This window comes from Tamandua tetradactyla, chromosome 1 (genome assembly GCF_023851605.1).
Source record: "Tamandua tetradactyla isolate mTamTet1 chromosome 1, mTamTet1.pri, whole genome shotgun sequence".
NCBI classification, from domain to species: domain Eukaryota; kingdom Metazoa; phylum Chordata; class Mammalia; order Pilosa; family Myrmecophagidae; genus Tamandua; species Tamandua tetradactyla.
The window spans coordinates 212,233,286-212,351,678 of record NC_135327.1 but is presented as its reverse complement, the minus strand read 5'-3'; the positions used below and the strand labels follow the sequence as shown (position 1 = coordinate 212,351,678).

At 38.5% G+C, this 118,393-nt stretch overlaps 1 protein-coding gene across 3 annotated transcripts; it reads right to left on the bottom strand.

Moving 5' to 3' along the window:
* Window positions 1-8,564: 8,564 nt before the first annotated feature.
* On the bottom strand, window positions 8,565-65,311 carry PFKP (phosphofructokinase, platelet). 3 transcript variants are annotated; one of them, XM_077151888.1, is made up of 23 exons: window positions 65,073-65,311; window positions 55,601-55,674; window positions 44,659-44,736; window positions 42,149-42,338; window positions 40,627-40,792; window positions 39,357-39,401; window positions 39,000-39,108; window positions 36,326-36,421; window positions 34,833-34,925; window positions 33,463-33,588; window positions 31,672-31,736; window positions 31,082-31,151; window positions 30,590-30,736; window positions 27,225-27,295; window positions 25,328-25,415; window positions 24,431-24,583; window positions 19,009-19,161; window positions 14,058-14,222; window positions 13,481-13,542; window positions 12,916-13,027; window positions 11,759-11,858; window positions 9,422-9,524; window positions 8,565-9,050 (listed from the first exon to the last, which is right to left on the bottom strand). In XM_077151888.1, the coding sequence occupies exons 1-23, from the start codon at window positions 65,176-65,178 to the stop codon at window positions 8,894-8,896; spliced, it is 2,529 nt and encodes an 842-aa protein (XP_077008003.1). In that variant the 5' UTR covers window positions 65,179-65,311; the 3' UTR covers window positions 8,565-8,893. The 3 variants fall into 3 exon arrangements, with proteins under 3 accessions (XP_077008003.1, XP_077008002.1, XP_077008001.1); XM_077151887.1 differs by lacking the exon at window positions 24,431-24,583 and having other exon boundaries at window positions 65,073-65,310; XM_077151886.1 differs by lacking the exon at window positions 19,009-19,161 and having other exon boundaries at window positions 65,073-65,306.
* Between the last annotated feature and the right edge of the window lie 53,082 nt (window positions 65,312-118,393).

Sequence of the window (118,393 nt, the reverse complement as noted above, 5' to 3'; positions counted from 1 at the left end):
AGGGAGCACTTCTAAGTACAAACAGGAGTGTCTGTTAAGTTGGAGCCAGTCTATCAGGTAGTAGCATAAAAGACTGAACCAGGAAACTCCTCTGGCTTTCTTTCCAAGAATTGACCTGCAGACAGAAGCAGCTTAAAAACAGCTAAAGCAGTGTAAGAAATAATTAAGTCAATGTGACCTGGTGCAAAAGATTACCTGCTTTAAGTCACATAATAGAGCATACTGGTGCAGGTGGGGAGTCTGTTTCTTAGGGAATAAAAGGGCATTTGAATTTCTGTAAGGAATTCCTAAGGTCACATCAAGCACAGAGCACAGGACAAGATGCAGACTCAGAAAAGTCAGACAGGACCCTGCACTTCCCATTAACCTCAGGCTGACCTGTATAGGAGAGCACCAGACAGTGCAAAGCCAATTTGCAAATATTGTGAAAGGCATTTTTTTGCTTGGGTTTGATTATTTTTGTTAGTTACTGGCACTCAAAGAAATCTCTTTGATGTCATTAGCTGGATACAAACTTAAGGAACAGACCACTCAGGACCTAAATCCCAAAGTTAACACTTTGGGAAGTGTTTGGCAAGGCACATAACGACGTCCACTGATCCTTCTCTCCCAGGTTTTGTTGCTTCACCCTTTGGCTTCTCTGTCTGTGGTTTTTTTCTCTGATTTTCTCTGGGTATTTCACTGTGAGCTTCTCAATTTTATCTCTTAGCTTCTGTATGTGTTCTGTCCTCTTATAAAGGATTGCAGTAAGGGAATTAAGACTCACCTTGAATGGGGTCCATCACATCGCAGTTGAAATAACTTAATCAAAAGGTCCCACCTAGAATAGGTCTGTACCCACAGGAATGGATTTTAAAAAACGGCTTTTTCTGGGGTACTTAACTTCAAACCACTATAAGCCCCAAATAGCCAAAAAAAAAAAAAAATCTTGAAAAACAAGAAAAAAGTTGGAGGATTCACACTTTCTGATTTTAAAACTTATTACAGGGTGGGCTATGGTGGCTCAGCAGACAGAGTTCTCACCTGCCATGCCAGAGACCCAGGTTCAATTCCCAGTGCCTGCCCATGCAAAAAAATATATATATATAAATATATATATATAACTTATTACAAAAGCTACAGTAATCAAAATAACTTGGCACTTGTACAAAGATAGATAGATGTACAGGCTAATGTAATTTACCTGAGAGTTCAGAAATAATCCCTCATACATATTGTCAATTGATTTTTGATAAGGGTGCCAGTTCTACACCATCAAGAAAGAACAATATCTTCAAACAAATGGTAGGGAAAACTGGATAGTCATATGCAAGAGAATGAAGGTGCAACCCTACCTCATACCGTATACGAAATTAACTCAAGGTGGCTCAAGTACATTAAATGTAATAGCTGATACTATAAAACTCCTAGGATAAAATATTGGGAAACAATCTTCAGTATTTTGTGTTAGGCAATAGTTTCTTAGACTTTACACCCAAAGCACAAGCAAAAAAAAAGAAAAACAGATAAATGAGGCCTCATATCCTTTTGTACAAAGGATTTTATCATGTAGGTAACATGAAAACCTATATAATGGTAGACAATATTAGCTAAGCACATATCCGATAATGGTTTAATATCAAGAATGTATGAAGTATTTCTATAACTCAATAATGAAAAACTAACCCAACTAAAAAAATGGGTAAAAGAATAGGCATCTCTTCAAAGAAGAAATACAAATGGCCAAAAGCACATGAAAAGATGCTCAATGTCATTAGCTATTAGAGACATGTAAATCAGAACACCATACCACACCGACTACAGTTGTTATTTAAAAAAAACAATGAATAAGAAGTGTTGGAAAGAATGTGGAAAGATAGGTACTCTTGTTCATTGTCAACGGGGATGTAAAATGCTGTAGCCACTATGGAAACAGTTTGGCAGTTCCTGAGAAAGTCAATTAATTACCATATGGCCATTGTGAAGTAGCTCCAATGATTTATATAATTGAAGGTGAGGAAATTTTAGTTTGTATGTATATGTTACTAGAATAAATTTTTTTTAAGAAAAAACATCAGACTATACAACACAAATGATGAACCCTAAAGTAAATTATGGACTATGTGATTAGTACAATTATAATAATATTTTTTCATCAACTGTAATAGATTTAATAGGGAAAATTGCATGTGTGAGGGGTGAGTTTATAGGAATTCTGTATTTTCAGTATGATTTTGTGTAAACATTCCACTTCTCTGTTAAAATTTTGTTAAAAATTTTTAAACTCCCTTAGTTTTAATGTTCAGAATTGAAAATCAGAAATATAAGACTATATTATTCTTAAGATACATGTTCATATATTTTTTTATTCTTCACCTTGTATAATGTTAAAATTAAGGAGAAAGTGAGGCAGTAGTCACAATATCAAATATTGGCAGAGACAGAACCAAAAATCCTGTCTTCCTGACCTAGTATCTTTTCTCCAAATAAACTGTGGGTACAGGACTGAAGGGGAATTAAATCTTTAATAAATCCATGTACTTGTTACTGGTCAAAGCTTTATGCACCCCCCACCCCCACTTCTGACTTTTTATTTGTCATGTAGCCAGTTCAGTGATCCCTACAATAATATTTTTCTACCACCTGCTCACAAAGCTGCTGAGAAAACCTTTAGTAGCCACCCCCAGATACTGAAGTATAAAAACCTTATTTAAGATTTCCAGAAAGATAGCAGATTAGGATAGACTGAGTTCACCTTTGCTGTATGGAACAACTAGAGAAGTGACACAAAAAACAAACAGGACAGCAGTTCCAACGTGCAACTACACATCATAGGGAGGTCCTGGATGAAGAAGGGATAAATTGGGATGGAGAGAATGGAGTGAGTGTGTTTGGTTGTGACTCCAACTAGAGCAAATGGCAGCATGCAGGAAGGAGCAGATCCTGAATGTGCAGGCAGCCCCTGCACTCCGGTGTGCAGCCGCAGCTAGCTTGGGAGATCTTCCCGCTCAGCTCTGGATCCAAGAGCTTCAGTGGGAAACCTGGAAGCCAGTTGATAGCCATATGCTCCCAGCCAAGTGCACAGTGCCTGCCCTGAACCCTGAGACAGGCCACTGGGCTCCTATTTTTTTGGCAGAGACTGGGGTGCCCTCCTTTTGGGAGGAGGAGAAGACAAAGAATGGAACCTGTCTGACAATTGGCCAGGTTAAATTAAAGAGACTTGTTGGGTCCTGCTACCACTTTCCTTTCCCCATGGAGGTCTGGAGCCCTTTGTCATGCAAGTTAGACTGCACCACACTGCTGGGCTTTTCCAGTTTGGCTGAGTGCAGGAGTAGTTGAAATACGCAGTCCTGCATCCCAAAGCAGGAGGCTGGTGACCATCAGGCCCATCAGTCCCACAAATGGATTCTCTGCTGAGGGCATACTGCCCAGCCCCACCTCCAGGGTTTGCAGCTTTCAGCACACATGGAGTCCAGCAGCCTTGGCTGGAATCGTGCCTGGGCTCCATTCTGATCGGACAGCTGCCACAGTCCAGGAGATGGGGGCCTAAGGGGAAGAGGTGCCCAAGAGCACCATATGCTGGGAAGACAGTGAAAGTGCAGTTTGGCAAACTGCCTATCTGCCTGGCTTTCAGCAGATCTTCAGGTAGTGCAGCTCCTGCATGAGATCTGGGCCTTGGTTTGGCAAGGAATTACTTAAAAATCAAGAGCAAAAGGAGACCTTCAATACAAACCCATACAAATACAAAAATCTTAGATGAGCAAAGGGAAATCAACTTTCAAAGTAACCGTATCAAGATAATCAGTTGCCTCAAAACCAAAAAATCAAAAAGCACATGAAGATGCAAGCTGATTTGTCCCAGCCACATGACCAAATTAAAATGGAAGGAATATGTGGAACTTACTAAAGATGTTCATACAAATCTGTTAAATAAATTCAATGAGATGGCTAATGACATCAAGGATATCAAGAAGACATTTGAAGAGCATAAAGAAGAATATGGAAAATAAACAGAAAAATAGCTGTCACAGAAATGAAAGATATGTAGAACAAATTAAAATATACTAGAGACTCACAGACAGCAGATTTGAAGAGACTGAAGAAAGAATAAGTGAATTAGAGGACAAGACAATTGAATTCGAATGCACAGAAGACAATGGCAAAAAAGATGGAAAACTTGGAATTGGATCTCAGGGAAATGATAGACAATATGAAACACACAAATATAAGAATTATCAGTGTCCCAGAAGGATAAGAAAATAAAGGATTAGGAATGCTAGTTGAAGAGATAATGGCAGGAGGTTCCACCCCTTCTAAAAGACATAAGTATGGAAATCAAAGATGCCCAAGAAACCCCAAATAGAATAAAATCAAAGACCCAATCTAAGACACATACTGATCAGACTATCAAATGTTAAAGAGAAGCAGAAAGTCCTGAAAGCAGCAACAGAAAAGCAATTCACCAAAAGAACAAACAACCCAATTATAAAATGGGCAAAACAGAGACCTGGGTTTGTTTACCGGTGCCTGCCCATGTAAAAAGATAAAAAAATGGGCAAAAGATATGAATAGACCTTTTTCCAAAGAATAAAAACAAATGGCCAAAATCACATGGAGATATGTTCATCTTCATTAGCTGTAAGGAAAATGGAAATCAAAACTACAATGAGATATCATCTTACACATACAAGAATGGCTGCTATTAAACAGGAAACTACCAGTGTTGGAGAGGATGGGGAGAAATTGGAACACTTATTCACTTATATACTGATGAAATGTATAATGGTACAGCCACTGTGGAAGACAGTTTGGCAGTTCCTTAGAAAACGAAATATCGAGTTGGTCTATGACTTGGCAATAGCACTACTTGGTATATATCTAGAAGAGTTGAAACAGTTACGTGAACAAATATTTGCACACTGATGTTCATAGCAGCCTTATTCACATTTGCCAAAAGATAGAAACAACCTTGGTGCCCCTTAAGATAAGTGGATAAACAAAATGTGGTATATACACACGATGGAATATTATATAGCAGTAAGATGAAATGAGGTCCTGAAGCATATGACAACATGGATAAAACATGAAGAGATAATGCTGTATGAAATTATCCAGACAGGAAGAAATAGATACTCATATGATTTTGCTAATATGACCCTGGTAAAGGTAAATTCAGAGTCTTACAAATGTAGAATATAGGGGACCTAGAGATACACAGAAGCTACAGATAGGTGAATGGTTACCTAATGAGGTTGAACTTAAATGTATCAGAATGTATTGAAGTGATGGTAGTTCATTCGTGGGTTTATAATATTGCCTTGCCACACTGAAGGTGAATATGATTGAAAGGATTGTATAGAACCATATATCTCACTGATTAACACTACAAAATAAATAAGTTTTTGCATGGACCACTTCAAATGTATGAATGTTGTTCAAAGAAATGTATGTTGTTCAAAGAGTCAGTAATAGAGGGGTATTGGGGGAAACTACTACTGCATGCTATGGCCTGTATTTAACAGGAAGGAATCACCTGTACCACATCAAATCTAGGGGTAAATAATTGGGGAGTGGGAGGGGTGGGGAGAGATAAGGGTTAAGGCGAGCTTTGGATTTTCTCTTTGGTGAGGTTGTGTTTATTTTTTTCTTTTAAGCAATAAATAGTATCTAAAATTGAGTGATGATTGTACAAGTACGTGAGGATACTGTGAGGCATGGATTGTTTATTTTGGACATTATCTACGATGCCCAATGGATGGAGGTTGCCAAAGGGTACAACGAGAACCAGAAAGTGAACTGTGGTGTATACATATGATGGAATATTGTGTGGCTACTGAAAGGGATGAACTCATGAGACCAGCAATGAGGTAAATGAACCTTGAGGATATTGTTGTGCAAAATAAACCAGAAACAAAAGGACAAATATTGTATGGTCTCTTTAGAGAATACTTATAAGAAAATTGGGGCCTAGATTATAAGCTCTTATATAGCAGTCACATTTATTCCTTAGTTTTAAGTGTTATTTTTATTCTGAGATGCTGTGCTGTATGTGTATGACCTGGTATTTCCCTGGAGCTTTAGGTACCTGTGTGACACCTAAGAGTAAGAGTTGGAGTTCTGCATCTCTGAAAGTCAATGTTGCTACATACAACAGCTGTTAAAGAAACCGAAAAAGGGATCGGGCTTCTATTAGAGATAAGAATGAAGCTGATCTGGTTGGGGCTAAGGTAAATCTGAATACAGAGTAAAAGATGACAGGGGCTGTATTATACTACTGTATGAGACCAAAGGAAGAGAGCTTTATTTTGTCCAAGACCTAAGGTTTCTTTAGCACACAATTTAACTCAACCTGTCTGGATAGTTCATTTAAACAACCCAAACAACATGGAACCCAGAATGGGAATGAGGGCTTGTAATTCTATATAGCTTAATATAATACCCAGATACATACCAGAGTGTGTTGGACAAATAATGAAAAAGTATTGGCAGAGTTCCTTTTGGAATCGGAGGGAAAAAAATATGGAACTGCTGAACTTTTCTACCTGGGAAACCCCTGACATTCTCTCAAACACTAGGGACTCCAAAGTTAAAAGGCCAAGCCCCTGATCTTGAGACTTACTCTTGGGAAACTTATTTCTATAGTGGAGAAGTTAAGCCTATAATTATGCCTAAGAGTTACTTCCAGAGAACCTCTTTTGTTGCTCAGATGTGGCCTCTCTCTATGTCCAATTCTGCAAGTAAAACCATTACCCTTCCCCCTCCATGGGACATGACATCCAAGAGTATGAGTCTCCCTGGCAGCATGGGACATGACTCCCAGGGATGAGCCTGGCCTTGGCAACATCAGATTGACAATGTCTTCTTTTCCCCGTTTTGGTAAAGAAATGTAATAAGATAAGGTGTCAGTGGCTGACAGTTCAAATGGAGTTGAGAGGCTATTTTGAGGCTACTCATGCAAGAAACTTCAGCTAGATATTGCTAATTGCCATGGTTTGCCAAACTCGAACATCATCATTCCTGATAACCCTAAAGAACGCACAGGCTCTGAGATCCTACAAAAGTTGTGTGCACTAAGTTTACTTTTCAGAAACCCAAAATCTTCAGATGGTTCCTAGGCTAGATAAGTCCTGAAGCCCAGTTCCATTTTCTGTCTCATATTGTTGATACCCATTTTCAACACGAAAAATGTTAGAATGGGCATAACCCAAATATCCCTAAATATTGGGAGAAGAATCAGAGGAGAAGGAGTTTAACAGAGAAGTTAGGATTTAACAAATGACCAAGACTACTGAATCATTACACTGATATTTCTTTTTAATCTCCAGTGTCTTGGAGCAGCTAGAAGGAAGAACCTGAAATTGTGAACTATAACCCATACCAAACTTTGAAATCTGTTCTATAACTGCTTGTTAAAACATACTTTGAATTTTATTGTTTTTTTTTGTATATATATATTTCACAATGGGAAAAAAAAGGAGAGAGAAAAAAAAAAAAAAAACACTAACCTTAAGAGGACATACTAAAAGCTTCCAGAAAGGAAAAAAGAACACATTGAATCATGTACAAAGGACTGGCAGTCAGAATAAGAGAAGAAGGAATTTGGAACAATGTCTTCAAAATTCTAAATGAAATTTATCTTCAACCTAGAAGTGGTAGAGAATGAAGGGACTAATCAAAGAAAAAAGACTTAGTCCCAGGAATAGGGGAACCACCCAGGAACATGAAACAGAAAAGTCTCAGGATGAGGCAGAATGTAGCCCTGAGATGCCACCTGACAAGCATATGTTGGGCATTGAAGCTGAAGGAGAGAGAACTCTGGGAGGGGGGTCTCTAAGCGGTAAGAATTGCTTAACAAATTATCTGATATATTTGACAATTTGGGAAATTAACTTGATCAGTATGTGACCAATCTGGTGGATGTACTATGTAGCTCTATAGCTAAGACATAACATAGGTAGGGATTATTGACATTGCAGACAATTTTTGGTAACAATAAATGGGAATGAGAGATAGATAAATTGTGTATGATGGGGGGTATGGGTGACATGGTGTAAGAAAGCTAAACTCTCATTAGTCCAACAGAGAGACAACAGAAAATGTTCAAAAATCAATAAATGGCAATATAGGCGTGGTCTTTAGTAAAATGGCAGAATATACTAGAATATTGCAACAGCTAACATATTTTAAAGCATTTGCCTTTGGGAAGTGGAACTTGGGGTGAAGAAGGATGGGGAATTTTAGTACTTCCTAATTTTTAAAGTATATATTATAATTCAGATTTTATTATTTTTTAATTATATACAAAGTAAAAGATGACTAACAAGAAGTATGGAAAAAGACTACTAATCCAAATGTATGGAATATGACCTGTTTTGGATTTCCAGAATTCAAATATGTTAATGATTTTTTAATGCTTGCATTATGGTATAATACGCAATATGTAATATTAAGCATAAGACATAAACAAGTTTAAAATATATACCAGTCATTAAAAACCTTTTGTTAATATAAATACATCATGCAAATCAATTGCCCAACCATAAAAAAAAAACCTTAATTAAAATAATAAAAGAAACCAAGTACTATTGTTGAAGTTTTAGCCAAATGTTTAATTTTGCTTGATATACACAATTTAAAATACAACACAACAGACACAACAGACACCTCCCACTGAAGTGGGTGCAGTAAATGTGATGACTTATTTCTTAGGATCATACTGGGAATCTGAATTATACTGGTGATCAGGTGAATTATACTGGTGATCTCTAACTGGTTATTAATATCAACAATACTTGGTCAATAATGCTCTTAAATAACTTAAATGTTACAAAAAAAAAAGGACAATAAATGTTAAGTCTTAAAGCATTGCTAGACATACAGTATAGCTCTGGAATTGTGATAAATATATGGGTGTTTAAAACTCTGCAGCTTCTGATTCCTCATGAGCCTGGTGGTGATGCACATGCTCGAGCTGACCAGAATCAGAAACATCATAGCTTGCTTTGTACTTAGCCAAAATTTTCATTAAAGGTCGCAGTTTCAACCACCACTGTTCTTTGGGAATTCTGTGCCTACAAAGGAAGAAAAAAAACAGCAGTAATTCTATACTTATCACTCTGAGATGACTCCTGACTGCCTGTACTTCCATGGCTAGCAATAAATAATCTAGTCTCTGTCAAAAAGATGGTGTTTGTGGAGTCAGCTAAATAAATTCTTTATGAAAAAGCAATTTTCTAGGTCAAAAGAAATCACTTCTAAAATTCTGCACTGTTTCTAGAAGTCTAGTATTTTTAAAATTAGCTTCTAAAAAGCCAATGCACTATTTAAAATACTTGAATGAGTTACTTAAAATAATTATTATAGCAGGGTCCCTCTATCCTTCATGTCTATTATTTATTCTATCAGCATTAAGATTTAGACTTAAAATGTTTTATTTACTTACTCAAAATCTGTTTCTTTCTTTAGCTCTGCCAAACTTTGAAAAAGAAGGTTTCTTTTCCTAATTCCCAGAAGACAAACTGAATCATCAGTTACAAATCTTTTTCCTAAAAGAATTTAAAAATATTGATAAGAACTAATAATTCATCACATTGAATGACACACAAAACGGCATATGAAAGAAGGAAAGGGAAGGGCAGGTTTGTTAACCTTAGGGAGCAAAGTCATTTGGGGTGATTAAGAATTCAGATTCCTAATAACCACTCTGGGGTGGAAGCCAAGGAATTTCTGTTTTTAACACGCATTCTTGGTAAGTCTGATGAGGGTGCAGATTACATTTCAAAAAACATCAGTCAGTAGGTGACAACCACTGGCACAGAGATAGTATCTGCTGAATATATTTCCCAAGGCTTTCTCACTTTAACTCTGCTTTCTTTTAGAGTTGTTAACTCTTGGGCACCTTTGGGTCCTTTCAGGATTAAGGGAAAAAGAAAGGCAAAGATATTTAAGCGCCTGGGTTGTGATGCAGCCTTCCTTTCATACACTAGCTCTTTATAGGTACTTTTTATATGCCACGGATCAGTAATAATGCCACCTCACAGAAGAAGGGATTCTTACTGAGAAGCTATAACTGTCTATACACAGTTGGTGATAAATAAGTATTTCACTAAATATTGGAAGAAAATTGGTTTAAAGTACAGGAAGGATGTAAATTAGATATTAAGAAGCAGCAGCTTAACTTGTGAGTATCATGTTACCCATTAAATGTTACCAAGATAAAATGAAATTTCCACTGGATTAAAGAGAACGTGTGAAGACTATTTCCACACAGTAACATAGAAAGCTAATTATCTGGATTGATTGTTCTACTAAAAAAAACTAAAAATGACACAAGAACATTTAAAATTGTCCCCTACCCACCCACCCCCAACCTCATCAATCTGTTCTCTACGGAGACAGTAAGTGATGTTTTTAGGTGGGAGGGAGCTACTGAAGGAAGAAATCGTGTATGAAGTCAGTGAGGGCTACGATGGAAAGATAATGTAATGCATACACAGAACATTTGCAAGAGCTGACCACATGTTAGGCTGTGATTAAGCAAGTATCATATTTTGAAGTGTATAATAGCAGTACACTTGTAGCATTAAATATTTAAAATACCTATAAAATAAAAGATCAGTATAATCCATGAATAGAAAAATAAGCAAAACACTTGAACACATAATTCACAGAAGAAATAAGAATGTTAAACATTTCATTACCTCATTGCCTAGGGATCTTAGCACTTTAAATGAGACAATGAGACTATTTCACACCCCCAAAGTAGGCAGTACTTTGAAAGTCTGACAGTATCAATTGTTGGAGATGTGGAGTAGCAGGAAACATCAGACCCTACAGGCAGGTGAGCATGTCATTGGTAAGGCCAGTTTGAAAAACTAGGCAAGGTGAACCCGTGCATAACCTATGACTCAGGAATTCCACTCCTGGGTGTGGGTGATAGGGACACTCAGCATTATTTTAACTAGGAAGAAACTGGAGAACAATCAGGTGTCAGTGTCTGTAAAATGGCTGAGGTTGCCATCAAGCAATGGGTTATTATGTAGTGAACCACAACTGTATGCATCAATCTGGATGCATCTCAAAGCCTAACTTTATAGAAAGAAGAAAGTGACAGAACTCTATACCATATGCTTCCATTCATATAAAATACAAAAACACACTGAACTAAATAAGTAATTCCTTTGAAGATTTAATCAGTAGTAAAACTCCAACGGAAAGCAAGGGAATACTCATCGCAAAATTTTGTGGTTACTTCTTGTGGGGAGGGAGTAAAATACAATTGAAGGAGGACACGTTTTGCTCTTAAGGAAGGAAAGCAGACTAGATACCTCCCAATTCTAAGCTGTTTCTGTCTCTAAAAAGTGTAGACTCAAGAAATGAATCTTGATTATCTTAAGTAAAAGCCAGTTTGAATAAAGTGTTCCACATAGTCAGAGAAAAATAAAATAACATTGCTCTATCTAACAGAACCCCATGTGTACATAGAAATTTTCTAGCTACTCAAAGAATGTCACTAAATAATTTAAAAGCCTCCCATAAGCAGGAATAAAGCACTTTATCTTATTAATTATATTTATACCTTAATTATAACATGGAAAGTCATAAATAGCAAAACTCAGAGACTAGCACATGTAAATAACTTTGTATGCAGCTCAATGCTGTATTTTTTTAAGGAAAGAATAAATATTCCTGTTTCATATAATATAGACATTTTCACCTTCCTTGAAGGTGACAAGCTTCAATCTCTCCACTGAGTTCAATTATTCCTTTGACTTTGTACCTTTTCCTCGAGATTCCTTCAGTTTCACAGTGATCCACTGCATAGCTTTTGCAGAAATTTTTGTTCCAAAATTTCGATCAAATGGAGAAGGTGCTCCACCCTGTTGATGGTTAAAATTATAACAGATATTAGCTATGAACAATGCTTTACAGACATTTAAAAATTGTCACCATATGGGTTTTAAAATTTATCTTGTTTAACGCAGTCCACAGTATATTTTTAAGATTCACATTTGTAAATATGATTTTTTTTTTTGCCTATTTCTCCTATAAAGTTGGGACCAAAGCAAACTAAAAATCCATGACACCGGGTGTTAAACTCAGCTTCTTGGAAAAAGTATCACAGTGTTTTCTCCCCTGTTAAAATATAGATTTTAGTCAGCTAGACGAATCAATGAACAACCTTCGTTATTCTGGAATCTTATATCAGGAATTCTTAAACTTATTTTTTAGAGGATTGGGGTAATAATTTTAAGAATCTGATAAACTGTTAACTTGTTTTCAGAAAAAATATACATTTGCCTGTCATTTCATCAGTTCAGGGGATTCATGGATGGTTTGAAATTAATTAATGGGCCCAGGTTAAATGTTCCAGAAAATACAAAAGAATTGAGAGGTAACAGGAAAAGGATATAGACTTGCAAATTAGGAGACCAGTGACCTTTTATCCCCAGATGCCCTCTCCCTGAGTATGTGATTTTAGGCACACTTACTAATCATAACATGAATGTACCCTCAGATCACAAGATTATTTCCATATCATTCTCAGTATAAAGCTCAAATAAGAATTATTTCTCTGATATGCCAAGCTAAATTATTATTAAATGCCAAAATTTAATTTAATGAAGTATTTTATTTGAATAAGTTTTCCAGTAGACTGGTGTCACTATGTGTGGAAAGTTGATAGTTTTCCCTAAAATGCCCCATTTCCCAAATACAAAAACATATATGAGAATTCCTAAATGATATGTGATGACATTTCAGTGGCTTCATAGTATAGCTCAGGTGTTGTTTTAAATCACCATGGAATTTAGTTATAAATGCACATTTTTTTCCAAAATGGCTGAAATTTAACAGTCTGAAAAAGGTTATGTGAATAACTGCTTCATTTTCTGTGGGTTACACATGAATGAATGCCAGTATAGAGTGAATGCCTACCTGTTGCATATGCCCCAGCACATTCTTCCTGCAATCAAACACGCCTTTTCCTTCTTCTGAATAAAGTTGGCAAATGAAGTCAGTGGTATAATTTTCACTGCAGTTCTCATTTCTAAAGCAAATGAAAGTAGTCAAGTTTATTACCAAAGGATAGGGCTTTTAATGATGTTTTCTGCGCAAATCTTCCACTGACTCCCTGGAAGGGCTTGGCTCACTAGACTACTGCTGAAAGGCCACGTGTTTTGGACACAAAATCATCTTGGCCCTCTATTCCTCTGTCCCCTTTCTATGACTCCACATGTTTTCTTCTTTCTTTTAAAGTTAGTGGCTCAATTAAAGAAATGATTGGGAGCTAGCTTAAAAAATAAAGGACTTCAAAGCAAAAATTGAAAAATTTCAAAAACACTCTTAAATATACATGATTTTACTTCAATGCGTAATTACTTTTCCTTAAGTATGCAAATGAAAATCAGTAGCAAAGAAATGGGTGCTTGTTAGATTTTTAGCTCATAAAGGATTCTAAGAACCTAGGTCTAAGTTAAAGATTGAAATACATTTCTGTTACCTGAGCACAAGGCCCCTCTGAATGGTGGTCTTCATTTTCTCTGTCAGGTGTTCTACATTAACCTAGAAAAGAGTGTTTTGTTAATCAATCAGACAATCAACTTTTATTAAATGCCTACTGTGTGGCAGGTACAGTACAATCGTATGTGCTGGGAAAACAGCAGTGAATAAAGACAGAGGAAGCAGCTGCTCTTATTGGTTATATTTTAGTGGGAGAGATCAAATAAGAATAGATCAGGTAGTGATAAATGCAATGAGAAAGATTAGACAAGATAACACAATACATCTGATGGCAGAGAGTGAAGTCACATTACTGGGTATCTTTATTGAATCAATGGAAACCACAACTTCCATGAGAAATGCTTTCCAAAATCGGGTTCCTTCTTATAATAACTTATTCTGTACACTTGCCTGATGATTACATTTATCTGCTGCTCCATGGTACACTTTCATTACAGTGTTTTCTATCTCACAGTTCTCAGAGAAAAATAACTATCAGTTAACTTTATATAGTGAGTTCTAAAGTCAAATACTGCCCCTTACCAATACCCCTCAAGAGGTCTGATTTGTTTACATACCTGGAGCTCTCTGATATCAAATGGCTCTTCAAAAATATAAGCTGCATCGGCTCCAGCCGCAAGTCCCCCCATGTTGGCCAGGTACCCGCAGTAGCCACCCATTGTCTCAATGATGAACACGCGGCGCTTGGTTCCGCTGGCCGACTGTTTGATGCGGTCACACGTCTGATCACAAATAATGGATATTAGTTATTCCATTGCAGGACCTTTGTCAATGCTGGGCACTGTCTCCTCAGTTCCTAACTCACCCAGCTCCTAACAGGTACTAACCAAAAGACCCACCTCCTCCAAGAAGCCACACATCTAACTTCTACACTGAACATGCCATTATAAGCATGAAATATACAGATGTCATATATACAGATAAAGAGATGCTGCCTCTGAATCAATACTAATATAAATCAGCCTCATAGTTCTAGTCAGCTAGTGTACTATTATACACATTGGAAGTGATTCCTGAACCTTTGTCATCGCACTGTTCATGAAAACCTCCAGCAGAGCAGACCCAGAAAAATGCAATGGGTAAAGATGATCACTCAAATCAAGTAGCTCCATTTCCTTGCTGGATGCTGACCTGCTAAAGTGGATTTCATAGGATGTGGAAACTATTAGCTAGTGTGAACTTAGATTTATGAGAGCTTTGGCTATCCAGCTGGGAATCATAATAGTTTATTTTCTTCAGAAAAAACCCTTCAAGTTTTTAGGGTTTTGGTAATTTTTAAGTTATTCACCACTGTTGCATCACGTTTAGGGTGTACCGTATCATTTCTTGGGATAGCCAAAGAAATCTAGACATACAGACATCTGGTTCCATAATGAAACAACTTGTCATTATCTACCTCTCCTGGAAGATCCAAGCCGGGCAGGGGCGGGGGTGGGGGAGGGAGAAAAACCTACCCACTATATTCCCGCTCACTCTGCAGCCCAAACTGCCATTCATGTTCTCTCTCACGACTGCTGCCAAAGACTCCAAGCTGGGTCTCATCTCTTGGACCCCTTCAGTCTGTTTTCTACACTACCCAAGAGTCTTCTATGAAAAACACAAGCTGGATCTCGTGATTGCCTTGCTCAAAACCCTTCGGTAACTTCTCTAAGTAAACGTCAAACCCTTTATACCGAGTGCCTTGCCCCCATTATCCGTCCTCTGCCTGCAGGCTAGCAACAACTCCTGCTTCCCTCACTCCAGCGAACGTCCAGTTCTAGAATTTGCCAAGCCCTATTCCCCCATGGGCCTCTCATCCATACTCTTTTCTTTGCTTGGAATGTTCTTTGGGCTCTGGAGTAAGCAGAATAATGGCCTCCCAATATGTCCGGGTCCTAATCCCTGGAACCTGTGGATGTTACTTTATGTGGCTAAAGAGACTTGGCAGACGTGATTAAGTTAAGGACCTTGAAATGGGAGATTATTTGGGATTACTTGGGTGGGCCCTAAATGCGGTCCCAAGTGTCCTTAGGAAGGAAGCAGAGGGAGATGCGACACAGAAACAAAAGCAACGCGACCACCTTGTCAAGATGCTGCGCTTGGCCACAAGCCAAAGGATGCCAAAACGCAGCTTTAGAAGGTGGAAAAAGGCAAGCAGCTTCTCGCCCCCACCCCTACCACCACCCCCAGAACCTCCACCTCCAGAGTGAGTGTGGCCTTGCCTACACCTTGATTTCAACCCAGTGGAACTCATTTCAGACTTCTGACCTCCCAAACTGTCAGAGGATAAGCGTGTATTGTTTTAAGGTACCAAGTTTGTGGTATTTTGTGACAGCAACAACAAGAAAGTAATATGAGTACCTTTTTGGCTAATTAACTCTTACCCAATTACATGTCATTTTCTCAGGAAAACTTTACTTCATCTTTACAAGTAAACAGGTCCACCTGTTATGTGCTCTCATAATATTTTATGCATTTTTCTCATAGAAATTTTACCTTCCTACAGTTATCTGTGTAATTATTTGATTTGCATATCTAAATACTGATCCATACAGCCAGTTACATAATAAAATTTTCAAAAAGAAAAAAATCTGAGTAAGCCAGAGACCATAAATTTAGTCTTTCCATATCTGACTCTTTTTTCTCACTCTCTCACTTTTTTTCTTTTCTTTTTTTTTTTTTTTTTGGTATATTACTGTGTATAAAAACTGGATTGAAATGTTAATCTTTGCTTAACGCTTAAAATACCTTCCCTAAATGATCACTCTTCATTACCTAGATTGTATCAGAATGTGTTTCTTCTAAAAATAATGAAGTTGTACAAAATATCTCATTCAATTTCTACAAGCAGCAGTTGTAAAAGGCTACAGCTCCAAAAACAATCTTGTCTCATGCTGGTGGAACAGGGGGGAGGGTTCCCTAACTTTGGGGGTAGCAGAGGCAAGGGAAAATTAGTGGGAGAGCGAGAAGAAAGGAATCACAGAAGGGCTGTGGCTCCATGTACATCACAACGACTGCTGCAAAAATGATTGCACTATTCAGGCAAATACCAGCCATCCTCCCATCCATTTTTTTTTTTTTTTTTTTTTTTTTAAGAGAGAGGGAGGAAAGGAAGGAAAGACAGAGAAGGAAGGAAGGGAGGAAGAAAGGGAAACATTTTTAAACATTTTCTTGTTTTATTATATTTTGTTTGTTTGTTTGTTTTTTACATGGGCTGGGGCCGGGAATCGAACCAGGGTCCTCCGGCACGGCAGGCAAGCACTCTTGCCCGCTGAGCCACCGCGGCCCGCCCCTCCCATCCATTTTGACAGAATTCTGTCAAAAACTCATGTCCTCCAGTGGCTGACAGATAACCTCAGAGAAAAAACTCTGGGAATAATCACTTTGGAGGAAAAACCTCAAGTTACATTTCAAATACAGCTAAAATTTTGTTACATTGGCGTTTTGTTTTGCTTTTAATACAATTCAAAAATGAAAGTGGGGTTTACTACTTACTCTTGGTGTTAAGGTAAAAAGAAAAAGCCAGTAGAACACAGATAATCTTGCTCCATTGATAAAGTAGTGGGTTAATTTCCAGGTGACTGTGATATTACTTTAAGGTAACTATGTAGCCAACATTCTACTAAAACGTAGATGGGTGATCAGATTGAGAAAGTGGCTGGGCAGAGGTGTAGGAAGTATTCCATCAAGGAAAGCAGGCATCAGTGCTACAATTGGGGACGGGAGCAAAGCTACAGACCGTTAGCTGGGAGCTGAGCAAAGCTCATTTTCTCATCAGTAAAGTAGAGTTCACTGATTACCTAAGGAGGTGTTAAAAAGGACAGAGAGGCCTAGTATAATGCTTGGAACACAACATATTAAATAACTTGTGTCAATTTTCTTGGTCTGTCCCTGACTATATTTTACATGCAAAGAAATGGAACTCCAGAAAGGTTAAGTGAGGAGCCCAAGGGAACCTACCTAAATTATGAATGAGCTAAAGCCAATCTTTTGAAGTTCCTTCCATGTTATGCCATCACTCTACCCAGAAGTATTAGATCAATTCTACATGACCTCGTTCTACCTCCTGACAGCAAACTCAGTTAAGATAAGTGAGGGACATACTTAAGATTGAGCTATCAGTTTAAGAAGTCAAAATGCTAACATGCAAAATGCAAAGAGGTAGGACACTGAGGCCTAAGTGGAAATCTTTCCTCTTCTTTCCCTGCTTTATAATTCAACCTGGAATAAGACTGATGTTTCCTGACGTTGTACACCAAGCTGAACCAAGGAAACTCCATGTTCAGCTGGGAGTTTTCATTGGAAAACCTCATTCCAAATCCAAGGCTCCTTTGGAAACTCTGGAGCCAAATCAGATGTAAAAAATCCAAAAAGACTTGTAGCTCTTCCGTTTGGGAGAAGTCAATACAATGAGTCATCAACAAGGCTCTATTTTCTTAGTCTCCTTTCTTTTTTCTCTTGGGTGAGAACTTCTCATGGAAAAAAAAAACAAAAAACAAACTTTGAAACTACCACAATCCCTAACTCAATTTAGGGCCCATACAGACCAGTTGGCATAACCAGGACTATGACTGCCTGGCATTGTTTTTATAAAACTGGGGTAGGGAGGGCTCAATTAGAAGCTTATATTCCACCAACTGGAATATAAGTGTGTAACACCACCGCCAGTACCTACTGAATCAAGAGGTTTACTTCAATCACACTGAATGGAATGTGGTGGTGTTAAAAACTGCCTTCTTGGCGGGCCGCGGTGGCTCAGCGGGCAAAGTGCTTGCCTGCTATGCCGGAGGACCTCGGTTCGATTCCCGGCCCCAGCCCATGTAACAAAAACGGAGAAACAGAATACAATAAAACAAGAAAATGTTTAAAAATGTTTCCCTTTCTTCCTTCCTTCCTTCCTTCTATCCTTCCTTCCTTCTCTCTGTCTTTCATTTAAAAAAAAAAAAAAAAAAAAAAAAAAAAAAACTGCCTTCTTAAAAACAGTATTATTTTAGCTAAGAGCCTTCATTTCACAAAGGAGGATATGGTAAATACCTGTATACAGATCAGCACTACACTCTTGGACCTTTTATGCTTACTTATCATTTAAATCCCCTTTCTGCATACGTTGTTTGACTCACTTTTATGATTTTTTTTCTAACAGATCGCATAGCCATCTTTCAACTTTAAGAAAGAGAATCAGGCCTCATCTGAAATGATTCAATCTGCTCACGTGTGAAACATCTTAGACCTGTTGTTTAGGTGGTATTGAAATATTAATCAAAGCTACAACATGCTTTTATAGGCTCTTCTGAAACAGAGCAGCCAGGTAAAATTATTCAGTTTCTCACAGTGTGATATCAAGTCAAGCTAATAGAAAAAAAATAGTGATAAATTTGGCTCCTACATTCAGAAACATTGAATGGGTTTCCTCTTTTAGTTTCTACTGGGGAGGGGGCAAAGACCTGGAGAGCTCAATCTGATTGGCATTCTTCTTAGGGCAGAGGTACCAAGTAGTTAAAAAAACAAGCAGAAACATTGTTCTCTTACCTCTGAAATTGCATTCAGGCCAGTATCAGAACCAATACTTATATCTGTGCCTGGGACATTGTTGCTAATAGTAGCAGGCAGAACGCAAATAGGGATGCAAAACTCCTCATGGCTGTCTCTTGCCTCAGCTAGCATCTGAGCACCCTCAAAAGCCTAAGGCAGCAGTACAAGCATCATTAGCAAAGCATACCTGGCATTTCCTTTATTAGTCACTAGGCGTCTGGGCTGTGGTTCCAGGAATGTGAGAGGGAGGGACTTGACTTTCCACTGGCAAGCTCTCTGTTTCATGCAAGTCAATACAGCAAAAGGACATTTCCAATTAACATTCAGGTGCAGGGAGCAGGGAAAGCTTCAACAATGCACTGGGGTCACACTGGTGCAACCCTTGTCTGAATAAGAGAGTTAGCAAACAGCAGAGGGAAAGTGAAGTGCAAAGCAGGCAGGCAGCAGACAGCAGGCAAACACGAAAGAAACAAAGATGGCACTGGTGTGGTCAATCCTTGGATGAAATAGATAAGGTCTTTTTTATTTTTGACATCTTAGCATAAGCAGAGCAAGGCAACTGGACCAAAAAAATTTTAATTTGATGCCAATCTTGTACCTTTCTAAAGGTAAGTTGAGGTGCCACAGAAAATGTCTAGAAGTGCTATATCAAATGATTGACCTCACCGATGCTGTGGAGGGATCATCTGCCATTACAAGACAAACACCAGACCAGGACCATGCAATTACCAGGACCGTTGGCTCGGGAAACTTTTGGCATTAGTTGCATCTCTCTGGGATCTCTTTAACAATTTGCTCTCTTTTATGAGAATCTGTTTCCCTTCCCCAGGGAAGTTTTCTTTGCATGTCCATTTGCAATTCTTAGAAAACTTGGGACGAATTAACAAGAACCAATTCATTGCAATGGGATGCCAATATGAAATTGTTTTGCTCAGATGTAAAAGAGATAAGCTGTTTCTTGCACTTGGAAAGAGCTGATCATCTGCCTAAGAGTGTTAACCAAAATACTTGTATAATACAGGTCCATTTATCCATAATTCCTAAATCCAGACTTCATATAGGGCAAGATTTTTCTATTGGCAAAACTGATCTATTTATAATCTTTATTTAACCCACTTAAGGTGAATATCCACCCATTTTGCTGCAGAAATATTAATGTTTAGATCCCCTGGGCTGACCCATGCTTCCCTGGAAAGGTTATACAATATATGACATATGCTATGTTCTTTCTGCAACCCCAAACATTTTGAATTCTAAAGCACATGTGGCCCCAAGGATTTTGAACAAGGGATTGTGGACCTGTAGTATAGTTCACCTGGATGTAGGTGAGTAGAAAAATGAGGTTAATCATTCAGTATTAAGCATCTATGGGATTAAGTGTATGGGATGCAGTGTGTTCTTCCCCAACAAAACCTTCACCATCATCCCCCACAATGACATCTTCACCACTGCCACTGAGAGCTGGACACATGAAGCCTCATCCCAGGCCTTTCGGGCTTTGGTTGTAGCAGGTATTCGTACAGTTCCATCAGCTACAACAATTCACTGCAGAATCACAGCCATTTTGGGTTTGCCCACTGGCAGGACACGTGTTTTGGATCCATTGGCACTGTGATCAGATGGCTTCCTAACAGCTTTTATAAAAAAGTTATCTTCACTCATTTTATCGTGGAACACTCTAGCTCCAGAATAAATCAAGAACAGTTTGTATGGAAACAAGAACAGCTCTGTTGAGGAGGCTCTTATTGGACATCAAAGGGGTACAGGAGCCAACCTTCTGAGACTGGCTTAGCAGGAACCCGTGGAATAGAAGGGGTCAGCCTGGAGCCCAGGGAATGCTAATATCTTTAATACCATTTTGAAATCTTGAGTGATGTTTGTACTCCTGCAAATAGTGTCTAACTTTCATTCTCCACCACACCTCTTTTTTTCCTCTCCCCCCACCCCCCACCCCCCTTAAATCTCCAAGAGCAATAGAAACTTCAGGGGTAGGGGAGACCTTTTTCAAAAAAGTAAATACAAAAGTGAAAGTCTGACAACAAAGAAAAGTCATCTCTAGGTCCTGCAGGAAAGTGATCCTTAGTTCTCCTGCTTGGGGCTCCAAGTGTAGATACTTTGAAACATCATTAAGCTAACCCTGAAATTTTTTAGTTGATCCACATAGAGAAAAGAGAATGGATGAAATTTTAGAAAAATTATTATGGTTTTCTACTTTTTTTTTTTGAGTGAACTTAAAGTTATTAACAGTCTTACAGTCATTCAACAGCAGCATTGAACTTAGTACATTTTAGCTGGTTTTGACTAGAATAAACTCAAGTGCCATTTTTGAGGAGCAAAAACTCGTCCACTTGAAAAACCTTACAGCCACACTGTGAGAATGTTCTAACCATTCTGTTTTGAGGTGTTTTGTCAAATTGTGCTCTAACACAGAAGATCAATTAACCATTTTAATACATATACTGAGAAAGGCATCTTCCGCCTAAACTATTAGGAGTGATATATCTGTAAGCTAAGTACAAATGCTGGCAAGGAAGGAATAACTTACGAGGATAGGGATGAAATATCCAAAGAACATGATAGTTTAATAATATAAAACTATCATATAGGTTCTTAAAAATCAAGCACTGATGGAATTTTTGGCCAGATAATTCTATGTTGCAAGGGGCAGTTGTGCACTGCAGGATGTGTAGCAGCATCCCTGCCTCCACCCACAAGATGCCAGTAGCACCTGTTGTGATAATCAAAAATGTTTCCAGACATTGCAGATATCCCCTTGGGGCAAAATCTCTCCCAGCTGAGAACCACTGACCTATCTGAACAAAAAGAACCAGTGAGTACTGGAAAATAGACTGGGAAACGTTCAAGGATTATAAATCTAACTGCTTGTGTGGCCCAAGCAAGGTAATTTTACCATGAATGGTAATTTTACCATTTGGATCTAAGATCCTAGGGAGTGGCCTTTGACCTCGAACCTGTTTGAGACCTCTGTTTTAACCTCTTGAATCAGTTGGAGGAACGGTGTTAAAAAAAAAACCCATTTGTCTACAATCCCTGATGAGGCTTCTTTTACCCACTAACACAGACCAACCTGGTCCAGTATCTTGAGAGAATCTGGGAGACGGAGCTTCACTTTTTTCTTTTTGGTGTGCTGTATGGCAGGGTCACATTTCATTCTTTTTCCATGTGAGTATCTGTTATTGCAGCACCACTTGCTGAATTTTTGTTTGCTTGTTTGTTTGTTTTTTGGGAAGTGCATGGGCCAAGAATCAAACCTGGGCCTCCTGCATGGCAGGTGAGAATTCTACCACTAAACCACTCTAGCAGCCCCTGTAGGTTCACTTTTACAATCCCCAGAATCCCCTTTCTCTCAGCACATTTCCTGGAGCTAAAGCTATTCCCTGAGGCCAGCCTCACCTAGTCGGGACCCAAATCCAACCCTACCAAAAAGGATTCAAATTCGATATTCATTTCTCTAAGGAATATGCCTCAGGAAGAAACCCAGTGATTTCAACACATCACATCCTATTTTAGGTGCCAGTACTGTCAAGATACACAAAAGGGCTCATCCAGCTTTCCATCCCTCACCTGGTTAGTGAATGAGCCCAGTAGTGGCCATCACAAAACTCATTTAAATAATCTCACCCCACATGGTTTAAGTCACCAAAGGCTTTTTTTTTTTTTTGACATTCCAAGAACAAAATTAGAACTGTCACCACCAAAACAACCTAATTCCTTAAATTCTTCAAAACAGAATAGGGTAAGTAAGGACACATACACATATTACTTACCATGTAGGTTTTGTGCCTGAAGCCGTCACGAATGGCAAAATACCTACTTGCTCTTTTTCTTTCTCAAATGTTATAATTGGTTAACCTAGCTTTGAGAAACTCAAAGCCATAAAAAACTGAATTTTAAAATTTATATAATGAACCACAAAATCCTTCTAAGTAAATGGGAAGTGTGATTGAATTTTCTACAATACACGTGCTTTATGTATTTGTAATCTGAAAAATATTCCTTATAGCAGAGGTGCCCGGAATTTATAAAGTGGGCAAGTCTTTTTCTTCATGGCTGAAAGGGCATATCAAAATATCAAATGGAGATAAGTCCACACCAGTCTTTGTATCTGCAAAAGTTTGCATTAACTGTGAATGAATAACTTTTAATTATCACCCATACCCCTGTGATGGGATCTCATTCAAGAAAAAAAAAAAAAAAAGAAAAAGTTCTAATCGCTTTTACTGCCAGTGCAAGTTTAAGTACATTCAAAATCTAGCTACAGCTGGTAAAAGAACAATAAAATAAAGGATGAAATTCATTACGTGATAGAATGTAATCTTTAAATTCACAATTTGCAAATCAATCAAGCCCGAATTAGTTCCATAGCAGTGAAAAGCAGTAACAACACTCACCAGGAAAGCAAAGCAATTTCTAAGTAAGAGGTTAGTGATTATAAATAAATACAGCTTCTGGCACCACTGTTTACTACGAAACATTGGACAGGTTTCATTAGTAAAGAAATTGCAGAAAGTTTAGGAAATTAAGAAACTAGCATTAGCATTACTTACCATTTAAATTTTATTTTAAAAGCTTTAATTTATTTTATTTACCAGTACTAGAAATAAATTTGATATCAAAGGCTTAATAAAAAATAAATCTTGAAAACTATTCACTAGAACTTGAGAATTACTGAAAAATTTCAGATACCAAATTAAAATATATATATATATGAAATGTACCATGTATTAAATATCAATTTTTGAATTTCTATATGAATTATGCAATGTGTTTACAAAGAAGATAACAAAAATGTGCATCATGAACTTTTAGCCAAAAAAAAAAAAAAAAGCTAAAATAGCATCCAAAGTGTTTAAGGTGTAATTTAACATTCCCAAAATACAAAGGGTAAACTCATGTCACTGTGGCCAAACCACAACATATAGAATGCAAACAGCAGATTCAAGTCAACGAACCAAATTACAAAATACTAGCTCAGCTTGTAGCCTTGGATATTAAGGCTGGCTTTTGGGCCCAGCATTTGCCACAAGATGCTACAGGCTTGAAGTAAATTTAACTAAAAAAAAAAAGATGACCATCCAAATCACAGAATACTGTGATCCTATTATCAGGTGAACCACAAATATTCACTGTTCCAGCGACACTTAGCAGGTATGTAGGAAAAGAGGTGGTAAAAAAAAAAAAAAAAAAAATTGGGGCTCTAGAGCAAAGATTTTCCAAGCCTCAAGGATATTAAAAATATATTTGTCTTAAAAAAAACAAATAGAAAACCTTCTTCATGGGATTTGGGTCTCAACCACCAAAGGACCCTTTCTAGTATGCTGGTAAATAAAAGGGCAGCCCAGCCGTCCTCAGGGTTAGCACAGCTGCTGTCTGCTTTGCTGGGCACACACAGACTTACATCGGTGATTGTGTTCAGAGCAGTGTCTGCACCAATGCTGAAATCGGAACCCGGTACATTGTTGGAGACAGTGGCAGGCACCATGACCATTGGGACACAGAACTCCTCGTATTTCTCCCGGGCCGCTGACAGTTCTAGAAGTCCCAGGTAGGCCTGTCAGACAAGTGTGTGCAATTGTTGGGGGGAGGTCGAAACAGGATGGGGAGAGAAGTCAATGGGACATCGTTGGAATTAAAATTGCATGGGAGAAGCACAGGGAGAGTCACTGCTATCACAGCACACAAGGTACATATTGGGATACCACGGAACCACTAAAAAAGTCAACATAAAAACACATTAGGACCACAGATAAAGATAAGCAAATGTTTAAGCACAAAAGATGATACAGAACATTATCATCTACAAGCTATACTAAGTCTCTCATTGATAACTGATAATTGAGGTTCTTACATTTTCTTTAAAGTCAACCTCAAGGTTATCATGGGACTGATCTTCATTGAATAGACCAAATTACAGATTGTAGTCTGATATGTGATTTAATGAAAATCTGGTTTACTCTCAAAATAGTCAATGAGATAGAATTCAAGAGATAGAATTACTTCTTTGGACTTGAAATACATCAGAACTCATTGAGCAGATCAATCAAAGTTAAGGAGTCAGTTCTGATTTCTTGATTGAGTTGCTTTACTGGATTCTGATCAATCTTACACCTAGTCTTGCCACTCTATTATTCTACTGTGCTCATAATTCTTTAAGGCCTGCTGGGCTGGAGATCTATAATCCCACTACATGGAGAACAACAAACAAGCACTCTGCTTGTCTGATGCCAACACCGCGTTATAACTTACCCCTACAAAACTAGCTAGCTGGCAGGTTAAGAGAGGAATACTAATGTACCTCAAATCCGCCAATAACCAATAGGGCGTTGATATTATGAATACGCATCTGTTCAGCAATCTTCTCCAGATACTTCCCAGGCAGAGCACTAAAAATAGTGAAGGCAAGAGATGAGGTCAGATGCTGACCAGTTTCACAAATCTGATGACAGACATCCTGTGAACAAAACTGATGGAAGTGACTTTACTCTGTGAGTCTCCCCCAGACCTTGTGACTGAACTATGGAGCAGTGGAATTGTATGTGCCTTTGGCATTGTGCCATCTCACAGTGTTTTGCAGAGGGCAGTGATAATGTTGGGAAAGTTACACAGGCAGCAGTGGCCAGAAATCAAGTATCAGAAGACTGTATTTTCAAAAGAAAACTGGAAGAAAGTTTTTAGCTCCCTAGTGCGTTGACCTAAAAAAATTTCCACTGCCTTAGAAATTAACCATAAGAGCATGTACATATTAGTAAAAATAATTAAGTTGAAATGTATAGTTTTCCATAACTTATACATTATCTAATTCCAGTTCATTTTAAATCGCATCCAACTCCTACTTGCCATTCTCGTCCCATTCTCCTCCCCTTTTATCACCTATTTCAAATGACATGGTTAACAAGTAGAATACCAGACCAAGGCTATTTGGCTGTGCCCTTTCCCAACTCTTCATCTAACCACTGCCCCCAATCTTTCCTTTAAGCTGATGGAAGGAAAGAAAGTGTTTATGGTTTTGTTAGAATCATATAAGAAACTGTAGGACAAAAATGTTCAGGCATAGCAAATCATAGCAAACAAGTGAACATGATAGCTAGCTACAAAATTCCTCCTGGTCTTCTAATATAGAACTTTTAAACCTATTTCAGAATGTGCAGCAAAGCTGTAACCCAACTGCCTCTAAGTTAACTCAGGGGCATGGTTTACTGTCGGCTTATGAAACAAAGCCTATATTTGGGATATCACAACCAGTCTAAGGAGGTCCAGGAACCATACTGAATAGATAAGTTTACTTCTAAATATAGCTTTGCAATCAAGCCTACCAATCATGTGGACCCTGGGTGAGGCTGGGTAGCAAGAACCTTTGGAGGACTCAACAGAGCTCTACAGAACTTGCAAGCAGTTGGAAGAGGTTTGGTTTCAAAGCAGAACAAAGATTTAAGGCAATTTCCTTGGTGTCATAAGCTAACATTTATATGGACTCAAACATTTATTAGTTTTATGTAAAAATTAATTTCCCTTCATATTAAATTGTGATATATAATAATAGCTGATAGTAATATTTTTATCCCTGAGATAATCAATTATTAAAATAACACTCTAGTTAGATTTAATCTTAAATACAGTACCTTGTTATAATATCCTATCCCCAACTATGCTGGAAAACAGAAGGCTTACTGTAATTGAGAAAAATAGATTTTTTTTACTAGAATTACCCAAGTAATGTTTATGACTACAGAACCATCAGTTTCCAATAGCAGTGCTACTCAGTTCTGCTGCTCCTGCTGAAACTAGCCAAATATCGATGATGTGTTCATTATTTTTTTAAACAGTATGGTTATGACAGCTCAGTGATATCATCTATTTTTACTGCCTGGATAGTGATTTTTTTCTGACCAGTTTGCTCTTCAAATAAATAGAAATATGGAATTATTAGAGAAAATATTTCACAAATTATCTCTTTTCAAGCCCTTGTGCTCAACCTCAAACTACTTTCAAATGTTATATGTATCAGCTTCTGCTCCCTAAAACTTGACCCCAATCCCTCATACAGGGGGACAAGTAAATGATCCAGAGTCTCTACCTCCAGAAATTCATTAATAAGATGTTAAAATAAGCAGGATCTATACTCAGCTAATCGTTTACAGAATATGCCTTTTTCATCTTAAAATGAGTTTAGAGAGTCAAGATTTGGAAATTACCGTTTTGTTCCAAGAATAGATCCGCCTTGGCCAGTCCAACCGCCAACATCTCCCCAGCTGATTTCTTTTATCTAATGTGTAAACACATAATGAAACAGCTAAAGTAAAAAAGAAAAGGAAATGAAAAGGTTTTTTAAATAGCTCATATTTCTGTACCTTAACCAGGTTGCATTTCTGTAAAGATTTGTGAAGAGTTATGAAACTGTTTTCACAGCATTGCTGAATGAGTTGAGACAAGAAATTGTTTCTTAAGTTAAGCAATTAATTAAGAACAATGGAACTCACTTCTCATTGCCTAGACGAAGACCTCTGCATTTTACTTTGGAACTGGGTTTTACCTTCCAGATATATATATATAAATAAATAATTTATATATAATAATATATATATGTATTAAATGGACTTCTTTTCTTTTACATGGGCAGGCACCAGGAATCAAACCCAGGTGTCCAGCATGGCAAGTGAGAATTCTGCCACTGAGGCACCATCGCACTGCCCTAAATGGATAATTTAGTTTACCAAATTCTGTCATTGGAAAGTAAAACTAAAAAAAAATAAAAATAAATACAGCTTTTAAAATTAATACGATTTAGAAACAATTAATGTAAGATTAAAAGAAAATTCTTTTTCTTAAAAACAAAAAAATTTAAATGCCAGATGAATGGGTAGGCAAAATAAGCATAATTATATAAGAACAATACTATATAAGCTATTAAACCTGGTATGTATGTAACTGTTAGCACATAATAGGAGTTGTATAATTCAATTTTTACTGGGTGTACCTGTGGCAGAGCAGAAAAAGCATGGGTCATGGATTCAGGAAGTCCTAGTCTTGAGTCCTAGCTCTGCTAACTTCTAATCATGTAATCTTGGGTAATGCTAATTTGTTAGAGCCACTACTATGCTGTGATGAGATCTCTAGGTGAATGAATTACATCTAAAACATGTATATATAAATACCATCCAATATCAAAAAGTGGACATTTTCCAAATACACGTTTCAATAATCCAAAATAGGATGGCTGAAAGATCTCAAAATTGAAAGCTTTAGTGTTACAGAAATCTGTTTTTTTCTTTTTTCTTTTTTGGCATGGGCAGGCTATGGGAATCAAACCTGGGTCTCTGGCTCAGCAGGCAAACATTCTTGCCACTGAGCCACCGCCACACCACCCTAGAAATCACCCTAGAAATCTGAAGGCAGTATTTCTTTAAATACAACAAAGAACAGTTTAATATGAATTAATCTTTTAAAGCCTAAACAAGGAAAATTGGGTAAGGCAATATTCATTCATGAGAGAGAGTTGGCTGGTCTCCTATCTCTGCCACTGAGACATGGGGGCCTCTTGGCTTTGCCCCCTTGCTGAGCCTCAGTTGGTCAGTTTGGAAAGTGAGGGGATTTGGACTGGTGTTTCCCAGGTGTGTTTCTAAGGAATGTCAGGTAAGGGGTTCCAACCCACCTATCTGCCCACTCCCTCTCAGGCTCCCGCAGTAACTTCTCTTCTCTCTCTACTTCCAATTATCAAAGGCCCCAGGGTTCAGTCTTTAGATCACCTTTTCCCCCTCCCTATCCTTACTACACCTTCGTGACCTCATCTAGTTTTGCAGTTTTAAATACCAACTATATGCTGATGCCTCCTAAATCTCTATCTTTAGCCCACACTTCTTGAAGAACTCCAGAATAAAATATCCCACTGCTTACTCGACACCTCCACTTGAATATCTGGTAGACATCTTAAACTGAACATCTCTCAATCTGAGTTCCATGTATTTCCTCCCAAGCTAGCAGCTCTCAAATATTCCCATCTCAATAAGCAGCAACTCTACCCTTTCCATTTGCTCAGGCCAGAAACTGAGTAGTGCCTGACTCCTTTTCTCAAACCCACTCATAGTGAGTCAGGAGATCATTTTGGCTCTAATTTTTAAAATATATCCAGACTCTTGGTTACTTCTCACCATCTGCACTGCTACCAGCATAGACCACGCCACCATTATCTCTTACCTAGATTATTGTAAAAAATCTCCCAACTAGTCTCCCTGTATCCTGCCTCTGCCTTTTATTAATACAAGTGATCCTGCAAAAATACAAGTCAGAATTGCCATGTCTGTGCTCAAAATTTACTCAGAATAAAAATTAATTTCCTTACAATTACCTATAAGGCTGTAAATGATCTGGTCTTCAGTTCCTTTTTGCCCTCATTCTTTTCTACTTCCCTTTCCCTTACTCTGCTACAGTCACACTGGCCCCTTCGCCCATCCTTTAATTATCAGCAATACTCTCTACCACAGGGCCTTTGCACTGTCTATGTCTTCCACCAGGAATGGACCTCCCCAGATATCTACTTGTTTCCCTCACTTACCTCCTTCAAATCTTTACTCAGATATCCCTATCTCAACAGCATCTGTCTAAAGAATCTTAAAGCAACCTGCTATGACACTTCCTAGCCCTCTTCTTTTGTCTTTCTACCATCACTATTTAGCATGCAGTGCATTTTACCCGATTTGTATTTAATTATTGTCACCTCTCTCTAAAACGTAAACTCCACAGAGTCAGGGATTTTTGTCTTCTTGGCTCACTAATTTAATCCCTTAGAGTCAGAACTCAAAGATTTGCTAAACAATTGAATAAATATACAATATCGACTTTCAGCATTTGGTTAGGAGCATAGGATTAGTAGCCTGACTATTGTGTCTAGAATCTTAGATCATGTGACCTGGGTCAAGTTAATCCTTGGCCAAGTTAATTAAAGTCTCTGTGCCCCAGTTTCCTCATGTGGACAATGAGGATATTATCTTGGATTTATTGTGAGATTTAAATGGGTCAATATATGCAAATCCCTTAGAATGATGTGTACAGAACAAGCACTGGAGAATTGTTAACTATTTTTATGAAGAATTTTATTTTAGGGAGTGCTCGAGGTATGCTTGTACTATGCACTGTACCTACAGGATCCCATTTAAATGTTACCACAGTCTTCCTAGGCAAATCTGATTGTTCTTCTCATTTAATTTAATAGAGGACATTAGGCGACTTGCCCGAGGGCACACAGGCAATCAGTGGCAGAGTCTGGGGTTATAACCGAGTTAATCAGACTCCAGGGTTCTGCCGTCTGGCTCTACCTTTCAAGAACACTAGAAAAGACATTACACTCTGAGCTTAATTTGAGGGTGAGGCACATAACTTATGCCAAGATTCCAAAGCAGAAGTTATGCCTTAAAAAGCAGTCATTGTATTCAAGGTATTACAGAATCCAACATGTCAACAGTGAGCCCGTGTTGAGCGTCATTTCTTCATTTTACTAAAGTGCCGGCCTGCCAATTTACTCTCCAAGGGCATTCTTTGGCCTGAGGTCTCATCTGGCACTCACCTGGCCTTGAGAAAACCCCTCAAAGCTGTCGTAGACAGCAAACATTTTGTGGCCGTCAGAGATCCCCACCCGGACCGCCGAGCGGACGGCGGCGTTCATTCCGGCCGCAGGGGCGCCCACGTTGATAACCGCCACGTTGCAATTGCTCTGCAAAAAAAAAGGGGGGGGGGAAGGCGAGTCACAGCGTCGAGCACCCATTTATCTCACACCAGGGGCGCTGGGGCTCCCAGTGAACAGAGACACGGCGTCAGTCTTCACGAAGCTGCACAAGGTCTAGGAACTGAGGATGAGTGCCACTTCACACTAGGATAAGAGCTGTGACCACAAGGGTCAGGTAGGGCGGTCGGGGAACACCTTTCAAGAGTTACCATTTGAACCGAAATCTAAACAGGCAGACGGAGGTAGCCACGCCACCGAGGAGGATGCATGCCCCGGAGCGATCTGAGAAAAGAGGAAGCAGCCCCGGCTGCACTGCACCTGCCACCCACTCACCTTTACGATCTGGTCATTGGGAAGCTTGCTGGAAAGCTGCTTGTAGGTGTTCAGGTTGCTCTCAAAGTTCCTAAAATGAAAGGGCTTGTTTTGGATGACAGTCCAGAACACTGGGCAGAACCCGCATGAACTGCCTCTGGGGAGACGAGATCATAAGAGCAATTTTATTAGAAGCAGATGGCCACAAGGGCTTGTTTTGTGCACTGACTATAGGGGAAAACGGAGGATATAACTGCTGCATAGCCTGCTACGGTGCGGCATATTTCTATGGATTAAGGAAGAAAGACAGAGTGTGGCGCTTCTGTTTCTTTTTCAAATGCTAGCACAGGGTCTCCACGTGTCTTAAGTTTTGAACAAGCCCCAACCCTGCCAAAAAAAAAAAAAAAATGAAAACAAAACACCTAAAAAAAAAAAAAAAAGGTATTATTCTCTGACTAGTTATCTAGGCCTTCAACCTGCAAAAACTGAACTTGATTTTTGGATTTTTATACTGGAATAGAATAAACACAACTCCTAAGTATACTCTGAATGGTTAGGCCTGAGGAATATACGTTCCTAATAAAACAGACCTGTTTTTTAAAACAACTCACCTTCCCCGAAGTTGGACAGCTGCTTTAAACCTTCTTTCATCCATCGCCTTTTGTACATCCTGGGTCTTTAAAGAGAAATGATGAAACAAAGAAAGCTTCAAGGTTTAGCACAGCCCATGGATGATGAGCTGGGGGTGGGGGAACTAGCTTCGCTTGGCAATTTCTGGCTTCCCCTTCAGAATGTGACCTCGGCAGGCCTGGTGACCTAAACATGACAGAGTCGAGGCCAACAGTCCCCAGCTCCGTCCAGATGCAAGTGGTTGGCAACAGGCATCTCAGTGCCCCGGCGGGAGGGAGAGGCTGCCAACATCCACCCCGCTTCAAAGCCGCTTTAATATAAAAGGATAAGGTGGCACCTGATGTTAACCGGCATGCTGAGCATTGCTAAGCATGTCTTACAATCATAAGGGTGCCAGTCCAGGAGAACAAAGTGGGAAATAAATGGATCTCTCAGGCAAGGGTTTCAAAACCTTCTCAATTTGATTCTAGTGAGGAAAATTTTAAAAACAAACAAACAAAAAAATAACCTCACCAGGAGCAGAGGCCCAAGCATAGCCACTAGCTTGCCAGCTGCCCTGGCGAGGTGAGGCAGGATGGCACTGGCAGAGGCAAAGAGCTTAGACTTGGACACAACACACCAGTGTTAGAATCAGTTTTGGTCTAGTCCCAGGTTATGATCTTGGACAAGTTATTTACCTTTCTAAATATAAATCTCAACTGGAAAATAAGAAAAAAAAACTCCCTATTTCTAATGTCGGTTAAACCGGTTATTAAAAACATAAAATCCTTAGGAAAATACCTGACAAATAGAAGAAAGTTCTCAATGAATGGTTCACTATGTCTTTTAATAATAAAATCTCTAGATGGTCTCTTCAAGGACAAGTCAACTTAATAGCTAAATGTATTTTTGTTTCTAAACAGAGAGATACTAGGTCAAAGAAATATGATAAAAAAATAAACTTATTGCATATAGTTCAGTGTTTTCACTCTTTTAAGTCTACCAGCTCTCACACACAAACAGCACCCACCTACACAAATGCTTTATTCATTTCCATAAGCTTTTGGGAATTGCATTTCTATGCTCACTTTCAACCAGCTCCTTGTTTAAATTACCTCTCTGTAGATGGTATAAAATCTATGTACCTCACAGTCAATCAATGGGAAGTTCAAATAGAATGATAATCATGAATAAACTCTGAAAATTTTAAGATGCCAAACAAATGCAAATATATTATGTAAGCCCACTGCCACCTAACACAAAAATAACTGAAAAATTATTAATCATTTTCTCTAAGTCCATTTGCATGCAATTACCGCGGCCTAAAAAAAGTGGGTACATCTCCGAATATCACCGGAAGTAGCCATTTCTCTCCCTGCAACATCACAGAATTAAATGTCCTTGGGAAGCAAAGGCCAGGCTTTGCTAAAAGAGGCTATAATCTGAAGAAACATAATAATGTCACAGCTTATACCCTACAGAATTCCATGGCAATCATTCTCTTATATCTCGGTGCCCCACAGCATCTAGTACATAAGAACCACCCACATCTTCTTTGACTTGCTGATAGAACATGCAAGAGGTTCTCAGAGTATTCTGAATTTTTATGGACAAGACTCGTTTTTAGGGAAGGCTACTATTAAGTCACACAGATGGTAGGTTAGGAAAAAACAAGGAAAAGTGTCAAGTTATAAGGGGCTTGGCTTTACAAAGAAAACCCCCTTTGTCAGCCAGCGCTCTATGGCTACAGTTAATGAGCGAGAGCTACCAACTGGCTGTGCTCCAGAACTCACCATCTGCACACACTCCATCAGGGGCAGGCGCATGGCATGATTCCCGCTCAGGGAAACAACACAAGCAGGGGTCTCCGGGGTGGCTTCCAGAAGGGCGATGACAGCCTCCACCCCCATGCGACTGGCCTGGAAATGAAATTCGTGAATAACAAGGACAGTGCAATGTTCACACGAAGACAGCATTCCCCACCATCTCAGCAGAAGGCTCCACCTGTGGCCATGGGACGGAGATCATTTCCAGTATGCACCCATAAATAGGCATACCCTGGGTGAGATCCATTGTCTGCTAGGGCCCCACTGTCCCACTGTGTCTTTTTTTCTTTTTGCATAGGCAAGTACTGGGTATCAAACCCAGGTCTCCAGCAGGGTAGGTGAGGCAAGAACTCTGCCTGCTGAAGCACCGTGACCCGCCCCGCACTGTGTTTTGAACACATCCATTCTTAACTTGCTTTCTATTCTTTTGAATAGTCTCTATTAAGTCCGTGCAATTCTTACCACTGACCTTTTTTTTTTTTCCTTTATTAGAGAAGTTATGGGTTTATGGAGCAATCATGAGATTCCTATACACCCTCCCACCAACACCACCTTGCATTGGTGTGGAACATTCGTCATAATTGCTATAGCACATTTTTCTAATTGTTCTCTTAATTAAAAACCAGGGTTTAATTTAGGGTTCTCTGTTTGTGTAGTATAGCTCCATGGATTTTTATTTAATTTTTATTCTGTTACCATCTACACAATCTGACATTTTTCCTTGTCATCATAATTAGATATATATTTCAGTGCTGTTAATTGCATTCACAATTTTGTGCTATCATCGCCATCCATAACCAAAATATTTCCTGCATTCCCAAAAGGAACCCACCTCATTGTTAACAAAGAGTTAACAATTCCAATAGCACTGCTGGGATGGTGTCTAGGGAAAAAGGTGAGAGATATACGGAGAGTAGGAAATATTTTTTAAAACCCTGAGGATGTGGGCTCTGGATTCCTGCTCTCCCCTTGTGTGTGGTTTTAGAAATGAGCACATGGTACACTCTGTTTTCTGGAATTTGTATTTCCAGGAGTTCCCATCATTCTCAATGGCAGTTGTGAACTTTTCATATTAGGTGGGGTGTACTAGTGTTACAGGGACTTTAGGCCTAGAGATAGTTCTATACTAGCAAGCCTCAAAAGGACATTTAAAATACAAACATGGCCCATTAGTAGCTCCAGGGATGTTTCACCTGGTGTAGAAGTAGACACATTTTACTAGATGGCTTATTAAGTGTTGGTCAGCGTTTGCAGTCATTTGGTTCCTTTAAACTCCCAGAAATGCTTCTTTTCTAGAAACATGGTAAAAATGTTTGATGATTTCCATACTCACTCACCAAAATCCTGTCAAAAGCTGAAGGAGTTCCTCCTCTTTGCACATGTCCCAGGATCGTCACACGAGTGTCATATCCCAGCTGCTTAACTACAAGCTATAGAAAAGTATCTCTCTTTAGGAACTGTAGAACCCTAATGAGGCATTTCAAATTATATTTGGTAACAAGTGCTCAGTATTGAAAAAAGAATTTTCTTCAGATCTAAATGGAAAAAAATTATAAAATTTCTAAACTTGCTTCCTGAAGGAATGCTTAGCTTGGCAGCTGGCTGAAATTTCTTTTTTAATTACTGCTTTTATTAGCAAATAAACTCTTCATCTCCTACCTAGTAAACAGACATAAGAACATGAGTAAAAGGGAAAAAAAAGATTTATATAGCTAGTATTTATAGTATTAATATTTTATTAAAATGTAAAAGTCTCTTAAACCACCTTATAATTATAGAATTGGGAACTGAATAACACAATCCAATGAAATTAAGATAGTCTCCCTCAGTTCTGGGCCCATGTGAGCACTAGCTGGGTGATTTCTCTAGAACTCAACTGATTCCTCTACCAAAGCAATGGGTCAGAAAATATGAATTCTATGGTCTCTTCTTGGTCTAATATTCCATGATTTAATCTCAAACGCCAGTGAAGTGGGAAAGGAAATCTTTGCTTTGCTTTAATAACTGTTTCCTACAATATTAGCAAGATGTCTTTCACAGATATTTTTCAGTGTTTCTATATTCAAGTGCACTGCTGGTATAGGAATCAATAAGATATATATATATATATATTTTTTTTTTTTCCCTCAGTGGTTGACCATACTTAAGCAAAATAAAGAAATCAGCTTGTACAGCCAAGGTGATGATTTCCTTTGCCCTGACCTGCAGCTCCAACCAGAGTCTGTCCTGCTCCCCAAGCATCTAGTCCCATAATATATTGAGTTACCTGTAATTACAGTAATTTGACTGGATAATGTTAAGAGTTCTGTCAAGACAAGCTGCGTCACATGAGCGAGCCCTATGGAGACAAGACTGCTAATGCCTGTTCTGTTTTGAGGGCCATGAGTAATGCAGTGATTCAGTTTCAACAAAGTGGCTTTCTTTTTGGATAAGATTATGCTCAGCTGAGGCTTCCGAACAGAAGAAAGGAAAATAGGGAGGACGTCATTTTTTTCTACTCTAAACAAATGCAGGAGCCTGGAGTCCAGCAGCCAAGCAGTTCATCCTCCTCTTTCTCAGAACAGTAGATAGGTTAAGAGCTAGAACTTTTATTATAAAGAACACAACTGGCTGTTTTACTGTATTTCCTCTTTTGGAAGATTAGCAACTAAAGGCAAGAAGCACTGACTCTCCAGGAGTCTGTAGCTATGTATTTCTCATTCCATTAAAGTTATAGTTCATTATGAAAATATTTTTAAATATCAGAAGAAAAAATATTTAAATAATGTAATCTAATCTCAAACTTCCATGTGAGTAATAGAGTAAGAGTAATAAATTGTTGTGCACTTACTTCCTTGACTTCCTCAGACGTAATAGGTTTATTTTGGGTGTCAATTGCTCCTTCTGCCACAATAATAATATTCAGTCTTTTCTTTCGGGCACGGTTCTAAGGAAACAGAAAAATAAAATCCTCAAATGCCTAAATCATTCTTCCCCAAAACAGCAAAACCATGGTTGTTTGTCCCAAATTGCATTAGCCAAGTGAGAATTCTTTTGAAACTTTCCAAAGAAAATTCTTTATGGAACATCCCAAGTAATGCTTCACAGTAATGTGAAGGTAGTTTGGGGTAAATAGGTGAGTTGAGGGGAGAAGGGTGAGGGATGAAGGTCACGGCTGCAGAACAACTGGAAAAGGTCTGTGGATATTTGGTAGCTAACAGGATAGTACCAACAACAGATTAAAACCTCATTCCTCAGTCAGTCGTAGTCAGGAGTGTGCTTATTTGGTGTTCGACAGTGGTTCACAGGAAAGAATGGAGAACGGGGGCCACACTTTCCCAGTTGCGTCTCTACCAGCAAACTACGCTTTCATCTCCTTATAAATCCAGAGCTTCAGGCCACCTCCCCAGAAAGGCCCCCACCAACCCACGAATACATGTTGGTGAACAGTTTTCTGCTATTATCATTTTTGACTATGTCATCATATTATACGCGGACATGAGAAACAGACAGACAGGACACAAAAAAAGAAAGTGGGAAAGAACACCAAGTCCAGAACACAGCTTTCTAGGGGGCCATACCTGAACTTTAACGGCCAAACTCTCGCAGCTCTGTTCAAGTATTTGTAGTTGCTATCCGTACACATACACACTAAAATGAACATAGCTACCATTTGATGACATGGATTTAGTCATTCTCAAGGAATTTTTAAATAATTTTATAAAGTCCATATTAAAGAATCTCACAGAAATATTTAAAAGTAGCACGTGAACCAGTGAATCCCAAGGTTAACAGTGACTAAAGCTGCACCGCTAGGAGAAGCCAGAGTGAACTCACCTAAGGGAGGCTGTTCTCAGTCTCAGGTGATACAAATTTATGTGCTTAGGGATGCTCTGGGCCTCTTATCCTAAGCCAGTTTATCCAACATGAAATTTAGAAAAATGATTGTAGCATTACAGTAATGACCAATAAATGTAGATTACAGCTATAACTATAGCAAACACTTCCACATGTACATTAGTTTAAATCATCAGCCCTAATTCTGCCAACATTTAAGGGAGGGGTTGCTAATATTTTCTTATTCTTTGGCATATCTGTCACTGAAGATTTTAATGTCTAGTATCCAAGGAGATTTGGAGGTAAAGCACTACAATTAAAGACATAACCTGCCAATCTAAAATCGGTATTCAAAAAGCTGAATGAAAAAAAAAGGTGAATGAAATTCCAAACCTCAAGAGATTTTTCTTTCTAACCAGTTATATAATTTCTTAGAGTGATGGGTGATTTTATCATTACTGCAAGGCTGCCATTAACCTATGACAATCATCACTGTAGACCATGCAAATAATTATCAGAGAAGAGGAAGGGTGGCTGGGCTGGGGATTGGAAGGAAGAATAGACAGATTTGAGAGTCTCCTGTGGAATATGAATCAAATGGATATTCCTCAGTGCCATGAAAATATACGAGTTTGAAGAGAATATCGTCCTTGGTCTCATGGTACCAGCTATCTAGAACCCTATATCAATTGGGTAGCTGAGAATACTGCCCATGGCTCCCTGGATAAATTGATAAAAACCAAAGACAATTTTTGTCTTTTGTTTATCCATCATAACCACTGACATTTTTCAAACTAAGAGTTTGAACTTCAAAAGGATGAATGATTTTTCCCAGCGTAAAGTGGAGCTTTGATCAGTAGGCTGTGAAGTTAGCAAAGTTTATTTGGTACATTTTTTTTTGAATTCTTGTCTTCTACTCTATTACTTGAAGGCAATGACCACATCTTATTGCCCATGTGGTATCTGTCACACAGTACTTGGGTATTTGCTGAACACAACTAAAGTTAGTCTTATGCCATGGTACTTATATAATTTACCTGTAGATTAACGATAAAAGTTATAAAAATAAAGAAAAGTTAATGCACACATCATGATTTTCATCCTGAAAACGATTTGTTTTAAACAAGACATTTTAGGCCTTAATTATAATATAAGCTTTCATAGAGTAAATCTGCCTTATATTAATAATCGAATAATATGAAATACGAACATACAACAAAGAATAGATGGAAGGAAGGAAAAAACCTAGTTCAAAGTAATTAACAAATAGTTAAACCTGAAAGCAAACCTAAAAGTGCCGATCACACAGTTGAAAGAAATGTTACAATATTTGTTACAATATGTTTTGGGAGGATTGAGATTGGCCAGTTAAGAAAACAGATCTGTTCAAGCTTTGTTATGTTGAGATGAAACTGATTTTCTCTCAAACTCTGACGTCTTCTAATAGCCATGATCACATGATAGCCACTCTACTTAAATCTATGACTGCCACTTTGAATGAAAAAAAATAGGTTTTAGCTGTTTATTGCATTACTCTGCAAAAGCGTGAAATAATTTTAGAATCAGAAGTTTTCACTTGTTTAAAGCTCTGTCCAAACCGAAAATTCTCAAATCCATGAAAAGTCTTGATTAAAGCAAAAACTGTAAAGCAATTTATAATAAATGGAAATAAAACATGAATGAATTACCTCTGACAGTTTAAGGCACATCTCTTCCTCCCAACCTTCTCTGGGTGGATATTCAGGAAGAAACACCCAATCTGCCCCACAGGCCAAAGCACTAACCAGGGCTAAATACCTATTAGGAAATACAATGAATTTCAATAAACTGAGGATGAAACTTCTTATGAGTTAAGTGCTCAGCACCTAAAGTTCAGTAATATACTTCAGCTGTTAACACTGGATTATGCATCAGGAAACTTCGGTGCAAGTCCTGGCTTCTCCACAAACTTCCCATGTGATCACTCAGAATTTGGAAGTGGAGGGCTCTGAAGGAGATGACTGCTAAGGTCACATTCCAGTTACAAAGCCTCTAGAAATACATACCCACAGTGTCTCCCCATCACCTCCAGAACAAATGTCCTCTGGTGGCTGGAACACAGAAAAAAGATAGCATGCATTTACTAACAATGTGACTAGCAGAAACAGTAAAAGAGAAAAACATTTCTGCAGCCACATTAGACAGAAACTCTATTTCACAATTATGGCAGGTAGCTGAACTAACTTCCAAAATAAATGACCCATTTTCTACAAAACCAAATATTGCAAACTCTTGCGAGCAAAGGATCCTCAGCAGCAAGCGCGCTTTCTAGTTAAATATCATTATGAAATATATTTGTCTGGGCTCTAAGACATAATAAATCCTTCCTGGACATTTCTCTATGCTCTTTCTAAGAAAATGACTACATTGGGCAAAGGTAGCAACATCTCACAGCAAGAACGATGGGTGGATATACCCAAAAGCAAACATGCAAGTTATGACATCAGAAAGTCAGTTCAGTTACTATCTGGCAGCTCTGGTTTTTCCATGGAGTGGAAATATCTAATTACTATAAACAATCCTTTGAACACTAAAGAGATCCCATGGGTTTTCAGTGGCATTTTGTGAGGGCCACATAAGGTCATCTGCATTGGACTGAGAAAGTCCAGTGAGGTGGCATTGTAGAATGCATGAAAAAACACACAAACAGAAAATGGAAGCCTTACTATCTAGGTAGTTGTTTTTAATTTTCCATGTCTCAAGTCATTCATCCATAAAATTGGAGGTCTTTGTTCTATTCACTATTCTGCGGAGTTTGGTGAAAGTGCTTTAAAATTTCTGAAGTGCTGTATAAAAGTGTTAAATGTAATGATTTTGTCATGAAGCCATATCACCTTTGTCAAAATTTTATTGCTTTACCTGCATTTTTTGTCAATTTATAGGTTAGAATTAGAACAATAAGGAAATGCTTACACAAACCTCATCAGTAGTATAGCAAAATCTACAGGTAGCGTTACTTTCTGTTATTCCTTCAGTAGGCTTTTGGGAGAGACTTTGGGGAATGATTATTTTGGTTTTATTTTCTAAATTACCTCCAAAAACCAAACTCTTCTATGATAATCAGAAATAAAATAACTTTTTTGAATTAAAATAGAAACTATGCCTGATTACAATTTTCTTATGCTAGTTTCTAACACACAAATTGCAAAATTGTACCAGCATGCCCATCTGTGGAACCTTCCAGAATCTGTGAAAATGAGGCAGTACGAATGTCTAAGCCTTAGTACCTCGCTAGCCCAATGTCTACTTCCCGCTGATTTCCCTAAATTCTTTTACCTCTGGGCAGTAGTCATTATGGCGTCAACAACTTCAATAATTCTGTGCAAAGCGGAGTCGGTGCCAATTGTCATGTCTGTCCCACAGAAGTCGTTGTCTATGGAGCCTACCATCCCCACGACGTTGAGGTAAGAGTACTTCTTCACTGCATCTGAATCAATCTTGCCTGCGTTAAAAAACAAAGCAAAACCCTTTATAGCTAGTAATAGCCTACAATCCTATTGGCGTGCCAGTAAGTCTGAAACAAAATGACCTTGTGTAAACAATTATTCTAAATTCTCTATTAATTTATTTTCTTGCAGGATATACAACATAATTCTGTATATTTAAGAAATGAAAGCCAAAGGTGAAGTAATATAACAGTATGTGAGCTGTCATTTGACATTTTGACAAGAGCACTTAATTTATGAGAGAGAGAGAGAGAGAGAGAGAGAGAGAGAGAGGGATCACATATTGAAATCTATGGATAAAATCTGAGTTTTTGCCTGCAATGGTTTCAGAGGCTGATATGTTTCTGAATAAGGATAATGTCACAATGACAGAATTAATACCTAAGAATATTATATAATTTTATAATTGAATTTCTTATAGAGCCAGGGGAAAGCTAGTTAGTTGATAGATATCTAGCTAACACTCACATGAAACACAGACATGGATTGGGCAGGTCTACAGAAATGAAGTGGGAATGATCAAAGTAGGGGCAGAGAAAGGGGGGAGGCAAGCTTAGACCTGGAACGCATGACAAACTGCTCCTCATCTTACCAGTGAACCTGGTTTGACCACAACAGGTCAGACAATACAATCCAAGTAGGTCCTTCTTAGTTTCAATCTGACAGCCATTCTTCAGCCCCTAAGTATTTTGCAAAAATTGGGGGACAATTCCTCTATTTCAAGGTTAAGCCTTTCATAAAGTTGCTAGTAGTTCAAACAATACACTCTCCCTGGTCATATTTTATATTGTTTGAATTAATTTTGCTTGAAAGATAAAACTGCAATGTTTAGGAGTCTCAGAAATCGTTCCCTAAAGAGTTTTGGAGGTGTAAGTATGATGTAACAGATGAGCGTCATCTAGAGTAAACTACTGCAACAACTCAAGACTGAGCAGACGTCGGTGCAGCTGGAGGTATACAGTATAACAGCTACAAGTGCAGACTCGAGCCTGACCGACTCCATGCATACAGCTGTGTGACTCCAGCCAGTGCTGCTGACGCCTCATCTGTCCAACAGAGACAAATGTAAAACCTATTTCAGTTAGCTGTTGTGAGGATTACATAAAATCACCTATGTAAGGGGTTAAAACAATGACTGGCCTATCGTATGACTAAATAAATATTATCTGGGGCACAAACATTAAGTCCTGAGGTGGTGAATAGTGGGATCTGCAACAACTGTGACAAAGACTTCAATATGTAGAAGAGCAAAAATGTATAAATTCAAAAGCTCTCTTGAGGCAAAGAACTAAAAATGGGAGAAAACAGAAAATCTACTAGACCATCACCAGCTTTATAAAGCACGAACATACCGTTTTCGGCCAACTCTTCTAGCAGTCCACTCCATTCTTTCCGGAAGATGTTGGCCCCTGTTAAACTTCCATCCCCACCAATCACACAGAGATTTGTAATTCCAAGCTGGATTAAGTTATGAGCAGCTTTTAAGCGACCTTCCCGAGTACGAAATGCTTGGCAACGCGCACTGCCAATAATTGTCCCCCCCTAGAAAAGAAATAAAACCATACTTATTTACTTATTCACCTCTCAACTAGGCAGAAGGCTAAATAGAATAGCACACAAATATGCTGACTTATAAACCAAGGACTTTCAATATTAGGTTTTCCTTTTAATCTTCTGATTGGCCAACTGAGAAAGCTTGTAATTTTCCCAAATGTAATCTCATATGGGAATTCTGTCAATGAAAACACATACATCATGCACAGTGATACACAGATAGGGCATGTAAATAAACAAAAAATGGCAGCCATTAAGGAGAAATACAGAGTACAAGAGTCTGTAAAATTCAAAATTACTCAGAAAGCCTATGGTAAAAGTTGGCCAAGAATGAGTGATTTGGACCAGATAAGTGCTGAATCCAAAGACCAGCCCATCACCGGCCGTCATGCTTTGCTAGAGAAGGAACTTGTCCAGCAAACCATCCCATGTAACCAAGGCTCTTCTTTTATTAGCCTGTGTTTACCATGTCTTAATGCAAAATGAAGAGAAATCTGGGCATCAAAAGGATTTATTCTTGTACTACATCTTCACCATTGCTACCATTTTTTTTCTTAAAAACTAAAATTTAACGAGTTAAATTTTCAGGAGAAAAAAAATCATGATTTCCTACACTTAATTTTTTTAAAGAGGAATGATTCTTAGTTTTATTTAGAAAAATACAGGATTCCTTTAGATAAATCATGAGTTTATCAACTTCAATTTGTACTCAAGCCTTCAAGCCCATGCTTGTTTTATAAAGCAAGGTGCTTATCTATAGTTCTACCTGTGTTGAAGACATTTCTCTGTTTTGTGAACAAGCTAAAGAGCCCTCACGTTTATGTGACAGTGTTTGTTTATATACGTACAAATAGTACATGTGCTATTTGAATACCAATCTATGAATGCTTACTTCACACCAGAGAAAGATATGTATTTTACATAAAATTACCACCATTTAATGAGTCAAAGCATTACAGAAAAAAGTTATGGCTGAATTGAAATTTATTCAGCACTCTTTTCACTAGTGAGTATGACTGTGATAGAAATTCTAACTCGTCAGAGCAAAGGGGAACTAGGATCGAACATGCAGGTTTCAAAGCAGAGAGAAGCCTTATCTCTGAGCTTTGACTTGAGAAAGAGTCATTGGAAGATCATGTAACTTACGACAAGCAGAAATTGAGTCAGCAATCCATAAATACCAAAACTAAATAGATAACATGCAAAGTCTCAGGAATGAAACCATGAATAAGGAAGTTACAAAGAAGTAGGCACCTTTCATTTACACACACACACTCTTCAACCCTATGTGTATTTCTTATCACAAATACAAAACCAGAATAGAAATGCTCTTTTCACATATAGGTTAATTCTCTGGAAATTCAGAACTGTCCTGACTGCTTCCAAATACTGCTCATCTAATTACTGATGGCTCTTGAAACTTCCTTCACCTTATTTCAGGAATGATTAAAGGTACAGGAATATTTATCAAAAGAGGTCAAAATACAGACTTAAAGCTTTTACTATTTGGGGCAAAAAATTTAATGTGATGAGCATTAAAATGCATACCCCACTAGCGTATTCAGAGTGAGCATCATCATTTGATTTCTTTCTCTTAAAAAGGTACTCAAAATGAGCCAAATTAATACACAACTTAAAAGCGTAAACTACACATAAAGAGCTCTTATGAAATCCATGCTTCCCACATAATCTCTATTTCTCAACTGATTTGGAGCCTTCACTAAACTTAACTGTTTCAGTAATTTGTTAAACATAAAATACTTTGGGAAGCATCTTTCAAATTCAAAGTACAGAACTGTTCTGCCTGAAACAGGTAATTACCCTGTTTTGGTGCATACCAAGATATAACCTGGTCTAATCCAAACCAGTATGGGAATAGTGTGTTCCCCTTAAATCCACAGCCCTCGGAGGCTGCCAACCTGCAGCTTCCCAGGCTTTATTACACTTAATGCTAAGTGACACACGCAAAACCCAAAGGGCACAGGGATTTGCAAATGAACACACAGCACCAACAGGACAATGTAGCTTCAACATTGATCTGGTTTAAATAAAAAATAAATTTCAGATAGAAGCACCACACAATTTTTTTTTAATTGCAAGGGTGATTCTAGAGTTGACACCATGTAAAGTGTTTTTGTTTTTTTTTTAATTAAATGACAAATTGAGGTAATAATTTTCCAGGCAGGTAACAATGCCAGCTAGCCCATTAATTTGCCTTAAGTATTACTGAAGCCTAAGTATCAAAGGTTTCAAGTAAGTACAGCCATTTACTGACTAGAGAAATAAATAACAGAAACAAATCACATACCACTTGTAGAATGCTTGAGACACTTTCCCATGAGGCTTCAACTATATTGGAACCTCCATCCACCATACCTTGGTAACCCTAGAAGAAAATGAATTAAAAAAAAAGATTAAATTTTAACATTATTACTTAAATTATATAGAATGGAAATGCAAACTACAATGACTTTAAGTTCTTAGGAGTCTAGTGATTAGAAGATGCAGTGCAATGAAACTGCTGGTTGAAAGCAATAAACTGTGGTAAAAGTCTCTTAAATTAATTCTCCAATAATGAGTATTTCATTCCAGGCTACTTCAAAGAGCACTACGAGGAATAAAATGGTTTGCTTATTGTCTAATAGTTCCTGAAAGATTGAAAGGTATATATTTATCCTAAACTGGATAAATAGGGCTGTAGAAACTCATATGCAGTTAGTGTTATCAATTATACCTCATTCATGAAAGCACTGTCATCAAGTCCTTTATCTGATGAGGCAATCCATGCTACTTTAGACACATAAAAGCATATATTTTAAAAAGTATAGCTGAATAACGTTTCAATAATTCAACTGGCCTTGCTTTCTAATTAGTGACTATTCTGAGGGAAGACTTGCGGTCAATTGGAAATCAATACACACTTTGCCTAGAAGCTCAAGGATATTTATCTTTCAACTCTTACTTTTTCTCATAGCACGTATAAGATGAAGAAGTACACAAACATGCCATTTGCATCCTTATGCATATGATTCACTTCAAAGAACACTTATCCTTAAAATGGAATTATTAAACATTTAGAAAAGCTTATCATAATACAGTATTGTTGCGGTTTCATATTCCCTGCCTGGTACCGTTCAAGAAGGAAGAGAAAAGGAATAAAGGTTTTTAAACAGAAAACAGCCTATTAGGCATGGAACCTCATGCATAAATTAACCAAAGAGTATAAGCACTCTTACGGTTGATCAACATGTATACTTATATTTATAAATATCAATATTCCATAAAAAAATTATATATGTATATACATACACATGTGTACATGCATTTATGTATGTGTTTGTATGTGTATACTCTAAAGTTATACGTGTGACAAAATAGGAAAGGAAAAAATAGCCTGGAGTGAACAGAACAAAGACAAGTAAAGCAGGGATTAGCTTTAACATTGCCATGAGTTTCTCTGCATCTCTGTGCTTGATCTAGGCATCCCAGGTCTCCAGCCAACTCATTTAAACAAGTTTCTTTCCACTCTTAAAACAGACTGGTACGAGGCCTGCTATAACTGGTCCACTGTCTTCACGGCAATGCAATGGGATTTCTTCTTAAACATACCTCAGTCTATCTTTAAGGTTCCCCCTTTATTTTTTATTTCATTCTCAAAACCTGACAGGGTGTACATTTTTAAGTGTGAGTTCATTATAGAACTACTGAGTGCAACTGTCACTGCAGGAGGGGGTGACAAGCAAGAACGTGACTTGACCCAGGCCTTACCCTAGAAAGGGCCCTGTCTATCAGAGGCACTATTCTGTTGTTGCCTGGAATGTAAACTGTACATACAAGGAGAGATGGCACAACACAAATTATCCTGCTGCTTCAACATCAAATGCAAAGCCTTGCCCTTTCCTCATTCTATGTGACTCTTAAGAATCTTATTTCAACAGAAAATTAAAAATAAATAGATAACCTAGCCTTACTGCTGCCTATTTAATTATTTCTACCACTTCCAAATTCCCAAGTTCCTATTAAGAACTACAATTTACTCTGTATATTTGCACAACACAACATGCCATTCTTAAGATGTGTGGATGATGTGAGAAAGCTGCCATTACATCAGTCCTGGCTTTCTGGATGTGATAAGCTGCCCAAGATATGCCTCTGAAATTTGGGAGAAAGGAAGAGGTGTGTGGCCTGAATCCAAATTTCAGAACGAATGCCACTGTGCTGGAATGGACCCTACCTTGGGTGTCAATGTTTTACCGTCCAAACTTTCATACTTATGAGAATGAGAGAAAATATAATTAATTAGGCCGGAGCAATAGGCATGAATCAGTGATGTCCCAGGCAAATCAGGATGTATAGTTTCTCTAGCCATAAAGTTTTGCCAAAACAGAAAAATTAGGCCCTACTAACCCCACTGCATGGATAACCCACTACAGTAATTTCTGAACATTCAACTGTTATACAAAGAAAGAAACTAGGTGGAAAAAAGCCAGCCCCAGCCACTTCATTCTTTAGGAAGATGAAACTGATGTTGCTAAAGGATCCTTGGGTTGTTTCAGAACTAAGATTCAGCTGTGCATATGTGGCAGTATCAAGTTTATGATTATTCCTAGAACACTTGCTAACATAGAAATTGCTCCTCCATCAACCATCACAAAAGATTTTACTTCTTAACAAGCTATATTGGGAAAATTGCCTTTCCCTTTATTGTTTCTAAGAATTCAAAGACTGATTTAATAAAAACTTTTTTTTTTTTAACAAATTCCTCTGCTTATAGAACATGGAAAACTGTTTTATAAGCCATAATGTATATTTGGAAAAGCAAAATGTTTTCCAAAATTAAATATTTGTGTAGCATAAACACATATGGTAAAGAAAGCAATAAAAAATAAAAAAGGATGATTTTATCCTTGCTACATTCGAAACTCTCTTCTCATTGCACAAATGTACTGAGAAGCTAGGAAATGACTCATTCTCCAATTTGCAAAGTCATTAAAGCCATGCAACATTTAAAAAATAACTACTAACTGAGGTGTCAAGCTGTCTTTTACTAACAAGGAAAATGTTACTCAATTAGAAAGACTAATTTTACATAAACATACTATAATTTATACTTCAGATTTTTTTTCTATTGAAGCCTTCTTGTTGGAACGTTGAACACTTATTTAAAAGCCAAAGTCCAAAACATTTTCTAAGTTTCCCTTTTGGAATCTGCCTTCAGAAGCAATTTTGTGACTCATATAAGAGAGACAAAACAAACCATTAAACCTTTTAAGCCACCCTCAGTTTTGGACCCAAAATAAGATGGGCTGTTTTATTCATCCTAATTCACAGAATAAACATAAAAGACTCTTAGCTGGCTGTGTCACATACAGAATTTTTGTACATCTAAGAGATACCATAAGCCCCGAAGTTATTTAAACTTTCTTGAGCAATGTCAAAATAAACATGAACAGCCTCCTAAATGATTGCTTAGAAGTCCTGACTGGAATTTTCATACATTTGTTAAAAAATACTTTCTAAATAGAGGAAGGGTCAGTCAGCCTGTGGGTAGCTTTCTCATGAGAAATGCAAGCTAATATGTATTTTTTTAAATTAAAAACCCAGAGGGAAATTATATTCCTGTCTTTTAACAAAAGAGGACTTTTCTTTTGAAACACTTAAGCTGAATGAGTATACGTATCTTCTCACCTTGCTGATGCTTTTTCCCAATCTGATTTCCTGAATTCTTCAGTCAACAACTAACCATCTGGATGGCAGACATTGTAATTACCATGTGAAAACAATCTTACTGAAGAAAACATACTTAAAAAGTGTTTTCTAGAAGTGTTATCACCTACTTCCTATTGATGTAGCTAATGCATTCAAGGACAGATGCTGTATCTATAGACATACTTGTTTCCTACACAAATTAATATTTTTCTAGTTTATTCTTCAGCGAATTGATTTATAGAGCTCAAAAGACTTTACTTAAGAGACGTTGAGAAGTTAAGTCTCTGAGCTGCTTGCAAGCCTTCCATTTAGTAAATGCTGTCATTCAAAATTAGGCATTCATGAGAAAGGGGCAGGTAGGAGATTCTCTTTACCAATGGTTTTCAAAGTTTAAGAATTGCAACTTTATTTTGTCCAAAGGAAATTAATATGCAGCACCTCAGTTTATATAGTTCCTCTCCCCAACACATTCCTAGACCCCTGGGTTCAATTCTCCTACCAGGGTTCTAAAAGAAAGTTCTAGTCTAGAGACCTACCAGTCACCCAATTCAAATGTGCTCACCAATTTAATGACTTCATGGAATATTCCTGTATATTAGCCTCAGGATTTGTCCTTGGTGAGATAGAGTCAACTCTAAATTTCTAAAATAGGTTAGAACAAGACAAATCATTATGTATGGTGCTTTGGAAAACCAGTAACACCGAAATATGGTTATCTAGCCCTCTAGCATTATTAAAATTCTTTAAACCAGAAGAAACCATACAAAATTCCAAATAAAATATCAAACCAGAATCCTCACACAGGAACAAGTTAATTAAACCTTTCTCTATAGCTGGATATAGGTTCCAAAAGTCTATAGTTTAAGGTAGTTCTCTCACAGCGAAGTCTGCAGATGAGACATATTTAGCTCCCCTTGTGATAACAGAGGTGAAGGAGGGAAATTTTAACATCGTGCAACTTGAAAACTAAAATATTAACTGAAAAGAGATTGTCTGAAGCCATCGGCATGACATTAGTGGATGTGAATCACACAGGAAGAATTTAGCACCATATCTGGCATATTATAAGCCGTCAATAAAGGTGATGCTCATAACTCTTAATTACTTCTCATTATTCCAGATGTATCCTAGCCAACTTTTCAATGAAGAGGTTGGGATTGCAGACAAAGACCTAGGTCACATACCTTTCGTGAATTCCATTAAGAAACTTGCCCGACATAGATGTTCATGTACACTAGCAAAAGGGCCAGATTGACGAAATTTGGCAATGAACGTGAGAAACTGCATGGTGATATATTTAACTATACATTCTGGCATCACTTTTTACTATTTTTAAACAGACATTTACTATATAAGTAGTTTTGACTTTAAGAAAATTAAAATGTAGAAATAGATATGTTTAAAAAACATAATAGATAAGTTTAACATCAAAGATATGAGCCAATGTGACACTGATAAACTTGTTTGGTCTTTACAAAATTGATGTGTAAAGGAGAAGGTTTAAGACAGTGATGGGAGATAAGAGGAAACAAAATTTAGACATGCCTCCCAAAAAGGCAATACTGATATTATATCATTTTCACATATTACTGCCCAGGAGCAGAACCCAAACAGGTAAGAGAGCTTAATGATGAGATTTTTAATTTTAGATCATATTTAAAGAATTATAATAGAGAGAGTGACATTTTTTAATCTGCAGAATAACATTCAACTAATAGGATTTTAAATACACATATTTAGATTGCAGCAACAAGGTAATTTAACATTCCCACTCTATTTTTTTTTTTCTTTTTTTTTTTTTGCATAGGCAGGCACTGGGAATCGAAGCCAGGTCTCCAGCATAGCAGGCAGGCGAGAACTCTGCCACTGAGCCACCATCGCACCGCCCCCACCCTACTTTTTTTTAATCCACCTAAACACCATGGGAAGTCTATCTGGGTGACAGACTTTTGTTTTTTTAAAGCATTCGATATACTTGCCATCACCAACTCAAAAAGTATGGCGGTATTTAAATGGCAAAACCCTTGCCTGAGAGAAAAACACAGACAAAAAAAATGAATCAACAATATGCTCCCTAGATTGAAAAGAATGGGTTAATCTGCAAACCTTCACCACTTCTGCCTCACAGTTGAGCCTAAGGGCTCAGCATGTACCACACGTAAGTCTGTCCCAGATTTATGAGAACAAGTAGAAGCCAGACGGAACAGCACAATCAAATAAAATGCCAGACCTTCAGCAGAAATACCAGCGTTTTCAGACTAAGACACTGTTCACACTCTTTCTACTAAAGAACGAAAATCTTAAATTATTTAAATAATACAAACTAACACTAATCTACTTAACTGGTTTGGTCTAGTGGTGATCCAGAAAGCTCTAGATAATCCTAGAAATTAGACTATAAATGAGCAAAGATATTGAATAAATTGCTGAATGATGCTCTAGAAAAAAAGAAAAAAATCCCAAAGTCTTCTAAATGTGAGCCTCAATAACTCCAGAACCGTGATCCCCAAGAGGAGGTTATTTTGTCCCCCAAGGATATATTTGCCAATGTCTGGAAACATTTCTGATTGTCAAAACTGGGATGAGTGGTGATACAACAGCCCCCTCCCCAAAGGATTATCCGGCCCAAAATGTCAATAGTGCTAAGGCTAAGAACCCTAGTCTAGAAGAGCATAATGCGGAAAGCATACAAACAAAGGAGACATTTAGATTTCCACAGATTCTGAGAAAATCTATAAGCAAACAAACTAAGTGGAGCATTCTGCTTCTGTGCCAAGCCACAAAACAATGAAGTCAGCTGGCACGCAGACCCTGGGCCAGTGAACAAGCAAATGAGAAGAGAGGACTGCTTCCTCGTGTGGTTAGAGAGTACAAACTTGTACCTTCATCACTAACTGAGGTAGGAAGGACAAGTATCACTTTCATTCTACAGATGAGGAAACAGGAACAGGAAGCTTAACTTATTCACCTACAGTCACTTGCGTGCTTACTATAGGGCCACAAGCACTTACCAACAAACCCTTCAAGGGAGAGATATGCCACAATTCAGAATCCACGATTTGGATTTTAAAAAAGCAATGTGGAAGTGACAGCACTATATTTAACACTCTTAGTAGAGTCTGAGGCAGCACACGATCAGCAAATGTATTTCCTCAGTAAATGTATGGAGAGTCACTCTAAACTGGATGAAGATTATAAGTAGCCTCACGTCTTGGAGAAAGTATACTGGCTACAATGAGTTAATCCCTTTAACTATGAAATAACTCTAATAATTTCCCTCCCTTTATTCCTCCCCCCCCCTACCCCAGACTCATCCTGAAGCAACTTCGAATCAGTATACAATATACTAATTATCTGGGATAAGAAAGAACTGTAGTTGGCCCTTAGAATGGAAAGGTACCATTCCTGGGGGAACAATCTGGAAACAAGAAGTCGAAGTAAATTAGTCCTCAGTGGATTTAAAAAACACTTTATTAAATATAACAGAAAAACTTTACCTAAGGGTGCCCTAACCTCAAAAAAACTTTTAAAAACCATGTTCACCATGGGACAGAAATCCTAGAATAAGCTGAGACTCGGCATCAAGGGATTGAGAAAACCTTCTCGACCAAAAGGTGAAAGAGTGAAATGAGGCAAAATAAAGTGTCCATGGCTGAGACATTCCAAACAGAGTCGAGAGGTTATCCTGGAGGTTATTCTTACGCATTAAATCGATATCATCTTGTTAGTCAAGATGTAATGGAGAGGCTGGAGGGAACTGCCAGAAAATGTAGAGCTGTGTTCCAGTAGCCATGTCTCTTGAAGATGATTGTATAATGATATAGCTTTCACAATGTGACTGTGTGATTGTGAAAACCTTGTGTCTGATGCTCCTTTTATCTACCTTATCAACAGACGAGTAAAACATATGATATAAAAATAAATAATAGGGGGAACAAATGTTAAAATTAAATTTAGATTGAAATGCTAGTGATCAATGAAAGGAAGGAGTAAGGGGTATGGTATGTATGAACTTTTTTCTGTTTTCTTTTTCTGAATAGATGCAAATGCTTCAAGAAATGATCATGATGATGAATATGCAACTACGTGGTGATGTTGTGAATTACTGATTACATATGTAGAAAGGAATGATCAAAAGTTAAGAATGTTTGCGTTTGTTTGGTGTTTTTTGGTATTTTTTTAAAAATAAAAAACTAATAAAAAACAAAACAAAACAAAAACCATGTTCACTTCTTAGGATCTGCTATCACGTGAGTGCATGACATTATCTCCTAAGAACTAAGGCACCATGCAGACCGCAGCCCCCACCCCCCCACAGAAAATAGGAAAGGCAGGGGAAACTAAAACGAGTGTGCACATTCATTCTCTTCAGCAACAGCAGAAAAAAACATCCAAGTAGTTACAGGTGAAAGAATATTTTGGATAGCTGTATGCAAACTCAAAACGCAAATAGGAAGGAGAAGAGGTAAAAAAAAATTGTGAAGCCTAATGTGCTTATTCCACGTCGATGAACAAAGGACAGTCAGCCTGCATGGCTGGGATCCAAGAAAGGAGACTCACAAGGGCAATTTGATTTAAAACAAGATCCAGGAAATGCCTACCCAACCAAAAGCAGGAAAGGAAATGTTACAGAATATGGTCTTGGTGGCTAAAAGATTTCAAATAGAGTTGAGAGGCTATTCTGCAGGTTACTCTTGAGCAAGCTTCAGCAAGACATTGCTAATTGCCATGGTATGCCAAGCTCCAGCTAATAGTATTCCTGAAAACCCTAAAGAATACCCAGGGCTCTACTGAGACTCTATAAAAGTTGCACACACAAAGTTTAGTTTTCAGAAACCTAAAACCTCCAGATGGTTCCTAGGCCACATAAGCCCTGAAATCCAGAGTTACCAGTCTCTCCAGTTGCAACCCCTTATCCCATTATGTTGACACCCCTTTCAACATGATGAAGTCAGAATGGTCATTGCCCAAATAACCCTAAAGATTGGGAGAAGGATCAGAGGAAAAGGAGGAGTAGTAAGTACCAGAGAATTTAGGATTTAACAAATGATTATGACTGCTGAATTATTATATTTTTCTTTCTTTATTAGTTCCCAGTGTCTTAGAGCAGCTAGAAGGAAAAACCTGAAATTATGGAACCTTAATCCATACCATACTTTGAAAATTGTTCTATAACTACTTGTTAAAATGTACTTTGAAATTTATCATGTTTTGTATTTGTTGTATTTCACAATAAAAAAATGTTAAAACAAAAAAAAGACCCAAATATAAAATGACCAAAAATAGTCTGGAAATGCTTTGATTAGAGGACATTTTTAAATTATCCAAACCAGATTAAAAAAAATAAACAAAAACCATAGAACTGCAATTCTTAAAAAGCAAAGCAAACCATAAGGGAGAAAAATCTTTCCGACAAATGAGAGAGCAGGCCACAGTGGCTCAGCAGGCAGAGTTCTCGCCTGCCATGCCAGAGACCCAGGCTCAATTCCTAGTGCCTGCCCACGCCAAAAAAAAAGACAAATGAGAGCTTCAATTAGACATTGCTACTTCTCAAAACTTGCCAAACCCTGACCAAACCATTCTGGCCAATCCTAAAGAACACCTAGGACGTTATAGAAGATTCTACAAAGGTTCTATGCACTAGAGTAACTTGCCAGAAACCTACAACCTCAGAAACCTACCACTTACAGATGGGTCCATGGACCAGATAAGTCCTGAAATGCAGAGGGGACAGCCTCTCCAGAACATCAACTAGTTCCAGTCCCCTATCCCATATTATTATTGACAGCCCCTTTCTACATGAAAAGTTAGAATAGGCATAGCCCAAATACCCCTAAAGAGTGGGAAAAAGATCAAAGGTGATGGTGGTGTTATACAGAGAAGGTAAGGTTTAACACAAACAGGTACGATTGCTGCATCATTATATTGATATTTTTTTTAGTCACCAATACCTCGAGCAGCTAGAAGTAAAAACCTAAAATTGTGGAATTGTAACCCGTATCAAACTCGGAAATCTGTTCTACAACTAATTGTTGCGATATGCTTTAAAATTTATTGCTTTGTTGTATATATGTTACATAATTTTTCACACATACACAAAAAAAATCAATTGGGATGATAAATGCACAGCTAAAAAAATTAAAATAAAATAAAAAAGACAAATGAGCAAAGAATAAGAACAGCCATTTCACAAAGAGGGAAATAACTTAGCAAAGAAACATGAATATATGTTCAATCTCTCAGTAGTCAGACAGATGCTGTCTCCCGCATGATGGACGGGGATTTGGGGACACAATGGCTCTTCTGTACACTGGTGGGGATTGGGAGCTTTCAGAAAGCACTTCGGCGAGACACATCCAGATTCATTATAATGATCATCCCTTTTAGCTCAGTAACGCCATAACTTGGGATCCAAGAAATGATACAAAGTATTGAATATGCTTGAAATATTAATATAGATTTTGCAATGCTATGATAGCTGAAAACTGTAATAGTTCAATGATTATGGGAATGGTCAAGAAAATAAATGGTCAAATAAATGATGAGACATTATTTTGACAGAGTATCATATAGATATTAAAATTGATAGTTGTGGAATCTGTGTGACGGAAAATATTCATAATGTAATGGTAGATAAAAATCTAGTACATGAAATATAAATTGCTAAAGTTTTGATTATGTACATATCTCCTTCCAGGCTCATACCTATATAATACTGAAAAGAATTGAACTAAGAAACTAACACTGATTTTGGAGGAATTAAATGATTTAAAAATATATTTTCTTCTTTCCATTTTTAAGGCTTTTATTATGCCTTGTAAACTTAAAAATGATACATCAGTTATTTTTTCCTAATAGTTTTTGAAATAAATGATGTGGTCCAAACTATATTGGTAACCTACCTTCCCCCCTCCTCCAATCAAATCTACTTACCCCTAGCTTGTAACAACATAAAAAGTAGGAGATAAGGAGTCATACCTGCTATTTTGTTTCAAAGTCTAATAACAGGTATTAGAGAGTTGGTTTTGGTTTCACATTAACGAGGCAGAGCTCAAACAAGCTCAGTTTCCCACCCTTTCATTTATCTTAATGTTTATTCAAGTTCAGTCCACATTTTAAATAAATATGCCACTTCTATAGGAATAAGAGCTACAAATAAATACAACCTATTTGAGATTTTTAATCCCATAACTCTAAACCAGTAAACTGTTATCAAAGTAGATTTTTGTGCTATACCTCTTCTCTTCTCTCCTCTCATTTCCTAACAAATCTCCATAGTGATCGTAAACTCCAAGGTAAAATTCTCCCAGAACCAGGCTCATCTATCTGCTCCTGCAAAACAATCTGGGTTACAGGACCTGGGTATTCCTAATTAGCTGTTTAAGTTTACCCAGTAGCACTGTTATCCAGCACTCAGGCTATCACAAGAAGCCGGGGAAGGCAATTGTGAAAGCACTCTGCAGACTGGGAGGCCCTGAATAAATGCAAGGAACTCATTTTCTGAGTGTTAGAGAAAGAATGAATGCAGAACAAAAACTGACCTCATAGATAAAATACACTTTGGCTCCCACGTATATCCCCATGCGCACCACGGCACGAACTGCAGCATTCATGCCTGAGAAAGAAACAGGAATAAGAGTTAAGTGACTTTGGGTTTAAACTGAACTAGATTGCAATTTCAGCTCTGCCATTAATTAACTGTGACCTTCAGTAAATTGCATACATACTCTTAACCCTCAATTTCCTACTATGACAGATGAGCCTAAACATATCTCCAGGATTAATGTAAGGGTTAAGAGTAACAATAGATATATATATACCACAGCATCTGGCATTTTGAGGGCTCATCAATCATTAAACATCATTAGAAAAGTGCCCATACCACTTTAGTTTAGAGTAGCTTACTGCCATCAAGAGTCAGTACCCTCAATTTGGTACGAATCTGCAGGCAACCACACCCAATTGCAAAACAACATAGAGGATAAGTGTCTATTGATATTTGCTAAATTCAAAGAAAAAAATACTGAAAAGGATAACCAGTCTGTGATTTGAGGAGAGGAAAAACAATATTTCATCACCATTCACCATGGGCAAAAAAAATATTCACACAATGGCCTTAAATACAAAATAAATCATGTATTTTATTTGGAAAAAAGGTTAAGCTATACCAGCAAACTATAATCACACGTAATCAAATAAAATCTAGGACATTTTTCATACTTTCCCAGAGCACTTTTACTTAAAAGAAGGTAAAGACAGTTTCTTATTCAGACTTGGTTATTTGTATAAAAAATTGTAATGAGTTATTGGTTAATTAGTGGCTGTCTCACAAGGATAAACTCACCAATTCCAAATATAATACATAATTTTATCCCGATAATTTTTTCCTTTTCCAATGTTCTCTCTTGCTGAAAAGCACAACTTTATTTTCTGTCACTTGTTTCAGATACCACTAATATCCTAGTTATCTCTTGCTCATAAAACTGAAATCTTATCCTGATATTTCTCCCCAAATCTGGTTGTCTCCCTCTAACATTATCCATACCACGAGCAGATGATTCAAACACCTTTTTCCCTTTTGGTTGTTATTATTCAAATTGATAAGTGCACTCACTAAAAAAAATACTGAAAAAGTTAATAATAGCCTATTTCCTTCTTTCTAATTGACCCTCTCCCCTTAAGTACCTATTGAAAATTCAGTTTTATATTATTAGTATTGTTTTTGTCCTATGTGCAGTTTTACACTCAGCAGTGTGTTTGAGATGTTTCTATATTAGCATCCATCTTCTTTTCCTAAAATGCAAATATGACAATGTCATGAGTGCATGAACTGACCTTTAATTCCTAACTGACTGAATGAAGACTTTTTAAAAATCCCTCCCAAAAGAGTCTATGATTCTAGGACTTTATTCGATGATCACTGTAATTGATAAATTACCCTCCAAATATTTAAATAGTATAGGCATTAGGTGGTAAAGAAGCACAATTAATTCCCAACTTACTATCGTTTGTTCTGCCTTGCTCCCCATTGTCCTTTCTGAAGACCTCATTTCCTTGGGGTTACTCATAAAGGCATTTTATATATTTATTACATTTTAGAAAATGTAAGTGGATTAAAAAATAGTGGAATGGGTCCCGGGTCCAGATAAGTCCTGACACTCCAGCTTCTCCAGAACATCAGATAGTTCCATCTCCCTACCCCATATCAGTGACAGACCCTTCCAATATCAAAAATTTAGAACTACCATAGCCCAAACAACCCCAATGAGAGGTATGGAAAGATCAAAGGTGATGGTGGAATTATACACAGAAGATTGGACTTAACAAATGAATATGAATGCTGAATCATTAAATTGATATCTCTTTTAGTCTCCAGTATTTTAGAAAAGCTAGAAGTAAAAACCTAAAATTGTGAAATTAGGACCCATGTCAAAGTCTAAAATATGTTCTACAACTAATTGTGCTGTGCTTGGAAATTTATAGCTTTTTTTTTGTATATATGTTATTGTTCACAAAAAAAAGAAGGAAAAAAGTCAATTGGGATGATAAAGTATTTAAGCCCGCTAGCCTCCTATATTCTGGAGCAGCTAGAAGGAAAAATATGAGAGGACCGTATGGTAGCCCATGACAAACTCTAGGATCTATCCTGTAATTGCTTTTTGAAGAGTAATTTTAAAACTATTGCTTTTTTATTTCTTTGCTTTGAATATATGTTATACTATACAATAAAAAAAAAAAAGTTAAAAAAAAAAATAGTGGAAGGCAAAACCTGAAAAGCAGAGCATGGTACAGGAGGTTCCTATGCAGAATGAAAACATAAGCCAATGCTGATCTCTGCCCCACAAGGTTTGTACATCTTCACACCAGCCTCACATCTGACCAATGCCTCTTTTAGGTTAACCTGTCTTCTCTGGGAAAATAGCACTATTACACCAATGCATCCAAGCCTGCACCCTTCCTCTGGGGAGTACGGTAAAAGGCAGATTGCTGGGCCCTCCCCCAGAGTTTTTCATTCAGTAGGGTGGGAATGGGATTAAGAGTCGCCTTTCTAATTTCCCAGGTGACAGGGACCAGGCTTTGAGATTGCACAGCTCTCAGCATTAAAAGGTTGGTACTCACTTGCAAGTCAGTATAACAAAGTTGCTTCCATTCCCTGTGCACCTCCAGCCCCAGTAGCTAAGGAGCTAGTAGCCCTCTGATCCCATCTAGACTGGAGGTATCTTACAGATAACAGCTATGGTTCCCTGAGCCTCACTGTGAATTCTCACAGGAAGCCTGCCGAGGTAGTAATTTCACCCTGGAGAGGGCAAAGTTGAGGCTCTGAGAAACTGATTAACTGAAGGTAACAAAATTAATACACGTGGAGCTGAATTTGAAATCCTAGTTTTTAGTACTTTACTTTTCAACTTAAAAAACTTTCTAATTTCCTCGATTGCAATGACAGTGTATTAAAATGACCAAAAGAAACTTTTAACAATTTAAAGGCCCATTTGACCCCAGACTTTTATTTGTTTGGGAGTGGGGCCTGTTTCTGTCTCTCTATATGAACTTGAATGTATAACCACCGAGAACTGCTGCTGCCTTGGGCTGGTCCCGTAAGTGGAAGTATTCTGAGGAAGACAGGCAGGACAACGGAGGGAAAAAACAAATGACTAGGATTAAGACATGGGTCCTTTCAATTTAAAGTTTCACAATTGAATGGGTGACCACTGTCTGTTTTATAATTTTGCTCAGAACTGTCCTTGGGCTCAACAACCCATCTATTTGGAGCCTTAGTTCAGGCAGCATAGTTAGGTTAACTTGTTGGGTTGGGTTTTGGGGGGTTGTTTAATTTCGTTTGTTTGGTAGACTCAGCTGGGAATCCAGACAACTTTTATAATTATTCTGAAGGGAAAAGGCAACACTGTTACCAGGCAAAAATTTTAATACTTGGGAAGTAATTCCGAATTACTCAAAATTTAGAAAATTTTGAAATAGCTTCTTCAAATTTGAACTATGGAAAAATCCTAAACTAAACCTCGGCCATTAGGAAATGTACAATGTTCTTATGTGAACCCAAAATAAAACTTTGAAAAACTTAGGGAACATTTATTTGGGAAATATGTGATAAGTATTTAGGTATACTAACAAGCATATATAACTAAATTATTTTCTTTTATATTATATATTCTAAAGCAGCTTCTTGCTAAATCATAATACAGTAAATACAGTCACTAAGATCAACTTAATGCTTAAACTGTACAGAGTTTGTATTTGAGATGACAGAAACGTTTTGGTAATGGAGAAGCTTCTCTTTTAACATTTTGAGACCTGGATAAAAAAAATCCTAAGGAAAATCTTGTCAATCAAAGTTATCCCTGTGAATCAAAGTTATCAAGCTGGGAGCCTCTCTCTGCCTCATGTACTATCTAGAGTACCTTGCCTTGTGTTAAGGCTGGTGCCAAACTTGAGAGAAATCTGTAAGGTGCTATTTGTTCATTCATTCATTGAATAGATATGGATTGTGGGCCTACTCTTTACCAGGTGCTGTTGGGATGCACCAAAGACAAAATGGACAAAGATGCTGGCCCTGGTAGAGTTCAATAGTCAATAAACAAAAAGTAAGTATATTATGCCTAATAGTAGATGGTGATAGAAGTACTATGGAAAAAAATGAAAAAGGGGATTAGGTATGTAGAGGGTAGAGAGAAGGGTGGTAATCACAAATGGCAAGCTGACAGTAGGCCTCTTTGAAAAGTGAAAACTGAGAACAGAATTGAAGGTGAGGGAAATTAACCAAGCAGACATTTGGGAAAGCACACTCCAAAAAATAAATAAATAATAACAGCTTAAGCCAAGCAAAGGCCCTAAAGTGGAATGCGCCTGACAAACACTGTGTTTCAAAGCCCACTGCAAATCTTGACAAGCAGAATGCCACTGTCAGTGGCCCTAAGCACATAAGAAACTTTAACATAAACATGCATACACTGGTCTTTTAAATAGAAGCAGTTTCATACCATACATTGCTCTAGAAATGTATGTCCATCAGGGGAGCCAGTACCCTAGGTTCTTGTCCAAAGCGAAATACACTGTGTTAGACACACATTAGAATTCAAAGGCTTAGTATGGGGGAAAAAAAAGAGGATAAAGTATCTCTTTAATATTTACTTTGGTTATGTAATGAAATATTGGGTTAAATAAAATATTTTTAAATACTCACTGCCTTTCTTCCTGTGGCAACAGAAGAATTTCAATTTCAGGCAAAATCCTCTCTATATAAAATAAATCCTACCCCCTGTCCTAATCAAGCTCCTCAATTCTTCAAGGCCCACTCTCTCCTGAACCATCAGTTTTCTCTCCACAGAAGTGTTCCTATGAGCGTATGTACATGCTGTCATCTACCCCAGCTCCACTCCCACAGAGGCTCTCCATCTAGGCTCCTGTTATCTCACCCTTAAAGTAGACTTCCTAAACTCAGGGTTTCTACTTCCTCACTTCTCTTGCTCAAGCTTTTCTTTGCACCGCTCCACAAAGTGGTAGACAATAATCTCCACGCTGCTTCCCAACTCACATCATGTAAAATCCAGGTCCTTGCAATGGCTACCACTGCCCCCATACCTCTCTCAGTGTTGTTGCCCACCACTCTCACCCATCCCTCACCCCTTCTATCTACACCACTTGAAATTCCTCTTAGAAGCCAAACAGGTTCCAACTCTCTGGCCTTTACACTCTGTTTCCTGCGGGCTCACTCTCTGATCCCCTTCAGGTATCAGGTCAAAGCAGAATCTCAGGTTTCAGAAACTGCAAAATCAGAACCTCAAGTGAGTCAAATGCACAAAGTGACTCAGTAGCTCATGAGCCCCTTAGAGGTAGAGCTCCTGGAGAGACCCAGAGCAAACCTGCTTTTATGTCTTTTGTACATTCCACCTTGGCCTGAAGAATTTCACTGAAGAAAAGGGCTAAGGGAGGGAGAAAGCAGGGAAGGGATTAGGGTGGAGAAGACAGATGATGAAATTCAATCCCCTCATTTTACAAATGAAAAATCTGTGCCACTGTCAAAAGACCAAGACCTGAAGTCTTTTAATTCTCAGTACACTGCTCTTGCTGGATACCATTTGGTTCCTTATATCCTGACAGTTACAATTACTGTAATTCTGAACAAACTAAGTACATGGTGATAAAGAAGCACAGAATTGAAGGCAGTGAGAGGAAAAATTGGAGCCTCCAAGAAGATATTTTTTGATTAAAAAAAGTAACACTATACCAAGCTTGTTGAAAAAGGTGACTCAAAAAGCAATGCAACAACGTTTCTTCCTCTATCCCATCTCAAAATAGAATTTTATCATAATTTCACAATTAGAACGTTCAACATTTCAATTTAGGATTAGAAATTTACCCTAAAATTAAGACTTGACTAGGTTCTCCTTTTAGTCACAAGCAAAATTCTTCTATCCCAGGATATATCTATATCCCTGCTATAATTTAGAATCAAGATAAAATGGTAAAAGAAGAGAGTCAAAATAGATACAGACATTTAGAATAGGCTTTTCCTGAAAATAAGTCTGTGGTTTATAAGACTAGAGTCTCTGAACCCATCTTAAGGGAACTTTCTCAGAAAGAAATACATCTACACAAACAGGTCTAAGATAATATCACAGCAGGAAATGGCCGTTTACATACAGCCTTAAAAAAAGAGAGAGAGAGAGAGAGAGAGACTCAATGGCCCTGGCACTGTAAAGCTACTAAAACTATGCAACATTTTAGTTTTCCTTTAAATTCTAGTGGAGTCACAGTAAAGAACTTGAATATTTCACATCTTACACACCACTCCAGCATTTCTGTAAAATAACTGGAAAAAAACAAAGAATACATGACTTGAAAACCTTGCACATTGCTTTCTTGGAGACCGGTCTTAATCTTTTACCTTAATTTCAAATTAAATTTTGAATGTGTTTTTTTTCCCTAAGTGCTAATAATATAAAATTTACAAAGTTTTTTTTTTTAAATGCAATTACTTTTTTCCTTCAGGAATGTTGTTTGGATTGCTTGAGTTTAAAACTTGCAACTCTTCATACCTGTTGTAATATTCTGAACAAATCTGTATGATGAAAGAAATAAGAAAAGATAGTAAAACAAAATAGCTTGATGTGACAAGGTCCGCCAGGTGACTACAAAGGCAGAGATTGAAGTATGCAACTGCAAGCCAAGATGCCAAGGATTTGCTGGCTAGAAACTAGAAAGAGGCAAAGAAGGGGGTCTCCTCTACAGGTTTCAAAGGGAATATAGGTCTCCTGACACCTTCCATTCAGACTTCTAGCCTCCAAAGCTGTAGGATAATAAACTCTTTTAAGCCACTTTAGGTTGTGGTAACCTGACACAGCAGCCCTAGGAAACTAATAGGGTTTTTGACGCCACTGGTTGCTTGGAAGAGACATCTCACATTAATCTGAGGCTATACCAATCTAGCAAACTACTGATATAATTTTGGTTTTCAAAGTCTCCTTTTCCACTGAGAAGAGGTATTGACTTACTGAGCTGTATTTTTAACTCCCCCACAAGTGGCAGAAACAGGATAAGCAACAAAGAAAATGGTGATTCTGTCCCTTGCGCCATATCTCCCAGGTTTGTACATGAACTACCAGGTATCATAACTTTTACACCAGGATTTTAAAAACATGACCCATAAGTATTCCCCTCTCCCCCCAAGGGACCTAACTCTAAACCACCCTTGAAACCTTGACCTTGCCACTCTGGTGGCTTGGGATCAATTCCTCTTCCTTTGTCAACATGCTACTAATTTTCAGGACCCAAGATAAGATTCATTCAAGGAGCTTCCAAATTTGTCCTTCTTGATGATTCCGGAGACATATGCTTTGACAGAGGAGCCACTCTTTAGTCCCAGCCAGATTCTGGATTCTGCCCCAACCCACCCATGCATTCACATCGCAAGACCTTTATTTAAATAACTTGGTAATGAGGTATCTCCTATTTCGCTCTTATTTTCCCAATTCTGGCCTTCGTTTTATCACAGTATTTTCTTTCTCTAGGAAACCAACCCTCCCGGAGTGACGTTTATATTGAAGAGTGCTAGGATAACTACATGAGACCACCACTGCTTGATTTGGATAGAACTGTCCTGGGTGGGGCGAGGTTACTGGCTGGGCGATTTAGCACCCCTTAAGAGAACGAAGAACGTCTTGCACTGGACCAGGGGAGAGCCAGCTTCCCCGCTCTGTCCCGGGCTTCTGGTGCTCTCATCCGAGGGTGCTGTGAGGACTTGGGGGCAGGCCATCACCGCGAACCCTCCCCACTGTGCCTAGAGGCAGTCTTCGCCTGCCCGGGAACAAGCATGAGAAGCCTGCTGTCACGGCTGGGGGGGCGGGGAAGTGGGGCGGGGTGGTGATGAGGAAGAGGCGGCACCACGACGACGACTGGCCGGGCATCACGTAGGCACACGGCGGCAGGGGAGGAGCCGCAGGTTCACAACACCCACAACCTGTCGCCACCACGAGGCCGGCTGCCCGGCTTTCTCGTCCCGCCAAGGCCCTTTCTCAAGGGCAAAGGAAAGGTCACCGGCCAAGGGTGGGGGGAAAGTCAAGGGCACTGAGTAAAGGCTGGGATGGGAAAAGCTCAGTTCATCTCTTGAATATCTCTCCATGGTGTGTGGTCTTGAAAAAAAAAAAAAAGTGACCATCAGAGCCTTCTCAATTCGTCTGGGACAAGGAAACGAAAAGAAGGAGAAAAAAAAAAGGTGTCGTGGAATCCTGTAGCCTGAGCAATCATTAAGGCACGGAGTGACTGCAAGAGAAAGAGTGCATTCATTGCCTGGAAGACTTTGATCGGCTCTACAGCTGTTGGCTCCGCCACTAACTAGGGGCTCACCTTGGCCCAGGAAATCACGTCTCTCGGGAACCTCAGTGCTCCCACGTCCAAAATGAGCGAGAAGGACCCGAGGGTGCGTTCACGCCCGACAGCGGGGTTCTAAGCCTGCCGGTGTGGCCCTGTCACTCCTCCTTTTAAAATGTTAAATTCACTTTTCCCGTGCCTTCTGCGAAATCAGCCTATAGGATTGGGGAAAAGGGCGGGTGGGGCACCGCCAGACTCCGCACCTCGAGCGCTGGTGACGTCCCGGGGTTTCCCTGGGCTTCCTGCCTCCGCAGTTGGGAAATCTTTCCCAACGAGGGGACGCTGGGAGAGACAGGGCCTGGTGATTCATTTGAATTTTCAGTTTTGTCACGCACCGGAAGGGGACAGGAGTTAGCGGGAAAAAAAAAAAGCCTTTTAAAAAGTCTCTCAATCGAAACGCGCAGTGGTCTCAGGCCGCCAGAGGTAACACCGCAGCGGGGACCCCACCGCGCCTCCCCGCGAGCCAAGCCCTCGCCGCGGCCCCTGCAATGCAGCACCACAGCCCACTCCCCGCCCCGCGCCGGGGAGGATGCGAATCCGCAGGAGGAGCCGCCCGGGAGCAATCCTTTTTTTTTTTCTCTTTTTTGCTATTACATTTCGGGAGAGGCGGAGGGACGTAAAGGTGCAAAGACAGAACTGACGGTGGAAGTTGCGGCATCGGGAGCGGCCGCGGTCCGGAAAGAGCTGTGGATACACCGCGGAGGGGCTGCCCGGCTTTCATTACACGACTCAGGCGTAGAATGACCTTCTACGGCGGTTCAGGCGACCCAACCGCCCATCTCGATTTTTAAAAAGTGGAGTGGAAAGCTGATTCTTCACAGAAAAAATAAATGATCCTTCCACCGTGCCCCTTACCCACCCCACCCACCTCAGTGACTCCTGAGGCTCCACTGCCAGCTCCCGTCCCCCCAACAGGTAGCACTGCTAGTCCCTGGCGTTAGAGCTTCTTTCCGGGCGTCCCCACCCACCTTCCCACCCCACTGCTCCAGCTCGGGGCCGCCAGCTGCATCTCCCCTGGGGATCTGGGTGCAGCCTCCCCGCCCTGCCCTCATCTCCGGCCTCCTCCTTCCCTGGGTGCCATCCACACGCGAGGACCGGGGGGAGGCGTTTACTTATTTATTCATTCACCTTGGGCATCCCCGCCGCTGGTCAGCACTCCGATGGCTTTGCCGGCGCCGGAGAGAGGTTCCAGGAACTTCTTTAAGGCCCCTCGGGGTGTAGTGGGGGGATCCATGATGAGAATGGCGGGGCGCCGAGAGACCCCTGGCTCACTAGAGGATGCGCAGCAGCTCGACCCCGCCCGGACGCAGCTCCGGTACGGACTCCGGGAACTGCCGAGGCGCCAGCTCTGGCCGCTGCCGCCTTTAGAGCCGCGCGGCCGCCCTCCTCCCGGGCTCGGCCCTGATCGCCAATGGGCGGCGGCGCGCACGAATGATCGCGACGCGAAGAGGATGTCGGCCAATCCTGCCCTCGGGGGCGGGCTGAGCGCGCCGGGCGCGCGGCAGGTTCGGGACAGGAACGCAGGTGGCGGCGTGCGGAGGCGCGGCGACCACGGCGGACACGCAGCCGGGGGTCTGGAAGCCTCGCCGCGAGCTCCGCCCCCTTCCCGACGGTTGGGAGGGGGAAACCCAACGGCAGATGAGGCGTGAGTCCAGTTCCTGGAGGGACTCCCAGCCGGGAGGCGGACGTTCGCGCGCCGTGGGGCGCCCTGGTCTCTTCCTCTTTGCCTCCCCAGATTTCAACTCCCGGCCTGAGGTCGCGGAGAAAGGAAGTGAGAGCTGCTTCTCAAGTTGATGGGAAAACGTGGGCGTCGCTAGCTGGGCGATGAGGGAAGCCTTCATTTCCCCTGTCGCCACTGGAGTTCTGGCGCATCATTGGCTGCCATAGCCCTGCACTTGTTGAAGAGAAGGAAATTGAACGTAGCTTGACAACGGGGAGCGATCTTTAGCGATTCCTCCAGCCCAAGTCTGCTGGTACCCCGCAGAGGCTGGAGAATCCGAATGGGGCGGGGAAGTAAGGGTGGGGAAGTATGGGTGGGGAGTTTGGATAGAAAAGACTTGGCCACCTAGCTAGACACTAGTGCTTACCTAAGAATCCCTTCTTAGTCCTGTTTTCTCTGACAGCCCTACTGGGAAACTCCAAATGTCAAAATATTCATATCCAATATGTGGGGTAATGGATTAACAAGCTGAATTTTAATAAGCTGCATCTATGCGCAAGTTAACGTGCTGTGAGTATACACATGTATCCCTCCCTTAAAGAACATGGTCTACTGAGGCACACTCGTTGCAGCTGTTTTCAGTGGTTAGCCAGAGAAACGATTTTCCTCCAGCTCATCTCTCTCAAACCCAGAACATTGAAAAGCTGTTGTAAAAGAGGAAAAAATAAATGTCATGGACAAGCTACCCACTGAGTGATTTGGTCTTTCCCCTCGGCTAGATTTACTGAATCAATTCCTAAACCCAGATGATCCTCAGAATCGCGTGGGCTTTTTTTTTTTCCAGGCTCCACCCAAAACCACTGCAGTCGAATTTCTGGGTGTGCGTCCAAGGGATATGTATTTTTAACAAGCTAGTTTTTTTCTGATGAGTGCAAAGTTTTAAGAGCCACTGCTTTAATGGATTGAAGCTGGAGCAGGTTGAGTAATGATGAGTAGAACATTGGGTGGTTAAAAGATGGCATCGCTGCTGGTCTTTGCTTTTCTCAGCTCATGATAGCTGAAGCCGGGTTCTCAGGATCTTTGCCCACAGAGGTCCAGTGAGCCCATGCTCCAGTACTTTGCTGTTAGAATCAGAGCACTATACCTCCATCCCTTTCTAGAGCAGCTTGCACTTTAAAATATTCGTGCATGCTAAATTTTATCTTATCCAAATGCCTTTTATCTTTTTATAAAATTTATACTTTTGTCACTTAAGGGTAGAGATTGGTTGTTATCAAATTGTCTGTCATTTAGAAAACAATAGATACAATTCAACAGTCCAAACATGAAGATGGCTTAACTATGGTAAAAATATATAATGGAATGATATTCAGTTGCTATTAAGCTTATGAAGATTAGTATCTGTTGGCATGGAAATATGTTCAGGATATATTAATAAATGAAAAAAAGAATCAGACTTAGAAATAATGTGAACATATGTATGCTTAGGTATGTATGTGTGAAGTTAGGGAATTTTATTCCCCTTCTCTTGCTAATTGTGTGTATTATCATTTTACTTCCAATGAAGCATTGTTTTTCTAATAAAAGTTATAATTAAAAAATAATAACATCTGGAATTGTCAGGCCTCTAATGCTATGTACTTTTAAAAAAGATTGTCTGTATATGAAACAGAGTTGTGGTTCAGATATTTAATTGATCATTTTCCCCCCAACTTCTCTCAAGTACTTTGACCCATTGCCCTGTTTATCAGATTATTAATAAAGCTACAGCCAACACAGCAAGACATAGGCATCTCTGTAATAATTACTCAACTGGATATAATTTTTTAGACTTTGGCCTTACAAAGTAATTCTCTAGTTCAAGAGTGGAAAATTACATACTGTAATTACTATATAGCTTACATCCAGGAAAGCAGGGTATGCGTATTAGTTCTCTACTTCTGCCTAAGACATTACTCTAAAACTTAGTGGCTTATATGAACACATTTGTTATATCATAATTTCTATGGGCAAGGAATTCAAGCATGGTTTATCTGGATCCTCTGTCTCCCCATCTCTCACAAGTCCACAACAGGGTGTTGCCACAGGGTCTGACATTTCATATGAAGATTCACCAGGGGAAGAATCTGCTCCTGAGCTCATTCGCACAGTTGCTGGCAGAATTCAGTTTCTTGGGGCGATTTGGCTGAGGCCTTAGTTCTTTACTGGTTTTTGACCAGAGGCTTCTGTCAGTTGTGCCAGGTGGCCTTCCCCGTCAGAGCAAGGATATGCTAAAAGCCAGGGACAGAAAGAATTCCAGGAGAAACAATTCACAATCTTTTGTAACCTAGTGTCGGAAGAGACATTCCATCACTTTTTAAAATATTTTTATTGTGAAATATAGCATGTAACAAAAATTTTCAAAGTACATTTTAACAAGTAATTACAGAATAGATTCCAAAGTTTGGTATGGTTACTGTTTTGGTTTGTTAATGCTGCCAGAATGCAATACAGTAGAAATGGAATGGATTTTAAAAAGATAATTTATTAAGTTACAAGTTTACAGATCTAAGGCTATAAAAATGTCCAACCTAAGGCATCCAAAGAAAGATACCTTGACTCAAGAAGGCCAATATATGTCACAGGGGGAGGCATGTGGCTGGCATCTGCTGGTCCTTGTTCCTGGTTCCATTGCTTCCAGCTTCTGATGCCCATCGTTTCCTCTCTAAGTATCTGTGAGCCTTCACTTAGCTCCTCCAGGACACAACTCTGGGTTCTGACTTACTTAGTATCTTATAGAAAGTCACATGGCAATGCCTGCTGGGCACTGCATCTCCAAACGTCTTTGTCTAGGTGTCTCCTCTCTTTAGTCAGCATGCCAAGCATCTCCAGATAGCTGCATCTCTGTCTGCTCAGTTGCTTCTGAGGTTTCTCCAAAATGTCTCCCCTTTTAAAGGACTCCAGTCAACTAATCAAGACCCACCTTGGATGGGCAGAGTCACATCTTGTAATCAGGTCACACCCACAATTGAGCAGCCATATCTCCATGGAGATAATACAATCAGGATGTCACAACCAGGGTTGAGTAGATCAATCTCCATGGAAACAATCTAATTAAAGGCTTCCACCCTACAATATTGATTAGAATTAAAGGATATGGCATTTCTGGGCCAGACAACACTTTCAAACTAGCACAGTTACCATTCCACATTTTCAGGTTTTCCTTCTAGCTGCTCCAAAACACTCAAAGCTATAAAAGAAATATCTTTGCAGTGATTCAACAGTCATAATCATTTGCTAAATCCTATCTTTGTTATAACTCCTCCTTCTTTGATCCTACTCCCAATCTATAGAGGTCTTTGGGTTATGCCCAATCTAACTTTTTCATGTTGAAAAGGGTGTCAGCGATATAGGAGTTAATATTCTAATGAAGAGACTGGCCCCTCTGGGTTTCTTATCTGGCCTAGGAACCTTCTGTGGGTTATAGGTTTCAGGAAAGTAAATTAAGTACATGAAACTTTTGTAGAGTCTCAGTTAGAGCTCTAGGTGTTTTTTAGGGTTAACAGGAACGATGTATTCAGGGAATGGCAAACCATGGCAATTAAAATATCTAGCTGAAGCTTGCATAAGAGTGGCCTCCAGAATTGTCTCTCAACTCCATTTGAGCTCTCTTGGCCACTGATATCTAATTGTGTTACATTTCTTTCCACCCTTTTAGTCCTGAAGGCACTGTTGATCCCTCGGTGCCAGGGCTAGGCTTGTCCCTGGGAGTCAAGCTCCCCATCGTCAGGGAGTCTTTCACCTTGAATGTCTTGTCCCTCATGGGGGGAGGGTAATAATTTTCCTTGCAGAGTTGGGCTTAGAGAGAAGCCTCATCTGAGCAACAAAAGAGGTTTTTTGGAAGCAACTCAGGCATAATTATCACCTTTGCCAGATTCTGTTAGAAGTGAGCCACTAAGTCCACCTCTCAAGAGTAGAGGATTACATAAAGGACTAGGAGGCAGACCAGTGGGACCCATTTTAGAAAGCTGCCTAGTACAAAAGGAACTAGAAACAAAACAAGGTAGACTAACATCCTTCAGCTTCATTTCTGCAGTGAATATGGAGCCACTGACATGTCCTGAAAATAGCTCTGTTCCTGGTCTTATCTCCCTGGTCCTCAAAAGGACACACGTTCACCTGGAGGATTAGATACAGCCAAGAGATGGGGCAGTGTGAGTTGCTAGGAGCTTTCCTTGGCCCAATGCATGTTTGAGCATTCTTGCTGAACAAACTCCTCTTGGCCATTGGGGTGAAAGGCTCATTGCCATCTCTGTAAAGATGTCCAATAAGAATATTAAATTTACAAGAACCCAAGCTGAGTTCAGGTCTCCTCCTGACTTCCCACATACCCACTCCTTCCCCATCAGTCATCTTTATCTAAGCTTTGCAACTCCATCCTTCCAGCTGTTCAGCCCAAACCCTTGGAGCCACTCCTGATTCCTAACCTCTAAACCCATCAGGAAATCCTATTGGTGCTACTCTCTGGATCACGTTGATCACGTCTAATATACCATCCTGCTCCAAGCCACCATTTCTCTCAGCTGGATTATACCAATGACTTCCTTACCAGTCTCCCTGCTTCTGTCCATCTCATTTATGTGTATTGCCAATACAGAAGCCAGAGGGATCCTATTAAAATGCAACCCAGAACTGCTTCTCCTTCTGTTCAATGACTCCAATGACTCCCCATTTCACCCAGAGTAAAAGCCCTATCGCCACAAGGGCTTACAGAGCCCTATGCAACCTGGTCCACAAGTACTCATTGGATTTCTCCTATAGCTCCCAGCTTACTCTTCCTTAATTCCATGGACCTCCTTGCCCTTCCTTGATATCCAGGCATAGTACAGTCTTAGGGTCTTAGCACTTGCTGTTTTCTCTGTCCCAAATACTCTTTTTTCTATGAGATCCACATGGCACCCTCCCCAAACCTCCTTAGGTCTTTAATCAAAAATCATCTTCATTATGAGGCCTTTCCACATAAACACTTTAAAATCGCGACCATAACACATATTCCTATCCCTTTCCCTGGTTTTTCTCCAAATAACTTATCTCTTATCATATAATACATTTTACTTAATTATTTTGTTGAGTGACAATTTCCCCCCTAGACTCAGGGATCTTCATCTGCTTAGCCATAGGCTGTATCCCCAGTGCCTAGAATAGTGCCTAGCACATATGAAGAACTCAATATTGGTTAAATGGATGAAAGAATAAATGAGTGGATCTCTCGAAGAAAGGGAGAAGTTGATGCCACATTTAATTCTAATTCTAAGATACTACTATAGTAAACAAGTACTGATAACTTTTTGTCACTTAAATTACTCTAATTCAATGTCCTTTTGGTGAACTGCTCCTCCCTCATCACAGATGGGACTGCAATCACAGGGATCTTCTCCTCCCTGGCACATGATCCTGGGCAGGTAATTAGAGAACTGACTCTTTTCCTTTGTCACAATTCCTGGATGGGCATAAGACAAAGGCAGACCGACCAGACCCCCACTTCCCCGAGCCTTTTCTGGCAGAGCTGCTAGAAAGTACAATTGTGGGGTTCATTCACCCATCAGGTAGAGAGCCTGTTTGTATAATGAAGCTCAAGAGAGCTGAGAGATGGAATGAGAGAGAGAGCCTAGTGACATATTTTATGCCTCTGGATCCAGCAAAGTCTGCTGCAGAATTCTTTCCTCCTAGATTACCTCTTTATAAAAGCCAATAAATTCCTCTTTTGTTTAGGCAAGTTTCATTTGGATTTCTGCGGCACATTACTGAAAGACTTCTAACATAACCACTATTTTAGTTTGAAAGCTGCTCTGGAATGCAATATACCAGAAATAGAACGGCTTTTAAAAAGGGGAATTTATTAAGTTGCAAGTTTACAGTTGTAAGGCTGTGAAAATGTCTAAATTAATACAAGGCTATAAAAATGTCCAATCTAAGGCATCCAGGAAAAGATACCTTGGCTCAAGAACGCTGATGACATTCAGGGTTTCTCTATCAACTGGAAAGGCATTGTTCTAGTTTGCTAGCTGCCGGAATGCAATATACCAGAAATGGAATGGCTTTCAAAAGGGAGAATTTAATGAGTTGCTAGTTTACAGTTCTAAGGCAGAGAAAATGTCCCAATTACAAGTCTACAGAAATATCCAATCAAAGGCATCCAGGGAAAGATACCTTGGTTCAAGAAGGCCGATGAAGTTCAGGGTTTCTCTCTCAAGTGAGAAGGCACATGGCGAACACAGTCAGGGCTTCTCTCTTGACTGGAAGGGCACGTGGTGAACACAGCGTCATCTACTAGCTTTCTCTCCTAGCTTTGGGTTTCATGAAGCTCCCCAGGAGGCGTTTTCCTTCTTCATCTCCAAAGGTCGCTGGCTGGTGGACTCTCTGCTTCGTAGTGTTGCTCTCTCTGAATCTCTCATTCTCCAAAATGTTTCCTCTTTTATAGGACTTCAGAAACTAATCAAGACCCACTCAAATGGGTGGAGACATGTCATCCCCTAATCCAATTTAACAACCATTCTTGACTAAATCACATCAACCAGGGAGATGATCTCATTACAGTTTCAAATATACAGTATTGAATAGGGATTATTCTACCTTTAAGAAATAGGATTTATATTAAAACATGGCTTTACAATATTCCTTAAGCTTATTCCTTTGCTTCTCACTCAAGGTACCATCCTATTTCTGTGCTTTATTCTCTTTTCACTCTTACTTAACCCCCTAAAATCTGCTTTCTCCTCCACACCTTTTCTAAATGTCTCCCTGAAAAGCTACCAGTTGACTTTCTAAATAACCAACAATCAAAAAAAAAAAAACTTTTAAAAAATAATCACTTCTACTTGGTTCTCAATTTTTCTAAACTATACAACACTGTTTCCTAATCCCTCCTCTCTGAAACTTTCTCTTTCATTGCATTTTTGTTGTACTTTTGCATGCACTATCACATGCAAAAATAGAGTGCAAAATATTAGTGACTATAAATAAAGAACATATCAGGGGCACATGGGTAGTTCAGTGGGAGAATTCTCCCCTGCCACGCAGGAGACCCAGCTTCAATTCCTGACCCATGCACCCCGTGAAAAATAAATAAATAAAAGAAGAGTATATCAAAGACAGTTTGTGCATGTTATATTAGTGATGAATTGATATCTAGTTACTATTAATTGATCATTATATAGATCGCATTTGCAATGAGAAGCTTACAATTTTGTTTTGCTTTGTAGCATGAATTACAGGTTTCTCCTTCCATCTAAACACTTGATCCATTTTTTATTTTTATTACCCAAGGTTGTCAATTCCTGCTTCTTATGTCCTAGAGTGTTCTAGAAAAAAAAAAAATCACTTAGGAAACCTTTAGAGTCCCATGTAGAAGGTACCTCTTTCCCAGCATCGGGCTTCTAAAGATTTAGCTCAGTTCACATTAATTTCCTAGAAAAACAGACATTCACTTTGAAGTATCACAGCTATTAAACTTGATTAAAGGCGCAAAGGAACAGTTTCAACGCCCAAAGGAACCGTTTTCCTTAACTTCCTTCCAATGTTGTGCTGTATGAACTTCAAAACTTGCTCTACTTTCTACTTGGTCTTATGTTTTTCTTCCCAACCCCAAATTATCTCTTTTTTTCAAATGATCCCCAGGAAGAAAAATGACCTGTGATTATATTTAATTGACAGATAAATCTTCCATATTCATAAAAAAAAGGAGTATGGAAATAATTCACATGCATTGGAATTTGGATTGAGTAGAATTTGCAATGGTAAAGGAGAAATAACTTATTCCTCAAATTCACACCACTCTTTCCTATCGCTGAGGCTCACTCATGTTATTTGCCCGTGTTGTGCTGAATTTTCCACTCATCATTCAGCTCAACTAAAATGCTATCTGTGGCAGAGACAGAAAATTCACCATCCATATCCCTCCCCCTTACTAACCAAATCAGTTCTGGTTAAAAGACTACATTGTCCAGTCTTCTTTGCAGATAGGTGTGGCGATGTGACTATATGAGATAAAAGAGGAATTGTTGAGGAGGTCTTCCAGAAAGGTTCCTTAAAAAGGAATCAGACACCTAGGTGTGAACCCTTTTCCCCTTTCTGCTGCTTAAAATTGCAAGAGCAAAAGTAACTATCTTGGAACATGAGGCAATCTAAAATGTAACAAAGACAGGAGCAAGAGGGTGAGAAATAAAAAGCATGAGTGTATCTGCAGATCCAGGTCACCAGTGAGGATTGCACACCTTCAAACTTCTCTTTTGTAAAAATAAATAGACCTTTATGTATTTATGCCACCATTATCTTGAGTTTCCTGTTATAATAAGCAGCTGAATTTCATCTTAATTAATGTACACCTCCTACTTATAATTTAAGACACTGTCTTAGGGCATAACTCCCTTTTTTTTACTGCAGACCTGTAAAATCTAGGAAACGAGTTGTCTGCTTCCAATATACAATGGAGGGAGAGGCATAAGATAGACTTTCCCATTTGAATAGGGAAAAATTGGAAGGAAAACAGGGGTCATGTATACGAAACAATTTTGAAACCCAGCAGGGCAAATTTAATTAGGAAAAAAAATTCAGACACTTTTTCTGATCTCTTAACTAAATGTGTTTTCCCAGAGACTCGTAGACAGCTGGAAGGGACTTTTAAAATTACATAATTCATCCTTGTAATTTGTTAAGGGAACGTTTAGTCTGAGGAGAGGAGTGAGCTGGTGGAGCCGTGTCCTGTAGCAGTCGTATATTGGCCCTTGCATTAGAAAGAAGGCCTTTTTGGCCTAGAATTTTATGACTTATTACCTACATCCTTTATTGCCATTCGGAATTGCTTATGAAAGACTGAAACTGAAATCTGCCACTGCCCGTTTCAAGATGTTCTCAACATAAGGTGGGGAAAAAAATGGAATCCAACAGATTTATCTGAAGATGTAGATCCCATCTTTAAAATGCACAGAAACAGCCTTTCTCACTGTCCAGTCCTGCCTTTTGTCTTGAAATGGAATTCTTCTCAACTAAAGTCTGTGCCTGTTTCAGTGAGAACTTGTTACGGCTTCATATCGTTTAGTTCCGGGCGCGCGTCATATTTACAGCCTAGGAACTTTTATTCGCACTCTGCTCCCAAGGGCTCTGACTGACTCTCTCTGAGGACAAATAGCCTTTCCAGGGTGTCTTCCCCAAGTGGGTGGCTTCACCTGCCACTTCTCTGAACGAGAACACTTCACTTTCCTCCTCCAAAGTGGACCCTTCCCCCTCCTGGCCCCTCTTCCAATTTTAGGTTCTTTTGGCACAATCAGAATTCTAATGTGTTCTTGGTGGATGCATTTGTTAAATAGACAATAACTGGAGACAAAGTATGAAGTTACTTCCTCATACTGCCTTTAGTGTGTGGTGAGTTGATAGCAGATACTCCAGTTTGTTAGGAGCAGTGTCCTAGTATTCCCTCAATACTAAGTCATGCCCATTTTATTTTCATTTCTCCTTGCATACCTGCTCTTGTTTATTTCTGATTGGGCAAGCCGTCAGTGGTAAAAAATAAAATCCTCTTTTTCTTATGGCACAAAAAAATAATTGCATGAATTAAAGGCAATGGAAAAGGTCTTGGATTTTGGTATCAAGACCTAAGTTTGAATCTGTTTGTTCCACACTAAATAAACAGATTATATGGCTTTCATTTTCTCATCTGTATAAAAGAAATGATTAATAGCCAGCTTCGCTAGCTCGGAGTAGGATTAAATGTTTCTGCTTTATGATTTACGAGATGTTTTCACTTGGCAATTGGAGGCACTGGAAGGCCTTTGAGGGTTGCATTATGGAGATTAGCATCCAATGTTATTTCTTCAGTGGTGAGAACACTTCTGAAAAATGTGCCCCATTAGAAAACAAGAAGTTTCACAGCAGAAGATTGAGGAAAGGGAAGGTTTGTTTTAAACTTTGTCCTGTGAGAAAGAGTCCTGGTGTCTATAGCTACAGCTTTTGGGGATAGCATCTTCCCTGGAAATCCCATGAAAGCTGCGGACCTCCTCCTTAGAAAAGTGCCCAATTCAATGTTACCACAATTTCAGGGGGTTCATGGATATTGGATTTTGACTTTACCAGGAAAGAGCATGATAGTTGGTGGCGTTTCCTTATTCTTTGTAGACGTTGTAGACATAAAGAGGTGGTTCAAAAGTGAGGGAAGAAAATAAAGTTATATTCATACATTTTATCTCATGCCTAAAATTTCTATATTCATATATCTTTCACAATGTTCAAAATATATATTAGTACACTAGTTCATGTAAGTGTATTAACAAATAATTATGCATATATTTGTAGGTGCTCAAAACTTCTTTCTTATTAGGGCATATGTGGTTAAAATGTTTGACTGCCATTTCTCTAGAGGATGGTAAAAGGAGCAATGCATGGTTGCTGAAGGGAAATAGATTCCTTCTCAGCAAGCCAGCTCCACAGATGAGAAGGAAACACTTTCGGAGCTTCCTAGCAGCCAACAAATGCATGAATTGTCTCATGAGAGACAATGTTCCCTACCCTGGATATGTTTAATGATGTTAGGTTCTACATGTTGTGATGGGGTTGTATCACACGCCTTATAATTTCCCAACTCTCAGGTTCCATGATGCCTCAGATTCTTTGGACCTTTGTAAAGAAACTGAGGTTAAGAGAGTAGAGAGCTTCCTAGGGCTTAGTAATGACTTTGGGTTTTATTAGGGAATCCTGTCCCTTCTTTTTCATGCTTCTCTCTTAAGTCCCAAAGTAGGACAAAAGAAATCTGGATTTGGTTCTTTTAAATTTTCCTTGATCTAATCTCACACTGTCAAAGGTCATTATTAATTGGAAGGATCCTAATGAAATGCCTAATATAACCCCTTCACCTATCTCAGGAATGAAAAAAAAAAACCCCTTCCTTCAGTTTCACTCAAGATAAGTGGGTGAGCAAGGAAAAAGTTATTCAGTTTTACTTATTAGAATCGGAGCAATTTTTAATTTATTTGATAGTTTATTTACATGTGTGTTTGTCTATTTTAATATGCGGATGAGAGTGATCAAAAGATGGAGGCCTCTATACATTAAGTCAAGGACTTTCCTAACCCTGGCATCTTCTGTAAAGGGTTTCATCAACACTGAAGGCAGCTGACATATAATGAGTTTTTATTGTCTCGTTCAACTTAAAGGTTAACCTGTCACACAAGTGAAATGTATTTAGGGCCCTCTCCTCTGGGGGACTGCGTTGACCAAGAATCTTCACCTTCACCCTCTTCCCTCCAGGAGATGGAGTCACCTCCTCCATGAACAATATTTGTAAGCTGAGTAGGAAGAACTTCACCAGGTGGCAAGGCAGGCAAGACATCTGTGAACTTGAACATATCCACACCCTACCAGGGAAGTGCAAAATAGCCTGCGGTGCTCACTAGTCAACTGGTTTGCTGGGGTGGGGATTGCAACAGAATGAATGACACATATAGATGTAAGCATCAACTCACACTGTTGATTCTCAAGTGTGACTGTATCTTTTATCTCTACCTCTACATCTATATCAATATCAATAGACTTGCTTTTTAAGCTGGCAAAATATTTCATGAACATTAACTAATAGTTTTTGAATCTGAAGTTATATTTTCATATTTTACTCTCCGCTAACATTATTTGTATTTATATTTGCAATGATTTCAAGAGCCGAACTCTGCTTTCCCTCTACATGTCTATTTTTCTGATGAATAGAATGAAATAAAATTTGGAATTTATTATAAATAAATATAAGGGCCAAGGTGATCTAGACCACCATGTTTCATCCTTGGAGAGTCTGGAGTGTTTTCTTTATTGCCCATTCATTTAATCAAATACAGTTGATTCTCTCATTTTAATTTTTATCTGTTATATTAATTTTTACTCGTGAAATGCATTATACATAAAAGAGTTTATAAAACTTAAATTTACAATTTAATAACAATTGCCTATCATTTAGCATAAGAAAGAAAACACGACAAGAATCTTTTAAGGATCTTTTAAGAATCTTAAAAGGCAGCAATGGGCCCTTATTGATTATATCAGTTGCTCTTGCACTCAGAGGTAGAACTTCTGTCTCTTCCTTTTTTCTTTATAGTGTTAATGTATATATACTGTTTATGTATGTATTATTATTAAGCAAGGCAATATTTTGTTCTGTTTTTGAACTACACTAAATATTAATTTATATATTCTTCATTGACTTCTTTCATTCAATGCAATTTTTCCTTGTTGATGATTGTAGCTGTAATTATTTATTTTCACTGCTTCATTAACTCAATATGAACACATTAATATTTATCCTTCGATCAGCATGTATTTGGATGGGTTCTAGGACTTTTACTATTAGTGAAACCACTGTTCCATTTCCCTTGGACAAGAGTACAAGAGTTTTTTCTAGGGAATTGTGATAGGTTGAATTATGTACCCCAGAAATAAAAAAGACATGTTCTTAATCTTAATTTCATTCCTGTAAATGTGGGGTCCCATTGTAAATTGGGCCTTTTGAAGATGATATTTTTAGTTAAGGTGTAACCAACTGAATCAGGATGGCTCCTAATCCTATTACTGGAGGTCTTATAGAGAGAAAGTCATGGAAAGGAGCCAGACCTGGAAGTCAGTCAGCGGAACTCAGAAGAGAAAAGAGAGGATGCTGCCATGTGGCAGGAAAGCCAAGGAACCTCAAGGACCACTGGACAGCCTGACTGCTACCCACCCTGGGGGGAAATATGCCTTCCAGCCTCCAAACCATGAGACAATAAATTCCCATTGTTTAAGCCACGTTACTAGGTGGTATCTGTCATAGCGGCCAAGAAACTAAGATGGGCATATACCTAAGAAAGCAAGTGCTGGGTTACGGGACATGCATATGTTTAGTATATTATGAAATTCAATTTATTTTTTACAGTGGCAACAGCAATGGATAAAAATTTTGTTGCTTCCTATCTTTGCCACAGTTGGTATTTTTTGACTTGTTTATTTTTGCCAATTTGCTGATTATTTTTGGTCATGGATTCACCCATAGTGCTTTGTTTCCTTCTGTTGTCTTGACTTTTGAATTTGGACTTATGTTCCTTGGAATTTTATGTAGAGAGATTTTTGAAGACTGGGTTGCATTATTTCCAAGAGGACTTAAATTTGAATGAGGTAGAGATGAAGTTATCACCAACCTGGTACCATTTCAATTTAAATTATGCTGTCAAGGTATTTTTGAACTACACTGCTAGCATGAATTTGAATTTTAAAATGCTGTAAGTACTATTTGTTATGAGTTCTCAAGGCTTGATGGTTTTCCCAGCACCAATGTCAGGTTAGATACTTGTCCTTTCTGTTTCCTTCTACTTGGTGATTTTTACCCTTGTTTACCTTTAAACTGAAGATGCAGCCCTTTAAAGCCTCAGGTTTGTAACTCCTCATTTGCTGTAGGCTATAGGTTGTATTTCCAATGTTCCATGCAGCTGACAAAATAGAGGAAATTTTCGTGGTTAAAAAAAAAAACCGCTTTGGTTTCAACCTTTTAAAATTTATTTTATTTGCTTTCGCAGACTCCTGCTTTTGATGCCAGCTTAGTGGTGCATTTAAAAATATATTTTTAAATGTTTTACCCAAAACCTTAGCTATTTTTTTGGGAAAGATATTTAGTATATCTTATCTTCATCACTGTGAAAAAACAGAAGCTATTGCCAATGCTTTCCCTAGGCTATCTGTCTGATACATCTCCTCCTTTCTATTGCCTTAGTGTTTGAGTCTACACTTTCTTTACTTTAAGACTATGGAGGTGTTAGAGCTGTTTACTCTTTTAACATCCATGCTCACACCTGACATTAAAAGAGTTGGCCTTATCCCCAATTGGAAGGGCAAGCAACAGACTGAAGAAGTGTTATTTATCATTAACAAGGAAGATGAAATTATTCTGGAGAAAATATAGTTGGTTACTTAGAAATATTAATGTAGTTTCTGAACTATTAGAATGTGACTTCGGTTACATGCCAAAATTCAAAATAATCAACAACTTTAATATGCCAGCAACAGCCAGACAAATGAAGGAGAGAAATCCCATTAAGAATGGCCCCCAGTCCTTGCAGGGAATGGGAGGGCCACCCTGGAGTGGGCTCTGCGGGTACACCCTGCCAGTGGATTCTCCAGTGAAGGGGTTCTGTTGGATTTTGGCTCTTACTCCTCTAATCATGGGCCTCAAACCCAGTCCAAGAGGCTGCCCAAGGAATAAATACCATGTTATGTCATTTCCTCATTTGACCTCAGTCTCTCCTTGGCTAAAACTACATTTGCTTTAAAAGCCTTGTCAATAGGGCTACAAATAAGAAACCTTTGTTTCCTCTCCATTCGGGAACTGCTTTTGCAGCTCAGAGGTTCTGTTATTCTGAGTTTCTTGGCCACTGTGTCTTCTGCTTTTGCTCCAAGATTTGATCTTAGTTGAGGGCTCTGAAACTCTTTTCCAGCCTTACTCTCAGATCGTTCTTTTTTTTTTTTTTTTAAATCAGGCAACCAAAAAATAAGGAGAAATATAAAGGTGAATCAAATGTAAGCATAAACTTCAGATGATGAAACAAATATACAGATGTACTTACAGTCAGCATAATTTCTCTCTTTGAGTGTTGTATTTGGCTTTGAGTTAACTGAAACCAAGGCCAAAAATAAAAAATAAAAAAGGAAACACTAAGATTCTCTGTAAGGTCCAACGTTTGACTAATGGATTTTTTCAGATTAAAACCTTTTTTTTCTAGTGATTTGAGTCATAGAAATAGAAACTATAGGAAGCTTATTTATAAACAGAGTGCAAGTTTGATACAAAACAGGACCCCTTAGTAATAGTGTGGGATTTTCCAGGTGGGTAGAATTATCAGGATATCAGGAACCAGTGTGAAAATGCAGTTTGGTATATATATGGAATGATAATGTATAGGGGTTTTTCTACCAAGATGTTAGAGATAGAGAGAGAGAGAGAGAGAGAAAGAATGGACACACAGTTTGGCTTTAGGAACCAGTGCTGAATGTCCGGAGTCCAGGTGCTTCTTTCCCTCAAAATATTTTGGAGAGACACTGATACCCTGACCCGCAGCTCTTTTTCTAGAACCATTCTCTGGCTGTTCTGCTTTTTATTCTCCATTTAAGATTCCTTGGATTAGAGTTGTTTTTCATATCTTGTTAGTTATATTCTGGCAATATTCCAGGAAATACATCAATTATATTAGCAACGGGGCTCAAACTTATTGCTATGAAATGTAGTTCTGGAAATATTTCCTGGAGTTGGCTACTTTCAGATAGCATTTATGAATTCCTGAAATACTCATTCAAAGTTAATTATTTTTCTGATTATTCTCGTTCTTGTCATAACTATTTGTCTCAATTATTCATAGGTCTTGATGGGCACTTTCTTTTGGAGCCTATATCCTTGTTTACAAACTCTCTTGTGATTAAATTGTTTAAAAAGCAGAAGGTTTGGCTCAAGTTCTGTGGCTGAGCTTTTGTATGTCTGCACACATATATTAATATGAGATTAAATAAACTTCATCTATATTCCTAGCTTTTAAAATTAAGTCTTGAAACACGAAGGCAGAGATGTTAGCCTGCTTTCCAAGATAGAGAATGTTCTTCAAGTCACTCATTCAAGTATGTCAGCTCTGTGTCTCCACTCCTTCCCAGGGCCTTGGCTACTACTTTTTGAATTTTTCTGGCCTATATTTGACATGTGAAGTCTGATTCACATATGAGAGGCTACTAGTTGTCAGCACGGGGACTGCAGCAGTCCAAGCAGTCCCTGCCTGCACGTGCTTAGAGCTTAGTGGGTGTTGTGGTTTGAGGCTGTATCTACTCCAGAAAAATATGTTCCTGTGGGTGTAAATCCATTATAAGTAGGACCTGTAGAAGTGGTTACTTCAGTTGCAGTGTGACCCACTTCATTCAGGATGGGTCTTAATTCTATTACTGGAGTCCTTTTTAAGGGGAGTAAAATAAAGACAGAGAGAAAGTCACAGGAAGCAAAAAGCTGAAACTCAACAAAACACTGAAGGGAAGGGAGATCAAGAGATGCCACCACAAATCTTGCCATGTGACAAGCTAAGGAGCAAGGATCACCAGCAGCCAACCCTAGAATGCAACAGTCTTTAGGAAGAAAGCATCATCTTCATGATGCCTGGATTTGAACTTTTTCCCAGCCTCAAACAGCAAGCCAATGAAGTCTCATTGTTTAACCTGACCCATTTCATGGTATTTTATTGAGCAACCCATGAAACGAGAACAAATTTTGGTACCAGGAGAGTGCAGTGTTGCTATTGCAAATACAAAAACTGTGGAAATGGCTTTGGAATTGGGTAATAGGTAGAGGCTGGAAGAATTGGAAGGTGCTTTATGGAAAAGGCCTGTATTGCTTTGAAGAGACTATTGGTAGAAATATGGATGCTAAAGGTACTTAAAATGAGGCTTCCGGAGGAAATGATGAATGTGAAATTGGAAACTGGAGGAAAGGTGATTGTTGTTTTAAAGTGGCAGAGAACTTGATGAAATTGAATTCTGATCGCAGATGGAAGGCAGAACTTGGAAGCCATAAACTTGGATATTTAGCTGAGGAGATTTCAAAGCTAAATGTGGAAAGTGCAGCCTGGTTTCTCTTTGCAGCTTACAGTGAAATGAGAGAGAAAACGGATAAGATGAGAACTGAACTCCTGAATACAGAGATACAAGAAATTGAAGGCTTAGAAAATTTTGAGCAATCTAGCACAAGGTCCATGGTGAGGGTTTAACTGAACATGGAACTGGGTCAGCATTTTCCATGTAAGTCAGGATTTGAAATCCAATGATCCAGGAAGGATCTGTGAAATGCTCTTCTGTTGGATGGCTCAGACCCCTGTGAACTACATGCAAAACTGACAAGTTGTTTTGTGAGATTTGTGTGAGCAGAACCACTGCTGGACTAGACTAAAAGGGCCAGAGAAGGGATAAATTGAAGGAACAATCATTGAAGGGCAGAACCATGGAAATTGAAGTCTGGACAGAAGACATCACCTCGGGCAAAGAGTGTGGACTTACCTGTGCATGTGGAAAGGGCAAGTCTGCCCCAGCACTTCCAGAGGGCAGGGCTTCTGCCCCATTGTTCAGGAAGAGCGCTCCTATCCCAATGTTTGGAGAAGGTGGGGCCTGTGCCCTGGGATTGCAGAGTCTTGTCTCTACATCAGTGCTCAGTAAGGGTGGGCCCTTTATCCCAATGCTCAGGGAGAGCATGGCCATTGTGGAAGGCCTCAGGTGTGGTGGTACTGCCACTTCATCAGGCTCAGAGGACAAAGCATAGTTCTATAGATGATCCTCAGGTGTTGAAATCTAGTGGCACTTATGCTGCTGGGTTTTGGATTTGTGTAGGACCTGAGACCCCTGTTTACCTTCCAATATCTCCCTATTTGGAATGGAAATGTTTATCCTAGGTTTGTCCTTCCATTATATATTGGAAGCAGGTAACTTGTTCTCTAGGTTTCACAGGTCCACAGATGGAGGGACAGACCACACCCATAACCCATAAGCATTGTTTCTGAGATGACTTAAGGCTTTTGGGATATTGTGGTGGAATGAATGCATTTTGCATATAGAAAGAACATGTCTTTGGGGGGTCTAGAGGTGGACTGTGGTGGTTTAAGGCTGTATGTACACCAGAAAAATTTGTTCTTAAATAAAATCCATTCTTGTGGGTGAGAATCCATTGTAAGTAGGATTGATGAGGTTACTTCAGTTAAGGTGTGGCCCAACTCATTCAGGATGGGTCTTAATTCTATTACTTAATCCTGTTACATTCCTTTTGAAGGGGAATGAAATTCATACATAGGGAGAGAGGGAAAGAGAAAGCTACAGAGGCAAGCTAACCATCCACAGAACCAGGAAGGGAAAGGAGAGAGTAGGAGATACTGTAAAGTGCCTTGCCAAGTGACAAGCTAAGGAGTAAGTGGTGCTGACAGCCAGCCCCAGAATGCCACAGTTTTGAGAGAGAAAGCATCACCTTGATAATGCCTTGATTTGGACATTTACTCAGGCTCAAACCATGAGTGAATAAATTCCCATTGTTTAAGCCAAACCATTTCATGGTATTTGCTTGAGCAGCCCTGTAAACCAAAGCAGTGGGGAAGGAATGAAATAGCATCTAATCGAATGGAATAGAACAAAATAGAATAGAATAAAATAGAATATAGAAAACTGGTAAAAATTGTAAAACAGAGATGACTGGGTCCTATGAGGTGTCAAATTGAGTCCTGTGGGATTAAAGGAGGCTTCTTGGAGACTGTGGCCTGAGAAGAGGCAAGAAGGTGCACGTTCCTGGCTGGAGCCTAGAGAAACACTGGGTGTCTGGGGAGTTCGTGGGTGTGGTGGTGGGTAATGGACAGAATGGGTGTGGGCGGGGGCTGGGAAGGGAGGCAGGACGGCCAGGAGGAAAGAGAACATGATGGACAGCAAGGAGGGTGCCAGACCATGAAGGATCTTGCACGTTTATGCTTCGACTTTGTAGTGAGAATGACGGGGAGCTACTGAAGATGTAAGTTAATGATTGAAAGAGATCCAGCTTGCATTTGAGAGATGCTGCTTCTCCAACAGACAGTGAGTTGCTGCAAAGGTTGAACTCATCATGTCCCACTTGGCGGTTCCCAGAGAAGTCGGAGCAGACCTCTGACTTCTGCACTAAGAGATTAGATCCTGACATTAACATATGTTTATTCTTTCCTCTTCTTACTGTCCCCTTTTAAAGGAAGGCAAACATTAAGTGTTCATTAAGTGGAGACCTGTGACTTATAACCCAAAGGATATGCTTTAAACACAAATATTATGTTGGCTGGAAGTGAGAGCCCAGCTTCTTAGTCCCCTCTCCCTTCCAGTTTGGTCAGTTGCATAGTCATACTGTGCCTAGCCCTGAACTTCCTTTTATGGCCAGAGATGGAACTGGAGGGTGGTGCTGTGCTGATGAGTTGACCCAGAGCCATCCCTCTTACCCCTGGGAATCATTCAATGTCTGTGTTGGGCTCAGTTTGGCAGCTTTTAAAGAACAGAGGGGGAGGGGAAAAAAGAGCACTTAAAATAGCCACTGGCTGCTCTGCCTTTTGTCCCAAAGAGCTGAGGCTCTCCTCCATCTTATGGCTAACAAGCAGGCAAGAGACTGTCAAGCTAGCTATAGGTATAAGAAACCTACATTAGTAGGTGGTGTAATCAACTTAGCAGATGGTGACCAGCATTTTTTTTGTAATGCAATGAAATGGAATAGAAAAGATTCAAATGTATCACATTTAATAAGAGAAAGGGTTGCTTTGTGAAACTTCTATTTCAGCTATAAGATTCATGTGTGTGTGTGTGTGATTCACAATATTAAAAACATAGTTATCGTGAATTATATCTCAATAAAGCTGTTAAAAAGAGTTTGAGAGTTCCTTACTGATTTAGAAAATGATAGATGTGTTTCATTCTTTCTGTGCTCCCTTCTTCCTTCCTTCTGACCTTCCCCCCCCCCACCCTCTTTTTCTTTTTTTCTTCCATTTTTGCTAGGATGCCTCCTTGTTGTTTCTTTATGATTGGGACCAGGTTCATCTTTCAGTTCCCACTTTCTATGACTAAGAGCAGATGGACATGCCATCTGTATGCATGAGGGAAAAAGCCAAATTTCTGTGTAAGGCCCACATTTCAAATGGACTTTATCCCCCAACAATTATAAGCTTCCTGAGGACAAGGACTGTAATTGTCTGCTTAATACTCAAGTAGGGACCACATGCCCCAAATACAGTATCAAGTATGGAACGTTTTCACTAATGTTAACTGATCTGTGTATATATTTTACTTTTTATTATGTAGAAACTGAACAGAAATCGAGACACATTCTTTATGCTCTACTCCCTAGCTAGCTAACTAATTTGGAATTAGAAAAATATATATCTGAAAAACAATTTCATATTAAATGACATAAGCATTACCATGACTAGATATTGATAAAGAAACTTTTGACCAAATAGACTTGGGATTTCATTAGTTTTTAGAAAGTCTGATAAGCTTTTGTTTCATGTGAACTAGCTAGTATTGGGAACATTAAAAGTCTCTACAATTTAGCACTACGCTATGCTAACAAAGCCAACATTTTTCATTGCAATCAGAAAAACTAGGGGTGTATGTGTAATATAATACAACCTTATATGATTCCTTAGTTTTAGATCTAGATATTAAAAACTAGCCCAGTGGGATTTGTTTCAGTCTTTCTCCACTGTCCAGTTACTCACACTTTCCTACTCAATGTATTGTCCGTGGGTATTTTTACCCTTTTCTTTCTCTTAGCTGATAAGCTGATATCTGTGCTTCTCTTGATCACCACACGATGGCGCCACAGTGCCTACCAAACCGGCCATACATAGCAAAGACTTAAACACCTTTCCCAATCGGCAGACTGATTCACTGATTAAAAAATTAGACGAGAATGTGAAATATATCCCAGAAGAATATATTAGGATATTTTCCCAGTGATTTTATTTTCCATACCTCCTAGAGTTTACACATATCCATTCAATAAGAAACTTGACTTTATCCTTGTCAATATAATGTGCTTTCTCAAATACAGAATGGATTTAAAATAAGATATAACCAATATAGACAATTTCTTTTTATTGGCACAGTTGCAGCTTTACCGAAAAACCATGCAGAAAGTACAAACTCCCCCAAATAACCCCCTCACACCACAGACCCAGTTTTCCCTATTATTAACATTTTGCATTAGAGCGGTACTTTTAAGGTTGAACCAATTCTAGGAATGCATCTTCCTTCAGGATGCCAAGATTTGAAGAACCTGAGTTCAGTATTTTAGAATGAATGTATGTCCACCTTAAAATACAGAAAGTCTTATTGTATGTTTTTGATGCCAAAATAGAAAAAAAGTTTTACTTTTTGCAGTTTTGTTGGCACTCTTCCTTTTTCTTTTTATGGTTTTATTAAAACGTAATCGACCTACCATTAACTGCACATACTTAAAATACAGATAGATGAGTTGTGACATATGTCGACACATCACAGTAAGATTATGAACTCATGGATCATCCAAAAAAGTATTCCTGTGCCCTATTTCCTTTACTCTAAGCCCATCACCCGCAGACAATGACTGGCATTTTTGTCACTATAGATTTGTTCCCATTTTCTAGAATATTATATAAATAGAATCATATACTTTGTACTCCTTTTTGGGGGGGAGAGGTCTGGGTTTTCTCACCACCAGGATTTTGAGAGTCAACCTTACTGTAGCATGTATCAGTAGTTTGCTCCTTTTTTTATTGCTTGGTAGCATCCCTTTGTATGGACGAATATACCATAATTTGTTTATCCATTCACTTGTTGATGGATATTTGTGTTGGTCCTAGGTTTTAGTTATTATAAATAAGCTGCAATGGACATTAGTGTACAAGTCTGTGTGTAGGAATGGCTATCATTTTTGGGGTCTGGCTAAAGAGGTGTGGAATGGCTGGGTCATATGGTAGGTGCATGCTTAAGTTTTTAAGAAGCTGTCAAAAGGTTTATGTAAAGAATTTGTATGATTTTACATTCCCACAAGCAGTGTATGTGGGTTCTAATTGTTCTACATTCTCACCAATACTTGGTATGGTTAGTTTGTTTTTTATTTTTTATTTTAGCTCCCCATGTTATGTGTAGTTGCTTCTCATCCTGCTCAGTAACTTTTCATGTACTTATTTGCCATCTATGTGATCATTACTGAAGAGTCTGTTCAAATTTTTTATTTATTTTCTAAGTGGATAAGTTGCTTCCTTATTATTGAATTTTAAGAAATTTTTAATAAATTCTAGATGTATGTCCTTTGTCAGATATGTTCTACAAGTAATTCATCCAATCTTTGGTTTGAAGATCACAATTTTTAAATTGTGATGATGTCCAGTTTGACATTTTAACAAAATTGTGGGTTGTGCTTTTGGTGTCATATCTATGATAGTTTTGCCTAACCCAATTTCACAAAGATTTTTCTTCCTGTTTCCTTCTAGACATTTTATGGTTTTACACTTTACTATTAGGTGTATGATCGATTTGAGTTAATTTTTGTATATGATGTGAGATATCTATTGAGTTTCATCTCTTTTTCCCATGTGTTATGCCTTCACTGCAGTGCCCCAACACCATTTGTTAAAAGGACTCTCTTTTTTCCATTGAATTGCCTTTGCGCCTTTGTTGAAAAATCAATTGACTATTTTTGTGTAGGTCAGTTTCCTTACTCTGCCATTGACCTATGGTCTAGACTTTTCCCAACACCATATTCTTTTGTGGATTTTGTGTGTGTATGTGTATGTGTGTATTTTGTTGCATTAAACAATAGTAAGTTTTGAAATACAGTCCTGTGAGTCCCCCAATTCATTCTTCTTTTTTTTTTAATCTGGTTCATACTATGTTTTGAACTTATGATAATAAAAACTTTTGGAGGAAATTTGGCACTGCAGTTTAAGTTTACATATCACATTCTTCTCAATTGGCATTGTTCATGTATAGGTTATACCAGTAAAAATGCATTTCATTCAATCTTAAATCACATCTGTGATATAGTATGCCACTATTTTATGTACCAACCAGAAAGAAAATATTGTTACTGTTTGTGAGATGCAGTCTTAGCTGAGAGATATCTTATAAACCACATCAAACAGTTTTAACTTGGAATACAAACAGAAAAATTGTTCCCCAGCATTTAAATTTTGATAAATAAGCTTCAAAAATAATAAATAATTTCAGATTTATCTATATTTGAGCATAGGATATTTCCTTACTAATATTCACGATCTATCAATACTTTTTAAATTTTTTATTAAGTAGTTATGGAAAATATAATTTTTAAATTCCTCAATATTTGATATTTGTGGCTTCTGATGTATTGACCTTAATTATGAATTGAGGTAAATATTAGAGTATAAGATATTCTAGACTGTCAAATTATGAGGAATATATTCATTATTCTGAATTACTTTTTTTTTCTGTTTTTCTCCTCCTATATCTTTGTGGCTATGGAATTGTGTACCATTTACATTCGTCTTTTACTAATATTTTATTTTCTTCTTCCTTCTTGAAGACTTATTCCCAGAGACTCTGAAATGATGCATTCTTATGAATATCTGCTCATCTGTTCTTCTCTCTTCGCCAGTATTCCTTATTCTATAAGGGAAATAAACAGACTACACTAGAATATTGTATGCAATTCATTTTGTATCATGCAAAAATATAGATATCCTATCCACTGTTAAATTCAAACACATTTTTAAGGCTGAAAACTATGCAAATCTGCATCTTATGTTCCAATATATTTGCTTGAAGAATGAAATGACTTATTATTGCTTTAACTGTTTACAAGGTAACATATCCATACAGAATACTTTCATTTAACAGAAAATAACGTATGTGGCCATGGATTTATTATTTATTTATATATCATTTATTATAATAAATCCAAATTTCAAATTTGCTGAAAAGTCTCTCTGGTTGTAAAGTGGGGCTTTTCCCCCACCCAGATAGTGTTGTACTGTTGAAAAGAAAAATATTTGTCCATCATGCTGAAGGGTGAAAGTCTCTTTTACAATGCTAATGCAACGATGTCACGTAAATCCCTCTACTGAATGGTTCCCATTATATACCTGGTTGGCCAATATGTAAATAGAGTCATGAAGTTTTAGATGTTTTATACTCATCTTTTACCTGCCTGGTATTGAGCTTGAAATGATTAAACAGTGATGATCCTGTGTAGAACCTGTGCCTATATGTGTCTGTGTGTTTCTAACAAAGACAGGAAACAGGACCTGCCATGGTGCTGGCCGAATGAAAAGATTTATCTTCAATTTCTCTTCTAGGTAGGAAGTAATTTCCTGCTAAAAGTGAAACTAAAATCCTACCCTCTTTGCTACGGTAGAGAGAAGCAAACAAATTCCCTAAAGAGAACACAGAAAGAACTCATTTCTCTGTATAGCTCCTCTATAAGCTGTTTTTCTAGAACTTATTTAAAAGAATTACAGTTTAGGATAAATTAACTGAATATACAGGCTGTACTTTGAACAAGTTTATCAACAAAAGACTGAATTTGGAATAAAAACCTTGAAAGGAGAATTAGACATCTCAGTATGGACCATGTCTGGGAATTAAGTGGGGCCCTGATAAAGATGCAGTCTGGCCCAGCAGAGAACGTTCCTGAAGTAAAAGTAATATTGCATAAAGGTTACCGCGGTCCTTTACATTATCAGATCCACTTAATACCTTTGTAGGTTATATTCTACTGAGTATTAGAAATAATTTATTTTTTTCAATTTCATGAAGTTCCAAATATTTTAAATAATTGTAAAAATATCAACTGGGTAGATGTTGGGTGACAAGGAAGAATCTGGTGCCAAAAATACAAAAAATATCAGATAAAAATCCCCTTAAATCACTTGGTATTTCAAAGCGATTTCTGACTGTGGGTTTTGTGGTGCAAATGTGCACTACATTATTTTTCATAAAGTCCTAAATGCTCCTCGATATGAATAAGAGAATATTTGCTTTCGAGAGATATAAATTATTTATTGTTCTCTGAGCCGTTCGAACAAACTCTTTAAGATGATGTTGAATTGTGATGAATGTCTTGTGGGGCTGACAGTTCCTTCTAGAATGAAGTTCTTATTTTTAAGTAGTATTTGGCACATTAAATTTTAAAGTGGGGGACACAGGAAAGACTACAAACGAGTCCTAAAACAATGACTTGAGTTAAAATAAAAATAAATAAATAAATAAATAAATAAAAAGAAAGCCTCAGATCTTTGGAACAAACCCTGTCATTGCTAAAGGAATGATCAGAATTCAATGTTATCGTTAAGAGCACTGGGAATTTTGCATTATTTAATTTTTATAAGGGGAAGTGTAAGATGCCAACATCATGTTATCAGCTTGTTTATTTTTTAATCATAGTGAGAATTAATCATAGTAATTCAGTGTTGAACTGGAACATTGGAAAGTATTCTTCACTATTTTTCTTGAGTAATGAGATCGTTTTGACTCATTTGACGCCTTCAGGTTCCTCAAATTCTTTTACTGTAATAACGCTATTTTAAAATCAGGCAGTCTTAAGAAGAAATTTCCAATTTTAACTCTTAACTCTTTCTAAAGCTTCCAGTTATGTCAAATAAGGATATCTTGTATATTTGACTCTTAAATAATTGAGATTCTTTACTAAAAACTGACACAGTTATTTGATCCAGAAAATAATTTATCTCCTGAAAGTATCTTTTATCCTAGGATGCTCTTATAAACATAGGGTTTTATCTAGGTAAAAACATGGTAAAGTGGAAAACCAGTTCTTGAATTTATTTTTTCACAAACTTTTTTTCTCTCCCATATTGGTTATGTTTACAAATTACATCCAATAAATGCTGCGCAGACCATAATAGGATATAATTCAAAATAATAATGGTCAGTTTGGGGCTCGTATATTAAAGGAGCTTAGTTAGTACTGACAGGTACTAGATCTCAGTATCAGGACCTTGCTTTGAGTGGCATACTCCGTATTGAGATCCTATTTTATTAACTCATTTTTTGGTAAGCTTGTGCTATGAGCCTGGCACTAATATAAGCACTTTAAAATTATTTAGCTCATATAATTCTTCTACTGACCTAATGATGAAAGTCTTACTAGTTTTCCCATTGACGAGATAAGGAAGTTGAGTGATACTTCAGTAACTTGCCCACAGTTGCACAACCAGGAAGTAGCAGATCCAAGCTGTCTGGGTCCTTGGGCTGGACACTTAACCCCCACTGCACTGTGAATCTTGGGGACCTCATGTATGATCAATTTTTTATATTTAAATATAACAGAAAATTATTTTTAGATAAGGAGCTTTTAGACTTTGGAGCCAGACTCTGGTTTGAATCTAGCTCACCCACTTTGTCTTTTTATTTATGAAATTTAAAAAATAAGTCAACCTGGAGGGCTATTGAGATATTTAGAAAAAAAAATGTATTAAATGTCAAGTGTGACCCCTGATGTTTGTAGATACTTTTGTAGTAGCTACTAATAACAATTCATTAAATATTAATAATAAGGCAAGAAGTGGTGAAAAAGAATGGCTAAATTCAAGCATTTTTTTTGGGAACTACCTTCCCTGAAAAGTAATAATTGTTTGATTTTCATATCCTATCTGTTATAATAAAATATAGATTGCAACAACTCTATGCATCAGACACTTCCACTATAGAGCAAGAAGTGTGGTGAATCTTTTTCCTCTTCCTTCTCAAAATATCTTTCCTTTTCCTCCCCCAGATACATTATTAATCAAAATTTAAATATAAAAGCTTCTATGTGAAGCTTTCCCTCACTATTCCAATATTCCATGATTGTTCCTTTACCTGAATTAAATTAGCGTTTGTGTTACTCTTTTGATATTATACTTCATTACCTAATTTGCACATACTGTGTTCAAAACTAGTTTTTCAGTTTGTTTTCAAAGTTGGGGCTGTCATAGACTTGATCTTTTATAGTTATTTAGCACAGTGCTTTAGATGCTTAATGGTTATTCAGTTGTGTCCCTAGCTTTCAGGTATAAATAGCATTTATATAAATGCCTTCAACAATTCAAATTGTCATTGTAAATGACAGCAAGATAAGTGTTTCTATTCCTTTCTGGAATTTAATATTGATCTTAAGTCTATAAAGGAAGGGAAGTGATAGATTGCATTTTAAGCTTAAGAAGCACATTTTTTAATATTTGTAAAGAGTTGCATGGTATTGTCACTGCTGAAAAACAATGCCTTTGAAATTAGTTTATTAAAAATACTGATATCATGGGTAATTTTCATTCACTAGTAGTATTTAATTTTTTTATTTATCTGTTTTTATTTTCTATTTTTTTGTATGCTGTATGGCTGGGTCACATTTCATTATTTTTCCATGTGAGTATTCTGTTATTACAGCACCATTTGTTGAATTTTTGTTTGTTTGTTTTTTGTATGTTTGTTTTGCTTATTTATTTTTTGGAAAGTGATGAACCGGAAATCGAATCTGGGTCTCCTACATGGCAAGCGAGAATTCTACCACCGAACTAACATTGCACCCCTTACTGGATATTGTAACATAAGAGGAAAATATAAAGTGAACCTTAAATATCTGACGTAGTGTGTAATATGTTTTGCATTCTAATAATTTAGAATTTTAGCCATTTAAATATAACACACTTGCAATGCACAGCCTTAGAAATTTTGGCAGCCAGAACAAAGCCTCTCTCTCTACTCTTTTATTAAAATTGCTTATGGTATTTTAAAAAATAGTTTTCAAGGAAGATTGCCAAATAAGCTTAGGTTCTAGGAATAAAACAGAGTGATCTTGATTTTCTAAGGGAACTAGCTTCTCTTGAATGATTCTCCCCAAACCTATGGAGTCTTTCACATAAACCAGTAACACTTGTGAATTTCATCCCCACTCACACAGGTCTTCACAAAGAATTAAGTTTCAGAGACAATCTGCACAGAAGGAGGCACACCAAATAAAGGGATTCTGGGTCTCTGGAAGAGCTTTGCAATTTCCCAAATGGAAGGATGACGGCACCATCTTTCTTTAGCTATAATATAAGAAGAGTTTCAGTAAGGTGTGAATCTGTTTTCTTTTACTGACCATTAATTCTGTCATTTTTAATGAATGAATATTTGAGATAGTTTTAAACTTACTTTAAATTCCACTTTAATCAGATCATGGTCTATTGAATTAAAAGCAATCAGTATTTATTTTTCTTAAATGAATTAAATAAACCTCTACTTACCATTCCTTGAATCTGCTGTGGCATGTGGGTTATTTGTTGATTATTTGCTTTACAATCAAAAGTGTATCTTTTGTTCTCGAAGTGTGAAAGCACGAATATTGTTTCGTGTTTCGAATCTAAGTCTAAAACCGCCTAATGTTTTCATATACAGCATTCATCTGTCTGTTGCATTCTGTTAACATTTAAAACATTAAATTTAAGGTGTTTAATACCACAGCACTGCTAAATGCAGTCTATAAAAATTATTCTTAGTTTACATGGCACTTTTGATTTTGTATTGCCAACAGGAATTGACGCTACTATTTGCATGGATATATTTTTAGGGTAGCATGAATATTTATAATGATAAATTGGCTAAATTATTTGATTTTAAGCCTTTTATAATAATGAGTCATTTATATTAAATGTAATATTGCATTTGTGGAAGTTATATTTTATAAATACAATAAGTTAGTGAACAGACTATGAGCTGATACTCAGATGAGCATGATCAAGCACATTTGTTAAGGCTTTAACATTTAAATTCTAACAATCCCTTTATGTATACCATTTAATTTAACAAACTATGCCAATGACTAGATGAAAAGTCCATAACAATTTGGAAATGTTACATGCATAAGAATTTGAGGAGATGTTACATTTCTATTTTTTTCCAAAATATGCTTCCATGGTATGCTTAAAATACACTGGTCAGTTCTGTTTTCTCTTTATGGGTGGGATGCAGATCTAAGTGGTGATCAGGAATATGATGGGGAAATTCTACATTTTCTGAGGAGAGAAAAGTAAACGTTCTCTAGAAAACCCTTATCTTTTTCTTGAACATGCCAGCGGTCGCCCAGGTGAAGGACTGTTACGTGTGGAGTCAGGTGCTATAACGGTGAATCATGGAAACACAGGTTCAGGGTACAACAGAAATTTTAAGCAAATGATCCATTTATCATACAGAATAAAGAGTCCAGAAAGGGCAAATTTCCTTGTCACTTACACAGCACAAATGGTCCAAAAGAGCAGGAAAGGAAGTACCATCATGCCAGCCTCCCGGGTGGCTGGGGTGCTCTGGGACAGGGTTGGTGGATGGCAGTCCTGCATTGCCCCACTTTGCATCAGAGAAGAGAGACAAATCCACACTGTCGGAGTGTGGTTTTCATCCACCTTGGGGAAGGGGACCCTGCCACTGAGAATTCCTCTTCCAGTAAGCATTTGGGTCTGCCTGTATTCAGTTCCTGGGTTAAAGGTCTAGCTGGGCCTTTTCATGAGACAATATCTCCCCCAGGTCATGCAATGGCACATGATAGAAAATGAAATAGGGGTAGCAGAAGGCAGGAGGATGGCCCCTTGGCATGAATATTAGAGTTTTCTAGGGAAATGGTATCAACAGGAGATATTTGTAAATATTATAAGATTTTATAAAAGTGTCTTATGTAACTTTGCACAAATCCAAATTTCATATGGCAGGCTGCAAGCTAGTAATTCCAATGAAGGTTTTGGGGAATTCTCCAGGATAAGCTGGCTGAAATAGAGGTGAGAGTTTTCTGTTCTGACTGCTAAAGTCATCACTTCCTTTAAAGCCTTCAACTGATTGGATTAAATGTCTTTCATTACAGAAGGCAATCTCTCTAGTTGATTTTAGATGTAATCACCCATTGATGCAATTAACTTACTGATGATTTTAAGTCCAAGACATGTCCTCACAGTAACAAGCTGGTATGTGCTTGACCAGACAACTGGGCCAAGCTGACTCACGAACTTAATCATCACAGCATGTGTTTCTGACTTCCCAATAAAAGGAGGTGGGGGTAGGTTTGATTTGGGTGCAGCCACTTAACAAAACAGGTGCTATGCTTTCCCTACAAGTATGGGTCAATGAAATTGTAGTATAGTGATTGTGAAATTGCATTGATTTTCTTAGGTAGCCAAGTTAGTGTATTTATTAAGTTCCAGTATTTGTGTATACCTATCCAAGTGAACCAAAATTGGTGGTCTTTTAATTTACTTTGAGTTATACTGGCACTTACTTTTAGTGGTCCTTTTAGTATTATCTGATTCCTTACCTATTCCCCAATTTTAAGCATAACTGTAGGTGTGTTTGCATGTATTATATCTTTTAAAAGATACTTCCTTAAATGTTAATCAGAAAAGTTCTCTGAACTTCTCATGTAAAATACCTCTTGTTTTGGTTTTCTAAAGTTGCTGGAATGCTATAGACCAGAAATGGAACGACTTTTGAAAAGGGAATTTATTAAGTTGTGTGTTCACAGTTCTAAGGCTATAAAAACGTCCAAACTAAGGCATCCAGACAAAGACATCTTGATGTGTCCAGAACACCTCTGTCAGCTGGAAATGTATGTAACTGGTGTCTGCTGGTCCTTTGGTTTCTTATTTCAAACAGTTTCCCAGGGGGGCATCTTCTTTCTACATCTCCAGACTTCTGTCTGTGTCAGCTCTGAAACTTTTTCCAAAATGGTTCTGTGCTGGTTTGAAAGGATGTATGTCCCCTAGAAAAGCCATGTTTTAATCAAAATCTCATTTCATAAAGGCAGAATAATCCCTATTCAATACTTTATGTTTGAAACTGTAATCGGATCATCTCCTTGGAGATGCGATTTAATCAAGAGTGGTTGTTAAGCTGGATTAGGTGATGACATGTCTCCACCCATTTGGGTGGGTCTTGATAAGTTTCTGAGAGTCCTATAAAAGTCCTATAAAAAAGTCCTATAAAACATTTTGGAGAGTGAAAGAAATTCAGAGAGAGCCAGAGAAGAATGACATAGCCACGAGAAGCAGAGAGCCCACTAGCCAGTGACCTTTGGAGATGAAGAAGGAAAACACCTCCTGGGGAGCTTCATGGAACCAGAAGCCAGGAGACAAAGCTAGCAGATGATGCTGTGTTCGCCATGTTCCCTTCCAGCCAAGACAGAAACCCTGACCTTGTTCGCTGTGTGCCTTCTCCTTTGAGAGAGAAACTCTGAACCTCATCAGCCTTCTTGAATCAAAGTATCTTTCCCTGGATGCCTGTGATTGGACATTTCTATAAACTTGTTTAATTGGGACATTTTCCTGGCCTTAGAACTGTACACTAGCAACTCATTAAATTCTCCCCTTTTAAAAGTCATTCGTTCCTGGTATATTTCATTCTGACAGCTAGCAAACTAGAACAGGTTCCCTCTTAAAGGACTCTAGTAAGTGACTCATCTTTATTGGGTGGAGAGACATCTCCATGGAATCCACCTCATCAAAAAGATCCACCCACAGTTGGGTGGTTCACATTTCCATGACAACCACTTAATAAAAAACATCCCACCCAACCCAACAATATTGAATGAGGATTAAAGAACATGGCTTTTCCAGGGTACACAACAGATTCAAACTGGCACCCCCCCCATCATCACCTCCTTATTCTTTTCTAGCTGTTATCCCCACTTGACATAGTTTGCATTGATTTGATTTTTTTTAAGCCCATCTCACCCTCTGCACTTAATTATCTAGTAGAGCTGGATATTTGTTTATTTTTTCCCACTGATTTTTAATGAGAACCTTGAATAGTATCAGGCACATAGCACAAAGTTAATATTGTTTTTTGGAAAGGGATTCATAAATAACTAAACATGAAAAGCAGAAACTCTGGATGTTTTCTCTAGACTCCTCCAGAATAGTGGGTTTATTGACTTTGGAATTTCATGGACCAGTAAAATTTTCAACATTTTGAGGAATGAAATAGGTTGATAACTTTTAATTTTGCTCATAAGGATATTAAAGCAAACAAACAAATCTTCCATGTAATGTCATTATAATTTCTATAAAGGGTTTTACAATTGGTACCAAGAAATGCTTGTATTCGTATAATTGGGTAGGACGTGTATTTGCAGGCACGTGTATGTGTGCATGCACAGCATATCTGCTTAAGCAAATTACTTTTGAATATTATTTGATACTCTTTGAAATTCCTTCATATATTATTCATTTCTAAACAGGCACAGTTTATTATTCACTGTTCTGTTTTAAGAGCTGTCTTGGCAGCAGAAAGATGAGTACTTGGTTATTACTTTCACAAAATTCACATTATATAGAGGAGACAGACACAAAATGATAATCACAATTCAACATACAAGGTCATAGGAAGAGGAATGAATGGGAGAGATGAACTCAGTACCAGGAAACATAGAGCGATCTTTGATTACTTTATCAACCTTGATGAGGGTAGGAAAAGTAAAGAGGGCAAATGAAGGACATGATGCCCAAGTGGAATCTTAACAAAAAGGACTGAAATTTGGTAGGTGAGAGAAAATAAGAGTGCATGAATAAGATAAGAAGGTGAGAAAACATGGTGTCATGAGTCTTTATTCAGGAATTTTTTACACAGAAAATTCCTTTAAAAGTGTCAAAAGCAACCTTGCTTGAGATGACATATTTGTCACTGGATAAATGGAAGCTTTCAGAATTTACATACAAGATTTGAAAAAAAATGAAACTCTTTTATAAGTGAGTACTTGGAATGTTCTAGCAGAATCTTAATATATGTAAAAAGGCTAGCATCGGTTCTTTCGATATTAGTCTTGTTGTGGGGTTAGTAAGTGATTTTTTTAGATCATGCCAACATCATACTTTAAGTTCCTTACAGCAAGTGGTAGTTTTGCATAAATTGACTGCACAAGCCAACTTCCTAATCTGCTAGATAATCATCTCAGTTATTATGAGAAATATTTATCTGGAAGATTTTCCAGGGAGTTTCAAGTTGGATTAGTGGTCATTAAAAAATAATTGTGTTGCTTAGTCAAGTTTCAGGAAGCATAAAAGTTTAGGAAGCTAGCACTATGTGGTCTAGAGCCTTAAATAATGAGGTTTAGACTCTACATTACCCCCAAATGTTCCTAGAGAGTAAGATCCATGAAGGCAGGAGAGTACTATGGTTACATTGTTTACTCTTGCATTCCTATACTTGGCCCTTGGTAATACGAAATAATATTTGGTGACTGGATTATTGAATGCCTTATGAAGTCATTTCTGGGTGAATCAGTCCTGAAGACACATTAAATACATTCTTTCAAAATTTATTGAACTCTTATGAAACTTTGGGATTATACATAGGGATTACAATATTGAGTAAAGCAGGCGTGGATTACAAATTAGTTTAACATTATAGTACTAGAGAAACTCAGAACGGAAATTTTCTCTTCTTATAGAACATAGATGTTCTTAGAGAACATGATCCTTCAGGATCTCTCTCACAGGGAAGGGCCATAGATATATGCCGCTGATAGCTTCAGCCGGGCCGCGCGACCGGTACACTGGGTGGGTTTGGGGCGAGCTCGCAGGGAATTAACCTGGGTAAGCTGGAGCCGGCGCTTTCCCCAGCCGGCGGTCACGAGAAAAGTCTTCACTGAGGCCAGATTCGGGTTAACGCTTTTATTGATACACACCGGGATGGGCCCCCCGGGAAGCCGAGGAGTGAGACGTCTGGGGTCCAAAGACCCCGGGGCTCGGACGACCCAGAGCTCGGAAAGCGCAGGGCTTAAGTACATTCGGGGAAGGGGTGGAGTTTCAGGCTCACACATCAGGAGGTGACAGCCAATCACACAAGCTAGGAGGCAGTTGCTAAGCTTCAGGCAGGTGTAGAGCTAGAATTAGGGGTAGAGAAGGGAGGAGAAAAACAGGAAGGGTTGTGGGTTTGTGGTGAGCTACGGAAATGGGCGGTCTACAACAAGAGGGGGAAGGGGGGAGCAGAGAGGGGGGTTACAGGTACGGAGGGCAGAGAGTGAATGTAGAGAGGGAGAGAAGGATTAAAAAATTTTAAGCATGGCTAGGCTCCAGTCCCTGAGAAATATGCCACAGATATAGAACAGTTTTGTAACATGGTTCAGTTTCATCCCATTCTTTTGGCATTAGCCACAAGGATTTACTATAACTTCAAGAACCATGAAGCAAAAGTCATGGGTTCTTATGTTTAGTTTGAAGGAACAGAAATAAGAACTATTATTCTCTAATGATTTATGTAATTTAAAGTAAATTACCATGGAGATTTCAAATTTCATTGTTCAAATTAAGAAATAGGGATTTGTAATAAAATAAAATTTGAATCATGGCTCTAGGGCTGGTTGAAATTCAGTTGACTGAGGAGCAGTCCTTGCTATTACTTTGATATCTATACTGAAGTAGACAACTGTATATTAATTTTACTTGAAAACTTACACATGAACCCCTTTAATCCTAAATAGTTCATAAATTCTTTTTAAGTTCTAATCTACTCATCAATAACTCTCAGGCTTCTCCTAGAGTCAGAGGACTGTTCATTCACGGTGAACCTCAACTAGGAGAGGAGAAAGTTCAGCTTCTGTGTTTTGAGGAGTATTTAAAATAAATAAACAGTGCATAGGCTACTAAGTTACAGGACCTTTGTTGCCAAAAGCTAGGATTCTATTTTCTGATGCCAGATCTGTCTCCTCTCTAGCTTCTATTCAACTGTTGATGATTAGAATGCTTTTGGTACATAGCATGTTTCAGTTGTAAGTAGATTAGAACAAAGGTAATAGATATTTATACTGGATTAAAAGTATCTGTAGCAGGATTGTTGGCTGGATATTAAAATCAATCTCTCCCAACAACTCCTTTTTTCCTGTTAAAGCTTGATTTTGCTCAAGTATGAGGAGGGGGTAGCAATGTGTTTGAAGAAAATGGGCCCTTCCCTGAGTTCCAGGGATGGGTTGTTTAGTCTAAGCCATTGCCATTATCTGTGCTTCTCTATATTAGCTTTTGTCTTAGGGATGGCCCATAACACAACTCTGAGGGACGTCCATTAGGAAAGATTTTCCCTGCATGATAAAAGAGAATATTTGCGATATCTTGACCTCCATCCCTGCTTTGGTTTGAGGATGTGATTTTGGAGCTATGTTAGCCATTTTATTATCATAAGCCAAAAGCCAAGAAAATCTCAGGGGAACTGATGCAGGATGTTGACATTATTGACACGATCTACTGTGCTGATTTGAAAGGATTGTGTACCCTTGAAAAGCCATGTTTTAATGCTGATCCACTGTTGTAGGAGCAACCTTTCTTTTAATCCCTGTTCCATTCTGTAGGCTGGAAAACTGACTAGATGATCTCCACGGAGATGTGACATGCCCAATTATGGGTATTAACTTTTCATTAGATGAAGATGTGACTCCACCCATTCCAGGTGGGTCTTGATTAATTTTTACTGGAATCCTTTAAAAAAGGAAGCATTTTGGAGAAAGCTTTAGAATGACAAATGCCATGAGAAGAGCCTATGCAGTCAGAGACCTTTGAAGATGAAGAAGGAAAACACCCCTGGGGGAGCTTCATGAAACAAGAAGCCTGGAAAGAAAGCCAGCAGATGTTGCCATGTTAACCATGTGCCTTTCTAGTTGAGAGAGAAACTCTGAACTTCATTGGCCTTTCCTGAGTGAAGGTAACCTCTTTTTGGTGCCTTCATTTGGACATTTTTATAGACTTGTTTTAATTGGGACATTTTCATGGCCTTAGAACTATAAACTAGCAATTTACCAAATTCACCTTTTTAAAAAAGCCATTGCATTTCTGGTATATCTCATTCTGGCAGCTAGCAAATGAGAACACCAAGTTAACCCACCTTTTTACTACCCTGACTCTGAACATCTTGTTATATGGAGTAATTATACGTTCTTGTCGATTAAGCCAACATTTTACCAAACATTTTATTACTTGATGACAAACTATCCTGACAAGCAAGGTACCTAACAAGTTACTGTTTAAGAAATAAAAACATACATCACTTAATTTAACCAGAAGAATCCAAAATATAAGTTGCAGAATAAGTAACTACCATACCATTACTGTTTATAAGGCTACTTCGAAAGTGAAAAATACAATCATTTAATCAGATATTTTGCCTGCAAGGTGCAGAACAAAAACAAATATTATATATAATCATTCTGTTGATTTAGAATCTTCATTCCCACTTTTTGTAATACTATTTGGTACTATGCCTATCTGTCCCTTAGCTTTTTTTCTTTGAAAACAATGTCCCATGTTAAAATTCATTAAAAATAGAGGAGGGATATATATTGTGAATCATAAATGATAAATGAGAGGGTCATATCAGAATATTTCTATTTTCAACCCATACTTTTGTTTGAAAATCTACTACATGCTTTAAAGTCTGATATGGTCTTGAGACATGTTCTCTAGCCTCAGAGAATCTAGAATCACTAGAGAGATAAGAAAAAGACACATGAAAATACAGGAAGTAGTACAAGGATAAGTGCTAATATTGTGAAATACAGGTGATAATGCCTTTAGGAATTTAGTAGTGAAGATGGGCTGTGAGTGGACATGGGTCGGGGAAGATTTGATGGAGAAAATGGATTTTGAGATGGGGTAGGATTTGGGTGGAGAGAAGGAAAGGACAGGCAATAAATCTTTGGATAAAGCTTTCACTTCTGTTTTTTTAAGAGTTGATACAGGGAGCAGCCTTCTCATTAGGAAAAGAAGTCAAGTCACTTTTTATATCCAGTGAGTTGAACCAAACACTAAATACTATTTGCTTAAGATTATTGAATGATTCCATGGTCATGTGGTTCACTTAGTGATGAAATAACTTTCTCTATTATGGCAGTTTCCCATAAATGCCTCTGAAAATATTCCTGCAAATTACATAGACTTCCTTCAAATCACACCAAAGTCATGCTGCTTTAGATTGATGGCAGCGATGACCAGTTTTGTATACTATTGAACTAAGACAGTTCAACATTTGATTTCAAACTAATGATGAATTGGCTTAAATGTCATTTCTAAGGAAAAATAAAGCTTTTTGTTTTCATTTAAATAAGTATGAGTAGAGGTTTTATCCAAATTCATAAGCTATATCTATATTGTAATATCAATTGCCAATTAATTTGATTAAAAATGCAATTGATCAGTTGAATTTCACACCTGCCTAGCTAATCCTATTGGTGACAATTATGTCGATTTTTTAATTTAAAAAGAATTTGAGATATTCTGCACTCCCATTAACTGTCTACATGTCTTCTGGTGTCCTATAGTTAGGATAATAATGACTCTGCTGTGATCTTTATAACATTGCCTTGTGTGAACCAGCTTCCCCTTTATTCTAACAGTCAGTTAGTTGGTGTGGCCATTAGGGGATACCTCTGCCTACAGAAGCTGTATGGCATCTCTTTTGCTCACTCTCTCTTTCCCCCGGTCCAATATTCCTGTCACTTTTGTAGATGATAAAGAAAAGAGATGGGGAAAGAAGTGTTATGCTGTATGGCAAAAGGAGCAGAATTATGGAGGTCTTGGTATGCTGAGCCCATGTCAATTCTCCCTATGGCTTCACTTCAAGGCATGGTGAGGGCCATGTGGCTTTTGGAAGTTTAATCAACAGGAATTATGGACAATGGAAAAGACAGAAAGTTTGCGCATTGGGATAGGAAGGAAGAAAAGAGGAAAATAAGAATGTAGAAATAGGAAAAAAAAAAGACAGGAATTAGGGATTAGTTTCCTCTTTTCCTTATCATCTATAAAGGTGACAGGAATATTGGACCATGGGGGAAGAGAGAGAGAGCAAAAGAGAGGCCATAGAGCTTCTGTAGGCAGAGGGATCAATTACCCCGAAAGTTTCTTATAGTTATTATTATCAAGGCTCTCACATCTGTCAAACCCTAGAGATATATATAAATTAGTACATTCCTTCTACTTATATCTCTTTCTAATCCAACACAGGTGGGAATCCTTTAATCACACTTCTAAAGAAACCAGGGTTATTGGCATACATCCATCAATTGGGTCCTTGTTTCCCCTCTCTGGTGAGTAATCTAATGCAGGTATCCTACCCTAAGGATCTGTTCCCTAGGACCCCTTCTCTTATCAATGATCTTAGTTTGGGTTTCTCTGGAGGTTTTTAAGTTAATTAATATTGATATGTAAATGTGTGCATATGTGTGCGTGTAATCACGAGGAATGAGAGATTGCCATGTGATCATGGGAAACAGAGCTGCAAGCCAAGGAAACCCAAGCATGGTAGCAAGCTGGGACCAGCGTTATTGGAAACTGGAGGAGAGGTGATTCTTGTTAGAAAATAGGCAGGAACCTGGTAAAATTTTGTTCTGATGTCAGATGGAAGGCAGAACTTGAAAGTGATGAACTTGGATATTTGGCTGAGATTTCTAAGCAATATGTGGAGGCCCACAAACTGGTTTCTCCTTGCTGCTTACAGTAAAATGGAGAGCAAAGGGATAAATTGAGGACTGGTAAGCACAAACGAATCAGCAACTGATGGTTTGGAAATGTCTCAGCTTAACCAGATAGCATACCCTGAGACTTGGACCAGAAGTGGCTCTATAAGAGCACTCTTCAAGCTCCCTGGCAGTGAATTCCCAGAGAATAACCACTATAAGGTAGGAGCTCTTTGCTGAGGAGAATAAGAACATGACCCATAGATCCAGACAGCCATCTCAGAGGAAGTCAGGATTGGAAATGTTATTTATCTAGGAAGGATCTGTGGGAAATAGTTTTATTTGATGGTTTGGACCTTCTTGAACTACACACAAACCCAACAAGGTTTTTGGAATTTTGTATGAGCAGATGCACTGCCAGTCTTCACAAAAGGGTTAGAGACAGGATGAAATGAAGGAAAAAAATGACTTCAAAGACAGAATCATGTAAGCAGAGGTCTGGACCCAGGAGATCTTCTTGGCCCAAGAGAGAAAGAGGCTTCCATGCAAACCTTTGGGTAGTTCAGGATTTCTGCTCTGGTGCTTGGAGGGGGCATGCTTTCTGCCTCAATGTTGGCGGAGACTTCAGTCAAAAATTCAGTGACTGGAGAGGTGGGGATCTAGGTTCTAGTGTTCACGGGGACGTGGCCACTGCCCCAACACCTGGAAAGGGTAGAATTGCTGCTCCAGCAGGCCCAGAGGACAAAGCATCAATTCACAGATGACTCTCAAACCTTGAAATCTAATGGACTTTGCCTTGCTGAATTTCAAATTTGTGTGGGACCCATGACCCCTGTTTTCTTCCAATTTCTCTCTTGTAGAATGGGAATGCCAATTGTATGCCTCTTTCATCGTATTTTAAAAGAAGACAACCTGTTTTCTAGGTTTCAGAGTCACAGAAGAGGAATTTTGCCCCAAGGTGGACCACGTGCACAACAAACATTGATGAGAAGTTTGACTTCGAGTTTTTACTGAAATGATTTACTTTTGAGATATTGTGATGGGTGAATGTAATTTGCATGTGGGAAGAATATGTCTTTGAAGGCCCAGAGGGTAGACCATAGAAATTTACATTATGAACCCCAACAAAAGTCCTGTTCTTAATCTTAATCCACATTTCTTTGGATGTGAAATCATTTGTAAATGGGACCTTTTGAAAATGTTATTTTTAGTTATGGTGTAGTCTACTGAATCAGGGTGGGTCTTAATCTATACTACTGGAGGCCTTATCCAGGGTAGAAACCAGTGAGAGGAATCCACAAGGAGGAGTCAGAAGGTGACAGCAGAAAACCAGAAGAGTAGACACAAGAATAGAGATCACTATGTGATGGAGACAGAGATGTAATCCAAGGGACCCCAAAGACTGAGGCAAGCCAGGACCAGAATGCTACAGGCTTCAGGGAGAAAGCCGGCTCTGCCAATACCCTGATTCTGGATTTATAGCCTTCCAAATTGTGAACCAATAAATTTCTGTTGTTAGGCCAACCCATTGTATGGTATTTGTCATAGCAGCTCTGACAATCTAATACACACAGCCATTGAAGAAACAATTTGATAGAGAGCTTGACTTGTTCTTTTCTTAATCCCCAGTTAAGTCTAAACTTATGATTTTATTAGGGATGGACCACAAATCTGTATTTACAGAGAGTTTTCATCTAGGAGTGGTATTGTATAAGGGAATGTGAAAATTGTTCTGCACAGAAGAGAGGAAAATGTGGATTTTAAGACAAAACTGTCTGGGCTAAGTGTATAAGAAAGCTAGAAATTGTCATTAAGAAAATGAAACATTGTACCTAAGAAAGAAAAAGTAAAATCAGGAAAAGGAAGCCATTTAGTTCTCATAGAGCCAGGGAGAATTAGAAATGAAATCAGGGAACCAAAGAAACAAAAGAGACATTGCAACACGGCAGGTTATAACTTGCAGAAGTATAATGTTCCACTGAGAGAACAAAATGTGAATGAACCATAAGAAGCTGGCAGATACAATTTCACTTTATTTTAATGTGTTCTTCACTTCCACATTAATGTTCTGTTTGTAAGGGAAAGACCTTCCTGAACTTTGGGTAGTCACTCAAGCCTCTCTGTCCCTCAATTTCTCCACCTGCCATATATAGAAAATTAGCTGGGCATCCTATACCCCTTGAAGGCAAGGCTCCTTCTATTTTTAAAAAATGTTGTTAGCAGATACTTATATTTCTTTGTGTAATAAACTCAGAGTTTACAGTTGTAATTGAACTTGGCAATGAGTTAGTCTGGTTTTGTTGCTAGGCATAATTATTACTGGGTATGGTGGTTTAGACATGAGTATTATTAAGCAGCTCACAACAGTGACTTTAACCATAGCTCTCTTACAGTCAAAACTACATGCTAGCTTGTCACTTAAAATATTTTTTTTAGCATTCTATGAGCTATCACTGTCAATATATGCCATTGGATCATCATGCACTATTATCCAAAAGAAGGGTACCATTTTATTTTAAAAGTAAAGAGCCTATATCCATCTCCTATCAACTAGTTCCCTTATTTTGATTATCTGTGCATTTATGATCTGAGTTGAGGTTATGGGATTGATATTCATCTTTTGTGAGAATGTGATTGGTATGACTGTGTCAGTGGGGGGATCTAGGCTTGAAAGGAGACCCAGACAATAGACAGCAGCACAATTCCAGGTCAACAACTCAATCAGAACATATGTACTCTGAGGACTGGTGCTGGGGATACTTAGGACAAAGGGACCAAACTGAGTCAGGCTAAAGTTGGGAACAGGGAAACAGGCAGTCTCATAAATTGCAGCTACAAGAATCTAGTAACTTCAAGGAGTGATATCTTCTCATCATTGGTCTTATGAAATAAACTTTCAACTGTTGTCGCTAGACTTCTTCCTCTCCATTGGAAAAACTGAAAATTCTTAGACAAAAGGAAGGAAAAGCTTGAATATGATGACTCATAAAACAACAGAAAACATTTTGTTGTAAGACCAAGTGCTAAGTGCTGTTCATGGTTCCCATTTTAGGAGGAAAAGAAAGCAAACGCCAGCCTGGATACGAATATTGCCCACAAAATATTATTCTATCTCTCCTTGGAAAAGAAGAGTCAATTGAAAACTTTGAGGTTCAAATAGGTTGAATATTTCAGAGGGATATACAATGAATCAGAGAGCTTTGCATAGAATAACAAGATCCTGTCATACTTAAAAAAAAACCATCTTATTTTAAAGGAAAGCATTAATACAGAACAACAGATAAAACCAACTGTGGGCTAATAGATTATTCTAAGGCAAGCAAACTGATATCTAATAACCAGGTCAAGGAATAGAATTTTGCTCTCCATGTACACCGTTTCAGTTACACCTTCTTTCCCCCATAAATATCCACTCTCCTGACTTAGAGTAATCACTTTCTTGTGTGTATTTTCATAATGATATCATCCAAATGTTCATCACTAGAGACTGCAATTTAGATTTGCTTCCCCTCAACTTTTTTTGAAGTCTTGCTGTATCTTCAAGTCTCTTTTTAATCTATAGGTTTCCCCTCTGCCCCTTTCTTTTCCTTATAACTTGTTGAAGAATTAGGACTGTTGGAGCCATCGAGTTTCTCACTGCCTGACTTTTGCTGAGTACTTACTCACGGCGCAGCTTAACATGATGCATTATTCATGATGTTTCCAGAAAATTGCCCAATAGATTCAGAAACTGAATTAGACTCAGGTTTAATCACTTTGTCAAAACCAAGTGGTGCTGTTTTCTTTCATCAAAAGTCATATAATGCTTGGTTATCTCTCTTTCAGTAATGTTAGCAGCACTTGATACTCAACACCTAGTTCCAGATTAATTAATTCATTGTTAATTAATGAATTAATTAATTCATTGGTGGTGGTGGTGGTGGTGGTGGTTGTACAATGGTGATATTCTAATTTTATTGTATCCATATTTATTAAAAGGAATAACTTAATAAAGAGGTAAACTTTCCCTTATTTACTATTTGATAACCCATTGTGTACAACTGATAAAATAAATGCTTGATTCATTTCCTATATTTACTAGTTTTCAAGATAATGGATTGGTTCTATATCACCCTCCAAAGATGATCAATCAGCTTTTATTTAATATCCTTATGTACGCATGGATATAAAATAGTCGATGAATTTCAATCGCTTTAAATAATCTTTTCTTTTTGAAGCCCAAAATGTCCCATATTTGTCCATGTTGGCCCTTTAGTAATTTTTACCTGATCCTAGTGATCTTTGATAGTTTAGTCACTATGAGGCTCACTGTTTGAGTTTGCAAATGCTGCTGGAATACAATATACCAGAAATGGACTGGCTTTTATAAAGGAGATTTATTTAGTTATAAACTTACAGTTCTTCAGAGGATCAGCAGGTAGCTTCCATCTGAGTTCCTCTGTCACATGGGAAGGCACACAGTGACATCGGATGGCCTTGCCTCCCAGCTTCTGGGTTCAGTTTTCCAGGGATGGTTCCTTTCAGCATCTTCAAATGTCTGGATCTGAGCTCCTTCTCTCTCTTCTGACCTCTCCTTTTAAGCCTCCCTCCTTGCAGAGGGCACTCCCCTTAGCCCGATGTAATCAGTCACAGATGAAATTCACATGCAGATGATTTACGTCTACAACAACAGAACAAGTGGACACAACTGGCCAAGTTGACACCTGAACTTAACCACTACACTCACCGTCTACATGACCTGCTCTAAACCTGGAATTGGTAAGGCTTCAAAGCCTTGGGTGTTTACTACAGGGTTACTGTTTTACTTAAACTTTTCTATGTTACATCTTATCTCCTTGGACTCCATATCAAGATGTTGGGATGGGATGATGAAGTTAGATTTTATACATATACTCTACCCCAAGTCACATGCACAACTGCCTTGGGATAGCAATACTGGTATGGCTACTACCACCAGTATAATTATCAAGAACAGCATTTTGCCTCTTTTTTGGTAAAAGTCCTCACAGTGGTAATGTTGACTCTCTCATTCTTATTGGGCAGTAAATTCAACGAAGGATCCATGCCTGCCTTGTTCATTGTCATAGTTTCTGTACACAGCTGAAACTTGCAGCTGTTACATTTAGGTTTTCTGTTTATTTAAAAATAAACAGAAAATTCCAACAAATTTTGGAGGTCGTTTTCTTTATTACACAATGTATTACATTTATACACAATTTTATTACATTTGTGAGAGAAGCTACAAAATGTAATGCTTATTCTGGGTAGCCAGGTGCCCAACTAAAAACCACGAGTTCTATTTATAAAGGAGAAGGGATAAGACAGGCATTTGGGAATAACTATCAGCCATTGCCACAAGCCTTAAAAATATTTAATGAAGTAAAGTAAAAGTGCCAGCAGGAAGGTCAGGTTGCGTTGCATCTTAAGTGAGGGCTGGAGAATTAGGCTAAGGTTTGAAGTCATTACCCTTCTCATTTTAGATGATAATTGATATAATGAGATAGATGAGGTCTGGAAGGCAGAGAAACTAGAGCGAAAAATGGAATAAAAGGATAAATTTAAGAGCAATGCCCCATCACTAAGCTAAAGGAAGCAAAAAAATGATCAAGAGGAAAAAACCTTAAGAAAATGGAGTTTCAAAGAGATAATGGCTAAAAGCATCACTGTTGCAGTGAGGGATCATCTGGGGGCGGGTGTGCGGGAATCACCTCCGCCTGTTTAAAGATCCTTTCTTCAGTTCTGAGAATCGTCTTAGGTACTGAACTCCTGCCTCTAATTCCACATCCCCAGCTCTTTTCAGGGTCTTCTCTTCTGGAGTTGCTGCTAATTGCTAATCACTAAGGAGAGGTCTCACTTGCCTGCTGCTTCCTGTCTCCTGATGTTTTACTCTGCGCGTTGCAGAAATGTAGTACACCAGAAATGGGCTGGCTTTTACCGATGGGAATTTATTAGTTTACAAGCTTGCAGATCTGAGGCTGTGAAAATGTCCAAATCAAGGCATCTTTAAGATGATAATTTCCTGAAGACAGGCTCCCTGTGACCCTGGACTCCTGTGTCAGACAGTGTCTGCTCGTCTCTCATTTTTCTTCCAGGTTTCATTGCTTCTGGCTTCTGACTTCAGTGGCTTCCTCATTGTTTCTGTGGCTTCCTCTCTCAGCTTCTGTGTCATTCTCTGAGCTTCAACTTCTTATAAACGACTCCAGTAAGAGGATTAAGACCCACTGTGAATGAAGTCAGTCATGTCTTAATTTAAAATTAGGATCCTACTCACCAAAAGATCCTACTTACTAGATCCACACCCACAGGAAAGGATTAGCTTTGAGAACTTGCTTTTCTGGGGAACAGACAGCATCAAACCATCACACCTGATCTCCAGGATAGCGCTTCTCAGGCTTTAGCTGTCTCTGAATCACTTGTAAGGCTTGTTCAAACATGGATCGCTGGACCCCATCCCGAGAGCTTTTCATTCTTGGAGTGAGGCCCAAGAATTTACATTTCTAACAATTCCCTGGTCCCACTACTGCTGCTGGTCCTTAGGGACACTTTGAAAACCACTGCTCGATTATCTGTTTTGTTTTATTTTTGCTTTTTTTGTTTGTTTTTTGAAGCATATGTTTACAAATCTGCAGCTCAAATCTTCGGGTCGCTGCTAAGGTAGACAAACACACAATCTGCTAGGATATTTAAGAATGGGCAGGAACTGGAAACCTCAATAAATAGTTCCCGTTAGGTGTTTTACCCCCTTTAACTCTGATGAGTGGCTAAATACATCGGCCCAACACATAAAAGCAAGAGGTATAATTGAATAAATATTTAGACAACTTGTGCTTTGAAAAGCAACAAGGTATATCATTTAGCACTTCGTGCTCTGGATTGGGCCCCCATTTCTAATTAACCAGAAAGTTCCAACCCATTTCTGCATGCATTAACCTGGGTTCTGAAGAGCCATTGTGTGTGCCTAAGCACAAAACTTTTACTCACGTAAATGAGTTTATTACGGCTCTTGTTAGATCTGGTAACAGGTAAACTCAAATAAACAAGCTCTCCTTCATGGAACTGTGAACTCTTTGATTGACTTATTCACCTCCCTATTTGTCATCTTACAAGGCAGTGTAGTGAGGTGGCTAAGAACAGACACCCTGGAGACTGCTGCCTGAGCTGCAGCCCGGGCACTGCCACCTGCTGGCTATTTAACACAGGACATTATTAAACCTGTCAGTAAAATGGGGGATAATGATACTATCCACCCCTCTGAGTTCTTTTGAGCATTCAAAGAAGTAACAGATGACTTAAAACAGTATATGACCCATACTAGATACACATTTGCTACCGATACAATTTCATTTTCATACCCGCTTCCCTCCAGCACTACACGGATTCAACATGAATGATATATTTGTAGCGTTAGTGGTTACAATCCGACTGACATCACCCACCTCCACTTGAAAGAATGCAAACACTGCCCTTTCTTTTGGCAATTACCTTCCCAAGTCATTTTATTTCAAGTCACTTCAGAAGCAAAAGCCACGGATCATACAGAATTGTGCAGTTTATTGGATTTCTTCTTGTTGTCGAACGCATTTCATAAATAATACAACTCTGAATGGGTTTTCTTACAATAGTTCATCCTGCATCAGCCTTCACATTAGCCTTGCATAAAATTGAGAAGCCACCAGAGGGAGGCATAATGCTTTATAACCCACAGCATGCACTCTTGTTCTTGAGTCCCCTGTGTCCTTAGCAGGCCAGCGGGCACTCATCTCAGCCTCTGACCCCTCAAGCTGTGCTCAGTGTGAGGCGCTAATAATGAAAATGCAAATGAATAATGGGGAAAAAATATTGGCAGCTTTGTGAGGCTTACAGCGAACCCTGAGGCAGATACCAAACAGGAGCACAAATATCTTTGGATGGAAAACAGATTATTTTGCCATGTTAAGTGAACTTTAAGAATGCAACCTTTCTTTTCTTCCAAGAAATCAAACATAAACACTGAAGAATTATAATTTAAATACAAAGCCTTTTAAGATACATGACCATTTGTTTACTGATGTCCTGTCGACCACCGCCCGGCCTTTGGAAAGAAAAAAAAATAGTTTCCGGTACATAGTTCCCCTTGTGGCATGAGAATTTAAAGACTTCCAACCTTTCTTTAACCTCTGACTCTCTCCTTTTATCCAGTTGAAGGCATGTAGTTGCCTTTCCACGATGAATTACAAAATTTATCCTCTCTACCTGGCTTCCCTATTCTATCAACTGACCCAGGTTCTCTGAACAGGTTAAGCTATTTCAGAACTCTGGACTTTTTCACAGCATAGTATGGCAGAGACGGCATGTGGTTTGGGGTCAGATAGGGTTATTTTAGTTACTTACCAGACACATATAGCTCTTACGATGTGCCAGGAACTCTTTTAAGCACTTTTACATGTATCAGTTGACTCAAATCTCACAAAAAATATTCGTACAAATGCTCGATCCTATTTTGCAGACCAGGAGATGTGGGCATGGGGGAGTTTGGGCATGTGTCCAGTGTCACACAGCTCGGAGGTGTCAGAACTTGGACTAGAGAAGATATGGATTTAAATCCTGCCTTTATTGTTTGCTGGCAGTATAATCTTGACAAATTACTTAACCAGTCTGGGTGTGAGTTGAATACTCTGCTATTGAAAAATTCCTCTTTTTGCATTGTTCTGAGGATTAAGTGAAGTGACTTGTATAGATCTAGGAGAGTACAAGGTACATAGAAGACATCTAATGAAGGCTCCTTTTCTTGTGTGTTCTCAAAACATCCTGTGTCCAGAAAGCCTTCTCTACTCTACCTAGTAGAATCCCAGCTAAGAATTTAAGGCCAGCTGAAATTCACCTCTTTGTGAGTCCTTGCTCAGTGCCCTCTGAGCTTCTATGCATATTGAATTAGCACTTTGGACTCATCATGCTGCCATCATGAATACGTTCGTCCCCCCACCTCAGTTCTGCAGGGACAGATATTGATTTGTTAATTCTGTGCATGTTCCAGAAACTTATACAATGCCCTACCACATACATATACCCAATATTTGTGGAATCAATGCTCTCTTCAAAAGACCTTGTCCTGTCTCCCCAAGTATTTCCTACTATTTCAGTTCCTGCACTTTCTGCTTCAGTCAAAGATCATTGATACATTTATAAACATGTTGCTCTTTTCCTACCTCTCTGACTTTGCAGAGGAGCTTACCTTGAGGTGGAATGCTGGCCCTTCACTCTCAAACTTTTCTTTGAGGACCATTCTGAAGACCATCCCTTCCAAGACTTCTTTGCTGATGACTGAAACAGATGCAAAGTCTCATTTCTTTGAGCTCCTGTGGACACTCTGTGTCTCCTTGGTGGCCTAAGCCATAGTCTTCTCCTCTGTATCCTAACTATTTGCTTTCTGTGCTAAGCTCTTTAGTAAATTGTAAACTGCCAACAGGCAGGAACTCTCTAGCATTCCTCTTTGTTAATAGTTAATAAGGGTTTTTCATTTTGCTAAAAAATTGCATCTTTCTATAAAGGGAAATATGTTGGTGTCTTTTGCATACTATGCATCTCAGTGTACCGAAAAGAGATTTGTACTAACAGTCTGGAGATAGGAGTTCCAGCAAAGGCTCATTTATCTGCTGTGTCACTTTAGGGCTTTCCTTTATTGAGTGCCTCTGCGCCTTCATCCATAAAACAGCAACAATAATGGCTGCTTTATTTATCTCTGAGTTGTGATATGAACTGAAATAATGCACGTTAAAGCAATTTGGAAAGTAATATAGCCATATTCCAGGCTTAGCACAAAACGCTTTATACACCTTATTTTGTGGTCTAGCAGGAACATATGTTTCTCCCCATTTTAAAGATAATAAACAGGTTTAGAGATGTGAAGTCCCCTGTCTGATGCTATCCAGCTAGTTCTTGTGAGAGAGAGCTGGGGATAATATTCAGATAATAATATCCGTGCATCTTCAAAGTCAATGGATACTTTGAACTGCCCTGCTTTGCTTTCTGCACACACGAATGTGAAATAAAGTGTTATTTCCACAAACATGAGTCAGGCGTGGGTGATATTTTTCCTCCTAGAAATGCATAGGGCCAAATTTTATTTATATTATATATACCATATGCAAATTTTTATTCTTTCATTATCTCATGTGTGAATAAATAATGTTTCCCTTTGTATTTGGCAATATAGATACTGTCATAAAAATATCTGACCACAATTGAAGATTTGCAGTTGGTCAGTGAAACATTTTGACCCATCACTGGCAGGGTTAATTAATATACCGTAGAACATGGGAAATTTAGGGAGAATTGTTCATTCTTGTGCCTTTTAATTATCATATTAGGAATATGACTGTGTTTAATGGAGACATTCAGATTTTCAAAGCACAATAGTTTCCATATACAGTTTCCATGCTTTTTTCTCCAAAGGAATCAGGAAGCAACTCAGCCACCAGAACAAATACTATGAGAAGTTGATTATGCTGTTACATTGATTATTATATAGTGTGTAATTAGAGCATCCAACACAGAGGAATTTCCAGTTCATACATCAGACACTTTAATGCATCCTGCAGAAGTAACACACCCTTCAGAGTCCATTAATTTTCTAGATTTTTTTTTTATTGGGTGAAATGGATTGAATATGAACTAGGAATTTTCAATGTGAGAAAATCAGGAATAATAATAATAGAGACGTTCAAAGACAATATTACAGAATTGGTGGGCTTGACTGCAAAGAAAAGAGATGGGGTATACTAGCCACAAAATCACAAAAATAAAAATGGCAATCACATGGTGGTTTTAAAATGACACTTTGTTCACATTTACTGTACAAACGGCTTGGCAGAGCTACTTAATTTCACCTAGTTATTAACTTGCTGTAATAGTTATAATTAGCATGTGTACTATTATCCACAAACCAGGGCTATGAGAAAAAAAGGAGTTTTGTTGGAGGAAAGGAGGAAGTTGTTCCCTTAATTTTGATGACAAGGAATATCTATGAAAGAATGTATTCAGCCAAGGGAGAAATAAAGCCAAAGTGGGACAGCCCATTTTAATTTGAGAAGTAGTCATACGTCCTTCAAAGGCTCACGCTTGCTCTCTGAAAAGGGATTGCTTGTAAAAAAATGAGCTGAATATAAAATAGACATAGTAAGTGTCAGAAAAATCTATAAAAATAAGATTTTGAGAATGGGAAGAATCGTGGACTTTGGGAGCTGGAGGCAATTGGGAGATGAGCCCATCTGACACATTAAATTGACCCCTGGGGAAAGTGAGCCAGAAACAGGCTGCACATGGCTGTGTAGGTCACTGCTGACTGCTCAGAGGCTCCCGATTGCAAATTGCCAAGCTGTGCGCGCTGGCTCAGGGCTGTGACCGCGCCACGGGAGGGATGGCTTTGTTCTAATTTCTGTAAAGTTGCCCTGTGCACCTCCGTCAGAATGACTGTGAGCCTCAGCTGAGATCGCACAGTGACTGCACGGCACATTCGGGACCCAAACCCAGGTGTTTAAATGAGGTGAACAGAGTGATATTTAGTTATATATATTTTTGCCTCTAGTATAGAGGACAAGTATCTCAGTTTGCCAGGGATGTTATGACAGATAACACACAACGGTCTGACTTAAACAACAGGAATCCATTGTTTCATGGTTTAGGAGGCTGGAAATCCCACAGCAAGGTGAATGGTAGGACTTACTTTCTCCTGGAATCTGTGTCTGCCCCTCTGATTTCCACTGACTTGTGTCTTCTACTTACATGTCCAGTTTTCTTTGCTTAGAAGGACTTTAGCCATATCAGATGAGAGTCTGCCCTGATTCAACTTGGCCCTGCCTTAACTAATAATATATTTACAGATGGGTTCACACAGGAGTTGGAGAAAGACTTCAACTTGTTTTTTGTGGGGTATGTGATTTAGCTCCAAATAGCATGCTAGACACTGAATGCTGGCCCTGGATAGAAATGACTGAGCATGGAGGTGAGTCTCAAGAGAGTTTCAGGGAACTGCTCTTACCTCCGGAGAAGCTTGTTTTCCCAGAGAAGGATAAATCCTGCCATACTGCAGAATAGATATGATATTTCAACATGAGATGGAAGGAAGATGAACAAAGAAAGAAAACTCATGTGACTATGCAGTTTGCTAAGCAGCAAGTCCTGGAAGATTTTCAACAGCATTTGCAGGTGGGTGCAGGAATGAAGCAGAAGGGTTATGTGGTTGGTTCATAAGCCAATGGAGGATAAATGAAAAATCAACTTCGCGGTCCTGTGCCCTTTGCCTCAGATAAATAGATGATAATTCCCTACCCATAAAATAAGGATAAAAATACTCCTTACCTCTCCAGCTGTTCTGAGCATTAAATGAGTTCGTATTTGTAGAGAGCTTCAAACAATGCCTGGCACATTGGGAACACACAATAAAGGTTCATTTAATACATGAAGATAAATGGCTTATGGTACATAGTGGGAGCCTACTACCCTCTCATTTGATTTGAAAAAATCAATGATTTTTCTTAACAGTGATTCCTAACCAAACTCCCAGCTGCCTTGTGGCTCTGCTACTGGCCTGATTTTACTGACTTTATATACCATACATTTGTCTGACCGCAAATCTGGCCTGATTTGGCTTTAAGTAATGTTGCATTCTTTTTGTACCCAGAAATACTAGTTTTAATGGCAGTAGCTTCAAGATTTTGGATTTGGCTACTTTTTTGGTGGATACAGGATGCAGGAAGATGAAGCTCTTTGAGTCTGGGAAGAACTCAGAAAACATTCTTCCACCAGTGGGTTTCCAATTTATGAGTTGTATAGATGCAAACAAAAGTTGATGCAGGACAGAATCACTTCAACTCCACAGGTCACCAAAATGTCATACTGGTAGTGTATGGACATTTTATCTCTTTATGAGGTGTTTGGGGAATTATTAACTATAATATGCTTATTAAGGGTCAACATAGTAAATGTTGAAAGATTAATATAGTAAATTGTTTAGAGGAAAGATATGGAAATAAAGGCAGAGATGACTTTTATAAGTGGAAAGAAAGCCACCAGTTGGCACATGTAAGCCTATGAGATGAATAGTCAAAAGAAGAAATGACTTTAAAGGATAAAGAACAACTCTTGCAGCCCTTGAAAAGTGCTTAGTCCATGGACATCAAGAGAGAAAAGAATGATTGACAAAAGTCAAACCTTTGACTTTGTGGTGGCAGATCAGGATCAACACTTTGAGGCTCTTAGACGGGAAAGATTTATCAAAGCTGATTCAGAAGCTCATTAGTCAGGTACTCCAGAGAAACAGAACAAGCAGGGTTTGTTTTTTTCTTTAGAGGAATTGGCTCACATACTCTGAGGGCTGGCAAGTCCAAATTTCATAGGGTAGCAGGTTGCAAGCAGAAACACTGCAATAAAGGCGATTCTGAAGTCTGGCAAGTACCCGGGGGGAAGCTGGCTGACTGAAGTTAAAGCAAACATTCTTCTTTCCGATTTTTGAATTCCTCAGTACTGGCTTTTAAGGCTCCTAAATGATTGGATGAGAAGTCTTCCCACATTGACGTGGGCAATTTTCTTTGTTGATTGTAGATGCAATCAGCTGTAGATGCAACAAATTATCTCTAGATGCAATCAACTGTCTCTATATGCAACTCCTTCCACCTATGGAATACTTTCACAATAACAATCAGTGATTTTTTTTTTTTTTTTTTGCGTGGGCAGGCACTGGGAATCAAACCCAGGTCTCTGGGATGGCAGGTGAGAACTCATGGCCTGCCCTCAGTGATTTTTTTTGACTAGACAACTGAATCCCATAATCTAGTCAAATTGACACATGAAATTAACTGTCACAAGAAAATTGTGAGTTTGTCCACACATGTAAAGCAGGGATTTCCAGCAAAAAAAATGTGAACCAGAGAGGTTGTCTGCATGTAACATCAGATGTGAGAGGGAGGCTGGGTCCTCCAGCCAGCTGGAGAGGGCATACTCATCACAAGGGGCAGTTACTAGCAGTTTGTGGTCATGTGATAAAATGCTTTGGTTCTTCCGGATATTCAATTTTTCACAAGAAGTTGGAAATAATTTTTTAAACGTGAGGAATCTAGGTTCTCAAATGTCAGCAACTAATTAAAAAACTTAAAAACACAGCAAGACTATTTGATATGCATATTAAAGTGCATCTCAACGCTGTTAATATCACTTCCCTGGCTACTAAGGCATTCCCTGTGGCACTGGTGGGGATGGTCATGAGGAATGTGGATCGGGAGATGTTGCCTGACTCAACAGATTTTCAAAATAGATGACAGGGCCTGATAAAATAAAAGAGCAAAAATGAAATAAACAGCCAATAAAATTTTAAGCCATCTCACATTCCTATTAAGTGTCAATGCATTAGGGATTGTGCTCTTAAATTCTTTATAATAACTTTAGGATTACAAACAAATTGACCTTTGAAGAGTCTTTCAGAAAGTAACCTATGAGGAAATCGACGAGCTTCTGTATTGGGAAAAACCCTTTACCAATGATGCTTCTTTTCATCTTTGTTGGTTTAAGACATTAAATAATCCAGTGTATTATAAATGTATTTTAGAAAAAATGAAATAGGACTGGAGTAAGGGTAATAAAAGATTTTCATACTCATTAAATAGTGTTGTCTTAATAGCTTTGATTTTGAATATTTACATTTTGTTTTTTTATAACATTCCTTTAAATAATTGAATTTATAGAATAAGTGATCAACAAGTATATGTCATTGTTCTAAGTGCTTCCATAGCTCTTAGACAAATTCAGAAAATAGGAAAACATTTAACTTATAAGTATATGAAATAAAAGCTTCCA

Bases quoted from the DNA above. Each gene is read 5' to 3' on its own strand.
- PFKP (XM_077151888.1), bottom strand. From the start codon at position 65,178: ATGGATCCCCCCACTACACCCCGAGGGGCCTTAAAGAAGTTCCTGGAA. The intron at 19,162-24,430 runs GTAAGTCTGTGT...CTGCTGCCTTAG, and splicing joins CTCTGAACACAATCACCGAT to GCTTTTGAGGGTGCTCAGAT. The intron at 14,223-19,008 runs GTAAGAGAACAA...ATTTGTGATCAG, and splicing joins GCCTGAATGCAATTTCAGAG to ACGTGTGACCGCATCAAACA.